Below are 141802 nucleotides of genomic sequence, written 5' to 3' on the forward strand. Positions count from 1 at the left end.
CTCGGACTTCTCCACTTCACCAGGAGTGCTGGGAAAGGATGGAGAGCAGCCTGGCAAGCTCTTTCTGCAGCTCCCTGTTTACCCTCGGGGAGGGAGAACATTCCACAGGAAAGCAACTGGTGCCACAAGGAGCGGGTGGCCTCAGGCACCTTTGGGGATGGAACAAGGCCTTGGTTTGACATAAGTAAGCACAAGCAATTCACATGAGTAAACAAGTAATTAGCACAGACATACCTAAGTACTTAGCACCAGTTAGCATAACAAAAACCTGGTGGCCTAACTTGACATGAGAGTGACCTGACAAAAAGCTTTAGACACAGTCTACCAGAAGAACTAAGGGCAAGTGTGGAATCAGCCCTGTGCAGGGAAGCCCTGAGGAAGACTTTGTGCTGCTTTGGGGCATCGAGACCGCTCCTGGCCAGGGCCTGGACATCAGCTTCAAGTATGGGAATCTGACACAATGTATTTCCAACCGCCTGCCTATGGAATCTCCTCAGCAGTGTAAAGATGGATGGTGATTTTGATACAACTCCCACATCAACCCACTGAAATTTATATGTGGCAGAGGAACACTTTAGTGGGGTGCAAACCCCTGCCCTCCTGCCAGGTCAATAAAAGGGCTTTTAGCTGACAATGCATTTGTCTGCTGATTTCTTTGAATGAGGGAGACCCCTCAGGACTGCTGTATCCTGAGGGAACACCGTTGGCCTTGGCCTGTAGGCACCTGCACAAGCTTAAAATCAGCTGCCTCAGCTTCCAGGACCTCTCTTGGCCAGCATCCTGACGTGGATGGAGGACTGCTGTGAGGCACTGCTGGGACCCAGCGGGACAGGACCGGCTGTCTCGTGTCCACATAGCACCCCTCACACAGCCAGGGCCATCCCGAAACCAGACAAACACTCACGTGTCAGCACAGGGGAGCAAGGAGCACTGGGCTCCTCTCAAGTTATCTCAAAGTTCGAGAATCCACCACAGCACTGGTAAATTTTTGGGGAGACCAAGGACTTTGAGTATCAAAAGGGAAACTCCAATTTGTAGGGAGGGAAGTAAAATGCCTGGGACATGTGATTTGTCAAGGGAGCTGGCAGCTGAACCCTGAGAGAATTGCAGGGATAGCCTCACTCCCATGACCAAAAACTAAGAGAGAAGTCAGAAGGTTTTTAGGCCTGTTGGGATATTGGAGGATATGGATTGAAGGATACACGCAGGCTATCAGGTTCTTGTATGAAAAGTTAGTAGAAGAAGAGATTAGGTGGGAAGAAGACAACAAGCAAATTTTGAAGTTTTAAAGCAAAATTAGTCAGTGCAGCAGCACTGAGTCTTCCTGCCTTAGACAAACCCTTCTATCTGTTTGTGGATATAGAAAAAGGGGCAGCACATGGAGGGTTAGCCCAGGACCGGGGAGGATCCAGGAAACCAGTGGCCTGTTTATCAAAACCGCAAGACCCTGTCAGCTGGGGGTGGCCAACCTGCATTCAGGCAGTGGCAGCGAGCGCCCTACTCATAGAAGAAAGCAAAAAATTAACCTTTGGGGGAAAATTGAAAATATATACCCCACACTCAGTAAGGAGTATCCTCAGCTAAAAGGCTGAGAAATGGCTCACTGATTCCCAAGTACTAAAATATGAAGCCATCTTAATAGATAATGGTTTAGAGCTAGATGTGAGTAACCAACTCAACCCTGCCCAGTTTTAGATGGAAAACCAGGTGAGGAATTAATATGTAATTGCCTAGAAGTTATAAACTATCAAACTAAAGTAAGAGAGGACCTAATAGATCAACCACTCCAAGGTGGAAAACGATTGTACATCGATGGATTTTCACGGGTAATCCAGGGCACAGGGTATTGGGGTGAGCTATAGCAGATGAAGAGTTAGTGGCCCTAGAAAAAGGAAAGTTACCTTCCAACTGGTCAGCCCAAGCATGTGAGTTGTATGCCCTAAAGTGAGCTCTGGAAATATTCACACAGAAAAGAGAAACAATATATACAGACTCAAAATATGCTTTTGGAGTACTGCATACCTTTGGAAAAAATTGGGAAGAGAGTGGGCTATTAAATTCAAGGGGAGAGGAACTAAAAACTTATTCTAGAAATGTTAGAAACCTTACAATTACCAGAAGAAGTGGCAGCAGTATATGTTAAAGGACATAAAAAAGGAGTGACTCAAGAAGCACAAGGGAACCATTTAGCAGATTTAGATGCTAAGAATTCAGCCGAATCAGGGACAGAAAAACTAATGATAGCATTAACTCCCATGAGAGAAATGGAAGAAGTCCCCATATTCAGTGAGACAGAAGAGAAAGAATTCCTCAAAACAGGAGCCAAGAAAGATAACAAAGGGAAGTGGAGATTAGCAGGTGGGAGGCAAATGTTGAATAAACCCCTTGGCTGGAAAATGCTCGAAGGCATACATGGGACAACACACTGGGTTACACAAGCGCTAAGTGATCAATTTCTAAGGGACTGGGGCTGCATAGGAATTTTCGGGATAGCTAAACAGGTAATTGAAAGGTGTGTGATATGCCAACAAGTAAATGAGAAGGTCATGAGGAAAACACCCAGGGGAGGGAGAGAACTAGCCTTACAGCCCTTTCAAAACATCCAAGTAGACTTTACCGAGCTTCCCCAGGTAGAACGGTGGAAGTTTTTACTAGTGATAGTAGGTAACCTGACTCATTGAGTAGACGCAGTACCCACGGTTAAAGCCAATGCCAATGTTGTGAGTAAAACACTTCTAGAATCAATCATTCCCCGACGTGGGATGGTGAACAGGATTGATTCAGGCCAGGTGTAAGGCCATCTGAAGCCCCCACTTTTGCCTACCAATTGCCACGAGGAGAAACCCCTTCCCCCCTGCAGTACTGGCTTGGAGAGAGCAGCAGTGCAGGTGCAGTTGCTGCACCGTTACGTTACCTGTTCCAAACAAGGCCTGGCAAGAACTTGGCAAGGAATCAGCAAGGACTTGGCAAGGAATCGGCAAGGACCTGGCATGAACCCAGCAAGGAACGGCCTACTGCATATTTGCCCACTCTCCTTTTGAAGCTGAATGAACTTTTGGGGTGACCCTAGTGGTCCCTCACTGAAGACCTCTCATCTGCCCCATTACCACTGTGACAGACGGACAGAGATGGAAAACCCTCCTCCTAAGGTCTGAGACTGACACCCCTACCACAGGGTGTGGGAAAACCACTAATGACACGACCTGTTCTTCTTCAGTAATTTCAGTGGACTTATTCTTCATTGTGTTTGTCCTGCTTCGGTGGTTTCAGTGGACTCACTTGTTCCCCTGCAGCAATTGCAACAGACTTTCATTGTCCTGCATGTTCCCCCCTTTTTTCCTCCGTGGAGTATAACTGGACCCCTGAGTTGACCAGAACTTCGAAGACTTCCCCGACACGACAAGATGGATCCCCATCGTCCGGACCACTGAGGATCTCGCCTGTGTTGGTAGCTATTCCCATCCCCCTCTTTTCTCTCTCTCTCTCTATCCTTTTATCTCCTTTGTGATCCCCACTATCGCATTTACTGCTTTGGCCCCTAATAAAGGTGCATTTGTTGTGATTAACTGATAGTCCCTTGTTGTTTGCCTTTTTGCACGTTTGGGATCAGTGAAAAGAACCATTACGACACCCCGCACAAGCGGATCGTGACACCAAGGAGCTCATTTCACCTCTAAAATACTGCAAAAAGTTGTTCAAACCCTGGGAGTAAATGGGAATTACACACTCCATGGCATCCACAGAGTTCTGGTCACACTGAGAGGATGAATCAAACTCTAAAAAGAGCTCTAGATAAGCTAATGATTGAAACCCAAATGTCATGGATGAAATGTCTCCCTTTGTCCTTATTAAGACTTAGAACTCAACCCCAGTCAGATCTGGGGGTGTCACCCTATGAAATGACGTTTGGGTTACCCTTTTTGACCTCACCCCAGAGGGTTGCCACCTATGAGGAAGGGGAAGCCAATGCCAAGAAATATGTTATGTCTATAGCAGAAACCTTAGAAGGGCTAAGACATAAAGGGGCAATTCCTCAAACAGCCACCCTGGATTTCAGACTCAATAACATTAATTCTGAGGATTTGATCAAGTAATGATCAAGTCATGGAGAGATCAGCATTTAACTCCTCAGTGGGAAGGTCCCGTTCAGGTACTGCTCCCCACCGAATCGGCCGTGTGAACTACAGAGTGGGGATGGACTCATGCCAACAGATGGACTCATGCCAACAGAGTTAAAGGCCCAGCAGGAAAAACACAAAGAATCGACTACATATAACATCCAGACCAGGTGAAATGAGATTGGATCTCAAGCAGAGACTGAAAGACAACCAGAAAAACACCAAGACGCCCAAAGTCAAGCTTCCACCAACCAGTTTGAGAACTGTCTTCCTGTTTTAATGGGTGAGAATTACCAGCACCTGTTAAGGAGAAGTACACAAGGGACTGTAAGAGGTAATGGGACAGCTTCTTTAAGAAAATAAGACAAAGGAAGGAGGGCAAGACCCCTTTGTTTGCTACCAAGAAGATGGCATAGCCCTGCTGTGGGTAGCAACCCTGTAGGCATGGTAATGTAGGGACAAAAGGCCATATCGGACCACTGTCATTCCCCAGCTGTCTTTGAATACAACAGGGACTGGAGGGCGAGACCGAGCTGGCCTCTGGACCCCTAAGATACACTGACTATGGGTAGCAACCACATAGGCATGATAGATGGGAGTCAAAGCCATCCTGGACCTCTGTTAGGCCCTTTTGTCCATTCCAAATAAGTGTGTCTAAGGAAAACCTGAGATTTTTCTCCTGTTCCCGCTGTCCTTGCCCACATCAACAGATACTAGTATGACTCTTTCAAGAGAGAGAGAAATTATTTTACTTAATTGTTCAAGCATAATGATTTATAGAAAAAGAAAAGGGGGGTTTGTTATAGATGAGTAATCCTATGGTTGACTCTCACAATTAAGGGGTGAATATTAAGTAGATGTTAAGAGAAGTTGTGTAGGTGGATAGTTATCTTTCCCTTCCCCCTTGCATTGTTATCATGGGATGCCCTCAGTAATCAGGGCATTTGGAAGGGTCGGCTTGTTGCTATGGCAGCGCCTGAGCTCCAATCAAGCTGTAAGAAAGTGATCTCCACCACTGGACAGCGAAGGAGGAGTGGATTGACAAGATTTTGGGAGGGGCTGGAGGTATTAAAGACAGAACATCCATTTTGTAGATGAGCACATGGTGACTGAATCCTTTGCTCCTGGTGCTGTATTCTTTATTCACTCTTCTGTTGTATTTTGACAAGGTCTTAATAAAACCATATACATTTTTGAAAGTGAAAATTTTTTCTCACATGGGGTTGGGGATTATGGGGCAAGGTTGTCCACACTGGGTCAGACCTCAAGGTAAAACTTCTCTGACCTGGCCAGACCTCCTTAGGAGCGGCCCTACATCAATATCAATCACAGAATGCTGCAATCAGCTCTTCTCAAAAGAGAACAGTAATAAAGACACTCTTTAAAATAGGAATATATATTTCTTAGAAGCTCTTTGAAATGTTTCTCCATAACTATAAAAGGAAAACTTCTTAATTAACTACATAAGAGCAGAGGGAAATGAAGGCAGAGCCATGGCTTCTCAGGACTTGCTTGATCCTAATGAGCCACGTGGAGCATTTGGAGCTGAGCCCTGGAACCTCAGGGCCTGAGAGGAGATTGCACAAACCTGTCCAGGAGTCAAAGTCAGAGGAAAAACCCAAAGTTTCTCAAGCCATTAGTGAGTGCCAGTGTGGTCCATCCCCAACACAGGCTCCTCATGGACTCCTTAGAGGAGAGAAATGGAGGCCAGGATGGCACAAAAACTTCTCAGAGACTCAGAGTGAAAAGGACAACCCAAAGTACCTTAAACTCCTTGAGTATCTCAAAGCATCAATGAGCCCCCCTGAGTGTCAGTACAAAGCTCTCAAGGGACTCATTAAAGCTGATAATTGGGGCCATGATTGCACAAACCTCTCACAGAGTCTGGATCAAAAGGGAAACACCAAGTACCTTAAAAGAACTGAAGTACCTTGAAGCATTCATGAGCCCCACTGAGTCTTGTTCCTGACAAAGCCTCTCCAGGGACTAAGTACAGCAGATAATTGGAGGCTATGACTGCACAAAGCTCTCAGAGACTCCGAGGCAAAAGCCAAAGCCAAAGTGCTTTGAAAAACCTGCAGTCCCTGGGAGCATGAAGGAGCCCCCAGGGCCATTCCTGAGCAAGGCTCCCCAGGGACTCCTTCCAGCAGATCCTTGAGGCCACTGGGATGTGGACTAGGGGGGGATGCTGAGGGCAGGACAAGGGGCTGACAGTGCCCAGCCTGGCTGGGGCTGTGCCAGGAGGCCCCAGTGCCTCAGGACAAGGTGTCTCCTGACAGCCCTTGGTGGCACAGACCCTGCTGGGCCCCAGGGCACCAAGACTTGGCTTCTCTTTGTCCCCACCTGTCATCAGTGCCTCCAGTTCTCTGCTCTGCCTGGGGCCTGGGGACACTTTCTCAGTCGTGTCCCTCAGTGGGACCCATTAAAAGTCAAAGAAACTTTGGAGTTGGATTCTGACTTGGAGCTCTGGAGAGGTTTCTGCAGCTCCCTCTCAGGGCCTGATGTTCAGGGCCTGAGCACAAAGCCCCAGAGGGTCATTAAAGTCCTTGTGCTGTGTCTGTGCTGCTGAGCTGGGCCGGGCTCCTGGCACAGAGGGTGATCCTGGTAACCAAGGAGAGCTTCAAAAGCACATTTCTCTGGATGAGCAGCTCTTCTCCCAGCCCAGCAGGGCTGGGGCACTGCCTGCAGCCAGCCCGGGCACAGCACAGAGGCACAGAGAGCTTCCATCAGTCAGGGCTGGGAAGGTGCTGAGAAGTGCCTGGGGCAGAATCACTGGCAGCCCTTGGCACAGGAACCTCTGGCTGCAGGACAATGCAGCTGCAGCTCCTGGAGTGATCTCCTACAGCTGGAACATCCCAATGCCCACAGACCCTGTGAGTACAACTCTGAGTATTTCTGGTACAGGGGAGGTGAAATGCTCATGAAGCTCTGATATGCTGAGGGCTTCTGATCTGTCATAGAATGTTTCCAAAACAAGGATTTTAATAAAAATTAGGACATTTCCTAAGAATTTTTATTCAGTTTCCTACTGCTGGAGAATGGCACGGAGGGAGGAATAGATATTAATGGTTGATTATGAATTTTGACAAGTGCCTGAGACATCTGAATTGTTACTTTTAAGGATCAATAGGTTCACAGTAGATCCCTAATGTGCTTGCAGCCACTCTGCCCATGGACAGCACCAGCATCACCTCTGCTGGAGCCATCAGGCTCAGTCTGAGCTGTCCTTTCTCCAAGCTGCAAACAGAACCTGCCCCCAGCCAGTGCCCTGCAAACAGGCGGGGTTCTGTCAGGCCAAGGAGAGTGCACAGAGATTTGGGGTCTGTGAGTGCTGGCAGGGAGAGATCAGGCACAGGGAAACACCTGCAGGAGGAAAATATCCAGGAAGCAGAGAGAAGATCAGGGAAGGAGTGAAGACAAAACCCAGAAATGCTGTGGCAGGGAGAGTTTAGAGATGTCCAGAGGATCCCCTCCAGTGCAGCCCTTCCCTCTGAACAAGTCCCCTCCCTCCTGTCCCCCCAGCCAAGCCTCTGCCCTCAGGGCCGGGGCTCCAAGGCATGCAGCCCCTCCTGTGCAGGCAGAGCTGCAGCAGAGCCGTGGGGCAGCTCTGCAGCCCCGGGCCCAGTTCCCTCTGCAGAGCACAGGGCTGGGAGCAGCTGCCCGGCACTGGGGGCTCTGGGAGGGGACACAGCTGGCTCAGGGTGACACAGCTGTCCCCAGTGCCCGGCTCTGGGCAATGCTGTCAGTGCAGCCAGGGAAGGAGCTGCATCTCCCTTCATCCAGTGCCATCAGAAGGACAGTTGGAATTCTCCCTGAGATTTTAGTCCAAGCTGGGAGCTTCAATCCAGGGTGCAAACCTGTCCTAGAGTATCTCTGAGTTATAAGATTGATGGGGAAAGGCAGAGGCGTTCTGACACTGAAATGCTGTTCACTTGGTGAAATGAGCAACGTGAGTCCTTGGCTACAAATGTGGAGCTGGGCTGTGGTGGATCCATCTGCTCTCAGCAGTACCTAGTGACATTTTAGTACAAGGGTGGGAAGGTGATCACCCTCTACCTGACAAAAGTTAAATCCCAGAGAAACTCTGAAGAGGTCAGAATTGCAGACCATCTCCCCTCACTCTACACTCATCACTTTGCCTCACAGAACTTCCTCTGTTCTCCCTGAGTGCAGCGGAAATGCTGAGGGTTTCTCATATCTAATAATACCAGGAGAGACATGGGGGAAGCATATGAAGAAAACCCCAGAACTCTTGAACACAAAAGGCTGTCTATGTGTGTTCCAGGGAAATGAGTATGGGAAATGGCTTTGATTTTGGTTACAGGTATCTCCTCTAACTCTTCACTGTCCTTTCTCCATGAACAGGTCCCCATGTGCAGCCACAGCCAATGTCCAATAGCAGCTCCATCAGCCACTTCCTCCTGCTGGCACTGGCAGACACGCGGCAGCTGCAGCTCCTGCACTTCTGCCTCTTCCTGGGCATCTCCCTGGCTGCCCTCCTGGGCAATGGCCTCATCATCAGCGCCGTAGCCTGCGGCCACCACCTGCACATGCCCATGTTCTTCTTCCTGCTCAACCTGGCCCTCAGCGACCTGGGCTCCATCTGCACCACTGTCCCCAAAGCCATGCACAATTCCCTCTGGGGCACCAGCACCATCTCCTACTCAGGATGTGCTGCTCAGCTCTTTTTCTTTCTGTTCTTCATCTCAGCAGAGCTTTCCCTCCTGACCATCATGTGCTACGACCGCTACGTGTCCATCTGCAAACCCCTGCACTACGGGACCCTCCTGGGCAGCAGAGCTTGTGTCCACATGGCAGCAGCTGCCTGGGCCAGTGCCTTTCTTAATGTTCTGCTGCACATGGCCAATACATTTTCCCTGCCCCTGTGCCATGGCAATGCCCTGGGCCAGTTCATCTGTGAGGTGCCCCAGATCCTCAAACTCTCCTGCTCCAAATCCCACCTCAGGGAACTTGGGCTTATTACAGTTAGTGCCTGTTTTGCATTTGGCTGTTTTTTGTTCATGGTTTTCTCCTATGTGCAGATCTTCAGGGTCGTGCTGAGGATCCCCTCTGAGCAGGGACGGCACAAAGCCTTTTCCACCTGCCTCCCTCACCTGGCCGTGGTCTCCCTGTTTGTCAGCACTGCAGTGTTTGCTCACCTGAAGCCCTCTTCCCTCTCCTCCCCATCCCTGGATCTGTCAGTGTCACTTCTGTACTCAGTGGTGCCTCCAGCCCTGAACCCCCTCATCTACAGCCTGAGGAACCAGGAGCTCAAGGCTGCAGTGTGGACACTGATGACTGGATGCTTTCAGGGACATTAAACTCCTGGCCAATTTCTGCAAATCACTTGTAATAAAAGTCATCTTTGATACTTCCTGTTGTTTTCATTTTGGAGGTTCATTTTCTTTGTTTTGTTTTTTAAATGTTGTCCACAAGGAAATACCATTGTTTGTGCCATTTCTTACTTTGTTTTTCTCCACCTTCCCTGTGGCTACAGACTGTGTCAATGAGGGGCTGCACTCTTGGTGGCCTTAAAGGAACTAAAGGATGTCCCAGCAAAGTTTTCTGCAGAGATGCCCTTTTGTTGCCTTCTCTGGAGCTGCAGCAGCAATGTCTGTGTGCAGAGCTGGGGGCAGATCAGGGCTGGCACAGCAGCTCTGGTCCTGCTGGCCACACCGTTCTCTGCAGGTCCCTTTCTGCCTGGCTGCTCTCCCCAGCCTGTAGTGCTGCAGGGGTTGTTGTGGCCAAAGTGCAGGACCCGGCACTGGGACTTACTAAACCTCACCTTGTTGGATCTGGCCCCTGGATCCAGCCTTCCAGATCCCTCTGCCGAGCCCTCCTACCCTCCAGCAGATCAACACTCACATCCAGCTTGGAGTCATCTGCAAAGATGTCCTTGGTTCCAAGGGGCCCCTCAGTGTCACAATGTCCCTTTGGTTACACCAGGCCCTGCACTGTCACACTGGTCTCCTTGGTTCCATGGGGTCCCAAAATGTGACAATGGACTCCTTGGTTCCATGGGGCTTCACAGTGTCACAATGTTCTCGTTGGTGCCGCAGTTTCACAGTGACCCCTTGGTTCCATGGGGCCCCAGGGTGTCACAGTGGCCCCATGGTTACATGAGGTCCCACACTGTCACAATGCTCTCTGTGGTTCCACAAGTCCCCTCAGTGTCACAATGGACTCCTTGTTTCCACGAGGCCACACAGTGTCACAACAGCCTTCCAGATTCCTTGAGGCCCCAGAGTGTCACAGTGGCCCCTTGGTTCCACAAGGTCCTGCAGTGTCACAATGTCCCCTTGGTTCCATGAGGCCCCGCAGTGTCAGAACGGCCCCTTGGTTTCACTGGGCCCTGGACTCTCCCAATGCTCTCCTTGGTTTCGCAATGTCAAAATGGTGAAACCCCTCGGTTCCAGGAGGCCCCGCAGTGTCACAATGGCCTCTGTGGTTCCACGAGGACCCAGTGTCATGGGGCACTCCCTGGTTGTGTGGCCCCAGAGTGTCCCAATCATCACAGAATGACAGAATCAAATAGGTTGGAAAAGACCTTTGGGATAATCAAGTCCAACCAATGCCCTAATACCACCTTGTCACCCAGACCATGCCACTAAGTGCCACTGGAGAGGGACAGTGACTGTGCCACCTCCCCCCTGGCCTGCCCATTCCAATGCCCACTCACCCTTTCTGTGAAGAACTTCCTCCTGTTGTCCAGCCTAAACCTCCCCTGGTGCAGCTCAAGGCTGTGTCTTCTTGTCCTGCCCTCCAGCAGATCCACACTCACCCCCAGCTTGGTGTCATCTGCAAATTTGGTGATGGTGGGCTCGATCCCCTCACCCAGATCATCAGTCAAGGTGTTAAACAGGACTGGGCCCAACACAGATCCCTGGGGGACAGCACCAGGGACTGGACACCAGCTGGATGCAGCACCATCCCCACCGCTCTCTGGGCCCAGCCTCCAGCCAGCTCTTCAATCTCCCAGTGAGGAGGAACCTGCCCAAGCCGTGGGTGCAGCTTTTCCAGGAAATGCTGTCAGAGACAGTGTCAAAGGCTTTGCTGAAGTCCAGATGGACACATCCACAGCCTTTCCCACATCCATAGCTGGGTCACCTGGTTATAAAAGGAGATCAGGCTGCTCAGGCGGGACATGCCCCTCTTAAATCCACACTGGCTGGCTCTGATCCCTTGGTCATCCTGTGTGTGCCCTGTGATGGCACTCAGGGTGATCTGTTCCATAACCTTGCCGGGCACCGAGGTCAGGCTGACAGGCCTGGAGTTCCCCAGATCCTCCTTCCAGCCCTTCTTGGGGATGGGCTCACACTGGCACCTCCAGTGCTCTGGGACCTCCCTGGTGAGCCAGGACTGATGGTAAATGATGGAGAGCAGCTTGGGGAGCTCATCCACCAGCTCCCTCATGCCCCTAGGATGGATCCCATCTGATCCCATACACCTGTGAGCATCTGAGTGACCCAGCAGGTCCCCAGCTGCTCCCTCCTGGATTACAGGGGGCTGTTCTGCTCCCTGTGCCCATCTACCAGCTCAGGAGAACTCCTGTCCTGAGGACAACCTGTCCTAAGACTGAAAATTGAGACAAACAAGATGTTAAGTTGCTCGGCCTTTTCCTTATCTTTAGTTACTATATTCTCCACTGCATCCAATAAAGAGTAGAGGTTCTCCTTCCCCTCCCTTTTGTTATAATTTTTTTTTAATAAATACAATTTTATTCTTTTTACAGAAGCTGCCAGGTTAAGTTCTAATTGAGTTTCACCTCTCAGCTTCTCATTCTGCATGGCCTAACAACATCCTCAAACACTTACTAAGTTGCCTGACCTTCTGTCCAAAGTTAATACACCCTCTTTTTTCCCTTAAGTTCCCACAACAGCTCCACGGGCAGCCAGCATAGTCATTTTCCTCACCAGCTCATCTTTGGCCACACTGGGACAGGCTGCTCCTTCCCCCTTTAAGATTACTTTCTTGAAATGTGTCCATCCTCCCAGGACCCCTTTGTTTTTAAGGGCTGTTTCCCATTAAAAAATCAGTTCCATGATTTGATACTCCCCAAGTCTCCGTCCTAAACAGGCCAAAGTCTGCCCTTCCTAATTCCAGTGTGGAAGTTTTGTTGCTGCCCCTCCTTCTTTCGCAGATCATTGAAAACTTGATTATTTCATGGTCACTGTGCCCCAGGCAGCCAACGACCCCCACATCTGCCACCAGCCCTTCTCTGTGTGTGAGCAGCAGGAGACAGAGCTTTCCTTGGCAGTGGAGTGTTACCAAAAATTCGGTAAAACAGAAAACTCCTTCACACCAATGCAGCATTAAGAAGCAACATTCTTTATTCAGCCGGGTGCACGGGGGATAGCTCCTCCCAAAGCCGAGCATGCTGAGTGCAGGAAAGTTTCTGTTCAAATTCTGTATTTTGCACACATATTCACTGATTGTCCTGGACTGGACACACATCTGATAATCATTTCCCCAGAATCATTAACATATTTCCCCTCCCCTTTACCCATGCTCTCTTCTGTCCTGGGGGTCTCTCTGGTGGTCCCTGGTGGTTGTGGACCCCAATGTTCCAGTGGGCCTGGTTGAGCTGGCAGGACACTGAGGCTGGTGAACTTCCAGTTCCCATTCTGACACAATGGGCATTGTGTGGTTTCCATAGGGCTGAGGTTTTGGAGAACAAGCTGCAGGTGTCAGCTCACCTGGTGGAGACAATTTATCATCTGGTAATATGAGGTCACAGAGTGGGCTATGACATCACAGAGGGGGTTATGTGAGGTCATTGAGAAGCTACAGCATCATAGATTGCCTCTGTGACATCACAGAGCCTGCGGTGACATCATGGGACAGAGGTCTGAAATCACAGAACAGGTTATGACATCACTGACTTGGCTGTGACATCAGAGACCAGCTGTGTGACATTAGAGAATGGGCTGTGACATCCCAGAGCAGTCTGTGGCATCACAGAGGGGCTGTGTGAGGTCACTGGGTTGGTCACTCTGCCCCAGCTCCCCCTCACAGTTTCTCCCAACAAGTCCAATGCTGTTCATGCCCAGCGGGGTCTCTGTCCCCCGGTATCCCCCCGGTCCACATGGAGGCACAGCCTCCACCAAAGCATGTTCCACAGGATCCACCCCAGAGCCTGACATGGGGAAAAGGGGCCAGGGCTGTGTGACCAGGACATCAAGGACGTGGATTATCCAGGTCCCTGTGGCCTGGGTTGGGTTCCCCGGGGCAGGAAAGAAGTTGTGCAGCTGGAGCAGGGTTAGGGAAGGGCCTCCAAGGTGGGGCTGGAGCCCTTGGGCTGTGAGCAGAGGCTGAGGGAGCTGGGCTTGTCCAGCCCAGAGCAGGGAAGGCTGAGGGGCTCCTCATCCCAGCCTGGCAATGCCAGCGAGGAGGGGATGGAGAACACAGAGCCAGGCTCTTCACCAGGGGGCCTGGTGGGAGACAAAAGGCAATGGGTGGAAGAGGAAAGAGGGGAGATCAGCCAGGCCAGGAGGAGATGAAATGAGTCAGGCTGGTTTCAGCATTTCCTCAACACCAAAAGCAGCCTGACCTCCCTTCTCCATCCACCACTGACACCTTTGCAAATCAGGAATTGGTCTGAGCTTTTTTGCCCCCACTACAGGACGAGCATTCTGATACAAGATCTTAATTGTGTTTATTATTTATCACAGAACCACAGTTGTCTAAAATTAATTTTAATATGGAAATCACTCGTGGATGGTGGACTCATCAGACACTGCTGGGACGTTGCACATTGCTCAGGGAAGAGTGTGATTGTTATTAAATTGTGTCCTGTTCAACCATGGTCTTTTGGCCATGAAGAGAAACTTTCTGTGCCTCTGAGTCTCACCAGTTCCTGACCCCCAAAGGACACAAACCTGATGAGTTGTGGTTCCCACTCCAGTGGTGGCGCTTGGACCTCCCTCCATCCCCAGAGCAGAGCTCCCTTGTCCCAGAAAGTCCCTGGCAATGCAGGGATGAAGGAAACAGAACAGGCTGTGGGGATCAGGGGCAGGGCACAGCAAGGGATTTGGGGTGGTTGTGAGCCCAGGGCAGGACCCGGCCCTTGGCCTTGGTGAACCTCATCCAATTGTCCTGGGCCCATGGCTCCAGCCTGTCCAGATCCCTCTGCAGAGCTTCTGCCCTCCAGCACAGCCACACTCCCACTCAGCTTGGGCTCACCTGGGAACTGACTGAGGGTGCCCTCGATGGCCTCATCCAGATCAGCAATCAAGAGATTTCACTGACCTGGCCCCAGTCCTGAGCCCTGGGGACATCCCTGGGTGTGACTCCATTCCTCAGCTGCTCTGAGTGCCAGGGGTGGGATGAGGTAAATGATGGGGAGGGGTTGGGGACAAAGTGTTATTGATTGTCAGCCATGAAGGGTCTTCATTTTCTCATCTATTCAGACTGCATTAGGAGGTGCTGGGGGTCAATATCAATTGGACATTACTGATACCAAACTACAAACAGGAAAAAAAATTCTCTCAGCACTGTTTCCAATATAGCATATTCGCTTTGCATACACTACTGAAATCTGTCTAATTAACCAGAGAAGAATTGAGGACTTGAATTATTACCAAGGGCTTTTCTTGTCTTGGGTGTTTTGAACAAAATCTCATTTTTTGAAAATCTCATGTTTATGAGATTTTCTCATGGAATTCCTGAACGGAAGAGCTCAAGAAAGAAGAGGCCTCTGGAGTAGTAAAATTCATCAGCAACCTGGATGTGGCTGAGGATCCATCCCCATCAGAGCAGCAATGACCAGCAATGGGCACAGCTTTGTGGCTGCCCCAGCTTTGGGATGGGCCCTGGGCCTGGAGCAGGAGCAGCTCTGGAGGGCCCCATGGCCGTGGCTCTTAGGCTGGCCTGGGCAGATGGGATGGCAGCAGGGGCTGCAGAGCTCTCAGCACCGCAGCCCGAGGGGAGCAGACCCAGACAGCCTGTGACTCCTGTGTGCAAAGAGCAAATCTGGGCAGAATCAGGGCAGGGAGGGGTTGGGGGGACCTTGGGATCTGTGCTGGGCACAGAAGGTGTTTTCCATTGCTCTGAGACTGTCTGCTGTGCAAAGTGGATTTAATATCCAGCAGAGGAATGACTTTTGCATTTGATGGAGCTGTGCCTTCCTTTGGCTTTGCTGGCTGACAAGAAATGAACATCCCTCTGTGTCTCGGGCAGCTCTTCTTCCAAGGAAAGCAGTGGGGAGTTTGAGCCAAGGAGCTGAAACCTGCAGGTGCAGCCTGGGCTGGAGGGAGCTCAGATTTGCACAAGGCTGCTCTGAGTGCCAGGGCTTGGATGGGGGAGATGGTGGGGTGGGGGTAGGGACAGAGTCTGATTGATTGTCAGCCATGAAGGGTCTTGATTTTCATATCTGTTCCAACTGCATGAGGAGGTACTTGGATTCTGTGTCAATTGGAGAGTGCACATATCAATGTATTAACAGGGAAAAAAAAACTAAACAGGACCAAAAAAATATTTTCTCACTGTCTTTTAAAATGCAGTGTATTCCCTTTGAAGAGGCTTCTGTAATTGGGCTAATTAACCACAAATTATTTGAACACTTACCTTATTCCCAGAGGTTTGGCTTGTTAATCTGTTCTGAATGTTAATGAGCTCAGGGACACTGAATTCCTGAACTGAAGAGCTGAAGGCTGAAGAAGCCTCTGGAGCAGTAAAATTCAGCAGCAGCCTCCAAGGTGCTGAGGATGTCAGCAGCCCCCACTGAGGCCATCCCTGCCCAGAGACCGTGGGGGAATGGGCAGACAAGGAGAGCGTCCCTGGGGCTGGGGCAGCAGAACTCAGAGGCACCAGCGGCTCCAGCTGGGAAATGGAGTGTGGAATGTGGCTGTGAAAGCCCTGCCTGGGCTGTGCCAAGCAGCACACACAAGCCCTGACTCCCATCCCCCAAACAACTCTCTCAAGGAAACATTTAAGAGGAATTACAATTGTTTGTGTCCTCTGAGTTGGATGCACTGGAGAAATACCAACAAGAGATTCTCAGGAGCTCAAAAGAACAAAACAGCCTATATTTGGAACTTTAGAAAATCAGAAAAAAATTGGCAAAAGGTCTTATACAACATTTAATCAACAAAAACACTTCTCAAAGCATTAACTTGGCCCATTCAACATCACAAACTCTAAACCTGTTCAATTTTAAGTTAATCAAAATTCACAAGAAGACACAGAAACAGAGAAAAATAAGATTTAGAGAAGCACACACAGAGATACCAACTCCTAGATTCCAGTGATTCCCAAAAAAATAGAAATTCCAAGAGGAGGTAGAGTCAAGATGTGTGCCTGCCTGGTGCTCAGCCATAAATACCCCTTGGTGTTCCTGGGCCCTTCCCCCAGGTGGGACTTGGGGTCATTTGGTCACTCAGGAGCTGGGCTGGGGGCTCCAGAGGTGGCTGTGGAGCATTGCCTGTGCTGTGCCAGGGACTGGCAGACACTGCTGGGCTGGGATAGAGGCTCTGGAGGGATTGGAGTTCCAGGGCAGGGCAGGGCTGGGGTTCCAGGGCAGGGCAAGGCTGGACCTGCCCCTTCCTCCCCACACATGAAATGTTTCCAGCCAACAATCTCCTCCAGTCTGTCACAACAGGCAGTGTTTGAGGTGAAATCCCAGTTGTGGCCATTGGCACCTGGACGAGAAGGACAGTTCTTTTCCATAGGAATGAAAGCCCCAGGTCTTGGCTCATTTCTGGTTTGATTGCCTGGATTTTGTTTGGTTTTGTTGTTGCTTTGTTTCCTTTTCCGTGCCTGAAGTGTCCAGTCAGGAGCAGAGTGACTCTTGCCAAGGAACTTTGTGGTGCTGTCGCTTAATATTAAATCTGGTTTTTGCTGATCCCTTGCTGGGGATTTTTTCAGCGTTCTCAAGCCCTTGTTGGTAACAGGGTGAAGGAGCCCTGGCCCAGGCTCTGGCCCTGGGGGACACAGGGACGCTGCCGGAGGGTCCCTGTCCCCCTGTCCCACCCCCCACAGCCCCAGCCCCCGTCCCCGTGTCAGGCTCTGGGGTCGATCTCGTGGAACATCCTCTGGGGGAGGCTGCGGTGCCGGGGGCGGGGGGACCCGGGGGGACAGGGGACCCCGCAGTGCACGAGCAGCGTTGGACTTCTCTGGGGGAACTGGGAGGGGGGGCTGGGGTGGAGTGACCTCCCCAGTGACCTCACACAGCCCTTGTGCTGTCACACAGCCCCTGTGATTTCACAGAGCCAACTCTGAGATGTCACCCTGTGATGTCATACACCTGCTCTGTGATGTCACAGAAGACTGTGAGATGTCACAGAAGACTGTGAGATGTCACAATGTCACCCTATAATATCACTATTTGTTCTTTGGTGTCACAGCCTGCTCTATGACATTACACAGCTGCCCGGTGATGTCACAACCCACTCTCTGTTGTCACAGAGCCACCCTCTATGATGGCAGGAACTGCTCTGTTGCCTTATACCCTTCTCTATGATGTCACAGCCTGCCCTGTGATGTCACAACCCCCTCAGTGATGCCACAAAACCCTCCCTGTGATGTCATACTGCCACTCTGTAATGTCACAGCACACACTTTGACCTCACTGCCTGCTCTATGATGTCATACAGCCATGCCATGATGTCACAGCCTGCTCTGTGATGTCACACAGTCCCCTCTATCATGCCATAGCTGCTTGATGGCCTCACACAACAAACTCTGTGATGTCATAGCCCAATCTGTGACCTCACACAACCCACGCTGTGCAGTCACACAGCCCCTCTCTGACATCACAGCTGCTCTGTGCCTCCGTGACACAGCCACAGAGCTGCTGCTGTGACACAGCCCCCTCTGGGACACCCCCACAGCCCCTGCCAGTGCTGAGCCCCTGTGAGCTCTGTCTGTGCCCTGCTCATGTCCCTGGGATGCCCTGGCAGTGCCCCAGCCCTGCTGGGCTGTGCACAGGAGCTGCTCCTGGCCAGAGCTGTCTCTCTGCAGCGCTGCCCTTGCCAGGAGCTGCCTCTGGGCCAGGAGCCCGGCCCAGCTCAGCAGCACAGACACAGCACCAGGACTTTAATGACCTCTGGGGCCGTGGTGCTGTTTGCATCAGACCCAGTCCCTCAGAGTGTGCTCAAAGAGCTTCTCAAGAACTCAAAAAGTCAGATTCAAATTCCAAATTTCTTTAACTGTAAATGGGTTCCACTCAAGGACACAATTCATATCAAAGTGTCCCCAGGCCCCAGGCAGAGCAGAGAACTGGAGGCACTGATGACAGGTGGGGACAAACAAGGCAAAGGTGTCTCTGGTGCTGAGCAAACCTGGATGTGTCTCAGGAATGCAAAGGGCCAAGGCTGAGCCCCAGCCCCTGACAAGGAGATCCTGTCCCTCCCTCCTTGCTCAGGGCTCTTCCCGGGATGGGCACTGCCATGTGGGGATGTGCCATGCCAAGGGCAGGACCATGGGGCGGCCCCTGCCAGGCTGCTGAGCAGGGACAAGGAGGCAATGAGGCCCCAGGGCTGCAAGGGTCACTTGTCCCCTCGTGGCCTCAGGCCCAGGGCCAGCAGCCATGGCCAAAGGGCTGCACAGGTTGGCTCTGTCAGGGCCTTGCAGCTGCTGCACATCCCTGTGCCCTCTGCAGCCCAGGCTGTCCTGCGGTGTCCCTGCCCTGGCCTCTGTCCCTGCAGGCTGTCGTCATCCCCCGGCTGCCCCACCTCGCTGGCCCCTTCCTTTGCTGACAGCTCTGCCTCCTGCCTGCCCCTGCCTGGCCACACAAAGCCTTGGCCTTGAGACCCAAAGGGTTCATTCCATTTTTACCGTGCCTGTGAACTTCCAGCACAGGAACAAGGCATGCAGCGGCTGCTTTCCCAGCAAGGATGGCTGGAAGACAAGAAGAAGACATCTGGCTCAAGGGTGCAGTGATAGAGAAAACAAAGACTGAATCTGGGAACTCGGGGTGGGATTTATGGAAATGGGTAAATTGTGATTGGCATTTAGCGACTGTATATGAGCAACACACTGGTAGAATTACATGTCCACGTCAGGTTAGGAGTTATCCCATGTTAGACCTCAGGCCTGAATAAACGATACCCTCTGAAATAGCAAATGAATGTTAAGGGGCCTCATTCTGATATTTCAGAGATTTGGTGGCAGCGGGGCCTCACAGAACCAAGGAGTCAGCTGTGACACTGAGCAAATTCATGGAACAAAGGGTCCATGGTGACACAGCAGAACCCCATGGAACCAAAATCCATTTTGGCACGTTGGGGCCACACTGAACCAATGGTCCATTGTGATACCGCGGATCCAAGGAGACCATTGTGACACTGAGAAACCTCTTGGAACCAAGGGGCCATTCTGACACAGCAAGGCCTCATGGAGCCATGGGTCCATGGTGACACTGTGAATCCAAGGAGACCATTGTGACTGAGGAACCTCATGGAACCAAGAGTCCATTGTTCCACTGTGGATCCTGTGGAACCAAGGGGAGCACAGTGACATTGCGGGGCCTCATGGAACAATGGAGACTCTTCTGACACTTTGGACCCACTGGAACCAAGGGACCATTAGAGCATGGCAGGGCCTTGTGGAATGAAGGGCACTACAGTGAACACTGTGGGTGTCCATGGGATGAAGGGGCCATTCTGACACCGTGGAACCAAGGATGCCATTGTGACACTATGGGGCATCATGGAACCACAGGTCCATTGTGACACAGCAGGGCCTCATGGAACCTCGGAGGCCATTTTGACACTTGGAGGCCTTGTGACACCAAAGAGTCATTGTGGCACTCCAGAGCCCTGTGCAGCCAAGGGGACCATAGTGACTCGGTGGGGCTCAGTGAAACCAATGGTCTGTTGTGACACTGCAAGGCCTTATGGCATCATGGAGACCATTGTGACACCACAGGCCCCATGGATCCAAGGAGCCATTGTGACACTACAGGCCCCATGGATCCAAGGAGCCATTGTGACACTACAGGCCCCATGGATCCAAGGAGCCATTGTGACACTACAGGCCCCATGGATCCAAGGGGCCATTGTGACACTACAGGCCCCATGGATCCAAGGAGCCATTGTGACACTACAGGCCCCATGGATCCATGGGGCCATTGTGACACTACAGGCCCCATGGATCCAAGGGGCCATTGTGACACTACAGGCCCCATGGATCCAAGGAGCCATTGTGACACTACAGGCCCCATGGATCCATGGGGCCATTGTGACACTACAGGCCCCATGGATCCAAGGGGCCATTGTGACACTACAGGCCCCATGGATCCATGGGGCCATTGTGACACTATGGAGTCTTGTCAGGCCAAGGGGCACTTGTCACACTGTGTGGCACCATGGAACCAAGGGGTCCATTGTGACACTTCAGGGCCCCATGGAACTAAGGATCCATGGAACAGTGCAGGACTCCATGGAACCAAAGGTCCACTGTGACATTGCGGGGCCTCATGGAACCCTGGAGGCCATTGTAACACTTTGAGGCCTCGTTGAATCAAGGGGCTCTGCAGGGCCTCATGGAACCAAGAGACCCTTCTGACACTGGGAGTCCCCATGGAACCAAGGGTCCATTGTGATACTGCGGCACCAAGGAGACCCCTGTGATACTGCAAGGCCTCATGGAAGCAAGGGCTTGGCCTCCCATGGGCTACCTGACAGGTCCAGCTGATCTTGGAATGTTGAGAGCTGCCTCTCATCAGTCCCTGGAGAACTGGAGCTCTGTGCTTTCCTTCCTATGGAAAAGAACCATCCGTCTTTCCAGGTGCCCACACCCAAAACTGATACTCCTCCTGAAAAATTCCCTATATGCAAGGGTTCTCCCAGACAAAAGCTGGCAGGACAGACACCTCTGGTTGGCCTGGTCCTCTGGTGGTCACCTCTCATCTCAAGGAAATCCAGAGGAAAGTATTTGAGCAGGTTTGACTGCTGGAACATCAATGAGTCTCTCATCCTCTAAAAAACTCAGATGCTCTTCTGATCATATGTGTCTTTTCTTTCTCATTGTGTCTTATGCATGAAATACTATTTTCAGCTAAGAAATATTGTTCTTCTCACTCTACCAGGGTTTGCTGACACAAAACAGCTCGTCTACATATGGATCCAAGTCACGTGTATAAGCAAACACAATAAAGAATCCAGCAGGAATGATTTGTCTCTGCTCCCATCTGTCACGTCTCCTCTGGAGCTGGAGGTGCAGCCCCAGCACTCGGGAGGGCTCAGGGGCTCACCAGCTCAGCTCCCACACAGAGAACTTGCAGACCCGGGGCTGTTCTCCTTGGCCCCTGCACGCTCAGCCAGGCTGAGATGGACACTGATGGTTTCTGTGCCAGGCTCTCTGAGCCCAGCCCAGCTCCCTGCAAGCTCTGCCAGCTGCCCTGAGCTCTGTGCAGCACCAAGGGCCTCTCCCCAGCACAGCCCAGCCGGCTCTGGCCCCACAGCTCTGCTCAGCCCAGGCTGCTCTGGCCACTGGCCCCACGGCCTCAGCCCCTGGCCAGGGCACAGCAGCAGCTGCAGCTCAGCCAGGACTCAACCCCAGCCATGGGGGAAGGGGCTTGGCCAAGGCCAAAGGAGGCTCCCTGGGTGCCCTGCTCCCCTGGGGCTGAGGTGCTGAGAGCTCTGCAGCCCCTGCTGCCATCCCATCTGCCCAGGCCAGCACAAGAGCCCAGCCTTGGGGCCCTCCAGAGCTGCTCCTGCTCCAGGCCCAGGGCCCATCCCAGAGCTGGGGCAGCCACAAAGCTGTGCCCATTGCTGGTCATTGCTGCTCTGATGGGGATGGAGCCTCAGCACCTTGGAGATTGGTGATGAATTTTACTTCTCCAGAGGCCTCTTCTTTCTTGAGCTCTTCAGTTCAGGAATTCAGTGATCTGTTTAAAACTCCCAAACAAAAAATGCCGCTGGGAATTATGGAAGCTTTCAATTGTTCTGTGGCTAATTATACTGATTTCAGAAGTGTATTCAAAGTGAATAGACTATATTGAAATAGTTTGCCCTGATTTCTTTTCCTGTTTATAGATTGATATCAGCAATGTCCAACTGATATTGACCCCCAGCACCTCTTAATGCAGTCTGAATAGATGTGAAAATCAAGACCCTTCATGGCTGACAATCAATAACACTTTGTCCCCAACCCCTCCCCACCATTTCCCTCATCCAACCCCTGGCACTCAGAGCAGCTGAGGAATGGAGTCACACCCAGGGGTGTCCCCAGGGCTCAGGACTGGGGCCAGGTCAGTGAAATCTCTTTATTGCTGATCTGGACGAGGCCATCGAGGGCACCCTCAGTCAGTTCCCAGGTGAGCCCAAACTGGGTGGGAGTGTGGCTGTGCTGGAGGGCAGGAAGCCCTGCAGAGGGATCTGGACAGGCTGGAGCCATGGGCCCAGGACAATTGGATGAGGTTCACCAAGGCCAAGGGCCCAGTCCTGCCCTGGGGTCACAACCACCCCAAATCCCTGGCTGTGCCCTGCCCCTGATCCCCACAGCCTGTCCTGTTTCCTTCATCCCTGCATTGCCAGGGACTTTCTGGGACAAGGGAGCTCTGCTCTGGGGATGGAGGGAGGTCCAAGCGCCACCGCTGGAGTGGGAACCACAACTCATCAGGTTTGTGTCCTTTGGGGATCAGGACCTGGTGAGAGTCAGAGGCACAGAAAGTTTCTCTTCATGGCCAACAGACCATGGTTGAACAGGACACAATTTAATAACAATCACACTCTTCCCTGAGCAATGTGCAACGTGCCAGCAGTGTCTGATGAGTCCAGCATCCACAAGTGATTTCCATACTAATATTGATTTTAGACAAACGTGGTTCTGTGATAGATATAAACACAATTAAGTTCTTGTATCAGGATGCTCGTCCTGGAGTGGAGGCAAAACAGCTCAAACAATTCCTGATTTGCAAAGATGTCAGTGGTGGATGGAGAAGGGAGGTCAGGCTGCTTTTGGTGTTGAGGAAATGCTGAAACCAGCCTGACTCATTTCATCTCCTCCTGGCCTGGCTGATCTCCCCTCTTGCCCCTTCCACCCATTGGCTTCTGTCTCCCACCAGGCCCCCGGTGAAGAGCCTGGCTCTGTGTTCTCCATCCCCTCCTCGCTGGCACTGCCAGGCTGGGATGAGGAGCCCCTCAGCCTTCCCTGCTCTGGGCTGGACAAGCCCAGCTCCCTCAGCCTCTGCTCACAGCCCAAGGGCTCCAGCCCCACCTTGGAGGCCCTTCCTTAACCCTGCTCCAGCTGCCAGACATCTCTCCTGCCCTGGGGAACCCAACCCAGGCCACAGGGACCTGGATAATCCACGTCCTTGATGTCCTGGTCACACAGCCCTGGCCCCTTTTCCCCATGTCAGGCTCTGGGGTGGATCCTGTGGAACATCCTTTGGTGGAGGCTGTGGCTCCAGGTGGACCGGGGGGATACCGGGGGACAGGGACCCCGCTGGGCATGAACAGCATTGGACTTGTTGGGAGAACCTGTGAGGGGGAGCTGGGGCGGAGTGACCAACCCAGTGACCTCACACAGCCCTCCTGGGATGTCACACAGCCCCACTGTGAACGTCACAGCCTGCTCTGTGATGTCATAATCTGCTCTGTGATGTCAGACATCTGTCCTGTGATGCTGAAGCCTGCTCTGTGATGTCACAGAGATGACCTATGATGTCATAGCTTCTTGATGACCTCACATAAACCACTCTATGATGTCATGGACCATTCTGTCATAGATCACTCATGTGATGTCATAGCCCACTCTGTGACCTCATGTTACCAGATGATAAATTGTCTCCACCAGGTGAGCTGACTCTTGGAGCTTGTTCTCCAAAACCCCAGGCCTATGGAAACCACACAATTCCCATTGTGTCAGAAGGGGAACTGGAAGTTCACCAGCCTCAGTGTCCTGCCAGCTCAGCCAGGCCCATGGGAACATTGGGGTCCACAACCACCAGGGACCACCAGAGAGACCCCCAGGACAGAAGAGAGCATGGGTAAAGGGGAGGGGAAATATGTTAATAATTCTGGGGAAATGATTATCAGATGTGCGTTTAGTCCAGGACAATCAATGAATATGTGTGCAAAATACAGAATATGAACAGAAACTTTCCTGCACTCAGCATGCTCGGCTTTGGGGGGAGCTATCCCCCGTACACCCAGCTGAATAAAGAATGCTGCTTCTTAGTGCTGCATTGGTGTGAAGGAGTTTTCTGTTTTGTCGAATTTTTGGTAACACTCCACTCCCAAGGAAAGCTCTGTCTCCTGCTGCTCACAAACAGAGAAGGGCTGGTGGCAGATGTGGGGGTTGGAGGCTGCCTGGGGCACAGTGACCATGAAATAATCACGTTTTCAATGTTCTGTGAAAGAAGGAGGGGCAGCAACAGAACTTCCACACTGGAATTAGGAAGGGCAGACTTTGGCCTATTTAGGATGCTGATTTGGGAAGTACTGAATCAGGTACTGATTTTTTAATGGGAAACAGCCCTTAAAAACAAAGGGGTCGAGGAAGGAGGGACACATTTCCAGAAAGTAATCTTAAGGGGGAAGGAGCAGCCTGTCCCAGTGTGGCCAAAGATGAGCTGGTGAGTAAAATAACTGCCCTGACTGCCCGTGGAGCTTTTGTGGGAACTTAAGGGAAAAAAGAGGGTGTATTAACTTTGGACAGAAGGTCAGGCAACTTAGCAAGTGTTTAAGGATGTTGTTAGGCCATGCAGAAAGAAAAGCTGAGAGGTGAAATCTCAATTAGAGCTTAACCTGGCCACTTCTGTGAAAAAAAGTTAGAAAATGTTTCTATAAATAAATTAATAGCAAAAGGTGAGATAAGGAGAACCCAAATTCTTTACTGGATGCCGTGGACAATATAGTAACTTAAGATAGGGAAAAGTCTAAGCTATTTAACACCTTGTCCCAATTGTCTCAATTTTAATATATGGACAGGTTGTCCTCAGGACAAGTGTTCTCCTGAGCTGTTAGATGGGCACAGGGATCCATCCTAGGGGCAAGAGGGAGCTGGTGGATGAGCTCCCCAAGCTGTTCTCCATCATTTACCATCAATCTTGGCTCACCAGGGAGGTCCCAGAGCACTGGAGGTGCCAGTGGGAGCCAATCCCCAAGAAGGGCTGGAAGGAGGATCTGGGGAACTCCAGGCCTGTAAGCCTGACCTCGGTGCCCAGCAAGGTTCTGGAACAGATCACCCTGAGTGCCATCACAGGGCACCCACAGGATGGCCGAGGGGTCAGAGCCAGCCAGCGTGGATTTCAATGTCTGCATTGATGGTCTGGATGAGGGGTCTGAGTCCAGCATCAGCAAATTTGCAGATGACACCAAGTTGTCTGGGGGTGTGGATCTGCTGGAAGGCAGGAGGGGTCTGCACAGGGCCCTGGACAGGCTGGATCCAGGGCCCAGATCCAACAAGGTGAGGTTTAACAAGTCCAGGTGCCAGGTCCTGCACTCTGGCCACAACAACCCCTGCAGCGCTACAGGCTGGGGACAGAGTGGCTGGACAGCAGCCAGGCAGAAAGGGACCTGCAGGGACTGATGGACAGCAGGCTGGACATGAGCCAGCAGTGTGCCCAGGTGGCCAAGAAGGCCAATGGCTCCTGGCCTGGATCAGGAATGGTGTGGCCAGCAGGAGCAGGGCAGTGATTCTTCCCCTGTGCTCAGCAGTGGTTGAGCAGCACCTCGAGTGCTGTGTCCAGTTCTGGGCCCCCCAGTTTAGGAAGGACATGGAGGGGCTGGAGTGTGTCCGGAGAAGGGCAACAAGGCTGGTGAGGGGTCTGGAGCACAAGTCTTGTGAGGAGCAGCGGAGGGAGCTGGGGTTGTTTATCCTGGAGAAGAGGAGGCTCAGGGGACACAAGGCGGTGTCAGGGCACAGGTTGGACTTGATGATCTCCAAGGTCTTTTCCAGCCTTGCTGATTCTGGGATTCTCTGAAACCACCCTGGGAGCAGTTGCAGGAGGAGCCCTGGGCCTCTTCTCCAGCAGCTCCAGCAGCCCAGGTCCCTCAGCTTCTCCTCACAGCCCCAAAGCCCATCCTGTCAGTCCTGCAGAGCCTCTGCAGCCCCTCCTCACTGCCCAGAACAGGCAGCCCCACAGCCAGACACAGCAGCCCAGATGTGCCCCCCTGGCCTGGGCTGCCTCTGGCAAGGGAGCAGCACCAGGCACTGCAGGAGCCTGCAGACAATTCCTGCAGCACTTGTGGGATGATCCTGCTCCCCAAGGGCCGTTCCCATGGTGCCAGGTCAGGAACTGGAATGGGGAGTGGGGCCAGAGAGGAAAGGGCAAACAGGGATGGGCTGTGTGCAGGGGAGGGAACAGGGGTGGGCAATGGGAAGAAATATGTACAAGGGAAGGAAAAAGAAAGCAAAGGTGAAGCCAAGGAAATACTCAGGGCAGTTTGGGGGTGGCTGCCAGGCAGCCCTGGCTCTGAGCAACAGCATCTGAAGTGGGACAGGAAACTCCCAGCTGATGGGAACAAACTTTCTGGCTGGCTGCAGAGGCCAGGACAAAGCTGATTGGTTTCCCTGGCTTTCCCCAGCCCTTCCTGGCCCCCGGGGCTGATGGCATTTGTGCTCCCTCAGGTTCATGTCCCCACAGCAGCAGCATGGGGGTGCTCCCGCCTGCTGTGTGCAATGCAAACAGGGGCTCCTGAGCCAGCGCTGCCGTGGCTGTGCCTGCAAGGATGCGGCACCTGTGTGAGCTGGGGGAGAGGCCAGGGCTGCAGAGGGGGGATGTTGTTGGCAGCTCCATCAGGATGCTCTGGGACGCTGCCCTGGGCTGTCCAGCGCACTGGGGATGGATCAGCCCCTGCTCTGCTGCTCCTTCCCGTCTCCCCCAGGGCCCTTGCAGAGCACCAGCCATGCTGTCTGCCCCCAGCCTGCCCACGGCCAGCCTGGGGCTGCTCACGGGGGTTTTCTGTGCTGAGCATTGGCCTGGCCGTGTTCTTGAGAGAGCCTGGGCAAGGAGCCTGGAGCCCCCAGGCCCTGGCCTGAGGCGTCAGCGCTGCCCCAGCAGTGCCCATGGGCTGTCCCTGCTGCAGCCCCGGCACTGCCACCCCCAGGACTGTGCCCGGCCCCGAGAGCACTCAGGCCCTGCAGCAACACCAGGGCCACCAGGGCAGCGGGGCAGGGCCACGGGAGCAGCACTGGCAACACCAAGTGCTGCTGCTGCTGGGCACAGCTGATGTGCCAGCACTGATCTGCCCCAGCTCTGCACACAGACATTGCTGCTGCAGCTCCAGAGAAGGCAACAAAAGGGCATCTCTGCAGAAAACTTTGCTGGGATATTCTTGAATTCCTTTAAAGCCACCATGAGCACAACCCCTCATTGGCACAGTCTGTGGACACGGGGTGGTGTAAAGAAACAAAAGGAGAAATGGCAAAATCAATGGCATTTCCTTGTGGTCAATATTAAAAAATAAGGCAAAGTAAAAAAACACACCCACTACCAAGCCAACAAGAAGTATCAAAAATTACTTTTATTACAAGTGATTTGCAGAAATTGGCCAGCAGTTTAATGTCCCTGAAAGCATCCAGTCATCAGTGTCCACACTGCAGCCTTGAGCTCCTGGTTCCTCAGGCTGTAGATGAGGGGGTTCAGGGCTGGAGGCACCACCGAGTACAGAACGGACAAGGCCAGATCCAGGGATGGGGAGGACATGGAGGGAGGCTTCAGGTAGGCAAACACTGCAGTGCTGAGGAACAGAGAGACCACGGCCAGGTGAGGGAGGCAGGTGGAAAAGGCTTTGTGCCGTCCCTGCTCAGAGGGGATCCTCAGCACAGCCCTGAAGATCTGCACATAGGAGAAAACAATGAACACAAAACAGCCAAATGCTGCACACACACTAACAGCAATGAGCCCAAGTTCCCTAAGATTGGATTTGGAGCAGGAGAGCTTGAGGATGTGTGGGATTTCACAGAAGAACTGGCCCAGGACATTGCCATGGCACAGGGGCAGGGAAAATGTATTGGCCGTGTGCAGCAGTGAATAGAGAAAGGCACTGGCCCAGGCAGCTGCTGCCATGTGGGCACAAGCTCTGCTGCCCAGGAGGGTCCCGTAGTGCAGGGGTTTGCAGATGGACACGTAGCGGTCGTAGCACATGATGGTCAGGAGGGAAAGCTCTGTTGAGATGAAGAAGGCAAAAAAAAAGAGCTGAGCAACACATCCTGAGTAGGAGATGGTGGTGGTGTCCCAGAGGGAATTGTGCATGGCTTTGGGGACAGTGGTGCAGATGGAGCCCAGGTCGCTGAGGGCCAGGTTGAGCAGGAAGAAGAACATGGGCGTGTGCAGGTGGTGGCCGCAGGCTACGGTGCTGATGATGAGACCGTTGCCCAGGAGGGCAGCCAGGGAGATGCCCAGGAAGAGGCAGAAGTGCAGGAGCTGCAGCTGCCGCGTGTCTGCCAGTGCCAGCAGGAGGAAGTGGCTGATGGAGCTGCTGTTGGACATTGGCTGTGGCCACACATGGGGATCTGTAAGGAAAGTAATCATGGAATAGTTGGGTTTGGAAAGGAATTTAAGTATCCCAGCACAGCTTGGGGACACTTTCCCCACCCCTGCCTGCCCAGGGCTCTGCTGCCTGGAGCTGTCCCTGCCAGCAGCTGCTTCCCTGTGCCCAGGGCTGGGCCCTGCCAGTGCTGCCAGAGCCCAGCCCAGCCCTGGGGGCTCCGCTCTGCCCTGCAGAGCCTTCCCAGCTCAGGCACTGCCCAGGGGCAGCTTTAGCTCTGCAGGCTCTGATGGCAACGTCAGAGCAACCCTGAGGAGGCTGGAAAAGCAGCACTGATGCTGCCTGTGAGGGGCCCTGTGCTGATTTCTGTCACTGCCTGGTTTATTGACTCCTGAGAGAAAACTTGTTTATGTTTCTCAGCCTGAACTGAGTGATGAATATCTATGTGCAATTTCCCATCCAATCCACACAGATCAGTAGATTTAAAAAGCAGGATTTCCCCTTTTATGCAGCCCCTGCCTTGCTGAGCTCCCATATAATATACTTGGAAATGTTCTGCAGTTAAATGCCATGCTGGGAGCAGTCCTGCACAATGCAGCATCCTCACCACACATGAAGAACACTTCCAAGCCCTACCAGCTGTCTCCTTCCACCCCCATCTTGTCCCCCAGTGCTGGGAGCAGCTCCCCGGGCCGGCTGAGAGCTGTCCCTGGCAGGCAGCAGAGTCCCTGGCCCAGCACAGCGCCCTGGGCTGCAGGACCCTGCTCTGCAGGACAGCCCTGGGTACCCCTGGCTGCTCTGCACAAGAGATGATCAGAGAATGTACTCACAGGGTCTGTGGGCATTGGGATGTTCCAGCTGTAGGAGATCACTCCCGGAGCTGCAGCTGCATTGTCCTGCAGCCAGAGGTTCCTGTGCCAAGGGCTGCCAGTGATTCTGCCCCAGGCACTTCTCAGCACCTTCCCAGCCCTGACTGATGGAAGCTCTCTGTGCCTCTGTGCTGTGCCCGGGCTGGCTGTAGGCAGTGCCCCAGTCCTGCTGGGCTGGGAGAAGAGCTGCTCATCCAGAGAAATGTGCTTTTGAAGCTCTCCTTGGTTACCAGCATCACCCTCTGTGCCAGGAGCCCGGCCCAGCTCAGCAGCACAGACACAGTGCAAGGACTTTAATGACCCTCTGGGGCTTTGTGCTCAGGCCCTGAACATCAGGCCCTGAGAGGGAGCTGCAGAAACCTCTCCAGAGCTCCAAGTCAGAATCCAACTCCAAAGTGTCTTTTACTTTTAATGGGTCCCACTGAGGTACACGACTGAGAAAGTGTCCCCAGGCCCCAGGCAGAGCAGAGAACTGGAGGCACTGATGACAGGTGGGGACAAAGAGAAGCCAAGTCTTGGTGCCCTGGGGCACAGCAGGGTCTGTGCCACCAAGGGCTGTCAGGAGACACCTTGTCCTGAGGCACTGGGGCCTCCTGGCACAGCCCCAGCCAGGCTGGGCACTGTCACCCCCTTGTCCTGCCCTCTGCATCCCCCCCTAGCCCACATCCCAGTGGCCTCAAGGATCTGCTGGAAGGAGTCCCTGGGGAGCCTTGCTCAGGAATGGCCCTGGGGGCTCCTTCATGCTCCTAGGGACTACAGTTTTTTCAAAGCACTTTGGCTTTTGCTTTTGCCTTGGAGTCTCTGAGAGGTTTGTGCAGTCATGGCCTCCAATTATCTGCTGTAATTAGTCCCTGGAGAGGCATTGTCAGGAACAACACTCAGTGGGGCTCATTAATGCTTCAAGGCACTTCAGTTCTTTTAAGGTACTTTCTGTTTCCCTTTTGATACAGATTCTGTGAGAAAGATTGTGCAGTCACAGCCTGAAATTATCTGTTTTAATTAGTCCCTTGAGAGCTTTGTACTGACACTCTGTGGGGGTCACTGATGCTTTGAGATACTCAAGGAATTTAAGGTACTTTGGATTGTCCTTTTCACTCTGAGTCTCTGAGAGGTTTTTGTGAAATCCTGTCCTCCAATTCTCTCCTCCAAGGAGTCCATGAGGAGCCTGCATTGGAGATGGACCTCAGTGGCGCCCATTAATGGCTCAAGAAACTTTAGGGTTTTTTTCTGACTTTGACTCCTGGAAAGGTTTGTGCTATCTCCTCTCAGGGCCTGAGGTTCCAGGGCTCAGCTCCAAACGCACCACAGGGCTCATTAGGATCAAACCAGTCCTCACAAAACCATGGTTGTGGGTCGATTTCCCTTTGCTCTAATGCAGTTCATTAAGAAGGTTTCCTTTCACAGTTATGGAGAAGTATTTTAACGAGCTGCTAAAAATATGTATTCCTATTTAAAGAGTGTCTTTATTACTGCTCTCTTTAGAGAAGAGCTGATTGCAGCATTCTGTGATTGATATTGATGTAGGGCCTCTCCTAAGGAGGTGTGCCCAGGTCAGAGAAGTTTTACCTTGAGGTCTGAGCCAGTGTGGACAACCTTGCCCCACATTCCCCAACCCCATGTGAGAAACAATTTTCACTTTCAATAATTTAAATGGTTTCATTAAGACCTTATCGAAATACAACAGACAAGTGAATAAAGTAAAGAATACAGCACCAGGAGCAAAGGATTCAGTCATCATGTGCTCATCTACAAAATGGATGTTCTGTCTTTTATACCTCCAGCCCCTCCCAAAGTCTTGTCAATCCACTCCTCCTTCGCTGTCCAGTGGTGGAGATCACTTTCTTACAGCTTGATTGGAGCTCAGGCGCTGCCATAGCAACAAGCCGACCCTCCCAAATGCCCTGACTACTGAGGGCATCCCATGATAACAATGCAAGGGGGAAGGGAAAGATAACTATCCACCTACACAACTTCTCTTAACATCTACTTAATATTCACCCCTTAATTGTGAGAGTCAACCATAGGATTACTCATCTATAACAAATTCCCCGTTTTCTGTTTTTACAAGTCATTTTGCTGGAACTATTAAGTAAAAAAAATTCTCTCTCTCTTGAAAGAGTCATACTAGCATCTGTTGATGTGGGCAAGGACAGTGGGAACAGGAGAAAAATCTCAGGTTTTCCTTAGACACACTTATTTGGAATGGACAAAAGGGCCTAACAGAGGTCCAGGATGGCTTTGACTCCCATCTATCATGCCTATGTGGTTGCTACCCATAGTCAGTGTATCTTAGGGGTCCAGAGGCCAGCTCGGTCTCGCCCTCCAGTCCCTGTTGTATTCAAAGACAGTTGGGGAATGACAGTGGTCCGATATGGCCTTTTGTCCCTACCTTACAATTCCTACGAGGTTGCTACCCACAGCAGGGCTATGGAGTCTTCTTGGTAGCAAACAAAGGGGTCAACCCGGTCTTGCCCTCTATTCCTTGTCTTACTTCTTAAGGATGCTGCCCCATTACCTCTTATGGTCCCTTGTGTACTTCCCCTCAACAGGTGCTGGTAATTCTCACCCATTAAAACAGGAAGACAATTCTCAAACTGGTTGGTGGAAGCTTGACTCTACTTTTTGGGTTTGATGTCTTTCTGGTTGCCTCTCGGTCTCTAATTGAGTCAATCTCATTTCCCCTGGCCTGGATGTTACAGTCCACTCATTGGTTTTTTCCTACAGGGCCTGTAACTCTGTGGGCATGAGTCCATCTGTTGGCATGAGTCCATCCCCACTCTGCAGTTCACACGGCCGATTTGGTGGTGAGCAGTACCTGAAAGGGACCTTCCCACTGAGGAGTTAAATGCTGATCTCTCCATGACTTGATCATTACTTGATCCAATTCCTAGAATTAATATTATGGATTCTGAAATCCAGGGTGGCTGCTTGAGGAATTGCCCCTTTATGTCTTAGCCCTTCTAAGGTTTCTGCTATAGACATAACATATTTCTTGGCATTGGCTTCCCCTTCCTCATAGATGGCAACCCTCTGGGGTGAGGTCAAAAAGGGTAACCCAAACGTCATTTCATAGGGTGAGCCCCCCAGATCTGACTGGGGTTGGGTTCTAAATCTTGACAAGGCTAAAGGGAGACATTTTATCTATGACATCTGGGTTTCCGTCATCAGCTTAACTAGAGCTCTTTTAAGAGTTTGATTCATCCTCTCAGTGTGACCAGAACTCTGTGGATGCCATGGAGTGTGTAAGCCCCATTTACTCCCAGGGTTTGAACAACTTTTTGCAATATTATAGAGGCGAAATGAGTTCCCTGGTCTGAATCAATCTTGTTCACCATCCCATATTGGGGAATGATTGATTCTAGAAGTGTTTTACTCACAACGTTGGCATTGGCTTTAACCGTGGGTACCGCCTCTACCCAATGAGTCAGGTCACCTACTATCACTAGTAGAAACTTCCACCGTTGTACCTGGGGAAGCTTGGTAAAGTCTACTTGGATGTTTTGAAAGGGCTGTAAGGCTAGTTCTTGCCCTCCTCTGGGTGTTTTCCTCATGACCTTCTCATTTACTTGTTGGCATATCACACACCTTTCAATTACCTGCTTAGCTATCCCAAAAATTCCTATGCAGCCCCAGTCCCTTAGAAATTGATCACTTAGCACTTGTGTACCGCAGTGTGTTGTCCCATGTTTGCCTTCTAGCATTTTCCTGGCAAGGGGTTTATTCAACATTTGCCTCCCATCTGCTGATCTCCACTTCCCTTTGTTATCTTTCTTGGCTCCTGTTTTGAGGAATTCTTTCTCTTCTGTCTCACTGAATACAGGGACTTCTTCCATTTCTCTCATAGGGGTTAATGCTATCATTAGTTTTCCTGCCCCTGATTTGGCTGAATTCTTAGCATCTAAATCTGCTAAATGGTTCCCTCGTGCTTCTTGAGTCACCCCTTTTTTATGTCCTTTAACATATACTGCTGCCACTTCTTCTGGCAATTGTAAGGTTTCTAACACTTCTAAAAGAAGTTTTTAGTGAATCAGTTCCTTTCCCCTTGAATTTAATAGCCCACTCTCTTCCCAATTTTTTCCAAAGGTATGCAGTACTCCAAAAGCATATTTTGAGTCTGTATATATTGTTTCTCTTTTCTGTGTTCATATTTCCAGAGCTCACTTTAGGGCATACAACTCACATGCTTGGGCTGACCAGTTGGAAGGTGACTTTCCTTTTTCTGGGGCCACTAACTCCTCATCTGATATAGCCTACCCCAATACCCTGTGCCCTGGATTACCCGTGAAAATCCATCGATGTACAATTGTTTCCCACCGTGGAGTGGTTGATCCGTTAGGTTCTCTCTTACTTTAGTTTGATAGTTTATAACCTCTAGGCAATTATGTATAAATTCCTCACCTGGTTTTCCATCTAAAACTGGGCAGGGTTGAGTTGGTTACTCACGACTAGCTCTAAACCATTATCTATTAAGATGGCTTCATATTTTAGTACTTGGGGATCAGTGAGCCATTTCTCAGCCTTTTAGCCGAGGATACTCCTTACTGAGTGTGGGATATATATTTTCAATTTTCCTCCAAAGGTTAATTTTTTGCTTTCTTCTATGAGTGGGGCGCTCGCCGCCACCACCTGAATGCAGGTTGGCCACCCCCAGCTGACAGGGTCTTGCAGTTTTGATAAACAGGCCACTGGTTTCCTGGATCCTCCCCGGTCCTGGGCTAACCCTCCATGTGCTGCCCCTTTTTCTATATCCACAAACAGATAGAAGGGTTTGTCTAAGGCAGGAAGACTCAGCGCTGCTGCACTGACTAATTTTTACTTTAAAGCTTCAAAATTTGCTTGTTGTCTTCTTCCCACCTAATCTCTTCTTCTACTAACTTTTCAAACAAGAACCTGATGGCCTGCGTGTATCCTTCAATCCATAACCTAAGATATCCCAACAGGCCTAAAAACCTTCTGACTTCTCTCTCTTAGTTTTTGGTCATGGGAGTGAGGCTATCCCTGCAATTCTCTCAGGGTTCAGCCGCCAGCTCCCTTGACAAATCACATGTCCCAGGCATTTTACTTCCCTCCCTACAATTTGGAGTTTCCCTTTTGATACTCAAAGTCCTTGGTCCCCCCAAAAATTTACCAGTGCTGTGGTGGATTCTCGAACTTTGAGATACCCTGAGAGGAGCCCAGTGCTCCTTGCTCCCCTGTGCTGACACGTGAGTGTTTGTCTGGTTTCGGGATGGCCCTGGCTGTGTGAGGGGTGCTACATGGACACGAGACAGCCGGTCCTGTCCCGCTGGGTCCCAGCAGTGCCTCACAGCTGTCCTGCATCCACGTCAGGATGCCGGCCAAGAGAGGTCCTGGAAGCTGAGGCAGCTGATTTTAAGCTTGTGCAGGTGCCTACAGGCCAAGGCCAACGGTGTTCCCTCAGGATACAGCAGTCCTGAGGGGTCTCCCTCATTCAAAGAAATCGGCAGACAAATGCATTGTCAGCCAAAAGCCCTTTTATTGACCTGGCAGGAGGTCAAGGGTCTGCACCCACTAAAATGTTTCTCCACCATGTATAAATTTCAGTGGGTTGACGTAGGAGCTGTATCAAAATCACCATCCATCTTTACACTGCTGAGGTGATTCCATAGGCAGGCGGTTGGAAATGCATTCTGTCAGATTCCCATACTTGAAGCTGATGTCCAGGCCCTGGCCAGGAGCGGTCTCGATGCCCCAAAGCAGCACAAAGTCTTCCTCAGGGCTTCCCTGCACAGGGCTGATTCCACACTTGCCCTTAGTTCTTCTGGTAGACTGTGTCTAAAGCTTTTTGTCAGGTCACTCTCATGTCAAGTTAGGCCTGCCAGGTTTTTGTTATGCTAACCGGTGCTAAGTACTTAAGTATGTCTGTGCTAATTAACTCGTTTACTCATGTGAATTGCTTGTGCTTACTCATGTCAAACCAAGGCCTTGTTCCATCCCCAAAGGTGCCTGAGGCCACCCGCTCCTTGTGGCACCAGTTGCTTTCCTGTGGAATGTTCTACCTCCCCGAGGGTAAAGAGGGAGCTGCAGAAAGAGCTTGCCAGGCTGCTCTCCATCCTTTCCCAGCACTCCTGGTGAAGTGGAGAAGTCCGAGCTGAGGGCAAAGGTGCAAATGGAGCAGCCGTGCACAGGAAGGCTCGGTGGGAAGGATGATCCAGGATCCATAGGCTTGGCAGCCTGAGCGTGCTCCAGGGGAAGGCCTTGGAGCAGATCCTCCTGAGTGCTATCCCACGGCACCTGCAGGGAACCAGGGCGTCTGCTGGAGGGTGGGAAAGCTCTGCGGAGGGACGGGGACAGCTGGGGCTCCTGGCGGGGTGTTGAGGGCTTCTGTGCAGGAGTTTGGGGGACTTGGTGCTGGTGGGGTGTTGGAGAAGGAGTTGTCTGGAAGGTGAGAGGTCTAGGCTGGAATTTGAGTCAGTTTGAAGGCAGCATCTGTGCTTTGGCACAGCTTTGGTTATGGAGGCCAGAAGGAATATCTGTGACTTTTCCTCTTCATGGTCCTGATTGTCCTGCAGGGAACAAGAGGGGAGAGCTGTACTTTACTGGCCACTCAGATCTCTGTACCCGGGGGAGGATTAGCCCTTTTCCCATCTACTCAATTCTGTGAGCTACTTTTCTACCACTGAGTGGACTTTGATTTCTTGAGAGCTTTTATTTCTTTAGAGAATTAGGATATTATCATCCGTTCATAGAAAACCAAAGAATGGCCCTTGTTTTTTCCCTTTTTTTGTGTAGTGTTATGTTCTGTAAAGTGGCCCTCAGTGGATGAGGTTAAGGCAAATGAGTTGCTGCTTTGAGATTGGAAGCAAAATTCCAACTCTTCACCTCCTCAGGCCATCCCAATTAATTTGGGAAGTTTGCAACTTTCTGGAACTACTTGAGTCGAGCAATGGGAAGTAAAGCTTTCCTGAATTGAGGATTCTTACTTGCCAGATTCTTCTGTGCCTTGGCCGCTAAGGTGTTTTTGTGCTGAAGGCAGAAACTTCAATGAGAAAATAATTTCAGCATGGAGTAAGAGCTTCTGACAGAGAACAAGTGTTGCCAGCAGTTGCTCCAGGTGCTCCTGCCAACAGCCCCTGCAGGCAGGAGCGCAGCCCCCAATGCACGTGGGCTTTGGCTCCCTCTGGCACAGAAGCCCCCCACGGGCACAGGTCTCTGGGGCAGGAGACGGGCACCGGTGCTGCCAGGGCTCGGGGGGTGGCAGGTCTGCTTGGGCAGGGACTGTGCCACACCTGCTGATGTCAGCGCTCCCCGGGCCCCAGGGGTCAGAGCAGCATTCCTGCCCTGGCCCACACGTTCCTTGTCTGTGTCACACCCACGGGTTTAGGATGGCCACCAGCCGGGATGTGTCCCAAGGAGGCCGTGCCAGCTTCTGTGAAGGCCCCATGCCCTTCCCAGCGCGGCTGCGTCGGCAGCCCTGGGGGCTCCTTCTGCTGCCCTGAGCCCGCAGAGCAGGGCAGCGTTTGCTGATGGTTTCAGCCATTCCTAAAGATCCTGTTGGGCTGTCTTAGACACTTGGGGTGAGGGATTCCTTCCAACCTGAGCCACTTTGGGTGGGCTGGGGGCAGCCCCAGGGCAGGGGGCAGTGTGTGCAGGGGCCCTTTGTGACACGGTGCAGCACGGTCACCGTGGCATGGAACGGGACAGCGTGTCCAAGGGCCCTTTGTGACACAGGGTAACATAGGAGCTGACGGTGACAAGACCACGCCACAGTGCTCGGAGCACGCGACGGGACAGGACGGGACAGAGTGGTGCCGTGAGGAGCCCCCGCACAGCGCACTCGTTCGTGTCTGACGCGGAGCTTTTCTGAGGTGTTATTCCTGTGGCTGACCTCGAGGCCAGACCACAGGACTTGGTGACCCATGGCCTTTCCGAGGCTTCTCTCCTGCAGGTGTCCTTGAGGGCAGACCTTGGGACTTGGTGCCCTGGAGGCATCTCCCATCCCTGCCACCGGTGCCCTCAAGGCCAGACCACAATCCTTGACAGGAGTCTCCTGTCCTTGTGGCAGGAGCCCTCGAGACCAGAGTGCAGGACTTGCTGTCCTGTAGCCTTCCTGAGGCTTCTCTCTTGAAGGTGCCTTCCAGGCACGACTTCAGGCCTTGCTGACTCGGAGCTTTTCCGAGGCATCTCTCCTGCAAGTAGCCACAAATTCAGTCACTGACATGGAGCAGAGACCCACGAGAGTGCCCCAGCTGTCCTGGGTAGAGGAAAAGGAAGAAGGCCCTGGAGCTGGCCCAGCACAGGAGACCTGTGCTGCCCTGCTGGATATGCTCGTAGAGGAGGGGTTTTGCAATCCAAAGCAAGTAAGCAGCCTGTGGCTAGGATTTCATCCTCCCAGGAATTGCTTGGCCTCCCAAGCCATGCTTGCTGGTCACTGGAAGCCTTTGAGGCCATGGCAGTGTGGTGGCAAGGGAAGCACTTCTCTGGGGAAGCTGGGGACATTCCTCCCTCTGGCAGCTTTCCAAGTCTCCCCTGCCTTCTCCAGGTGCCTGCCCTGTTGAGGCACATCCACCAGTGGCTCATGGCCAGTCAGTTTGCTGAGGACAGGCTGAACAGGGCCCTGCTGGATCTCACCAATGAACAGCCCGCTGATGTAGTAATGTGTCCTGGTTTTGGGCAAATTTGGGAGAAAACCTCCAGAAGGAGCCCCCAGAAAGCAAACCCCCACAGCCCCTTGCTCACCTGGCTCGGGAAGAATTTCCTCAGAGAGTAGTGGAAACAACCTGTTTATTGAGCAGGCAAAGCACTCCCCAGCAAAAAAAAATGAACAACACCAGATGACAAAAAGTCTTTCTACGGTCTAAAGAGGTGACAAATTCAGAAAGTCTCTCCTGGGAGTGGTTGCCCTGTTATTGGTCTCCGGTGCTGGGGATGGCTGCTGCAGGTCACAAAATGCTGGCTCTCAGTGTGTCTTGGTGTTTCCCAGGTCCCAATCCTGAGCAGGTTCAAATGGTATTCAGGAAAGGGAAAGAAAAAAAAACAGTCCAGGGAAAAAACTGGATTGCCTAGCTAAACTAACTAATAAGCAAAAGCAAGGGCAAAAGCAAAAAGCAGGAGCAAGAGCAAAGTGAAAGCAAGCAAGCCAGCAAGCAAGCAAGAAAGCCAGCAAGCCCTAGCCTCTCCTAGACACAGACTTTGGGGGGAGGTGAGCTGGCTGATAACAAGACAAAACAAACCTTCACTTTTCGGAGCCAGTCCCGAAGGCACAGAACATAACATCAAGCATAAACAGAACACACGATTGGGGATGCAAGCACCCTAACGTCACCCGAGGACATTCCACTCCTTATCTTCGAATCGTCAACATATTACCAAACGTCATGTAAAAACTTCATCAGGTAAAAACTTCCATCTTTCACTTACTCAGACACATTTCCTTCCATCTCACTTGCTCAAACCTTTGACACACATTTCCTGCTGTATCACTTGCTCAAACCTTCGACACTTACACATTTCCTTCTGTCTCATGTCTGTGTGGTTTAATGTAAAGACAGTGGCAGTAACATCCAACAAACAGTGATATTTGCATATGAGGCTCACCCCACAATCAGATCTCCCTGAGGTACACATTGTGTTCTTCCATATTTCTGCATTATTCACCATGTACAACCTGGTCCCTGAGCAAAGACAATCCCACAAATGGGTTTGTCTGTACTCGAGGCAGAATTGATCCACACTGTCTTCCCTAACAAACCTCTGATATGTGCCACTGGGATTTTATCTACCTGGATCGGAACAGCATATAAAAAGGAGCAGTTCCAAACATATGGCACATGATGCCAATCAGCCTTCTGATGAGCCTGTGACATTTCTTACTCAACAGTGACACCGCAGTGCTGGCCACCAGGCCAGGTTGCCAAGGGAGGCTTCTGGCCATGCCCTGCAAGCAGCTGCTGCTGCCAAGGCACCTTTGGTGCCTCAGGCTCTCCCTGGCACAGCTCCCAGCACGGCACTCTGCCCTTGTGCCCGAGGCCTTCCCTGTGCTGGGGCTGGCCTGGGGCTTTTCCTGCAGCGGGACCTGCCCTGCTCCTGGCACAGGAAAGGCAGTTCCTGCTGGAGCAGGAGGCTTTGCCTGCAGTGGGCTCAAACCACTCCCGCAAGGCCCTGGTGACATCAAAATTGCTTCCTAGAGCAGAATAGTCTATAATTGTTATAGCTTCTCTATTGAGGAGTAAATAACTATATTTTAAATTTTATTCTGTGTTGTAAATAGACCGTTTTATCTAATAATGATCAGAATCAATCATAGCTGTATTTATACAGATTTATCTGGTATTACATCATTAATCTTTTGGGACAAATTGCATTAAGGTTCAATTCCACCTGTCCAATCTGCAGGGTCGGGATGGGATCCAGCTGCTGCCAGTCTCTTCTATTAGAAGGAATTCTAGAAGTCTAGGGGTCCTGCAGGGGTTTGAGGATCTGTGTTGGCTGTTGGGGGACATTTCTCCACCTCATGACTCAGCAGGAGTTTCTCCAGTAAGGAAATAAAGCTTTTGCCTGAAGCTCCCACTCTGCCCATGACAGGAACCCCTGTGAGTGCCCGTGACATCCTGGCTCTTTGGCAGCCTGGGGATACCTGGGATGTCACCGTGGAGCCCCCATGAGTGCCTGTGACAGATCGGTGCCTTTGCAGCCAAAGGACCCCTGGGATGTCACCATGGGATGGCTGTGACTGCCTCTGACCACACGGCTCTTTCCCATCCCCAGAAACCCCTGGGAGGTCTCCATGGAGCCCCTGTCTCTGCCTGTGACATTCCAGCTCTTGAGGATCCTGGAGACTCTTGGAAAGTCCCCATGGAACCCCTCTGAGTGCCTGTGACAAATCTGATCCTTAGCAGACAACCATCACCAGGAACCTCTGTTGCTATGGTCAGTTTCCATGGCAACCATCACCAGCCCCTGTTGCTATGGTCAGTTTCCATGGCAACCATCACTGGTTGCTGTGGTCAGTTTCCATGGCAACCATCAAGAGCCCCCTGTTGCTGTGGTCAGTTTCCATGGCAACCATCACCATCCCCTGTAGCTATACTCTGTTTCCATGGCAACCATCACCAGCCCCCATTGCTATGGTCAGTTTCCATGGCAACCATCACCAGGAACCCCTGTTGCTGTGGTCAGTTTCCATGGCAACCATCACCAGCCCCCATTGCTATGGTCAGTTTCCATGGCAACCATCACCAGGAACCCCTGTTGCTGTGGTCAGTTTCCATGGCAACCATCACCAGCCCCCATTGCTATGGTCAGTTTCCATGGCAACCATCACCAGCCCCTGTTGCTATGGTCAGTCCCTGGGCAGCTCCATGGAGACCCCATGCCAGGGGTGGTTGTCATGGACACCAGCTCAGGCCTGGAGCCAGAGCCCGTTGCCATGGCAACCATTGGCAGTCCCATCCCCAGGGCCATGGGATCCCAGAACCACAGAACTGGCTGAGCTGGGAGGGACCCATCAGGATCCTCGAGTCCAACTGCTGGCCCTGCACAGGACACCCCAACAATGCCAGCCTGGGCCTGGCAGCAGTGTCCAAACGCTGCTGGAGCTCAGAGAGCCCTGGAGCTCTGACCCTTCCCTGGGGAGCCTGGGCAGTGCTCCAGCAGGCTCTGGGCAAAAACCTTTTCCTGAGATCCAACCTCAGCCTGCCCCGTCTCAGCTGCAGCTGCTCCCTCCAGTCCTGTCCCTGGGCACCGGAGTGAAGAGGTTCCCACAGCCCCAGCCAGGGATCCGCTCCCAAGGCTGTTGCCATGGCCACCAGGGCTGGGACCAGCTTGGGTGCTCGGTTTCCAAGGGCCGGGGTTCAGGAATGGGATTCCCCAGTTTCCTGCTCCCGCTAAAAATCGTGCTGCCGCTCGCTGCCCTCCCGCCTCCCATGGAAAGCACAAAAGGCAAAGATCCCAGGCTGGGAGGAGAACAATTTACTGGGAACAGCAACGAGACAAAGAACAAACAGGAACAGAAAAAATATTGATAACAGAAGGGATAAGAAAAACTATTTACAGGAAAAACTACATCACAACTGACTGGCTCTTCCTGGCCATGTATTTCCGCCTCCCTGGAAAGGACACCCTTCTCCTCGGGGACAGAGAGAGAGAGAGAGAGAGTCCCTTTCCTGCCCCTGGCAATGACCTGAGGTGGGAGTGAATGTAATGACAGGGCCATGGCCAGACCCTCATGTTCTTTGATCCCACATCATGTCATTGGCAGGGGCAGGAAAAGGGACATATGTCTTTCCAGCATGGATCACAGGGAACGTGGATCACCAGGGCTCTTCCCAACATGGGTTCTCCCATGGGGGATGAAGCTGAAGCAGTGCACAAAGCTCTTCCTGCAGCTAGGGCACTCGCAGGGCTTTCCTTACTGGTGCCTCCGTTGGTGTCTGGCCAAGTGAGAGCTGCTGGAGAAGCTCTTCCCACACTGGGGACACTTGTAGGGACTCTCCCCGGTGTGGATGCGCCAGTGGGTGACAAGGTGGGAGTTTTGCTTGAAGCCCTTCCTGCAGTGGGAGCAGCGGAAGGGCCTCTCCCCGGTGTGAATCCGCTGTTGATTGAGAAGAATGGATCTGGTCTGAAAGCTCTTCTGACAGTTGGGACATTTGTAGGGCCTCTCCTCAGTGTGGATCATTTGGTGGATGATCAGTTGGGACCACTGGCTGAAGCCCTTCCCACATTCCCCACACTTGTATGGCCTTTCTCCAGTGTGGATCCTCTGGTGGCTGATCAAGTGGGACTTCTGGCGGAAGCTCTTCCCACATTCCTCACACTCATAGGGCCATTCCCTGGTGTGGATCCTCTGGTGGCTGATCAAGTGGGACCTTCGGCTAAAGCTCTTCCCACATTCCCCACACTCATAGGGCCTCTCCCCGGTGTGGATCCGCTGGTGACGGAGGAGACTGGAGCTGGTCTGAAAACTCTTCTGACACTCGGGACACTCGTAGGGCCTCTCCCACATGTGGATGCGTTGGTGGATGACAAGGGCAGAGCTGCAGCTGAAGCCCTTCCCACACTCCCCACACTCGTAGGGCTATGCCTCGGTGTGGATCATCTGGTGGCAGATCAGGTTGAAACTCCTCCTGAAGCTCTTCCCACACTCCAAGCACTTGTAGGACTTCTCCCCATCATGAACCTGCTCATGCACCACCAGCTCTGAGCTCTGGCTGAAGCTCTGTCCACCTTCCTGGCACAGGGAGGTCTCTTCTCCTCAGAGCACCCTCGGCTGGGTTTGCAGCCCCTCCTCCTGCAGGATCTCCGGGGCTTTTCCTCCCTGTTGGATTTCTGCGCCATGGAGTTGCTCAAAATGGCCTCTTCCATGAGGTTCTGCCGCGGGGATTTGTCTTTCCTGGTCTCCATCCTCAGTTCCTTCCCTGGGGGAGGAAGGACAAGGAGAGGATGGGATTTGCCTCCATGCCAGAGGGAAGGGGAAGAGAATCCCCCCAGTGCGTCCCTGGCAGGACGGCGTCGACAGCAGGGTTGTCCTGCAGCCGGGAGCCACGCTGTGCTGGGAGATGGAGCAGGAGAGAGGGGGAAAGGGGCACTGACTTCCTCCTCAGCTGCCCGGGGGTGCCAGGCCTCCTTTTTCTTCCTCACAGCTACCTCCTCCATCTGGTGAAGTGTTGGAGATAGGAAATTCTGTTTTGGGAGAAAAACAAGGGATGAGCACATTGAGTTTTGTACTGGTTTGAAGGCAAACCAGGGGGAGAGTCTAAGCCAGAATTACAATTTAGTAAGAATATTAAGATCAAGGCAATGAAACAGAAACACTGTCTTAATCTGACAGAGTCAGGATATAACCTGACACCCCGTTGGTAAGGGTGGTGGTAGCCATCGGATGAAATGGTGGCTGCAGACCTGTTGGAGTGATGAACGTGATTCTGTCAAAGCGGTGATCATGTGGAAGGGTCTGGTCTTCCTCTGAAGGTCCAGTGGTGGTTATGGAGCTCTTGTCCTCTGGGAATCCAGTAGGCAAGGTGGTCCTGGTGTTGGAAGGATGAGATTATATCCAGGTAGGAATGCTTGGTTCCTCCCCCTGGGCGGAGCATCCCACAATGGGATGATGTAATTTTATCAGTCCTGCAGTGGCACTCAATGGCCCATTAACAGAAGATAGCCCCTGGAGGGCGTTATCAGGGCTGAGTCATGGAAGAGATAAAGAACACTGCCCCACCTGTTTATCACAGTTTATGAAGATGGTGACTGAAAACATACTTTGGGTTACATCTTACACTGCACCCTGAAACAGTGAGGCAATCCCTGCTCAGGGTAGGGGCTGAACACCACCCCCCTTTCCAAACTGGCTCAGGTGTAAAACCCCCACCCTGGGAAGGCCACACACACAGGGGACAATGTCACACTTGCCCCACCTCAGGGGAGGTCTCTGTCCCTGTCACTCCCTTGCTCTCCCCCCTTTTCTCTTTCTTCCATCTTTCTCTCTACCTCACATTTACTGTTCAATGAAATCCACTTTGGATTTGGTCTTGTTAGCACCTTAATTGGGGCAGAGGCATCTCTCTAACAATTTTATTAACCAGACTGAGACATTATTTTGGCGCAGTGAGTTCAGGGCATTGTTGTCTGACCCCAAGTGCCTTTGACAACAGCATGGCTCCCTCCTCTCAGGAGGTTCTGGCTCTTTCTGGAGGAACTCTTGGAAATTTGGATGCAGCTTCCTCTTAGCGACTTTTGGGAGAATTTATGAGGAAAATGGCTGTTATGGGTGGCCAGTGTAAAGAAAATATTTTGTTGTCCTTCCTAGAAAAGTTTGTTAAAATCACTGGAGGAAAGGGACCAAATGATACCAGCAAGACTGACAAGGATCATTCACCACAGGGTGAAGAACACAAGGCTGTTAAAGTCCTACCAGAAGCCCAGCTCAAGTGTCTAAATTCCCAAATAACTCCTGAATTCACAGGCTTGGAGGCTTTGCCAAATGTGAGAATCATTATTTTCTTCGTCCATGTCTCCTTTGTGACAGCTACACATAGCTTTGCCTTCCTTTGAAAAATCTGTATTGGGACAAATTTTCACTTTTCTTTTATCAGAACCTGCCAGTAGCTGAGCGGGAGCTGTGCAGGAACCGATGAAACTTGGAATTGCCACAGAATTGCTTCTATTGTCAGTTTATTAATGTTTGGGATTTGTTTGCGTTTCCATCACAAGTGACTTGTGGGAAAATCAAATATCCGTCAAGTATTTTATGCAGAGTTAAGTCTGATTTCTTATATCTGTTTAAAAACTCAAAAAACTCAAGTTTTTTTTGTCCGGTCCCCAGGGCATGCTCGAGGAGTCTCTGTGCCTCTCGCCCTGGGTGCTGTTTGGGAGGGGCTTGGGGGGGTTGTCCCTGTCCCTGTCACCCCAGGCCATTCCCCAGGGGGTGTCCCTGTCCCTGTCACCCCAGGCCATTCTCCAGGGGTCTCCATTGTTCTCACCCCAGGGAATGCCTGTGGGGTCTCCCTCCCTCTCACCCTGTGCCAGGGGGTGCTCGGGGCAATCTCTGCCCCTCTCAGCCCAGGGGATGCTCGGGGTCTCTGTCCCTTCACCCTGGGGGATGCTCGGGGGGTCTCCATCCCTCTGGTCTCAGGGAATGCTTGTGCAGAGCTGGGGACCAGGGGCTCTGTGTCCCTCTCAGCGCTGAGGGTGCTCGGGGCTGGGCGGTCTCCGACCTTCTCATATCTGATATCCCTCCTCTGCCTGCCGGTACCGGGTGATCGCCACGTGGCACCCCCCAAGGTCCCTGCAGGGGCATTTCCGGCTCAGCTTTGGGGTCCTGCAAGACCCAAACATCCCCTGCCCTGCCAAACAACCCTGCCGGAGACCCCGCGATGGATTTGGGGCGAGCTCCCCCTCCCCGCTCCCCTGCGGTTCTGGGGGGGCGATGCCGGCGGAGCCGCAGGAGCCGCGGCCCGAGCGGGGGAACCGCGTGGGGTTGGGGCTGGGGCTGCTCCTCCTCCCGCTCCTCCGCTGTCCCTCCTCCCGCTCCTCTTCCTCCTGGTCCTTCTTTTCCTCCCGCTCCTCTTTTCCCCTTTCCTTTTCCTCCTTTTCTCTCCCTCTTCTCCCTCCCGCTCCTCCTCCGCTCCCAGCCCGGCTCGGGCGGTGCCGACACCCAAAAGCAGCCGCGCTCTGCCCTGGGGGGGTTCCAAAGCGGCCCCGCCCCGCCCGGCACTGGGAGCGCTACTGGGAGCACTGGGAACGATGGTGAGAGCACCGGGAAGGAGCTGGGAGCGCTCTCCCTCCCAGTACCGCCTTACTGGGAGCACTGGGAGGGAACTGGGAGCAAACAGCGCCCGGACGCGGCTGCAGCCGGCGGGGGCGGGGCCAGGCCAAGGGGCGGGGCTATGCAAATACGGCGGGAGCAGCGCGGGGTTTGCTCGGTCACGTGAGGGCCGGGGGGGCTGGAGCGATGGCGGCGGCGTCGGTGAGAGGGGACAGGGACCGGGAATGGGGACAGGGAATGGGAATGGGGACAGGGACCGGGAATGGGGACAGGGAATGGGAATGGGGACAGGGAATGGGAATGGGGACAGGGAATGGGAATGGGGACAGGGACCGGGAATGGGGACAGGGAATGGGAATGGGGACAGGGACCGGGAATGGGGACAGGGAATGGGAATGGGGACAGGGAACCGAGAATGGGGACAGGGAATGGGAATGGGGACAGGGACCGGGAATGGGGACAGGGAATGGGAATGGGGACAGGGACCGGGAATGGGGACAGGGACCCAGAATGGGGACAGGGAATGGGAATAGGGACCGGGAATGGGAATGGGGACAGGGACCGGGAATGGGGACAGGGAATGGGGACAGAGGCTGGGAATGGGGACAGGGAATGGGAATGGGGACAGGGACCGGAAATGGGGACAGGGAATGGGAATGGGGACAGGGAATGGGAATGGGGACAGGGACCGGGAATGGGGACAGGGAATGGGAATGGGGACAGGGACCGGGAATGGGGACAGGGAATGGGAATGGGGACCGGGAATGGGAATGGGGACAGGGACCGGGAATGGGGACAGGGAATGGGGACAGAGGCTGGGAATGGGGACAGGGAATGGGAATGGGGACAGGGACCGGGAATGGGGACAGGAAATGAGAATGGGGACAGGGACCAGGACTGGGGACAGGGACTGGGAATGGGACCAGGAATGGGGACAGAGACCAGGAACGGGGACAGAGACCAGGAATAGGAGTGGGAATGGGAGCAGGGAATGGGAGCAGGGACAGGGAATGGGGACAGGGACTGGGAATGGGGACAGGGAATGGGAATGAGCAAAGGGAATGGGGACAGGGACTGGGAATGGGGACACAAAGTGGGGACAGGGACTGGGAATCAGACCGGGAATGGGGACAGGGACTGGGAATGGGACAGGGAATGGGGAGAGGGACTGGGAATGGGACTGGGAATGGGGACAGGAACCAGGACTGGGGACAGGGACTGGGAATGGGACCGGGAATGGGGGCAGAGACCAGGAATAGGACTGGGAATGGGACCAGGAATGGGGACAGGACAGGGGATCCTTGACCAGCTTCCCCAGAACCTCCACCAGGGTCTCCCAGTGCAACCGGAGCCGCTCAGCCTGGTGTCCCCAAAGCCCTGAGCAACCCCCAGGGCCCTCCCAGGAACCCTCCGGTCCCTCAAACCCAGCATCCCCCACATTCCCTGCAAGACCCCCATGTCCCCATCCTTGTCTTAGCTCAACGTCTTTATTTTTACCTGCTTTTGAGGGTTTTGAAAGGGCAAAGAGAAATGAAAAAAAAAATCCAGGCCAAGGGGAGCCAGGAGGATGTGGAGCCCCCAGCCAGGTGTCTTCCCAACACGGATCAGTGGCACCACGGATCACCGGGGCTCTGCCCACCGGGGCTCACTGGGGATCATCCAGCACGGATCCTCCCGTGGGAGATGGAGCTGGAGCAGCGCACGGAGCTCTTCCCACACTGGGGGCACTCGCAGGGCTGCCCTTGGTGGTGCCTCTGTTGGTGTTGGGTCAAGGCTGGGCTGTGTGAGGAGCTCTTCCCACACCTGGGACACTCGTAGGGCCTGGGACATGACAAGGAGCGAGGCTGGGATGTGCTCTGGTGCCTGGGACATCACCAGGAGCGGGGCTGGGATGTGCTCTGGTGCCTGGGACACCACCAGGAGCAGGGCTGGGATGTGCTCTGGTGCCTGGGACATCACCAGGAGCAGGGCTGGGATGTGCTCTGGTGCCTGGGACATCGCCAGGAGCGGGGCTGGGATGTGCTCTGGTGCCTGGGACATCACCAGGAGCGGGGCTGGGATGTGCTCTGGTGCCTGGGACACCACCAGGAGCGGGGCTGGCTGTGATGCTCTCCGGTGCCTGGGACATGACAAGGGGCGGTGCTGGCTGGGGTCTGTTTGGTGCCTGTGAAGTGCCAAGGGCAGTGTCCCAGCGGGGCAGCTCTCAGTGTCCCCAGCAGGTCACAGTGTCCAGTGCAGCCCGTGCCAGCGGTCACTGCGCACACGGGGCAGGCTGGGCTGGACGGGGGTCGGGGCAGAAACGCCGCCCCCGGGACTGGGCTCTCCCCCTGCCTCAGGGGCCCAGCCCCTGCTGGGAGCGCCTTGGGCAGGGCACGGGGCTGCTGCTGGGCCAGGGGGACAGGCCTTGCCCCCTGCCAGCTGCCCGGGCCCCTCTGATGCCTGTCCCACGTCCCTGTGGCTCCTGTCCCCACCACTCCCCACCACCTTCACTCCCTCCATCAAAGCCCCACTCAACCTCTGCACGGTGACCTCAGGAAAGAAAGAAAGAATGAAGGAAAGGAAGTGTTGTCTCTTCACCTTGGCTGGATGCCAGGCACCCACCAAAGCTGCTCTCTCACTCCCCTCCAGAGATGGCCAGGAGAGAGAAAACAGAAGGAAGGCTTCATGGGTTGAGTTAAGGACTGGGGCAGATCACTCAGCAAATGCCATCAGGGGCAAAATATTTTCGAAATTAGACATATTAGTGGAATTTATTGCTATCCAGACTAGAGCAGGATAGTGAGAAGTACAATAAAGCTTTAAAAACCCCTTCTGCCCATCCCTCCCTCCTTCCCAGCTCTACCTCCTCCCCCAGTGGGTGCAGGGAGACAGGGAATGGGGGTTCTGGTCAGGTCATCACTTCTAGTTTCTCCTGCTGCTCGGGGAGAGGAGTCGTTCCTCTGCTGTGCTGGGGTCCCTCCCTGAGACACTTCTCCATGAACTTCTCCAAGGTGAGTTCATCTCAGGGACAGCAGTTCTTCACAAACTGCTGCAGCGTGGCTCGCTCTTCCATGGGCTCACAGGTCCTAGCAGGACCCTGCTCCAGCGTGGGCTCCTCTCTCCAGGGGTTTGCAGGTCCCTGCCAGGTCCCTGCTCCAGCACAGGTTTCTCGTGGGGTCACAGCTCCGCTCAGGCATCCCCCTGCTCTGGCACGGGCTCCTCCAGGTGCTGCAGGTGCATCTCTGCTCTCCGTGCCCTCCGTGGGCTGCAGGGGCCCAGCTGCCTCACCAGGGACTGCACCAGGGAATCTCAGGGCAATCAGCTCCAGCACCTGGAGCAGCTCCTGCCCCTCCTCCTGCCCTGCCCTGGGGTGTGCAGAGCTGTTCCTCTCTGTTATAAACACCAATCACTTGTTTCAAAAATTTAGAAAAGTTTAATAAAAATAAAATATTTATAAAAATAATACGAGTGTAGTAATGAAGGTTACACAATTAGAGTTAGGACAATTAATGAGACAATAACAGCAAAGAGTTACAGCCCGGGCTGGGTACCCCTTTCTGGACAAAAGTGAGCCAGGAAAAGGGGACCCCTTTAAAAGAAAATTTACTCCGTAAGAAGGGTAATCTGTTGCATATACAAAACACTTTATGAATATGCATATATTTAATTTAAAACAAGAAATCCATCTGGTACGTGTCAAAAATTTTCTATAATCCCCAGGCGCCTTCCAGTCTAAGTCCAGCTTGAAAAAGTTCGTTTCTGTTGATAAGGAAAACCATAAACTCCTCTCCTCTGGGAAATTTATGGGTTTCTGTAATTGTTATCTCTGTGCAAAGAAATATTTTTTATTATTATCTTCTCCTTTTCTTGAGCTAATTAAAAGAATACACACATAATTTATATTTTAACTACTAAAGCTTACAAAACTACATTTACTATATTATTAAAATGTTAATACAACATAACTTTCCAACCTAGCATAATACATATAGTAAATATCTGCGTAGAGCCATATAATATGCATTTTTCACACTCTCACATGTTCTCACCCTGCTCTTCCCTGCTCACAGTTACAATAAAACGATCAATCATTTTCTTTTTCTTAAATCTCTTATCCCAAAGGCGTTACCACCATTTCTAACTGGCCCAGCCTTGGCTGGTGGCCGGTCCATCCTGGAGTGGGCTGGAATTGACTCTGTGGGACATGGAGGAGCAGCTGCTCTCACAGAAGGTGCTCCTAGAGCCCCTCCCTTACCAAAACCTGGCCATGCAAACCTCGTATAAGTATGGTAGGGGTTTTATTGCCATTATTATTTCAATGATCTCTATTTTTGCTATTAATGGTACAGTTGTTATTACTAGTCTTTTTAGTCTTTTTGACTCTATATTAATAGTGGCTAGAGTAGAAACAGGTTCTTCATTGCAAGTAGAAGTTAGAATTTTGTCAGCCTCTTGCCCTGCCCTGTTCTGTGTCATTGCTGCGTGTGAAGCCGCTGCTGCCAGGGCTCCCCATTTCCCTGGTTTGGGAAATTCCATGGCGTTGCTCACATGTCAGAAAGAGAGGGCTCATTCCATTCAAATGGATTGCCTGAGCTCTTCTAGTCCCAGTGTTGGAAGCTTGTTTTCTAACATTGTTGACTTTCTCAGCTTCTGTTAACATTTGTGATTTTATAACAAAATGTTCTCGGATGTGATTTTCCAAGATTCTCTAATCAGCTTTCAGTTTGCTCTTGGATTTCTTAATGGTGTGTCCGAACCGAAGGCAGCATTTTGGGTGGGAAGGCTTCAGTCGGAGCTGGGATTGCCTCAGCAGCAGCTGGTTTTGCACATGTCGGCAGAGCTAACAGAGATTCCGTGAGCTGAATATTCTGCCTCGTTCGGAAGCCGCAGTGCCCGGCTCGGGGGAGCTGCGCTGGGAGCTGCAGGTTGTGCCGGGGCCGGGCAATGGCCGGAGCCCCCGGCAAGGGCCGGCGATGGACACCGACCCTTTGCTGGGCAGGGGCTCGGGGCCCTGCGGCGCCGGGCGGTCGGTGCCCGGTCACGGCGGGACTGCGGGAGCCGGGAGCAGCGAGAGAGCCCGGGCGGAACATCAGCACCGGGGCGGGCACGGCCTGGGAGGGGGCACAGCCCGGGGGTCCCGCGGAGCCTCCCTGCTCCAGAGCCGCAGCTGCGACAGCGGGGCCGCTGCCGGGATCTTTGGGGCAGGGAGAGCCGCAGGCGGGCGTTCCAAGTGCCTCCTTCGGGGCAGGATTTTGTCCCGGTGCGGGGGAATTCCCGCGGGCTGGGGCCGCTGCCGAGCGCCGCCGCCTTTCCCGGGAGCCCCCGGGCAGAGCTCTCTGCTCGGGCTGTGAAAAACACGCTCACTCTCCTGTGAAAATTAAAACATTTTAATACAGGACGATAGGAGACAAGGACCATAGAGCAAAGGTTGTTACGGCCGGGTGCATCTTGGCACTGAACCAGGAGCACACTTATCTCCGGAGATTCCCATTAAATACCTTTTCCATTCCATCAGCCTGTTGCATATTCATAGACCCTTATGCATAGTAAACTTTTTTCCCAAACTAGTTTACATATTCCAAGAACTGTTTAGAGTGGCTCCCCCTCCTCGGTTCCACCCTTTTAGAGCATGCGTATTCCTTGGTTGTGGTTTTAGTCCTTTTTTTTCATCATCTTCAGTTTTGGCCCCGGCCCTCACTGCCTTCAGACGGTGAGTGCTGATCGTTGGCAGATCTGTACAGGTGTCCTCATCCTGTGTTCATTGCCATCCAAGCAGGCACTTTAACACAAGCATACTTGCTAGAAACATTCCCGGTACGAAAAGTGATTTCACCATTTAATGTAATAAAAAAAGAAAGGCCTAAAGCATGGAGGCCCGCGGGCTGAGCAGGAGCGCTCCCCTCAAGGATGCTGCAGCGCCGGCGCTGGGTCTTCTGAGCAGCGACGTCCCCGACGTTCCAGGTGGAGCAGCACAGGTTCCGTGGGTCAGAAGCCCCCTTTGTATCCAGTTTTTTGTCCCTTTGGATCGGTTTCTTTTTGGATCCCTCATTTGCATGAAGGTTTAAGGCGCTCGATTGGCCCGCGGCAGTTCAGTCCAGGCTGGCTCCTTTCCCTTGGGGGGTGGCTGCACTTTACTTAGGTGTAATACGGTACGTGGAGTACCGTATTTCTTCTAACTACCCTTCAAACCCCTTTTACCATAACCAAACCAACAGTACACGCTCAACAGCGATCAACTATTTTACAATAGTTTCTAACCTAGTTTAACAATTCCCCCTCTAACGATTTGATCAGTCTTCTAGCCTGCATCAACCTTTTAAAGTCCAATTTCTAATTTTCTCAGTTTCTCATATTGTTCAAGTGTATCTCTGGCATTCTGATCACTCTGTTCTTTTATTAGCATTACTTTTTTGCCATTTTTCCCTTCTACGTTACCTTGCAGCATGATGCTGCCTTGGCCAATGCTGGGTACTATCAGGACTAGACATGGAATTGCACATGGTAGAAATATTACACTTACTAGTGCACACACTACAAAGAAGACCAATTTCTTCCACCATTTACCGTTCCAGGTGAACAAGTTGTCCCACCAGTCGGGGTCTCCAAAAAGGGGGTCCATTTTTGCGTTCCAGCATAGGTTAGTTTCCTAATATTTTGAGTAATGTTTTTAATTACATGACTGTGGTCATCGATCTCTAGGCAGCATTCTGAAATGTTAAATTTCCCACAGATCACTCCTTCCTCTGCGAGGAGGTAGTCCACTGCCAATCGAATTTGGTAAATTACTGATCATGTTTGTGGTTGCTGCTGGCTCAAGAGAGCAATGGTCAGAGTTGTTTGATTGGACATTATTTCAAGTACTGCTTGTAAACGGATTATTCGATTGAGCATGTATACTGGGCTTCTGTACCCCCAGGATCCACCTTGGGCCCAGGTAGCCGGCCCATAAGTATCGATAATCTTTTGTGGGGTCCAGATTTCATTGTTCCAATTTTGGGTTCTGCCAAGTAAAGTCCTTTTCTTTCTGGCCAGATCATCATATACTGGGACTCCCAAGTGTGATTTCACATCCTTAAGCAGTAAGAAAAAGGATGGTTTTACTGCTCCAATTGTGCAACTCCCGGTCCACCCTCCCGGTAACTTCACATATGCCGTGTTACCACAGATCCAAAAAAAACTTTTAGGTGCATCCCAGAAATTAGAATATTGATTTGTTGTATGTTTCCAATATTTGGATAGGGTTTCTATTGCCCAGAATGGGTTAATATAATCTCCTAAGCATTCAAACAGTTTTTCACTATATACACATCTACTTTCAGTTTTTTCTATTGACCAATATGAATGGGGGGTTTCTGGGATCCACCTGGTGTGTGTGTGTCATTTGCTGCTAGATATCTTTCACATGGTGCTTCTCCTGCTTCTATAGTATGCATTTTCCCTTTCCTTGATAAACACTCTTCCCCTATTATTGCGGATTTGAGCTTCCACTCTCCTTCCCTTCTTTTGGGTACTACCATACTTTTTTTCATGTAATCCATTTTAAAATGTCTAGGGGACCCAAACTGATACCATCCTATGGACAAATTTTAAGTGTGTCCCCTTGCACACCCAACAATCAGTCAAATTAAATTCTTTTGTAATCTTTTCCACCATATCGATAAAAAGATTCTTACCATTTATTTGTCCCTCCCTGTCCCTTTGTCCTTTCAATTGCACTTCTTTCTCCTTGAATGTATCCTCTAAGTTGGTTTTACTTTCTTGTTCAAAACATACCCATCTTTCTTTCATGGGGCACTCTCCTGAGATCCTCTGACTTGGGTTTGCAATAGTTTTAGCCAGCCAATATATTTCATTATCCTCTTTACAGGTTGTTAACTGGGAGTGGTCGATACATTTGGGATTCATGTTGGTGTGCACTCTGATGAATGCACTTACTGTATCTCCTCTACACAAGGGATAGTAACACTTCTCACAAGTGTTTCCTCCACTTCCTCCGAAGTGGATGAGTAGCAGCATTGCTACCAGTGGGAGTCTGGTACGGGCTGGCCTCCTCACCTCTCGATCCACAGGGCTTTTCTCAGTGCCCTGAGAGTCTTTCCCAGAGGTAGTTCCTGATCCAGTCTTGCCTCCCACTTCTGGTTTTCCCTCCTTCTGGAGACATTCTGCCATGACCCTTATCTTACCAACTCCCTTCCCTCAATTTGGTCCCAATGAGGGTTGCAAGGGGAGTGCTCTATAGAGCAGTACTGGAAACTGAGATGTTATTCTGTTTGTCAATTCTTAGCTAAACAAAACTTAAATTTATCCTATAGCTATAACAAACATTAGCGAACTTTAAGGATATACAGATAACAATGTAGAGGTTTCCTGTGGGGGGGTTGTGTTCAGGGTTGCACTTCTTTTGGTGCTTTCCTCAGGACCAGTTTCAAGTCTTTATCGTCTCTGCTGGCTATAGTCCATTCGCTTGCCTCAGCTGGGGGTTGTACTGGACCCTTCACTCGACTTGCATGAGTCCAGCCCCACTCCTTTGTTCTCACTGTGGTGTTTGCTGCAAGCAGTGCCTGGAAGGGGCCTTCAAAGCGAGCAGTTAGTGGAGGGTTTTTCCATGATTTAATCAACACCCAGTCTCCTGGGTTAGTACCATGTATTTTACAGTCCAGTGGGGAAGTTTGGGGAAGGTAGCCCTTTTTCCTTAGTTCTTCTAGGGTTGTTGTTACTGTTTCTATATATTTTTGCATGGTCATCCCCCCCTCTTGATGTTCCCCAGTACTGTATGGGGTAAGCAAGAAAGGCAGCCCAAACAACATTTCACAAGGAGAGACCCCTAGATCTGTTCTGGGTCTCGTTCTTATTTGTCATAGGGCTAGTGGTAAACATTTGACCCAATTCCATTGGGTTTCTAAGACCAATTTTGTTAAAATATTCTTTAAGGTTTGATTTACCCTCTCGATCCTCCCAGAACTCTGAGGGTGCCAAGGGGTGTGTAACTCCCACTTCATTCCCAGGGCCCCGAGGACTTGTTGCAGAACACTGGATGTAGAGTGGGGGCCACGGTCTGAATCAATAAAATTTACTAGCCCGTATCTCGGAATAATTTCTTCTAAGAGAACTTTTGTCACAGTTTGGGCTGTCTCCCTTCTCGTGGGGAATGCCTCAAACCAGTGGGTTAGATGGTGAATCTCCTCTGGGGAGAAGAGGATGTTCCTAATAGGATGCAGCTCTTCCCAGGTGTGTATATTGGGACCCAGGAACTGATCTGTTTGCTGTGCGGTGCCAGTTGGATCTTCTATTAAACCAACTAGCTCTTTCTTATATATTCTTGCTTCAGAAGCGGTCAGGGGTACATTTATAACACCTATTCCTCCTACCCCACACCTAGTGGAACTTCCCTCAGGGGAAGCAGCCTGTCAGGATTTACCTCTGGCCTTACACCACTTTTTGATCTGGTATTACAGTAAGGGGCAGCATCTGAAGGCTTATTTGACTGGCTCACTAATTCTTTGTTATCACGTTGGGAGGGCTCAGTTGTTAGGTTGGAGGATATATCCAGAGGTTTTTTCTCAGGGAAAGGTGTTGTATTCTGACTTACAGGTGAAGCAAGTTGTATGTTAGTGGGGGTAGGAGGCAACGGGGACAAAGCACCAAGGGGTGGATATATATGGGGGAGTGGGGTTGTTGGAGGGGGTAAAAATGGCATGGAGATTCCCTGAGGAGATAGAGAAGGGGCAGGGATCATTGGAGGGGGTAAAGGTAGGTTTTGAGAAGCAGGAGGCTGGGTGTTAAGTGGGGGGGTGGCTTGATAGTGTGAAAAAAGCCAATCCCTTGGGGTTTTTTTAGTTTTAAAAGTTTATTAGTAATAAAATTGTTATAAAAATAGCAATAAAATTAGAGTAATAAAAATTTGGACAGTGAGGATTAGGACAATTACAAGACAATAAAAAGTAAAGAATTATGGATGTCCGGATGTTTTTGGGCACTAAGCTGCCAAAAACATGCCTTGTGAACAAAGGAATAACCCTTAAAAGCAACAGCCTGTTGCATATTCATATATCTCATACATGATGCATAAATTCCTTGCAAATTAAGAATTTTTCTGGTTGTTGTCAACTTCTTCCCCTTAATCCTAGTGGTTCCATAAAGATGGAGAGAAGGTGGAAGAATGTTTGTCTTTTCCGATAAGGAGGCAGTAACTCTTTATGTGTCTTGTCACTGTTATTTCTGTGCAAAGAGTTTCTTGATTATCTTATCCCTTTTCTTGAGCTAGTAAAAATATCTGACATTGCAGAGTTTCTATTTTAACATTGTGTTATAACCTAGAACTATATTTAACACACTACTTACGAGAATTAATACAGCATAACTTTCTATCATTGCACATATAATATTTGTTTTAATATTTGTGAAAAAAGCCAATAATAAAATATGCATTTTTCACACCTTGCCCTCACTGTCCTTTTGTCACACACACACACACACACACACAGGGAGAGTTCTCAGTTCATTTCTGGTTTGATTTCCTGGATTCTGTTTGGTTTTGTTGTTGCTTTCTTTCCTTGGTGTGCCTGAAGTGTCCAGTCAGGAGCAGAGTGACTCTTGCCAAGGAACTTTGCCATACTGTCGCTTAATATTAAATCTGGTTTTTGCTGATCCCTTGCTGGGGATTTTTTCAGCGCTCTCAAGCCCTCGTTGGTAACAGGGTGAAGGAGCACTGGCCCAGGCTCTGGCCCTGGGGGACACGGGGACGCTGCCGGGGGGTCCCTGTCCCCCTGTCCCACCCCCCAGAGCCCCAGCCCCCGTCCCCGTGTCAGGCTCTGGGGTCGATCTCGTGGAACATCCTCTGGGGGAGGCTGCGGCGCCGGGGGCGGGGGGACCCGGGGGGACAGGGGACCCCTCTGTGCACGAGCAGCGTTGGACTTCTCTGGGGGAACTGTGAGGGGGGGCTGGGGTGGAGTGACCTCCCCAGTGACCTCACACACCCCTGTGATGTCACACAGCCCCTGTGATGTCACACAGCTGCACTGTGATGTCACAGCCTGCTCTTTGAGGTCCCAGTCTGCTCTGTGATGTCACAAAATCTGCCCTGTGATGTCACAGACACCCTGTGATGTCACAACCAGCTCTATGATGTCACAGCTACCTTTGTGATCTTATGCAGCCTCGCTGTGATGTCGCAGCCTGCTCTGTGATTTCACAGTCATCTCTGTGATGTCACAACCCACTCTGTATTGTCTCAGCCTTCTCTGTGCCATCACACAGCTGCTCTGTGATGTCACAGAGCCCTTTTCTATGAAGGCAGAGTCTTCTCTGCGGCCTCACAGCCCATTCTGTGATGTCACACAGCCAGCCTGTAATGTCACAGCCGAATTTGTGACATCACAACCTCCTCTGTGATGTCACAGCCTGCTCTGTGATGTCACAGCCTGCTCTGTGATGGCAGAACTCACTTAACATGTCACACAGCACCTCTGTGGCTCACAGACCCACCCTGTGATGTCACAACACCTTCAGTGATGGAACACAGCCACCCTATAATGTCACAGCACACTCTTTGACCTCACAGCTTGCTCTGCTCTGTGATGTCATACAGGCATCCTGTGATGTCACAGCATGCTCTGTGTTGTCACATAATAAACCAGGGATGTCACAGCCAACTATATGATGTCACATCCTGGTCTGTGATGTCACACAATCACAGAATTGCTGGGTTGGAAGAGACCTTTAAGGTCATCAAGTCCAACCCATGCCCTAACACCACCTCAGCTAAACCATTGCACTGAGTACCACATCCAGTCTTTTTTTAAACACATCCCATGGTGGTGACTCCACCACCTCCCTGGACAGACAGTTCCAGTACTTTATCACCCTTTCCATAAAATACTTTTTTCCTAATATCCAACCTAAATTTCCCTTGGTACAGCTTAAGACACTGTCCTCTGGTCCTGTCAGTTGTTGTGAGGAGAAAGAGACCGACCCCCACCTGACTGCAACCACCTTTCAGGGAGTGTGGAGAGTGATAAGGTCACCTCTGAGTCTTCTCCTTCTTGGCCACCTGGGCACACGGCTGGGTCATGTCCAGCCTGCTGTCGACCAGTGTCCCCAGCTCCCTTTCTGCCTGGGCACTGTCCAGCCACACCGTCCCCAGCCCATAGCATTGCAGGGGGTTATTGTGTCCAAAATGCAGGACTGGGCACCTGGAGTGGTTAAACTTCATCTTACTGGAAACCAGTCCAGGCCTCCCTGCAGAGCCCTCCTACCTTCCAACAGATGGACACACGCTCCCTGCTCAGTTATCTGCAGATTTACTAATGAAAGCCTCAATCCCCTCATTCATGTAGTCAATAAAAATATTGAACAGAGCTGGCCCAGCACAGAGCCCTGAGGGACAGCACTGGTGACTGTCCCCAGCTGGATGCAGCACTGCTCACCACCACTCTCTGGGCCGGCCATCCAGCCAGTTCTGAACCCAGCACAGAGTGCTCCTGTCCCAGCCATGGGCTGCAGCTTTTCCAGGAGTGTGCTGTGGGAGACAGTGCCAAAGGCCTGGATGGAGTCCAAATGGACAACATCCACAGCCTTTCCTGCATCCACCAGGAGGGTCACCTGGTCATAGAAGGAGACCAGGTTGGTCAAACACGACCTGCCCCTGCTAAACCCCTGCTGGCTGGGTCTGACACCCTGGCCATCTGTCACGATCCGCTTGTGCGGGGTGTTGCGATGGTTCTTTTTGCCAATCCCGAAAGTGCAAAAAGGCAAACAACAAGGGACTATCAGTTAATCACAACAAATGTACCTTTATTAAGGGCCAAAACAGTAAATGCGATAGTGGGGATCAGAAAGGAGATAAAAGGATAGAGAGAGAGAGAGAAAAGAGGGGGATGGGAATAGCTACCAACACAGGCGAGATCCTCACAGTTATAGTCCACAGAGGAAAGAGGGGGGAACATGCAGGACAATGAGAGTCTATTGTAATTGCTGTGGGGGAACAGGTGAGTCCACTGAAACCACCAAGGCAGGACGAACACAATGAAGAATAAGTGCATTGGAATTACTGAAGAAGAACAAGTCATGTCATTAGTGGTTTCCCCACTCCCTGTGGTAGGGGTCTCAGTCTCAGTCCTTGGGAGGAGGGTTTTCCATCTCTGTCCGTCTGTCACAGTGGTAACGGGGCAGATGAGAGGTCTTCAGTGAGAGACCACTAGGGTCACCCCAAAAGTTCATTCGGCTTCAGAAGGAGAGTGGGCAAATATGCAGTAGGCCATTCCTTGCTGGGTTCATGCCAGGTCCTTGCCAATTCCTTGCCGAGTCCTTGCCAGGCCTTGTTTGGAACAGCTAACGTAACGGTGCAGCAGCTGCACCTGCACTGCTGCTCTCTCCAAGCCGGAACTGCTGTGGGGGAAGGGGTTTCTCCTCATGGCAATTGGTAGGCAAATGTAGGGGCTTCAGACGGCCTCTTACACCTTCCCCGAGCTGTCTGCAAAGGAATCCACATCGGCCCAGGCCAGGCTGGTCAGTGGCCTGTCAGTTCCATTGGCTGGACGTGGCTCTGGACGCTTCCCTTGGAGCCTCTTCAGGGAGGGAACGCTGGGGCTTTCACGGCTGGGGTGTCACAGACAGGGGAACCCTGGGGCTGTCAGTGTTGGGGTGTCACAGACAGGGGAACGCTGGGGCTGTCAGTGTTGGGGTGTCACAGACAGGGGAACACTGGGGCTGTCAGTGCTGGGGTGTCACAGACAGGGGAACGCTGGGGCTGTCACTTTGGGATGTCACAGACAGGGGAACACTGGAGCTGTCAGTGTTGGGGTGTCACAGACAGGGGAACGCTGGGGCTGTCAGTGTTGGGGTGTCACAGACAGGGGAACACTGGGGCTGTCAGTGCTGGGGTGTCACAGACAGGGGAACGCTGGGGCTGTCACTTTGGGATGTCACAGACAGGGGAACACTGGAGCTGTCAGTGTTGGGGTGTCACAGACAGGGGAACGCTGGGGCTGTCACCCCTGGGGTGTCACAGACAGGGGAACGCTGGGGCTGTCACTGCTGGGGTGTCACAGACAGGGGAACGCTGGGGCTGTCAGTGCTGGGGTGTCACAGACAGGGGAATGCTGGGGCTCTCACTCTGGGGTGTCACAGACAGGGGAACGCTGGGGCTGTCACTCTGGGATGTCACAGACAGGGGAACGCTGGGGCTGTCACCGCTGGGGTGTCACAGACAGGGGAACGCTGGGGCTGTCAGTGTTGGGGTGTCACAGACAGGGGAACGCTGGGGCTGTCAGTGTTGGGGTGTCACAGACAGGGGAACGCTGGGGCTGTCAGTGTTGGGGTGTCACAGACAGGGGAACGCTGGGGCTGTCACTCTGGGGTGTCACAGACAGGGGAACGCTGGGGCTGCACCACTCCTGCCCTGTCCCCAGCAGCTCTGCCAGCACCTCGAAGGGACACAAAGGCTGATCCAACGGGTGAGAATTGCAGAAGGGGCTGAGCTGGGAGGGACCCATTGGGATCATCAAGTCCAGCCCCCAGCCCTGCACAGACCCCCCAACAATCGCAGCCCATGCAGCCCTGGGAGCGGGGTCCAAAGGCTCCTGGAGCTCCGGCAGCCTCCGGGCTGTGCCCATTCCCTGGGGAGCCTGGGCAGTGCCTGAGCCCCCTCTGGGGGAAGAAGCTTTTGCTGATCTCCAGCCCAGCCCTGCCCTGGCCCAGCTCCAGCCATTCCCTTGGGTCCTGTCCCTGCTCACCTGGGCAGAGATCAGAGCTTGCCCAGAGAAGCTGTGGCTGCCCCTGGATCCCTGGCAGTGTCCAAGGCCAGGTTGGACAGGGCTTGGAGCAGCCTGGGATAGTGGAAGGGGGCATGGAACGAGATGAACTTGAAGGTCTCTTCCAAGCCAAGCCCTTCTGTGATTCTGTGATTTTGGGGGAGATGCTGAAACTCTGTCTCGGCTTTATCTCACCCAGTGTCTGGACCCAGCAGCAGCCATGGGTGGGATCATCTCCTCCTCCCTCTCCCTGTGGCTGGAACTCACCCAACAGCAACAACTGAATAATGTCCCTCATGGGGCAGTGAGTGCCAGAAAGGAGCGTTGCTCCCTGGGGAAACACAATGTCCTTGGACTTCAGCAGAGCATTGAAATGGGCCCCCTCGAGCACCTCAGCCCCACTGAAATCTCCTCTTACTGGACTGAGCCCCAGAGATCTCCCAGAGCAGCTGCAGAGGAGTCGCTGTCAGGAGGAGGGACGTGTATCAAAGGCTGATGTAGATCAAAACAAGCTCTGGCACCATTCCACATTTTTGTTTGTCACTGGGAAATAAATACAGATGTCCCCATGCCACAATCTCAGTCCCCCCAGGGTTCCTGTGTTTGGTTTTATCCCCTGGTATGGAGACACGGGAGCTCTCCCAGCTGAACAGGGTGTCAGGAATCCCTTCCTGAGCTTGACACCCTTGGAGAGGGTGAACAAGGAGGTTCCTTGCTGCAGGAGACTGTGTGGGTTTTGGAAACAGGCCAGACCTGGAGAAGGCTCCTCCTACAGTCCCTCAGCTCCCAGCAATCCCACGTCTATATTTGTGTGACTCTTGTCAGGGCAGGGAGAGGGGAGAGAGGAGCCTCCCTGGGGCAGGGAGAGGAGGCAGAGACACCAAAAGCAGGAGTCCCAAAGGGATCTGGGCAGGCCTGGATCCAATGGCTGCAGTAGGTGTGCCGTTCCTAAATCCAGTCTGGGAGAGTCACGGCCGTGTTGCTGTGTAAGCTCTGAGGTATCTGCTGGTGGGAGATGCTCATCCTGTTTGCATCCCCAGTTCCTGCAGAGCCGGTGTTAAACAGCGCCAGGGGATGCTCCTGGCACTGACCCTGGCATGGCTCAGGGTTCAGGTTTCCTCCATCAATCCCACTTCAGAGCTTCACTCTGGTGGGAAGGTTTTAGTGGGTCAGGTACAGCACAGTCCAGAGAATTGGAGGATGGTTTTATGTTGGTAATTCTGGGAATGGGTTCCTCTGGCAGGATGCTGGACACCAGGGATTTCTGCCCTCCTTTCTCAGAAGAGTTTGGGTTTCTCGTGTTAGTGCTGTTCCACAGCTTCCACCATCCCTACTCCTTTCATTGACACTTCCCCAGCTTCCCAGTGTCCTTTCTGAGGGGCAAGAAAGGAACGTTGATGGTGGCACCACTTTGCTGCCTCGGACTCCAACTGCTCCCGGAGTTCCAGCATGTCCGGCACAGCCGCTCTCCGTGGGGCTGGGACTTGGTTCAGGCCCCCACAGGCCCTGCCAGTGGCCACTCCCCACTGGGCTCACGCTCTGGCCACATTGGGCTGCTGAAGGGTCAGCGGGTCTGGCTGAGCACTCCCAGCTCTGCAGTTCCTGACTCACCCCAGGGATGGGGTCCCGCAGCCCCGGTCGGTGCCGTGCTGCCAACGGGGCCCTGTTTTGGGGTGGCCATTGGTCCCTGCTGTTCCTCCACCCTCAGCAGCCCCACAGCAGAAGGGTCCTCTGCGAGCCCCGACAAGGGATTCAGCTGTGGAATTCCCTCTGTCTCCACAGCAGCTCTCCCAAAAGTCCTTTGGGCTCCCTGGAATACTGTCTCCTGAGGTGATCCATGCCAGGGAGTCCCGGGGCCTCTGGGCCAGCCCCAGTGGGGTGTTTTTGCCATTCCCAGTCATGGTCACTTCAGCTTCTGATGTGCCTAGGCCTGAGTGGCAGACCTCAGCCAGAGCTGGCTTACAGGATGAGCCCTGTGTGACTAACACCATCAGTTTTAGTTAGCTAAAAATAGATGATGTCCTAGGGTGATGTTATGGTGCTTGTATCCCCAGTCGTGTGTTCTGTTTATGCCTGATATTATGTTCTGTGCCTTCAGGACTGACTCTGAAAATTAAGGATTATTTTGTCTTTTTATCAGCCGGCTCACCTCCCCCCATGGTCTGTGTCTAGGAGAGGCTTGGCTTGCTTGCTTGCTTCCTTGTTTCCTTTTCGCTTTGTGCTTTTTTTTTTTTTTTTGCTTATTAGTTAGTTCAGCTAGGCAGTCCAATTTTTTCCCTGGACTGTTTTTTTTCCTCCTTCCCTTTCCCTTTCCTGAATATCATCTGAACCTGCTCCAGACCGGGACCTGGGAAACACCAAGAAACAGCGAGAGCCAGCATTTTGTGACCTGCAGCAGCCATCCCCAGCACCGGAGACCGAGAACTGGGTGACCACCCCCAGGAGAGACTTTCCGAATTTGTCATCTCTTCAGAACGGTGAAAGAGTTTTGTCATCTGGTGTTGTTTTTTGTATTGGGGAGTGTTTTGCTTGTTAAATAAATGTTGGGTTTTTTTTCCAGTTCTCTCCGAGGGAGTTCTTCCCGAACAAAGTGGGGGAGGGGCCGTAGGAGGTTTGCTTTCTGAGGGCTCCTTCCAGAGGTCTTCTCCCAAATTTGCCCTAAACTAGGATAAATATTTTGGCACCCAACTTGTGGCTTGAGAGAGTGGAAAAAACCCTGTTCTAATCATATTTTGGTTGCAATTACTCTGGGCTGGTATAGAGCGGTTACTGGCTTTGTTGTTTCAAATCATAATGTCACTTGGGGTGCAGGCCTGCATGTGTTTCTGGTCCCTAGGGTTTTTTGAGGTCTTAATACCTCTATGGTCCTTAGGTTTATTTTCTTATCCCGAAATAGCTCCAGTATTGTCCCTAATATGTATTTTTTGCAGTAGAGGGGCACTGACCAGGATATCCATTGGGCAGGGCTTGGTTGTAATGGCTTGCAGGAGGTTTATATAGGTGCTGGAGTCTGTTCCAGGAATGTATGGTTCATGGTTATGGTTGTGCACCCAGTTTGTTAGAGGAGAAGCAGGAGATGAGGCTTTTCAGCCTTTGCTTTCCTTCTTCTCCTCTGAATCTGTTACATCCCTGTTGGAGAACGTTCAGTTTCCCCTGAATGTTAAAGAGACCATCTTTCTGGTATTTAATTTGGTAAGCTTTCTCTATACAGTCTGCAGCTTCTCTAGAATGAGGGCTGAGATTTCTAGAAGGGCTGATGAGACCCCTGACCCAGGAGTAGACCCAGGTGTGAGAAATCCTGAGTGGTGTAGGAAATGGACCAAATCTTAAAGGAGTTTTCTGACCCTATAGTCTGGGACTTTCCATGTGAACTAATTCAGAACCCAGCTGAGGTTTCAGGCAAAGTACCTGAAAGAGAAGTGCCATGATACCCCTAAGGAGAAAAAGATCATTGCAGTGAGCTGGGCCCTGGCATATGCTTATCGCACCCTGCTAGATCCTGTAGGGCAGCAGACAGAGGAAGGGGGGCAGGGAGATAAATCAGCAGCGATCCCAGTCACTCAGGCTGCAGCCAACAGCCCAGGCTCGAGGCCAGCAGCTAAACCAGAGTGTAAGCCTCAATCAGTGGCTGTTGCTACCAGCACGAGAAATGGAAAGTGCATAGACAAGACCGATCGACCAGTGGATGACGATGATGATTATGATGCAGGAGAAGGACCCTCAACGCATCCTGACATAAAATCAGGAGTCAAAGAAACTGGTACAAGATCAGAAGCCAATACTGAGTCCTTTTCCCTAAAGGACCTCCGTGGCCTAAGAAAGGATTACATTTGATGACCTGATGAGTCTATAATTAGTTGGTTGGTCCATCTTTGGGATGCTGCAGGTGAAGTTACAATTCTGGACGGCACTGAAGCGAGGCATTTGGGATCCCTGTCACATGATCCTGTCATCGACCAAGGAATGATGAAGGGGGGCTAAACCTCACAGCCTCTGGGCACGGCTCCTGGAAAGTGTAGCACAAAGATACCTGTGTGCAGATCATCTTCATATGCAGCAGACCCAGTGGAAGACTATAGAACAAGGGATCCAACGCCTGAGAGAAATGGCAGTAGCAGAGATTATCTTCTCAGATGACACAACGACTAGGAATCCAGACACGGTACCATGTACATCTGTGATGTGGTGAAAACTTGTACGGCTGGGGCCACATGAATGCGCTTCTGCTTTAGCAATAATGAAGTGGGATGAGAAGGATGAGACCGTGCTCAATATGGCGAAGAAGCTCCGGGCATATGCAGATGCTGTGCATGGCCCAACAGACACCAGAATCGCAGCGGTGGAAACACATCTGCAGAAATTAGAAGACAAGATAGAGGAGAATCACAAGAAACTCAGGGAGGAGATTAAAGAGGACCTTCTCCAAATGTCGGCAGTACAAATTAGAGGCCCTGGTATCCAACGCAGATACTCCCCAGATGGGGAGAGAAGGTACACCCCACGAGCTGAGCTGTGGTTCTTCCTGAGTGATTGCAGAGAAAACATGAGGAGGTGGGACGGAAAATCTACTGCTGCTCTGGCACTATGGGTGCGTGAATTGAAGGAAGGCAAGACTCGACTCAGAGAGGAAGTTCCACCAAAAGGAAAGCAGCTCCAGTTGCCCATAGCCAAGCTGTCAGGTATGATGTGAATGATGATGATGATGACATGTCTGATCTCCTTGAAGGAAGCTCTAAGACATATGCCCAGGGAAAGAAGGATAACCAAGCTTAGAGGGGCCCTGCCTCTAGCCAGGTAGAGGCGAGGGAAAACCGTGTTTTCTGAACTGTGTGGATTCGTTGGCCTGGCACATCAGAACCACAAAAATAGAAGGCTTTGGTCGATACTGGTGCGCAATGCACATTAGTCCCATCGAGACATGTGGGGGCAGAACCTGTCTCCATCGCTGGCGTGACAGGGGGATCACAAGACTTTACCTTGGTGGAAGCTGAGGTGAGCCTGACTGGAAATGAGTGGAAAAAACACCCTATTGTGACTGGCCCAGAGGCCCCATGCATTTTGGGCATAGATTACCTCCAAAGGGGGTATTTTAAAGACCCAAAAGGACTCAGGTGGGCATTTGGGATAACAGCTGCAGTGACAGAGGGCATCCAGCAATTGAACACCTTGCCTGGACTGTCCAAGAATCCAACTGCAGTAGGACTTCTGAAGGGAGAAGAGCAAAGGTACCAATTGCCACTTCAACAGTGCATCGCCGACAGTACAGAACAACTCGAGATGCTGTGGTTCCCATCCATAAGATGATTCGAGAGCTGGAAAGCCAAGGGGTGGTCAGCAAAACCCACTCACCTTTCAACAGCCCCATTTGGCCTGTATGCACGTCTGAAGGAGAATGGAGATTGACAGTGGACTACTGTGCATTGAATGAAGTGACTCCACCACTGAGCGCTGCTGTGCCAGACATGCTGGAACTCCAGTACGGGCTGGAGTCCAAGGCAGCAAAGTGGTACGCCACTGTTGACATTGCTAACACGTTTTTCTCCATTCCTCTAGCAGCAGAATGCAGGCCTCAGTTTGCCTTTATGTGGAGGGGAGTGCAGTACACCTGGAACCGACTGCCCCAGGGGTGGAAGCACAGCCCCACCATCTGCCATGGACTGATCCAGACTGCACTAGAAAAGGGTGAGGCTCCAGAACACCTGCAGTACATCAATGACATCACTGTGTGGGGGAACACAGCAGCAGAAGTGTTTGAGAAAGGGGAGAAAATCATCCGAATCCTCCTGGAAGCTGGTTTCACCATCAAGAAGAGTAAAGTTAAGGGACCTGCTTGAGAGATCCAGTTCTTGGGAGTGAAGTGGCAAGATGGACAGTGTCAGATTCCTACGGATGTCATCAACAAGATCACAGCTATGTCCCCACCAACCAATAAGAAGGAAACACAAGTTTTCTTAGGCACCATAGGCTTTTGGAGAATGCACATTCCTGAGTACAGTCAGATCGTGAGCCCTCTTTACATGGTCACCCACAAGAAGAACGAGCTCCATTGGGGCCCTGAGCAGCAACAAGCTTTCACCCAGATTAAGCAGAAAATTGCTCATGCAGTAGCCCTTGGACCAGATGTGAAGAACGTGCTCTACTCTGCAGCCAGGAACCATGGTCTGTCCTGGAGTCTTTGGCAGAAGGTGCCTGATGAGACTCGAGGTCGACCATTGGGATTCTGGAGTCAAAGTTACAGAGGGTCTGAAGCCAACTACACCCCAACAGAGAATGAAATCTTGGCTGCCTATGAAGGACTCCAAGCCACCTCAGAGGTGATTGGTAAGGAAGCACAACTCCTCCTGGCACTCCGACTACTGGTGCTGGGGTGGATGTTCAGAGGAAAGGTTCCCTCCACCCACCATGCCACCAGTGCTACATGGAGCAAGTGGATTGCTCTCATCACGCAGCACGCCCATATTGGTAAACTGAATCACCCGGGGATTTTGGAAGCAATTACAAATTGGCCCCAAGGTGAAAGTTTTGGTGTCTCAGATGAAGAACAAGAACCAGTGACACAGGCTGAAGAAGCTCCACCATGCAACCAACTGCCAGCAGACGGTTTCACTGACGGTTCCTGTCACATTGTAGGGATGAATTGGAAGTGGAAAGCAGCTCTATGGAGCCCCACACGATGGGTCACAGAGGCCACTGAAGGAGAGGGTGGATCAAGTCAACTTGCTGAACTCAAAGCCATTCAACTGGCCCTAGACATTGCAGAAAGGGAGAAGTGGCCAAAGCTCTACCTCTACACTGATTCATGGATGGTAGCCAATGCTCTGTGGGGATGGCTAGAGAGATGGAAAGAGGCTAACTGGCAGCGTAGAGGAAAACCAATTTGGGCTGCTGATGAGTGGAAAGACATTGCTACCTGGGTAGAGAAACTACCTGTGAAGGTTCGCCACAGAGATGCCCTCGTCCCTAAGAGTAGAGCAAATGAAGCGCAGCAAAACAATCAGCAGGTAGATCAGGCTGCAAAGATAGAGGTGTCAAAGATAGACTTGGATTGGCAACACAAGGGAGAGTTGCTCCTAGCACAATGGGCCCATGATGCTTCAGGCCATCAGGGTAGAGATGCCACCTACAAGTGGACACGAGACCAAGGGGTGGCTCTAACCATGGACAGTATTTCTCAGGTTATCCATGACTGTGAGACGTGTGCTGAGATCAAGCAGGCCAAGTGAATGAAGCCCCTATGGTATGGTGGGCAGTGGTCCAAGTACAGGTATGGGGGGGCCTGGCAGATTGACTACATCACACTGCCCCAGACACTCCAAGGCGAGCGCTACGTGCTCACAATGCTAGAAGCCACCACGGGATGATTGGAGACCTGCCCTGTGTCTCGTGCTACGGCCCGTAACACCATCCTGGGACTTGAAAAGCAGGTCCTTTGGAGGCATGGCCCCCCTGAGAGGATTGGGTCTGACAACGGGACTCATTTCAAGAGCAGCCTTATCAACACCTGGGCTAGGGAACATGGCATTGAGTGGGTACACCATATCCCCTACCATGCACCAGCTGCAGGCAAAGTGGAGAGGTACAATGGACTGTTAAAAACCTCCCTGAAAGCATTGGGTGGGGGATCTTTCAAAAACTGGGAGCAGCATTTAGCAAAGGCCACCTGGTTAGTTACCACCCGAGGTTCCACCAGTGGAGCAGGTCCTGCCCAGTCTGAGTCCCTGAATATAGTAGACGGAGATAAATTCCCAGTGGCACATATCAGAGGTTTTTTAGGGAAGACAGTGTGGATCAACTCTGCCTCGAGTACAGACAAACCCATTGGTGGGATTGTCTTTGCTCAGGGACCACGTTGTACATGGTGAATAATGCAGAAATATGGAAGAACACAATGTGTGCCTCAGGGAGATCTGATTGTGGGGTGAGCCTCATATGCAAATATCACTGTTTGTTGGATGTTATTGCCACTGTCTTTACATTAAACCACACCGACATGAGACAGAAGGAAATGTGTAAGTGTCGAAGGTCTGTGCGAGTGATATAGAGGGAAATGTATGTCAAAAGTTTGAGCAAGAGAGATGGAAGGAAATGTGTCTGAGTAAGTGAAAGATGGAAGTTTTAACTTGATGAAGTTTTTACATGACGTTTAGTAGTTAAGTTGACGATATGGAGATAAGGGGTGGAATGTCCTAGGGTGACGTTAGGGTGCTTGCATCCCTAATTGTGTGTTCTGTTTAGGCTTGATGTTATGTTCTGTGCCTTCAGGACTGGCTCAGAAAAGTGAAGGTTTGTTTTGTCTTGTTATGAGCCGGCTCACCTCCCCTCACAGTGTGTGTCTAGGAGAGGCTAGGGTTTGCTGGCTTGCTTGCTTTCACTTTGCTCTTGCTCCTGCTTTTTGCTTTTGCCCTTGCTTTTGCTTATTAGTTAGTTTAGCTAGGCAATCCAATTTTTTCCCTGGACTGTTTTTTTTCTTTCCCTTTCCTGAATACCATTTGAACTTGCTCAGGACTGGGACCTGGGAAACACCAAGAAACACCGAAAGCCAGCATTTTGTGACCTGCAGCAGCCACCCCCAGTGCCGGAGACCAATAACTGGGCAACCACTCCCAGGAGAGACTTTCTGAATTTGTCACCTCTTCAGAGCGTAGAAAGATTTTGTCATCTGGTGTTGTTCATTTTTTTGTGCTGGGGAGTGCTTTGCCTGCTCAATAAAAAGGTTGTTTCCACTACTCTCTGAGGAAATTCTTCCTGAACCAGGTGGGGGAGGGGCGGTGGGGGGTTTGCTCTCTGGGGGCTCCTTCTGAAGGTTTTCTCCCAAATTTGCCCAAAACCAGGACACATTACTACATCAGCAGGCTGTTCTTTGGTGAGATCCAGCAGGGCCCTGTTCAGCCTGTCCTCAGCAAACTGACTGGCCATGAGCCACTGGTGGATGTACCTCACCACGGCGGGCACCTGGAGAAGGCACGGGGAGACTTGGAAAGCTGCCAGAAGGAGGAATGTCCCCAGCTTCCCCAGAGAAGTGCTTTCCTTGCCACCACATTGCCATGGCCTCAAAGGCTTCCAGTGACCAGCAGGCGTGGCTTAGGAGGCCAGGCAATTCCTGGGAGGATCAAACCCTGGCCACAGGCTGCTTACTTGCTTTGGATTGCAAAACCCCTCTTCTACGAGCATATCCAGCAGGGCAGCACAGGTCTCCTGTGCAGGGCCAGTTCCAGGGCCTTCTTCCTCTTCCTCCACCCAGGCCAGCTTGGGCACTCTCAGGGGTCTCTGCTCCATGTCAGTGACTGGATTTGTGATGATTTGCAGGAGAGATGCCTCGGAAAAGCTCCGAGTCAGCAAGGCCTGCAGTCGTGCCTGGAAGGCACCTTCAAGAGAGAAGCCTCAGGAAGGCTACCGGACAGCAAGTCCTGCACTCTGGTCTCGAGGGCTCCTGCCACAAGGACAGGAGACTCCTGTCAAGGATTGTGGTCTGGCCTCGAGGGCATCGGTGGCAGGGATGGGAGATGCCTCTGGGGCACCAAGTCCCACAGTCTGCCCTCGAGGACACCTGCAGGAGAGAAGCCTCTGGAAGGCCACGGGTCACCACGTCCTGTGTTCTGGCCTTGAGGTCAGCTGCAGGAATAACGCCTCAGAAAAGCTCCGGGTCAGACACGAACGAGTGCGCTGTGCAGGGGCTCCTCACGGCACCGCTCTGTCCCGTCCTGTCCCGTCGCGTGCTCCGAGCACTGTGGCGTGGTCTTGTCACCGCCAGCTCCTATGTCACCCCGTGTCACAAAGGGCCCTTGGACACGCTGTCCCGTTCCATGCCACGGTGACCGTGCTGCACCGTGTCACAAAGGGCCCCTGCACACACTGCCCCCTGCCCTGGGGCCGCCCCCAGCCCACCCAAAGTGGATCAGATTGGAAGGAATCCCTCACTCCAAGTGTCTAAGACAGACCGACAGGATCTTTAGGAACGGCTCAAACCATCACCAAACGCTGCCCTGCTCTGCAGGCTCAGGGCAGCAGAAGGAGACCCCAGGGCTGCCGACGCAGCCGTGCTGGGAAGGGCACGGGGCCTTCACAGAAGCTGGCACGGCCTCCTCGGGACATGTCCCGGCTGGTGGCCATCCTAAACCCGCGGGTGTGACACAGACAAGGAACGTGTGGGCCAGGGCAGGAATGCTGCTCTGACCCCTGGGGCCCGGGGAGCGCTGACATCAGCAGGTGTGGCAGGGTCCCTGCCCAAGCAGACCTGCCACCCCCCGAGCCCTGGCAGCACCGGTGCCCGTCTCCTGCCCCAGAGACCTGTGCCCGTGGGGGGCTCCTGTGCCAGAGGGAGCCAAAGCCCACGTGCACTGGGGGCTGCGCTCCTGCCTGCAGGGGCTGTTGGCAGGAGCACCTGGAGCAACGCTGGCAACACTTGGTCTCTGTCAGAAGCTCTTACTCTGTGCTGAAATTATTTTCTCATTGCAGTTATTGCCTTCAGCACAAAACCACCTTAGTGGTGAAGGCACAGAAGAGTCTCCCAAGTAAGAATCCTCACTTCAGGAAAGCTTTACTTCCCATTGCTCAGCTCAAGTAATTCCAAAAAGTTGCCAACTTCCCAAATGAATTGGGATGGCCTGAGGAGGTGAAGAGTTGGAATTTTGCTTCCCATCTCAAAGCAGCAACTCATTTGCCTTAATCTCATCCACTGAGAGTCACTTTACAGAACATAACACTACACAAAAAAAGGGCAAAACTAAGGGCCATTTCTTGGTTTTCTCTGTAGGGATGATAATATCCTAATTCTCTTAAGAAATAAAAGCTCTCAAGAAATCAAAGTCCACTCAGTGTTAGAAAAGTAGCTCAAAGAATTGAGTAGATGGCAAAAGGGCTAATCCTGCCCCAGGTATAGATATCTGAGTGGCCAGTAAAGCACAGCTCTCCCCTCTTGTTCCCTGCAGGAGAATCAGGACCATGAAGAGGAAAAGTCACAGTTATTCTTTCTGCCCTCCCTAACCAAAGCTGTGCCAAAGCACAGATGCTGCCTTCAAACTGAGTCAAATTCCAGCCTAGACCTCTCACCTTCCAGACAACTCCTTCTCCAACACCCCACCAGCACCAAGCCCTCCAAACTCCCACACAGAAGCCCTCAACACCCCGCCAGGAGACCCAGCTGTCCCCGTCCCTCCGCAGAGCTTTCCCACCCTCCAGCAGACGCCCTGGTTCCCTGCAGGTGCCGTGGGATGGCACTCAGGAGGATCTGCTCCAAGGCCTTCCCCTGGAGCACGCTCAGGCTGCCAGGCCTATGGATCCTGGATCATCCTTCCCACCGAGCCTTCCTGTGCACGGCTGCTCCATTTGCACCTTTGCGCTCAGCTCGGACTTCTCCACTTCACCAGGAGTCCTGGGAAAGGATGGAGAGCAGCCTGGCAAGCTCTTTCTGCAGCTCCCTCTTTACCCTGGGGAGGGAGAACATTCCACAGGAAAGCAACTGGTGCCACAAGGAGCGGGTGGCCTCAGGCACCTTTGGGGATGGAACAAGGCCTTGGTTTGACATGAGTAAGCACAAGCAATTCACATGAGTAAACAAGTAATTAGCACAGACATACCTAAGTACTTAGCACCAGTTAGCATAACAAAAACCTGGCAGGCCTAACTTGACATGAGAGTGACCTGACAAAAAGCTTTAGACACAGTCTACCAGAAGAACTAAGGGCAAGTGTGGAATCAGCCCTGTGCAGGGAAGCCCTGAGGAAGACTTTGTGCTGCTTTGGGGCATCGAGACCACTCCTGGCCAGGGCCTGGAAATCAGCTTCAAGTATGGGAATCTGACAGAATGTATTTCTAACCCCCTGCCTATGGAATTACCTCAGCAGTGTAAAGATGGATGGTGATTTTGATACAACTCCTACATCAACCCACTGAAATTTATATGTGGCAGAGAAACACTTTAGTGGGGTGCAGACCCCTGCCCTCTTGCCAGGTCAATAAAAGGGCTTTTGGCTGAAAATGCATTTGTCAGCTGATTTCTTTGAATGAGGGAGACCCCTCAGGACTGCTGTATCCTGAGGGAACACCGTTGGCCTTGGCCTGTAGGCACCTGCACAAGCTTAAAATCAGCTGCCTCAGCTTCCAGGACCTCTCTTGGCCAGCATCCTGACGTGGATTCAGGACTGCTGTGAGGCACTGCTGGGACCCAGCGGGACAGGACCGGCTGTCTCGTGTCCACGTAGCACCCCTCACACAGCCAGGGCCATCCCAAAACCAGACAAACACTCACATGTCAGCACAGGGGAGCAAGGAGCACTGGGCTCCTCTCAAGGTATCTCAAAGTTCGAGAATCCACCACAGCACTGGTAAATTTTTGGGGAGACCAAGGACTTTGAGTATCAAAAGGGAAACTCCAATTTGTAGGGAGGGAAGTAAAATGCCTAGGACATGGGATTTGTCAAGGGAGCCAGCGGCTGAACCCTGAGAGAATTGCAGGGATAGCCTCACTCCCATGACCAAAAACTAAGAGAGAAGTCAGAAGGTTTTTAGGCCTGTTGGGATATTGGAGGCTATGGATTGAAGGATACACGCAGGCCATCAGGTTCTTGTATGAAAAGTCAGTAGAAGAGATTAGATGGGAAGAAGACAACAAGCAAATTTTGAAGCTTTAAAGCCAAAATTAGTCAGTGCAGCAGCACTGAGTCTTCCTGCCTTAGACAAACCCTTCTATCTGTTTGTGGATATAGAAAAAGGGGCAGCACATGGAGGGTTAGCCCAGGACCGGGGAGGATCCAGGAAACCAGTGGCCTGTTTATCAAAACTGCAAGACCCTGTCAGCTGGGGTGGCCAACCTGCATTCAGGCGGTGGCAGCGAGCGCCCCACTCGTAGAAGAAAGCAAAAAATTAACCTTTGGGGCAAAATTGAAAATATATACCACTCACTCAGTAAGGAGTATCCTCAGCTAAAAGGCTGAGAAATGGTTCACTGATTCCCGAGTGCTGAAGTATGAAGCCATCTTAATAGATAATGGTTTAGAGCTAGTCGTGAGTAACCAACTCAGCCCTGCCCAGTTTTCAGATGGAAAACCAGGTGAGGAATTAATATATAATTGCCTAGAAGTTATAAACTATCAAACTAAAGTAAGAGAGGACCTAACAGATCAACCACTCCAAGGTGGAAAACGATTGTACATCGATGGATTTTCACGGATAATCCAGGGCACAGGGTATTGGGGTAGGCTATAGCAGATGAAGAGTTAGTGGCCCTAGAAAAAGGAAAATGTCAGAACACAGCTCTGGAAATATTCACACAGAAAAGAGAAGCAATATATACAGACTCAAAATATGCTTTTGGAATAGTGCACTCCTTTGGAAAAATTTGGGAAAAGAGTGAGCTATTAAATTCAAGGGGAAAGGAACTAAAAACTTCTTTTAGAAGTGTTAGAAACCTTACAAATACCAGAAGAAGTGGCAGTAGTATATGTTAAAAGACATAAAAAAGGGGTGACTCAAGAAGCACAGGGGAACTATTTAGCAGATTTAGATGCTAAGAATGCAGTTGAATCAGGGACAGAAAAACTAACGATAGCATTAACCCCTATGAGAGAAATGGAAGAAGTCCCCGTATTCAGTGAGACAGAAGAGAAAGAATTCCTCAAAACAGGAGCCAAGAAAGATAACAAAGGGAAGTGGAGATTAGCAGATGGGAGGCAAATGTTGAATTACCCCTTGGCTGGAAAATGCTCGAAGGCATACATGGAACAACACACTGCGGTACACAAGCGCTAAGTGATCAATTTCTAAGGGACTGGGGCTGCATAGGAATTTTCGGGATAGCTAAGCAGGTATCTGAAAGGTGTGTGATATGCCAACAAGTAAATGAGAAGGTCATGAGGAAAACACCAGGGGAGGGCGAGAACTAGCCTTACAGCCCTTTCAAAACATCCAAGTAGACTTTACCAAGCTTCCCCAGGTACAACAGTGGAAGTTTTTACTAGTGATAGTAGGTGACCTGACTCATTGGGTAGAGGCGGTACCCACGGTTAAAGTCAATGCCAACGTTGTGAGTAAAACACTTCTAGAATCAATCATTCCCCGATACGGGATGGTGAACAGGATTGATTCAGACCAAGGAACTCATTTCGCCTCTATAATATTGCAAAAAGTTGTTCAAACCCTGGGAGTAAATGGGAATTACACACTCCATGGCATCCACAGAGTTCTGGTCACATTGAGAGGATGAATCAAACTCTTAAAAGAGCTCTAGTTAAGCTGATGACTGAAACCCAGATGTCATAGATAAAATGTCTCCCTTTAGCCTTGTCAAGATTTAGAAGCCAACCCCAGTCAGATCTGGGGGTCTCACCCTATGAAATGATATTTGGGTTACCCTTTTTGACCTCACCCCAGAGCATTGCCATCTATGAGGAAGGGGAAGCCAATGCCAAGAAATATGTTATGTCTATAGCAGAAACCTTAGAAGGGCTAAGACATAAAGGGGCTATTCCTCAAACAGCCACCCTGGATTTCAGAATCCATAACATTAATTCTTGGGATTGGGTCAAGTAATGATCAAGTCATGGAGGAATCACCCTTTAACTCCTCAGTGGGAAGGTCCCTTTCAGGTACTGCTCACCACCAAATCGGCCGTGTGAACTGCAGAGTGGGGATGGACTCATGCCAACAGATGGACTCATGCCCACAGAGTTACAGGCCCTGTGGGAAAAACACAATGAGTGGACTGTAACATCCAGGACAGGGGAAATGAGGTTGACTCAAGCAGAGACCGAGAGGTAACCAGAAAGACAACAAACCCAAAAAGTAGAGTCAAGCTTCCACCAGCCAGCTCAACAACTGTCTTCCTGTTTTAATGAACGGGAATTACCAGCACCTGTTGAGAGGAAGTACACAAGGGACCGTAAAAGGTAATGGGGCAGCATCCTTAAGAAGTAAGACAAGGAATAGAGGGCAAGACCAGGTTGGCCCCTTTGTCCACTACCAAGAAGATGGCATAGCCCTGCTGTGGGTAGCAACCCTGTAGGCATGGTAAGGTAGGGACAAAAGGCCATATTGGACCACTGTCATTCCCCAACTGTCTTTGAATACAACAGGGACTGGAGGGCGAGACCGAGCTGGCCTCTGGACCCCTAAGGTACACTGACTATGGGTAGCAACCACATAGCTATGATAGATGGCAGTCAAAGCCATCCTGGACCTCTGTTAGGCCCTTTTGTCCATTCCAAATAAGTGTGTCTAAGGAAAACCTGAGATTTTTCTCCTGTTCCCACTGTCCTTGCCCACATCAACAGATGCTAGTATGACTCATTCAAGAGAGAGAAAAATTATTTTACTTAATTGTTCAAGCATAATGACTTATAGAAAAATAACATGGGGGTTTGTTTAAGATGAGTAATCCTATGGTTGACTCTCACAGTTAAGGGGTGAATATTAAGTAGATGTTAAGAGAAGTTGTGTAGGTGGATAGTTCTCTTTCCCTTCCCCCTTGTATTGTTATCATGGGATGTCCTCAGTAGTCAGGGCATTTGGGAGGGTTGGCTTGTTGCTATGGCAGTGCCTGAGCTCCAATCAAGCTGTAAGAAAGTGATCTCCACCACTGGACAGCGAAGGAGGAGTGGATTGACAAGATTTTGGGAGGGGCTGGAGGTATTAAAGACAGAACATCCATTTTGTAGATGAGCACATGGTGACTGAATCCTTTGCTCCTGGTGCTGTATTCTTTACTTTATTCACTCTTCTGTTGTATTTTGATAAGGTCTTAATAAAACCATATACATTTTTGAAAGTGAAAATTGTTTCTCACATGGGCTTGGGGATTGTGGGGCAAGGTTGTCCACACTGGGTCAGACCTCAAGGTAAAACTTCTCTGACCTGGCCAGACCTCCTTAGGAGCGGCCCTACATCAATATCAATCACAGAATGCTGCAATCAGCTCTTCTCTAAAGAGAACAGTAATAAAGACACTCTTTAAAATAGGAATATATATTTCTTAGAAGCTCATTGAAATGTTTCTCCATAACTATAAAAGGAAAACTTCTTAATTAACTACATAAGAGCAGAGGGAAATGAAGGCAGAGCCATGGCTTCTCAGGACTTGCTTGATCCTAATGAGCCCCGTGGAGCATTTGGAGCGGAGCCCTGGAACCTCAGGGCCTGAGAGGAGATTGCACAAACCTGTCCAGGAGTCAAAGTCAGAGAAAAAACCCAAAGTTTCTCAAGCCATTAGTGAGTGCCAGTGTGGTCCATCCCCAACGCAGGCTCCTCATGGACTCCTTAGAGGAGAGAAATGGAGGCCAGGATGGCACAAAAACTTCTCAGAGACTCAGAGTGAAAAGGACAATCCAAATTACCTTAAAATCCTTGAGTATCTCAAAGCATCAATGAGCCCCACTGAGTGTCAGCACAAAGCTCTCAAGGGACTCCTTAAAGCAGATAATTGGGGCCATGATTGCACAAACCTCTCACAGAGTCTGGATCAGAAGGGAAACACCAAGTACCTTAAAAGAACTGAAGCACCTTGAAGCATTAATGAGCCCCACTGAGTGTTGTTCCTGACAAAGCCTCTCCAGGGACTAATTACAGCAGATAATTGGAGGCCATGATTGCACAAAGCTCTCAGAGACTCCAAGGCAAAAGCCAAAGCCAAAGTGCTTTGAAAAACCTGCAGTCCCTGGGAGCATGAAGGAGCCCCCAGGGCCATTCCTGAGCAAGGCTCCCCAGGGACTCCTTCCAGCAGATCCTTGAGGCCACTGGGATGTGGGCTAGGGGGGATGCTGAGGGCAGGACAAGGGGCTGACAGTGCCCAGCCTGGCTGGGGCTGTGCCAGGAGGCCCCAGTGCCTCAGGACAAGGTGTCTCCTGACAGTCCTTGGTGGCACAGACCCTGCTGTGCCCGAGGCACCAAGACTTGGCTTCTCTTTGTCCCCACCTGTCATCAGTGCCTCCAGTTCTCTGCTCTGCCTGGGGCCTGGGGACACTTTCTCAGTCGTGTCCCTCAGTGGGACCCATTAAAAGTCAAAGAAACTTTGGAGTTGGATTCTGACTTGGAGCTCTGGAGAGGTTTCTGCAGCTCCCTCTCAGGGCCTGATGTTCAGGGCCTGAGCACAAAGCCCCAGAGGGTCATTAAAGTCCTTGTGCTGTGTCTGTGCTGCTGAGCTGGGCCGGGCTCCTGGCCCAGAGGGTGATCCTGGTAACCAAGGAGAGCTTCAAAAGCACATTTCTCTGGATGAGCAGCTCTTCTCCCAGCCCAGCAGGGCTGGGGCACTGCCTGCAGCCAGCCCGGGCACAGCACAGAGGCACAGAGAGCTTCCATCAGTCAGGGCTGGGAAGGTGCTGAGAAGTGCCTGGGGCAGAATCACTGGCAGCCCTTGGCACAGGAACCTCTGGCTGCAGGACAATGCAGCTGCAGCTCCTGGAGTGATCTCCTCCTACAGCTGGAACATCCCAGTGCCCACAGACCCTGTGAGTACAACTCTGAGTATTTCTGGTGCAGGGCAGGTGAAATGCTCATGAATCTCTGACATGCTGAGGGGTTCTGATCAATCATAGAATTTTCCAAAAAAAGGTTTTTGATAAAAATGAGGAAATCTCCAAAGACTTTGTATCCAGTTTCCTACTACTGGAGAATGGCAGGGATGGAAAGATAAATAATAAAGGATTATTATGAATTATTGATTATGAATTTTGACAAGTGCCTGAGACATCTGAACTGTTACTTTTAGGGATCAATAGCTTCACAGGAGATGTCTAATATGCTTGCAGCCACTCTGCCCATGAACAGCACCAGCATCACCTCTGCTGGGGCCATCAGGCTCAGTCTGAGCTGTCCTTTCTCCAAGCTGCAAACAGAACCTGCTCCCAGCCAGTGCCCTGCAAACAGGCAGGGTTCTGTCAGACCAAGGAGAGTGCACAGAGATTTGGGGTCTGTGAGTGCTGGCAGGGAGAGTTCAGGCACAGGGAAACACCTGCAGGAAGAAAATCCCCAGGAAGCAGAGAGAAGATCAGGGAAGGAGAGAAAACAAAACTCAGAAATGCTGTGGCAGGGAGAGTTTAGAGATGTCCAGAGGATCCCCTCCAGTGCAGCCCCTCCCTCTGAACAAGCCCCCTCCCTCCTGTCCCCCCAGCCAAGCCTCTGCCCTCAGGGCCGGGGCTTCAAGGCGTGCAGCCCCTCCTGTGCAGGCAGAGCTGCAGCAGAGCCATGGGGCAGCTCTGCAGCCCCGGGCCCAGTTCCCTCTGCAGAGCACAGGGCTGGGAGCAGCTGCCCGGCACTGGGGGCTCTGGGAGGGGGCACAGCTGGCTCAGGGTGACACAGCTGTCCCCAGTGCCCAGCTCTTGGCAATGCTGTCAGTGCAGCCAGGGAAGGAGCTGCATCTCCCTTCATCCAGTGCCATCAGAAGGACACTTGGAAGTCTCCGTGGGATTTCAGTCCAAGCTGGGAGCTTCAATCCAGGGTGCAAACCTGTCCTAGAGCATCTCTGGGTTATAAGATTGATGGGGAAAGGCAGAGGTGTTGTGACACTGAAAATGCTGTTTGCTTGGTGAAATGAGCAAAGTGAGTCCTTGTCTAAAAAAGTGGAGCTGGGCTGTGGTGGATCCATCTGCTCTTAGCAGTACCTCAGGACGGTTCAGGGGAAGCGTGGGAACCTGATCACCCTCCACCTGAGAAAGGTTAAAGCCCAGAGAAACTCTGGCCAGAATGACAGACCATCTCCCCTCACTCTCCTCTCATCAATTTGCCTCACAGAACTTGTTCTGTCCTCCCTGGAGGCAGCAGAAATGCTGAGAGCTTCTGATATACAAGAATACCAGGAGAGACATGGGGGTTCTTAAAAAGAAAACCTCGTAACTCTTAAACACAGATGCGTGTCTCTGTGTGTTTCAGGGGAGGGTGTATGGGAAATGGCTTTGGTTTTGGTTACAGGTATCTCCTCTAATTCTTCTATGTCCTTTCTCCATGAACAGGTCCCCATGTGCAGCCACAGCCAATGTCCAACAGCAGCTCCATCAGCCACTTCCTCCTGCTGGCACTGGCAGACACGCGGCAGCTGCAGCTCCTGCACTTCTGCCTCTTCCTGGGCATCTCCCTGGCTGCCCTCCTGGGCAACGGCCTCATCATCAGCGCCGTAGCCTGCGGCCACCACCTGCACACGCCCATGTTCTTCTTCCTGCTCAACCTGGCCCTCAGCGACCTGGGCTCCATCTGCACCACTGTCCCCAAAGCCATGCACAATTCCCTCTGGGACACCAGCACCATCTCCTACACAGGATGTGCTGCACAGGTCTTTTTTTTTTGCCTTCTTCATCTCAGCAGAGCTTTCCCTCCTGACCATCATGTGCTACGACCGCTACGTGTCCATCTGCAATCCCCTGCACTATGGGACCCTCCTGGGCAGCAGAGCTTGTGCCCTCATGGCAGCAGCTGCCTGGGCCAGTGCCTTCTCACTGCTCTGCTGCACACGGCCAATACATTTTCCCTGCCCATGTGCCATGGCAATGCCCTGGGCCAGTTCTTCTGTGAAATCCCACAGATCCTCAAACTATCCTGCTCCAAATCCCACCTCAGGGAACTGGGGCTTCTTGTGTTTTCCATTTGTTTAGGACTTGGATGTGTTGTGTTCATTGTTTTCTCCTATGTGCAGATCTTCAGGGCCATGCTGAGGATCCCCTCTGAGCAGGGACAGTACAAAGCCTTTTCCACCTGCCTCCCTCACCTGGCCTTGGTCTCTCTGTTTGTCAGCACTGCAGTGTTTGCCTACCTGAAGCCCCCCTCCATCTCCTCCCCATCCCTGGATCTGGCCCTGTCAGTTCTGTACTGAGTGGTGCCTCCAGCCCTGAACCCCCTCATCTACAGCCTGAGGAACCAGGAGCTCAAGGCTGCAGTGTGGAGACTGATGACTGGATGCTTTCAGGGACATTAAACTGCTGGCCAATTTCTGCAAATCACTTTTAATGAAAGTCATCTGTGTTACCTCTTGTTGGTTTCATTTTGGAGGTTCATGTTTTACTTTTTTCATATTGTCAACAAATAAAAAATACACTCTTTGACATTTCTCCTTTTGTTTCTCTCCACCTTCCCTGTGGCTACAGACTGTGTCAATGAGGGGCTGTGCCCTTGGTGGCTATAAAAAAACTCCAGGATCTCCCAGCAAAGTTTTCTGCAGAGATGCCCTTCTGTTGCCTTCTCTGGAGCTGCAGCAGCAATGTCTGTGTGCAGAACTGGGGGCAGATCAGTGCTGGCACAGCAGCTGTGCCCAGCAGCAGCAGCACTTGGTGTTGCCAGTGCTGCTCCCGTGGCCCTGCCCCGCTGCCCTGGTGGCCCTGGTGTTGCTGCAGGGCCTGAGTGCTCTCGGGGCCGGGCACAGTCCTGGGGGTGGCAGTGCCGGGGCTGCAGCAGGGACAGCCCATGGGCACTGCTGGGGCAGCGCTGACGCCTCAGGCCAGGGCCTGGGGGCTCCAGGCTCCTTGCCCAGGCTCTCTCAAGAACACGGCCAGGCCAATGCTCAGCACAGAAAACCCCCGTGAGCAGCCCCAGGCTGGCCGTGGGCAGGCTGGGGGCAAACAGCATGGCTGGTGCTCTGCAAGGGCCCTGGGGGAGACGGGAAGGAGCAGCAGAGCAGGGGCTGATCCATCCCCAGTGCGCTGGACAGCCCAGGGCAGCGTCCCAGAGCGTCCTCATGGAGCTGCCAACAACATCCCCCCTCTGCAGCCCTGGCCTCTCCCCCAGCTCACACAGGTGCCGCATCCTTGCAGGCACAACCACGGCAGCACTGGCACAGGAGCCCCTGTTTGCATTGCACACAGCAGGCAGGAGCACCCCCATGCTGCTGCTGTGGGGACATGAACCTGAGGGAGCACAAATGCCAGCAGCCCCTGGGACCAGGAAGGGCTGGGGGACGCCAGGGAAACCACTCAGCTTTGTCCTGGCCTCTGCAGTCAGCCACAAAGTTTGTTCCCATCAGCTGGCAGTTTCCTGTCCCACTGCAGACGCTGTTGCTCAGAGCCAGGGCTGCCTGGCAGCCACCCCCAGACTGCCCTGAGTATTTCCTTGGCTTCACCTCTGCTTTCTTTCCTCTTTAATGATCCAGATTTCTCCCTATTGCCCTTTCCCCTGTTCCCTCCCTTGCACCCAGCCCATCCCTGTTTGTCCTTTCCTCTCTGGCCCCACTCCCCATTCCAGTTCCTGACTTGGCACCATGGGAACGGCCCTTGGGGAGCAGGATCATCCCACAAGTGCTGCAGGAATTGTCTGCAGGCTCCTGCAGTGCCTCGTGCTGCTCCCTTGCCAGAGGCAGCCCAGGCCAGGGGGGCACATCTGGGCTGCTGTGTCTGGCTGTGGGGCTGCCTGTTCTGGGCAGTGAGGAGGGGCTGCAGAGGCTCTGCAGGACTGACAGGATGGGCTTTGAGGCTGTGAGGAGAAGCTGAGGGACCTGGGCCGCTGGAGCTTCTGAAGAGGAGGCCCAGGGCTTCTCCTGCAACTGCTCCAAGGGTGGTTTCACAGAATCCCAGAATCAGCAAGGCTGGAAAAGACCTTGGAGATCATCAAGTCCAACCTGTGCCCTGACACCGCCTTGTCTCCCCTGAGCCTCCTCTTCTCCAGGATAAACAACCCCAGCTCCCTCAGCCGCTCCTCACAGGACTTGTGCTCCAGACCCCTCACCAGCCTTGTTGTCCTTCTCTGGACACGCTCCAGCCCCTCCATGTCCCTCCTAAATTGGGGGGCCCAGAACTGGACACAGCACTCGAGGTGCTGCCCAACCAGTGCTGAGCACAGGGGAAGAATCACTGCCCTGCTCCTGCTGGCCACTCCATTCCTGATCCAGGCCACGAGCCATTGGCCTTCTTGGCCACCTGGGCACACTGCTGGCTCATGTCCAGCCTGCTGTCCATCAGTCCCTGCAGGTCCCTTTCTGCCTGGCTGCTGTCCAGCCACTCCTTCCCCAGCCTGTAGCGCTGCAGGGGTTGTTGTGGCCAGAGTGCAGGACCCGGAACTTGGACTTGTTAAACCTCACCTTGTTGGATTTGGGCCCTGGATCCAGCCTGTCCAGGTCCCTGTGCAGAGCCCTCCTGCCTTCCAGCAGATCAACACCCCCAGACAACTTGGTGTCACCATGGTTCCATGAGGCCCCAGAGTGTCCCAATGGTGTCCATGATTCTGTGAGGCCTCCCAGTGTCACAATGTCCCTCTGGTGTCACAAAGTCCCTTGGATCCTTGGGCCCTGCAGTGTCACAATGGCACCATGGTGCCCCAGGGCCCTGCAGTGTCACAATGGATCCTTGGTTCCATGAGGTCTGGCAGTGCAGCAATGCTCTCCTTGGTTCCCGCTGTCTCCCACACCTCCCACTGTCAGGCTATAGAAGGACACCTGGCTGATGAAGGGGAGTGGGAGTGGGTACCTACTCGAGGAGGTAATAATAAAAATCCCTCCCAACCCCCTCTCCCAAGCCAGGTGCCACTTCAGATTCAGTATGATCCCCTGGATCTGGAGAGTCAGCCAGATGGTTTAGAAGAAAATTATCTGCCCAGTGAGCCTCCCAGTTATGATTCATCTGTGAGACAGATCAGCACCTCTAACATCAAAAAGGAAAGAAGGGTAATCGTGGTGGGTGACTCCCTCCTGAGGGGAACAGAGGGCCCCATATGTCAACCAGACCCACCCCACAGAGAGGTCTGCTGCCTCGCTGGGGCCCGGGTACGGGATATCACTGACACATTGCCTGAGCTGATTCAGCCCTCTGATTATTGCCCACTGCTGATACCCCAGGCTGGCAGCGATGAGATTGAAAAGAGGAGTGTCAGGGCAATGAAAAGGGACTTTAGGGCATTGGGTCAGGTGGTTAATAGGACAGGGGCACAGACAGTCTTTTCCTCAGTCCCTTTGGAGTCTGAGAAAAATGGTGAAAGCAATAGGAGAGCTCACATTATCAACGAGTGGCTCAAGGGTTGGTGTCATTGTCAAAATTTGGAATTCTTTAATCATGGGGCAACTTTTACAGAAGGGAAGGGGATGCAGCTGGGTTGTCTGGAAGCAGGCTCGTGGGTGGTAAGCCTGAGTTAGGGGTGAAATCAGCAGCCCAGCTGAGGTGCATGTACACCAATGCACACAGCATGGGTAACAAACAAGAAGAGCTGGAGGCCATGGTGCAGCAGCAGAGCTATGATGTAATTGCCATCACAGAAACAGGGTGGGACGACTCACATGGCTGGAGCGCTGCACTGGATGGCTGCAAGCTCTTCAGGAGAGACAGGAAAGGGAGAAGAGGTGGACGGGTGGCCCTTTACATTGGGGAAGGGTTTTGATGCTGTGGGTGTTGAAACTAATGATGACGGAGTTGAATGTCTATGGGTGAGAATTACGGGGAAGGCTCACAAGGCTGACATCCTACTGGGAGTCTGTTATCATCCACCCAGCCAGGAAGAAGAGGTGGACAACTCATTCTATAAGCAGCTAGAGAATGTTTCTGGATCATCAGCCCTTGTTGTTGCAGGTGACTTCAATCTGCTGGACATCTGCTGGGAACTCAATACAGCTGAAAAGAGGAAGTCCAGGAAATTTTTAGGGTTTGTGGAGGACAATTTCTTGTCGTAGCTGGTGAGTGAGCCCACCAGGTGAGGGACTATATTGGATCTGGTTTTTGTAAATAGAGATGGGCTGGTGGGAGATGTGGTGGTTGGAGGTCACTTGGGGCACAGTGATCATGAAATTACAGAATTCTCAATATTTGATGAAATCAGGAGGAACACTAATAAGACTTTTACATTGGACTTTGGAGGGCAGACTTTGGCCTATTTAGGAGACTTATTCAGAGAGTTACTTGGGAAGCAGCCCTTGAAAACAAAAGAGTTCAGGAAAAGTGGACATGCTTCAAAACAGAGATCTCGAGGGCACAGGAACAGACTGTCCCTGTGTGCCAAAAGACGAGTCGACAAGGCAAACATCTAGCCTGGATGGGCAAGGAGGTTTTGAAGGAACTTAGGAATAAAAAGAGGATGTATCATCTTTGGAAGGAGGGTCAGGTCTCTCAGGAAGTATTTAAGGGGCTTGCTAGGGCATGTAGGAAAGAAATTAGGGAAGCCAAAGATCAGTTGGAACTTCAAATGGCAGCTTTTGTAAAGGATAATAAAAATGTTTTTACAAATATATCAATGGTAAAAGGAAGGGTAAGACCAACCTCTGTTCTTTATTAGACGTGGAGAGGAATTTAATAACTGCAGATGAGGAGAAGGCAGAGGTGCTTAACGCCATTTTTTGCCTCAGGTTTTAGTGAGAAGACGATTTGCCTTCAGGACAACTGTCCTCCTGGGCTGGCAGATGGTGTCAGGGAGCAGAGTGGACCACTGTTATCCAAGAGGAGGCAGTCAGAGGACTGCTGAGCTGCTTGGATGTTCATAAATCCATGGGACCAGATGGGATCCACCCAGGGTGATGAGGGAGCTTGCAGATGAGCTTGCCAAGCTGCTCTCCATCATTTACCAGCAGCCCTGGCTCACTGGTGAGGTCCCAGATGACTGGAAGCTGCCCAATGTGACACCCATTCACAGCAAGGGTGGGAAGGAGGATCCTGGTAATTCCAGGCCAGTCAGCCTGACCTCAGTACCCGGTAAGGTCATGGAACAGTTCACACTGAGTGCCATCACACAGCACTTCCAGGATGGCCAGGGTGTCAGACCCAGCCAGCAGGGGTTTAGGAGGGCTAGGTCGTGTTTGACCAAGCTGGTCTCCTTTCATGACCAGGTGACCCTCCTGGTGGATGCAGGAAAGGCTGTGGATGTGTCTATTTGGACTCCAGCAAGGCCTTTGGCACTGTCTCCCACAGCACACTCCTGGAAAAGCTGCAGCCCATGGCTGGGACAGGAGCACTCTGTGCTGGGTTCAGAACTGGCTGGATGGCCGGCCCAGAGAGTGGTGGTGAGCGGTGCTGCATCCAGCTGGGGACAGTCACCAGTGCTGTCCCTCAAGGCTCTGTGCTGGGCCAGCTCTGTTCAATATTTTTATTGACCACATGGATGAGAGAGAATTGAGTCCTTCATTAGTAAATCTGCAGATGGCACTAAGCTGGGAGCGTGTGTCCATCTGTTGGAAGGTAGGAGGGCTCTGCAGGAACACCTGGAACAGTTGGAGGGATGGGCAGAGTCCAATAAGATGAAGTTTAACAAGCCCAAATGCCCAGTCCTGCATTTTGGCCACAATAACCCTCTGCACTGCTCTAGGCTGGGGACGGTGTGGCTGGACAGTGCCCAGGCAGAAAGGGACCTGAGGACACTGGTCGACAGCAGGCTGGACATGAGCCAGCAGTGTGCCCAGGTGGCCAAGAAGGCCAATGGCTCCTGGGCTGGATGAGGAATGGTGTGGCCACCAGGAGCAGGGAGGTCAGTCTTCCCCTGTACTGGCACCGTTCCTCGAGTGCTTTGTCCAGTTCTGGGCCCCCCAATTTAGGACAGACACAGAGGCCCTGGAGTATGTCCAGAGGAGGGCAACAAGGTGGGTGAGGGGTCTGGAACACAAGTCCTGTGAGGAACGACTGAGGGAGCTGGGGTTGTTCAGCTAGGAGAAGAGTCCGAGGTGACCTTATCACTCTCTACACTCCCTGAAAGGTGGTTGCAGTCAGGTGGGGGTCGGTCTCTCTCCTCACAGCAACTGACAGGACCAGAGGACAGTGTTTTAAGCTGCACCAAGGGAAATTTAGGTTTTATATTAGGAAAAATTTTTTTTATGGAAAGGGTGATAAATTACTGGAACTGTCTGTCCAGGGAGGTGGTGGAGTCACCATCATGGGATGTGTTTAAAAAAAGACTGGATGTGGCACTCAGTGCCATGGTTTAGCTGAGGTGGTGTTAGGGCATGGGCTGGACTTGATGATCTTTAAGGTCTCTTCCAACCCAGCAATTCTGTGATTGTGTGACATCACAGACCAGGTTGTGACATCACAGACCAGGTTGTGACATCATATAGTTGGCTGTGACATCCCTGGTTTATTATGTGACATCACAGAGCAGGCTGTGACATCACAGCATGCCTGTATGACATCACAGAGCAGAGCAAGCTGTGAGGTCAAAGAGTGTGCTGTGACATTATAGGGTGGTTGTGTTCCATCACTGAGGGTGTTGTGACATCACAGGGTGGGTCTGTGAGCCCACAGATGTGCTGTGTGACATTATAAGTGAGTTCTGCCATCACAGAGCAGGCTGTGACATCACAGAGGAGGTTGTGATGTCACAAAGTCGGCTGTGACATTACAGGCTGGCTGTGTGACATCACAGAACGGGCTGTGAGGCCACCGAGAAGACTCTGCCATCATAGAAAAGGGCTCTGTGACATCTCTTCGCCATCCACCACTGACAGCTTTGCAAATCAGGAATTGTCTGAGCTGTTTTGCCCCCACTGCAGGACAATAATCCTGATACAATAACTTAATTGTGTTTATTTCTATCACAGAACCATGTTTGTCTAAAATCAGTTCTAGTATGGAAATCACTTGTGGATGCTGGACTCATCAGACGCTGCTGGGACGTTGCACATTGCTCAGGGAAGAGTGTGATTGTTATTAAATTGTGTCCTGTGCAACCATGGTCTGTTGGCCATGAAGAGAAACTTTCTGTGCCTCTTGAGTCTCACAAGTTCCTGACCCCCAAAGGACACAAACCTGATGAGTTGTGTTTCCCACTCCAGTGGTGGCACTTGGACCTGCCTCCATCCCCAGAGCAGAGCTCCCTTGTCCCAGAAAGTCCCTGGCAATGCAGGGATGAAGGAAACAGGACAGGCTGTGGGGATCAGGGGCAGGGCACGGCCAGGGATTTGGGGTGGTTGTGAGCCCAGGTCAGGACCTGGCCCTTGGCTTTGGTGAACCTCATCCAATTGTCCTGGGCCCATGGCTCCAGCCTGTCCAGATCCCTCTGCAGAACTTCCTGCCCTCCTGCACAGCCACACTCCCACCCAGCTTGGGCTCACCTGGGAACTGACTGAGGGTGCCCTCGATGGCCTCGTCCAGATCAGCAATCAAGAGATTTCACTGACCTGGCCCCAGTCCTGAGCCCTGGGGACATCCCTGGGTGTGACTCCATTCCTCAGCTGCTCTGAGTGCCAGGGGTTGGATGAGGGAAATGGTGGGGAGGGGGTAGGGACAAAGTGTGATTGATTGTCAGCCATGAAGGGTCTTGATTTTCTCATCTATTCAGACTGCATTAGGAGGTGCTGGGGGTCAATATCAATTGGACATTGCTGATATCAAACTACAAACAGGAAAAACATGACAAAACAGTTCTCTCTGCATAGTTTTCAAAACAGTATATTCACTTTAAATACACTTCTGGAATCTGTCTAATTAACCTCAGAAGGATTGAAAACTTCAATTATTCCCAGCAGCATTTCTTGTTTGGGAGTTTTAAATAAATAGTTATGAGCCTTTTTCACTGAGTTCCTGAACTGAAGAGCTCAAGAAAGAAGAGGCCTCTGGAGTAGTAAAATTCATCAGCATCCTCCAAGTGGCTGAGGATCCATCCCCATCAGAGCAGCAATGACCAGCAATGGGCACAGCTTTGTGGCTGCCCCAGCTCTGGGATGGGCCCTGGGCCTGGAGCAGGAGCAGCTCTGGAGGGCCCCAAGGCCGGGCTCTTGTGCTGGCCTGGGCAGATGGGATGGCAGCAGGGGCTGCAGAGCTCTCAGCACCTCAGCCCGAGGGGAGCAGGGCAGCCAGGGAGCCTCCTTTGGCCTTGGCCAAGCCCCTTCCCCCATGGCTGGGGCTGAGTCCTGGCTGAGCTGCAGCTGCTGCTGTGCCCTGGCCAGGGGCTGAGGCCGTGGGGCCAGTGGCCAGAGCAGCCTGGGCTGGGCAGAGCTGTGGGGCCAGAGCCGGCTGGGCTGTGCTGGGGAGAGGCCCTGGGTGCTGCACAGAGCTCAGGGCAGCTGGCAGAGCTTGCAGGGAGCTGGGCTGGGCTCAGAGAGCCTGGCACAGAAACCATCAGTGTCCATCCCAGCCTGGCTGAGCGTGCAGGGCAGGACTCAGCCCAGGCCTTGTGGGGCAGGGCCAGCGCCTGTGCAAGGCATGGAAAACAGGCAAGTGCCCGAGAGAGGAGGCTGCTCTGTGCCCTTGGGGGCATGGACACAGCAGGAACACTCAGGAGCCCAAAGAGCCTCCATGGCTGTGCTGGAGACCAAGGCTGGAGCAGGGAAATGCAGGGCTGCTGCGCCATGGGGAGGGCATTGAATTCCAGCACACACCTCAGCTCTCTGATGGTCCCGGCACCATGCCGGGCCCTGTTTCAGGATGGAGCAGAGCAGATGTTGATGGCACAGGAGCCCTGCGGGGCTGGCAGGGACCTGCAGCTTGCAAGGTGCTCTGCTCCCCCTCAGCTCCTCTCTGAGAGATCCAATCCCAGCTCGGCACCTCAGGGCACAAGTGGCACTGCCTGGTCATGGGCACACAGCTGATGTCTGCCTGGAAACGGGGCAAAAGTTTTAATATTTTTTATTTTATTAATATAATGGCACATTTTTATTATCTAGGTCACTTGAGTATTTTTAAGAAATAGCAAAGTTTTCCCTCCAGGAACAGGAATTTCCTGGAAGTGTACTAATGGGAGAAGGAGAAGAAATACTGATCTTCCTGTCTCCTTGAGTCACCAATATTATCTTTATTATATCATCTCCCTCTTCCTTCAGGTGTTTCCCACTCTCCTGTTTAAATGGCCTTGTTTAAGGAAATCTCTTCACTCGACCAGCTGGATCTATGTACTTCCTATTGCTCCAAGTGTTTCTCCTCCAGATGCTTTCTGGTCATTCAAGTGCCTCTCACCTGACTGATTTTGTGCTTTGAGCTTTAGGGAGTGGTCCAATCTTTCTGAAGTTCAAAAAAAAACCATATTAGTCAACATCCTTATTGGTGTTCATATCTATCACAGAACTACCTTTTCTTTTGTCTTTGTCTAAAACTGTTCCTGTACAGAAATCCCTCGGGGATGGGGGACATGTCAGATGCTGCTGGGACATCACAGAGAGCTGAGGGAAGAGCTGCGATGGTTATTAAACTGTTCAAATGTTCAACTTCTGTTTGTTGGCAAGAAACCTTTCTGTGCCTCTGAGTGTCACCATCCCTGAGCCCAAAGGACACAAACCTGATGAGTTGTGGTTGCCACTGCAGAGGCACTTGGACCTTGGCTCTGCACAGGAGAGCTCTTCATCCACTTTCCCTCTTTCCCTCCCTCTGGGCATGGAGGGAGCTCCTGACTTCAGCCTGTGACTCGTGTGTGCCAAGAGCAAATCTGGGCAGAATCGGGACAGGGAGGGGTTGGGGGGCCTTGGGATCTGTGCTGGGCACAGAAGGTGTTTTCCATTGCTCTGGGACTGTCTGCTGTGCACAGTGGAGTTAATATCCAGCAGAGGAATGACTTTTGCATTTGGTGGAGCTGTGCCTTCCCTTGGCTTTGTTGGCTGACAATAAATGAACATCCCTCTGTGTCTCGGGCAGTTCCTTCTCCAAGGAAAGCAGGGGGGAGTTGGAGCCAAGGAGCTGAAACCTGCAGGTGCAGCCTGGGCTGGAGGGAGCTCAGATTTGCACAAGGCTGCTCTGAGTGCCAGGGCTTGGATGGGGGAAATGGTGGGGTGGGGGTAGGGACAGAGTCTGACTGATTGTCAGCCATGAAGGGTCTTGATTTTCATATCTATTCCAACTGCATGAGGAGGTACTTGGATTCAGTGTCAATTAGAGAGTGCACATATCAATGTATTAACAGAAAAAAAAACTAAACAGGACCAAAAAAATCTTTTCTCACTGTCTTTTTAAATCTAGTGTATTCACTTTGAAGAGGTTTTTATAATTGGGCTAATTAACCACAAATGATTTGAACACTTACCTTATTCCCAGAGGTTTGGCTTGTTAAGGTGTTTGGAATGTTAATGAGCTCTGGGACACTGAATTGCTGAACTGAAGAGCTGAAGGCTGAAGAAGCCTCTGGAGCAGTAAAATTCAGCAGCAGCCTCCAAGTTGCTGAGGATGTCAGCAGCCCCCACTGAGGCCATCCCTGCCCAGAGACCGTGGGGGAATGGGCAGACAAGGAGAGCGTCCCTGGGGCTGGGGCAGCAGAACTCAGAGGCACCAGCAGCTCCAGCTGGGAAATGGAGTGTGGAATGGGGCTGTGAAAGCCCTGCCTGGGCTGTGCCAAGCAGGACACACAAGCCCTGACTCCCATCCCCCAAACAACTCTCTCAAGGAGACATTTAAGAGGAATTACAATTGTTTGTGTCCTCTGAGTTGGGTGCACTGGAGAAATACCAACAAGAGATTCTCCGGAGCTCCAAACAACAAAACAGCCTTTACTGGCAACTTTAGAAAATCAGGGAAACTTTGGCGGAAGTTTAATATTACATTCAATTCACACAAAACACTTCTCAAAGCATTACCTTGGCCCATTCAAATTCACAAACTCTAAGCCTGTTCTATTTGAAGTTAATCAAAATTTGTGAGGGGACATATTTAGAAGAAGAAGACACAGAAAGAGAAAGACAAAAAAGATACACAGGAGCACACACACAGCTACCAACTCCTGGATTCCAGCTGGGTTCAGAGAGAAATTCCAAGAGGACGCAGGGTCAAGATGTGTGCTTGCCTTGTGCTCAGCCTCAAATACCATTTGGTGTTCCTGGGCCCTTCCCCAGGTGGGACTTGGGGTCATTTGGTCACTCAGGAGCTGGGCTGGGGGCTCCAGAGGTGGCTGTGGAGCATTGCCTGTGCTGTGCCAGGGACTGGCAGACACGGCTGGGCTGGGATAGAGGCTCTGGGGGGATTGGGGTTCCAGGGCAGGGCAGGGCTGGGGTTCCAGGGCAGGGCTAGGCTGGACCTGCCCCTTCCTCCCCACACATGAAATGTTTCCAGCCAACAATCTCCTCCAGTCTGTCACAACAGGCAGTGTTGGAGGTGAAATCCCAGTTCTGGCCATGGGCACCTGGACAAGAAGGACAGTTCTTTTCTATAGCAATGAAAGCCCCAGTTCTCAGTTTATTTCTGATTTCAGTGCCTGGATTTTTTTTTTGGTTTTGTTGTTGCTTTGTTTCCTTTTCTGTACCTGAAGTGTCCAGTCAGGAGCAGAGTGACTCTTGCCAAGGAACTTTGTGGTGCTGTCACTGAATATTAAATCTGGTTTTTGCTGATCCCTTACTGGGGATTTTTTCAGCACTCTCAAGACCTCGTTGGTAACAGGGTGAAGGAGCCCTGGCCCAGGCTCTGGCCCTGGGGGACAGAGGGACGCTGCCGGAGGGTCCCTGTCCCCCTGTCCCACCCCAGCTGTCCACAGCCCCCGTCCCCGTGTCAGGCTCTGGGGTCGATCTCGTGGAACATCCTCTGGGGGAGGCTGCGGCGCCGGGGGCGGGGGGACCCGGGGGGACCCGGGGGGACAGGGGACCCCGCAGTGCACGAGCAGCGTTGGACTTCTCTGGGGGAACTGTGAGGGGGGGCTGGGGCAGAGTTACCTCCCCAGTGACCTCACACAGCCCCTGTGATGTCACACAGCCCACTCTGAGATGTAACAGGTCACCTGTGATTTCATACAGGTGCCCTGTGATGTCACACCCTGCTCTTTGAGGTCCCAGTCTGCTCTGTGATATCACAAAATCTGCCCTGTGATGTCACAGCCCAGCCTGTGATGTCACAGCCCAGCCTGTGATGTCACAGCCAGCTCTATGATGTCACAGCCACCTTTGTGGTGCTAAACCCAGCAGGGGTTTAGCAGGGGCAGGTCGTGTTTGACCAACCGGGTCTCCTTTCATGACCAGGTGACCCTCCTGGTGGATGCAGGAAAGGCTGTGGATGTGTCTGTTTGGACTCCAGCAAGGCCTTTGACACTGTCTCCCACAGCACACTCCTGGAAAAGCTGCAGCCCACAGCTGGGCCAGGAGCACTCTGTGCTGGGTTCAGAACTGGCTGGATGGCCGGCCCAGAGAGTGGTGGTGAGCGGTGCTGCATCCAGCTGGGGACAGTCACCAGTGCTGTCCCTCAGGGCTCTGTGCTGGGCCAGCTCTGTTCAATATTTTTATTGACCACATGGCTGAGGGGATTGAGGCTTTCATTAGTAAATCTACAGATGACACTAAACTGGGAGTGTGTGTCCATCTGTTGGAAGGTAGGAGGGCTCTGCAGGGACACCTGGAATGGTTTCCAGTAAGATGAAGTTTAACCACTCCAAGTGCCCAGTCCTGCATTTTGGCCACAATAACCCCCTGCAATGCTCTAGGCTGGGGACAGTGTGGCTGGACAGTGCCCAGGCAGAAAGGGACCTGGGGGCACTGGTCGACAGCAGGCTGGACATGAGCCAGCAGTGTGCCCAGGTGGCCAAGAAGGCCAATGGCTCCTGGGCTGGACCAGGAATGGTGTGGCCAGCAGGAGCAGGGAGGTCATTCTTCCTCTGTACTTGGCACTGGTGTGTTTGGCATTCTTCCCCTGTACTGGCACCTTTCCTTGAGTGCTGTGTCCAGTTCTGGGCTCCCCAATTTGGGAAGGACATGGACAGGCTGGAGCGTGTCCAGAGAAGGACAACAAGGCTGGTGAGGGGCCTGGAACACAAGTCCTGTGAGAAATGACTGAGGGAGCTGGAGTTGTTTATCCTGGAGAAGACTCAGAGGTGACCTTATAACTCTCTACACTCCCTGAATGGTGGTTGCAGTCAGGTGGGGGTCGGTCTCTCTCCTCACAGCAACTGACAGGACCAGAGGACAGTGTTTTAAGCTGCACCAAGGGAAATTTAGGTTGGATATTAGGAACAAAGTTTTTGATGGAAAGGGTGATAAATTCCTGGAATTGTCTGTCCAGGGATGTGGTGAAGTCACCTTCTGGGATGTGTTTAAAAAAAAGACTGGATGTGGCACTCAGTGCCATGGTTTAGCTGAGGTGGTGTTAGGGCATGGGCTGGACTTGATGATCTTGAAGGTCTCTTCCAACCCAGCAATTCTGTGATTGTGTGACATCACAGACCAGGTTGTGACATCATATAGTAGGCAGTGACATCCCTGGTTTATTAAGTGACATCACAGAGCAGGCTGTGACATCAGAGCATGCCTGTATGACATCACAGAGCAGAGCAAGCTGTGAGGTCAAAGAGTGTGCTGTGACATTATAGGGTGGCTGTGTTCCATCACTGAAGGTGTTGTGACATCACAGGGTGGGTCTGTGTGACCACAGAGGTGCTGTGTGACATGATAAGTGAGTTCTGCCATCACACAGCAGGCTGTGACATCACAGAGCAGGCTGTGACATCATAGAGGAGGTTGTGATGTCACAAAGTCGGCTGTGACATTACAGGCTGGCTGTGTGACATCACAGAACAGGCTGTGAGGCCACAGAGAAGACTCTGCCATCATAGAAAAGGGCTCTGTGACATCTCTTCGCCATCCACCACTGACAGCTTTGCAAATCAGGAATTGTTTGAGCTGTTTTGCCCCCACTGCAGGACAATCATCCTGATACAAGAACTTAATTGTGTTTATTTCTATCACGGAACCACGGTTGTCTAAAATCAGTTCTAGTATGGGAATCACTTATGGATGCTGGACTCATCAGACACTGCTGGGACGTTGCACACTGCTCAGGGAAGAGTGTGATTGTTATTAAATTGTGTCCTGTTCAACCATGGTCTGTTGGCCATGAAGAGAAACTTTCTGTGCCTCTGAGTCTCACCAGGTCCTGACCCCCAAAGGACACAAACCTGATGAGTTGTGGTTCCCACTCCAGTGGTGGCACTTGGACCTCCCTCCATCCCCAGAGCAGAGCTCCCTTGTCCCAGAAAGTCCCTGTAATATTGTAAATTGATACAAACAAGGTGTTAAGTAATATTGTAAATTGATACAAACAAGGTGTTAAGTAGCTTGCCCTTTTCCTTATCTTTAGTTCCTGTATGCTCCACTGCATCCAAAGAGTAGAGGTTCTCCTTCCCACTCCATTTGCTATAAATTTTTTTTATAAAAACATGTTTTATTCTTTTTACAGAAGCTGCCAGGTTGAGTTCTAATTGAGCTTTCACCTCTCAGCTTCTCTTTCTGAATGACCTAAGAACATCTTTAAACACTTTCTGAGTTGCCACTTCTTTTTTCCCCTGAGTTCCCACAAAAGCTCCATGGGCAGCCAGGCCAGTCATTTTCCTCACCAGCGCATCTTTGGCCACACTGGCACAGGCTGCTTCTTCCCCCTTAAGATTACTTTCTTGAAATGTGTCCATCCTCCCTGGGCCCCTTTGTTTTTAATGTTTTCCATTAAAAATCAGTACCTGATTCGGTACTCCCCAAATCTGCATCCTAAATAGGCCAAAGTCTGCCCTTCCTAATTCCAGTGTGGCAGTTTTGTTGCTGCCCCTCCTTCTTTCGCAGATCATTGAAAACTTGATTATTTCATGGTCACTGTGCCCCAGGCAGCCTCCGACCCCCACATCTGCCACCAGCCCTTCTCTGTTTGAGAGCAGCAGGAGACAGAGCTTTCCTTGGGAGTGGAGTGTTGCCAAAAATTCGGTAAAACAGAAAACTCCTTCACACCAATGCAGCATTAAGAAGCAGCATTCTTTATTCAGCCGGGTGCACGGGGGATAGCTCCTCCCAAAGCCGAGCATGCTGAGTACAGGAAAGTTTCTGTTCATATTCTGTATTTTGCACACATATTCATTGATTGTCCTGGACTAAACACACATCTGATAATCATTTCCCCAGAATCATTAACATATTTCCCCTCCCCTTTTCCCATGTGTTCTTCTGTCCTGGGGGTCTCTCTGGTGGTCCCTGGTGGTCGTGGACCCCAATGTTCCAGTGGGCCTGGCTGAGCTGGCAGGACACTGAAGCTGGTGAACTTCCAGTTCCCCTTCTGACACAATGGGCATTGTGTGGTTTCCATAGGCCTGGGGTTTTGGAGAACAAGCTCCAGGTGTCAGCTCACCTGGTGGAGACAATTTATCATCTGGTAACATGAGGTCACAGAGTGAACTATGACATCACAGAGTGGGTTATGTGAGGTCATCAAGCAGCTACAGCATCATAGATTGCCTCTGTGACATCACAGAGCCAGCTGTGACATCACAGGACAGAGGTCTGAAATCACTGAGCAGATTATGACATCACAGAGTTGGCTGTGACATCAGAGACCAGCTGTGTGACATTAGAGAATGGGCTGTGACATCTCAGAGCAGTCTGTGGCATCACAGAGGGGCTGTGTGACATCCCAGGAGGGCTGTGTGAGGCCACTGGGTTGGTCACTCTGCCCCAGCTCCCCCTCACAGTTTCTCCCAACAAGTCCAATGCTGTTCATGCCCAGCGGGCTCCCTGTCCCCTGGTATCCTCCCGGTCCACCTGGAGCCACAGCCTCCACCAAAGGATGTTCCACAGGATCCACCCCAGAGCCTGACATGGGGAAAAGGGGCCAGGGCTGTGTGACCAGGACATCAAGGACGTGGATTATCCAGGTCCCCTGTGGCCTGGGTTGGGTTCCCCAGGGCAGGGAAGATGTCTGGAAGCTGGAGCAGGGTTAGGGAAGGGCCTCCAAGGTGGGGCTGGAGCCCTTGGGCTGTGAGCAGAGGCTGAGGGAGCTGGGCTTGTCCAGCCCGGAGCAGGGAAGGCTGAGGGGCTCCTCATCCCAGCCTGGCAGTGCCAGCGAGAAGGGGATGGAGAACACAGAGCCAGGCTCTTCACCGGGGGCCTGGTGGGAGACAGAAGCCAATGGGTGGAAGGGGAAAGAGGGGAGATCAGCCAGGCCAGGAGGAGATGAAATGAGTCAGGCTGGTTTCAGCATTACCTCAACACCAAAAGCAGCCTGACCTCCCTTGTCCATCCACCACTGACAGCTTTGCAAATCAGGAATTGTATGAGCTGTTTTGCCCCCACTCCAGGACAAGCATTCTGATACAAGATCTTAATTGTGTTTATTATTTATCACAGAACTACATTTGTCTAAAATTAATTTTAATATGGAAATCACTTGTGGATGCTGGACTCATCAGACACTGATGGGACGTTGCACACTGCTCAGGGAAGAGCGTGATTGTTATTAAATTGTGTCCTGTTCATCCATGGTCTGTTGGCCATGAAGAGAAACTTTCTGTGCCTCTGAGTCTCACCAGTTTCCGACCCCCAAAGGACACAAACCTGATGAGTTGTGGTTCCCACTCCAGTGGTGGCGCTTGGACCTCCCTCCATCCCCAGAGCAGAGCTCCCTTGTCCCAGAAAGTCCCTGGCAATGCAGGCATGAAGGAAACAGGACAGGCTGTGGGGATCAGGGGCAGGGCACAGCCAGGGATTTGGGGTGGTTGTGAGCCCAGGACAGGACCTGGCCCTTGGCCTTGGTGAACCTCATCCAATTGTCCTGGGCCCATGGCTCCAGCCTGTCCAGATCCCTCTGCAGAGCTTCCTGCCCTCCAGCACAGCCACACTCCCACCCAGCTTGGGCTCACCTGGGAACTGAGGGTGCCCTCGATGGCCTCATCCAGATCAGCAATCAAGAGATTTCACTGACCTGGCCCCCATCCTGAGCCCTGGGGACATCCCTGGGTGTGACTCCATTCCTCAGCTGCTCTGAGTGCCAGGGGTTGGATGAGGGAAATGGTGGGGAGGGGTTGGGGACAAAGTGTTATTGATTGTCAGCCATGAAGGGTCTTGATTTTCACATTAATTCAGACTGCATTAGGAGGTGCTGGGGGTCAATATCAACTGGACATTGGTGATATCCATCTCTAAACAGGAAAAACTGGAAAAGAAAACAGGACAAAACAGTTCTCTCTGCATAGTTTCCAAAACAGTATATTCACTTTAAATACACTACTGAAACCTGTCTAATTCATCACAGAAGAATTGAAAACTTCAATTATTCCCATGGGCTTTTCTTGTTTGGAAGTTTTAAACAAATCTTTATGAGCCTTTCTCACTGAATTCCTGAACTGAAGAGCTCAAGAAAGAAGAGCCCTGTGGAGTAGTAAAATTCATCAGCAGCCTCCAAGTGGCTGAGGCTCCATCCCCATCAGAGAAGCAATGAACAGAAATGGGCACAGATTAGATTGTCCTAGATTAGGGCAAATTTGGGAGAAGACCTCCGGAAGAAGCCCCCAGAAAGCAAACCTTCACGGCCCCTTCCCCACCTGGTTCGGGAAGAACTCCCTGGGAGATTAGTGGAAAAAAACCCGTTTATTTAACAAGCAAAACACTCCCCAGTACAAAAACAACACCAGATGACAAAACTCTTTCACCGTTCTGAAGAGATGACAAATTCAGAAAGTCTCTCTGGGAGTGGTCGCCCAGTTCTCGGACTCTGGCGCAGGGGATGGCTGCTGCAGGTCACAAAGTGCAGGCTCTCGGTGTCTCTTGGTGTTTCCCAGGTCCCGGTCCGGAGCAGGTTCAGATGATATTCAGAATGGGGAAAGGGAAGGAGGAAAAAAAACAGTCCAGGGTAAAAATTGGACTGCCTAGCCTAGCTAAACTAACTAATAAGCAAAAGCAAAAGAAAAGCGAAAAGCAAGCAAGCAAGCAAGCCAAACCTCTCCTAGACACAGACCATGGCAGGAGGTGAGCCAGCTGATAAAAAGACAAAAAAATCCTTCATTTTCAGAGTCAGTGCTAATGGCGCAGAACATAATATCAGGCATAAACAGAACACATGACTGGGGATACAAGCACCATAACATCACCCTAAGACAGCTTTGTGGCTGCCCCAGCTCTGGGATGGGCCCTGGGCCTGGAGCAGGAGCAGCTCTGGAGGGCCCCAAGGCCGGGCTCTTGTGCTGGCCTGGGCAGATGGGATGGCAGCAGGGGCTGCAGAGCTCTCAGCACCTCAGCCCGAGGGGAGCAGGGCACCCAGGGAGCCTCCTTTGGCCTTGGCCAAGCCCCTTCCCCCATGGCTGGGGCTGAGTCCTGGCTGAGCTGCAGCTGCTGCTGTGCCCTGGCCAGGGGCTGAGGCCGTGGGGCCAGTGGCCAGAGCAGCCTGGGCTGGGCAGAGCTGTGGGGCCAGAGCCGGCTGGGCTGTGCTGGGGAGAGGCCCTGGGTGCTGCACAGAGCTCAGGGCAGCTGGCAGAGCTTGCAGGGAGCTGGGCTGGGCTCAGAGAGCCTGGCACAGAAACCATCAGTGTCCATCCCTGTGGCAAGCACATTTCTCTCTCTCTCAGGATTTTTATAAAGGTGCACAGAGAGAAGTGAAAGAGAAAACAGTTTCTATTTCTGCTCCTTGTTTTTCTCTTGTGGAATGTGTTTGGAGATTGTTTACCTAGAGGGAATGCCTGGTTGGATCACAGTGGATTGTTTGGGCCTGATGGCCAATCGCATCCACCTGTGTCTGGACTCTGGAGAACAGGGTCACGAGTTGTGGGGAGAGTGAGATATGATAGTTAGAGAGAGTAGCATGTAGTTTTTAGTATCCTCTTTTATATAGTATATTAATATATCATAGCATAATTATAATAAAGAAATCATTCAGCCTTCTGAACTAAGTCAGACATCATAATTCTTCCCATTGGGTTCGCCGACATCTACAACAAGTGGTGACCCCGAACGTTGAATGAAGAACCAGGACCTGGATCGGTCCACAACCGTGATTTTACACGGAAAAGGAAGTGAACCCTCTTGAAAAGGCATGTCCGACGTCCCTGCGAGGGATAGGGGAAGTAAGACGCCGTGGGAACCCTCTCTATAGGACCAGGTGCAGCCCCGAGCAGTTGCCGTAACCGGACGCCTCTGCCTGCCTTTGAAAAGGTACTGATTTTTGATTACAGTACTGCCCTGACCTGGGGTGGACTTTAACTTTGGGAAGAAATGTCTGAAGATATAGACACTGGTCTGTATTGTGTACATGGCCGTATATTTGCCGTCTGGAGAGATTTGGCTAAGGTCTATGGAATTCATATCCCTGAGGATGATTTATTGGAGTTTCTTGAATATGCAGACACTCGTGTTTTTTTCGGGGATCTGGGTTTTTCCCTGAATCCAGAAGCTTGGAGATCCCTGTATTTCCTCATGAGGCAAAGCGTCATGCGAGATCTCCGAGCGTTTCGATACATGAGAGTTTATTTCGAGCTTCTTCAGACAGTCCAGAAATGGACCCCTTTTTCGATAGTCCAGTCTTTGCGGCAGGTGCCCCCCCGCGAAAGGAGAGGGGCAGAGCCTTTTTCCGTGGCTCAGAAGTTTTCTTCTGCTTCTGCTCAGAGGGAGGTTTTGTCACTGCCTCCTCCACCTCCTGTTCCTGCAGCGTGTGAGCCCCCCCTCCTCCCCTCGGAGGGGGCGGGCCCGCTCCCGACCCCGGCGGACGCGGAGACACCGCCTCCCTCGCCGCTCCGCCCGCCCGCAGCCGTGCCTCCTCCTCCTCCTGCCCATTCGGAGCTGGGAGACACACCCGCCGCTGAGAGCCCGCCTGAAGCCACTTCGGCAGGGGCGGAGACACCGCCCGCGCCGGCTCCCCCGCCGGCTCCCCCGCCGGCCCCGCTCGCCGCGCCCGCCCCTGCCTCGGAGTCGGCGGCCGCGCCTCCGGCACCGCCCGTCATCGCTCCCGCGGCGGCGGCCGCGCTCCCCGCACCGGCAGCCGGTCCTCCCGCGCTGGAAGCCAGCCCCCCGGCGCCGCAGCCGGCGATTGAGCCATCGGCAGCCGAGGCCGAGGACCTCCCCGCGTCAGCTCCGCCGCCCACATCAGCTCTGACGCCCGCGCCGGCCCCGCCGGTCCCGGCTGCCCCGCCGCCTCCCGCGGCTTTCGCCGGGTCCCCAGGCGCTGCCCCCAGCAGCAGCAGCGAGCAGCAGCAGCCTGGGGCCGCGCTGGAGCGGACCCCGCCGCCTCCAATCAGCCCGGGGTCCCCTCCCGGCCTGTTCCCTGGTGCTGGCGCTCCTCGGCAGCTCCTTGCAGCTGCCGCGAAAGTGGAGGTTATGAAGTTTAGTGCCTTTCTGGGGAACAGAGTTTTTCTTGGTCCAATTCTTGCTTGGGTGGGGGATTCCCGCGGGAGCTCGAGGCCCCTCGTCCCTCCCGCTCCCGTTTGGGGGGCGGGGGGGATGAGTTCTGGGAATGCTGCCGCTGGTCTTGTGTCCGGAGAGCGTGGGGGTGCTGCTGCCAGGGGTCAGGGAGCTGCGTGCCGGCCCAGCCGTGCCGCAAGTCCTGAGAATCAACATTTCTCTGGGGAAAGCACCTTCTCTGCTGAGTCCTGGGGCAGTTCTTGTGTCCTGCTCTCGTTTGAGGTGCGGGATGAACAAAATGCTGGAGGAGTTGCCGTGATGCTGGCCGCGTGGTGGGGGCGGGCTGTGAAGATGAAGACCCCGCCTCGCCGGCCGGGCTGGGGCCGATTGGTCCAGCCCCCCGGCCGGAGGGCCCCGCGCCCCCCACGGCCGGGTTTGGGATCTTGGCTCCGCCCGCATGGACCGGGGCCGCCACCTGCGCAGGGTCTTAAAGCCTGTTACTTGCTGGGCATTCTTCTGATCCCAAGAGTTCGGGGAAAAAAAAAAAAAAAAAAAAAAAAAAAAAAAAAAAAAAAAAACCAACAAAAAACAGTATCATTGAAGTTAGATTTAAGATTAATTAAATAGAGGTGGTTGACAAGAGAACAAGGAAAAAGTGGTCGATTTAAGAGTTTTGGCCATGACATTTCAGAGATTTTTCAGGTTTTTTTCTTTTTTATTTGGTGATGGGTTTTTGCACAAGAAAGGTATGTTTGCATGGTTGATCATCAGCCCAGAGTTGGTTTTATCTGTTGTTGAAGTCTCTGGGATGACATTCAGTGTTTTGGTGTTTGATAATTATATGATGTTGCATTTGGTTTTTCTTTATGGGTTTTTTAATGGTTATTTGGACTTTCTTCAGTTGTTTTGTTTCAGGATTCAGCAGTTCTCTGTTTCACCAATGAGAAGGACTTTTGAGGATGTCAAGATAAATGTTTCCAGACAATGGACACCTTCTCCTGAGAATCAGCTGTTTGGACTTTGAACTTTGAGCATTCTTTTCCTTGTTGTTTGGGTTTTTGTATTGTAAGCTTTGTTTTAGAGATTTGATAGATGGATTGCAGGTAAAGGATCTCTGAACATTCCACATCAGTATGTGATTTGGCTTTTGATTGATAGCTAGCAAATTGATAAGGGGGCCTCTTGAGATGTGTTTGCTCTCTTTTGCAGGGTCCTGCAGAAGACTTGCAGATGCAGTTTTTTATTTTTAATTTTTTTTTAAATTTATACTAAAACGGTGATATGTGGCAAGCACACTTCTCTCTCTCTCAGGATTTTTATAAAGGTGCACAGAGAGAAGTGAAAGAGAAAACATTTTCTATTTCTGCTCCTTGTTTTTCTCTTGTGGAATGTGTTTGGAGATTGTTTACCTAGAGCGTATGCCTGGTTGGATCACAGTGGATTGTTTGGGCCTGATGGCCAATCGGATCCACCTGTGTCTGGACTCTGGAGAACAGGGTCACGAGTTGTGAGGGAGTGAGATATGATGGTTAGAGAGAGTAGCATGTAGTTTTTAGTATCCTCTTTTATATAGTATATTAATGTATCATAGCATAATTATAATAAAGAAATCATTCCGCCTTCTGAAATAAGTCATACATCATCATTCTTCCCATTGGGTTCGCCGACAATTGTGGACATGTGCCCTGCCTTTGATAGCTTCAGAACACCCAAATCTTCCCAAATATTCTATTGAACCAACCCCAAATTCACCCCCAAATCCTGGTAAATGGTGCAGCTTTAGATCTCTTTGCCTAATTTCTTTATTTTCACCCCAGTTTTGGTTGTTTAGACATGGTGAAGAAAGAAATTATTTAAATTGAAAAGACCTAGAAGATCATGCAGTGCTGCTTGATGCCACCAGAGTAAATAACTGAACAGAGTGGGTGAGACTTTTTGGGGTGTAAAGTCAAGAAATCACTTTCTCCCAATGAATTTCCAGTTTAGATCAGAGTCCTGGTGGATGTTCCTGCCTCTGTGTTCATCCAGGTGCCTATGGGGATCCAGGAGGACATGGAGACCACCAGCCAGGTGTCTTCTCAGCAGGGATCACAGGGAATGTGGGTCACCAGGGCTCTGAGCAAAGTGAGTCCTCCCATGGGGGATGGAGTTGGAGCAGGGCACGAAGCTCTTCCTGCAGTCCGGGCACTCACAGAGCTTCCCTTACTGGTGCCTCCGTTGGTGTTGGGTCAAGTGAGAGCTCTGAGTGAAGCTCTTCCCACACTGGGGACACTTGTAGGGCCTCTCCCCGGTGTGGATGCGCCGGTGGGTGACAAGGGTGGAGTTTTGCTTGAAGCCCTTCCCACAGTCAGGGCAGCGGAAGGGCCTCTCCTCTGTGTGAATCCGCTGGTGCAGGAGGAGATTGGAGCTGGTCTGAAATCTCTTCTGACACTGGGGACACTCCTAGGACCTCTCCCCCGTGTGGATGCGTTGGTGGATGACGAGGGCAGAGCTGCAGCTGAAGCCCTTCCCACACTCCCCACACTCGTAGGCCCATTCCCCGGTGTGGATCATCTGGTGGCGGATCAGGTCAGAGCTCTGCCTGAAGCTCTTCCCACACTCCAAGCACTTGTAGGGCTTCTCCCCATGGTGAACCTGCTCATGGACCACCAGCTCCGAGCTCTGGCTGAACCTCTGTCCACCCTCCTGGCACAGGGTGGGTCTTTCCTCCTCAGAGCACCCTGGGCTGGGTTTGCAGCTCCTCCTCCTGTGGGTTCTCCAGGGCTTTTCCTCCTTGTTGGATTCCAATGCTGTGGAGCTGCTCAAAATGGCCTTTTCAGGGAGGTTCTGCCGCAGGGATTTGTCCTTCCTGGTCTCCATCCTCAGCTCCTTGTCTGAGGGAGGAAGGACAAGGAGACTATGAGATTTGCCCCTGTGCCAGTGGGAAGGGGAAGGAGATCCTTCCAGTGCATCCCCAGCAGGACGGGGTCGGCAGTGGGGCTGTCCTGCAGCCGGGGGCCGTGCTGGGCTGGGAGGTGGAGAAGGAGAGAGGGGGAAAGGGGCAGTGACTTCCTCCTCACCTGCCTGGGTGTCCCAGGGCATCTTCCTCTTCCTCACAGCCTTCACCTCCATTTCACGAACGTCTGCGGATGGGAAATTCTGTTTTGGGAGGAAAACAAGGTATGAGCACACTGAGTTTTGTACTGGTTTGAAGGCAATCCAGGGGGACAGTCTAAGCCAGAATGACAATTGAATAAGAAAATTGAGCTCAAGGCAATGATACAGAAACACTGGCTTAATCTGACAGAGTCAGGATATAACCTGACACCCCGTTGGTCAGGGTGGTGGTAGCCGTCTGATGAAATGGCGGCTCCAGCCCTGTTGGAGTGATGGTTGTGATTCTGTCAAAGCAGTGATCCTGTAGAAGGGTCTGGTCTTCCTCTGAAGGTCCAGTGGTGGTTATGGAGCTCTTGTCCTCCGGGAATCCAGTAGGCAAGGTGGTCCTGGTGTTGCAAGGCTGAGATTATATCCAGGTAGGAATGCTTGGTTCCTCCCCTTGGGCGGAGCATCCCACAATGGGATGATGTAATTTTATCAGTCCTGCAGTGGCACTCAATGGCCCATTAACAGAAGATAGCCCCTGGAGGGCGTTATCAGGGCTGAGCCATGGAAGAGATAAAGAACACTGCCCCACCTGTTTATCACAGTTTATGAAGATGGTGACTGAAAACATACTTTGGGTTACATCTTACATTGCACCCTGAAACAGTGAGGCAATCCCTTTTCGGGGTGGGGGGTGAACACCACCCCCCTTTCCCAAACTGGCTCAGGTGTAAAACCCCCACCCTGGGAAGGCCACGCACACAGGGGACAATGTCACACTTGCCCCACCTCAGGGGAGGTCTCTGTCCCTGTCACTCCCTTGCTCTCCCCCTCTTTTCTCTTTCTTCCATCTCTCTCTCTACCTCACATTTACTGTTCAATAAAATCCACTTTGGATTCTGTCTTGTTAGCACCTTAATTGGGGCAGAGGCATCTCTCTAACAATTTTATTAACCAGATTGAGACATTATTTTGGTGCAGTGAGTTCAGGGCATTGTTGTCTGACCCCAAGTGCCTTTGACAACAGCATGGTTCCCTCCTCTCAGGATGTTCAGGCTCTTTCTGGAGGAACTCTTGGAAACTTGGATGCAGCTTCCTCTGAGCGACTTTTGGGAGAACTTATGAGGAAAATGGCTGTTATGGGTGGCCAGTGTAAAGAAAATATTTTGTTGTCCTTCCTAGAAAAATTTGTTAAAATGACTGGAGGAAAGGGACCAAATGATACCAGCAAGACTGACAAGGATCATTCACCACAAGGTGAGGAACACAAGGCTATTAAAGTCCTACCAAAAGCCCAGCTCAAGTGTCTAAATTCCTGAATAACTCCCGAATTCACAGGCTTGGAGGCTTTGCCAAATGTGAGAATCATTATTTTCTTCGTCCATGTCTCCTTTGTGACAGCTACACATAGCTATGCCTTCCTTTGAAAAATCTGTATTGGGCCAACTTTTCACTTTTCTTTTATCAGAACCTGCCAGCAGCTGAGCTGGAGCTGTGCAGGAACCGATGAAACTTGGAATTGCCACAGAATTGCTTCTATTGTCAGTTTATTCATGTTTGGGACTTGTTTGCATTTCCATCACAAGTGACTTGTGGGAAAATCAAATATCCGTCAAGTATTTTATGCAGAGTTAAGTTTGATTTCTTATCTCTGTTTAAAAACTCAAAAAACTCAAGTTTTATTTTGTCCGGTCTGAGGGGATGCTCGAGGGATCTCTGTGCCTCTTGCCCTGGGTGATGCTTGGGAGGGGCTTGGGGGGGTTGTCCCTGTCACCCCAGGCCATTCTCCTGGGGGTCTCCATTGTTCTTATCCCAGGGAATGCCTGGGGGGTCTCCCTCCCTCTCACCCTGTGCCAGGGGGTGCTCGGGGCAGTCTCTGCCCCTCTCAGCCCAGGGGATGCTCGGGGTCTCTGTCCCTTCACCCTGGGGGATGCTCGGGGGGTCTCCATCCCTCTGGCCTCAGGGAATGCTTGTGCAGGGCTGGGGACCAGGGGCTCTGTGTCCCTCTCAGCGCTGAGGGTGCTCGGGGCTGGGCGGTCTCCGACCTTCTCATATCTGATATCCCTCCTCTGCCTTCCGGTACCGGGTGATCGCCACGTGGCACCCCCCAAGGTCCCTGCGGGGGCATTTCCGGCTCAGCTTTGGGGTCCTGCAAGACCCAAACAACCCTGCCGGAGACCCCGCGATGGATTTGGGGCGAGCTCCCCCTCCCCGCTCCCCTGCGGTTCTGGGGGGGCGATGCCGGCGGAGCCGCAGGAGCCGCGGCCCGAGCGGGGGAACCGCGTGGGGTTGGGGCTGGGGCTGCTCCTCCTCCCGCTCCTCCGCTGTCCCTCCTCCCGCTCCTCTTCCTCCTGGTCCTTCTTTTCCTCCCGCTCCTCTTTTCCCCTTTCCTTTTCCTCCTCCTCTCTCCCTCTTCTCCCTCCCGCTCCTCCTCCGCTCCCAGCCCGGCCCGGGCGGTGCCGACACCCAAAAGCAGCCGCGCTCTGCCCTGGGGGGGTTCCAAAGCGGCCCCGCCCCGCCCGGCACTGGGAGCGCTACTGGGAGCACTGGGAACGATGGTGAGAGCACCGGGAAGGAGCTGGGAGCGCTCTCCCTCCCAGTACCGCCTTACTGGGAGCACTGGGAACGGTGGTGAGAGCACCGGGAAGGAGCTGGGAGCGCTCTCCCTCCCAGTACCGCCTTACTGGGAGCACTGGGAACGGTGGTGAGAGCACCGGGAAGGAGCTGGGAGCGCTCTCCCTCCCAGTACCGCCTTACTGGGAGCACTGGGAACGGTGGTGAGAGCACCGGGAAGGAGCTGGGAGCGCTCTCCCTCCCAGTACCGCCTTACTGGGAGCACTGGGAACGGTGGTGAGAGCACCGGGAAGGAGCTGGGAGCGCTCTCCCTCCCAGTACCGCCTTACTGGGAGCACTGGGAACGGTGGTGAGAGCACCGGGAAGGAGCTGGGAGCGCTCTCCCTCCCAGTACCGCCTTACTGGGAGCACTGGGAACGATGGTGAGAGCACCGGGAAGGAGCTGGGGGCGCTCTCCCTCCCAGTACCGCCTTACTGGGAGCACTGGAAACGATGATGAGAGCACCGGGAAGGAGCTGGGAGCGCTCTCCCTCCCAGTACCGCCTCACTGGGAGCACTGGGAACGATGGTGAGAGCACCGGGAAGGAGCTGGGAGCGCTCTCCCTCCCAGTACCGCCTCACTGGGAGCACTGGGAGGGAACTGGGAGCAAACAGCGCCCGGACGCGGCTGCAGCCGGCGGGGGCGGGGCCAGGCCCAGGGGCGGGGCTATGCAAATAAGGCGGGAGCAGCGCGGGGTTTGCTCGGTCACGTGAGGGCCGGGGGGGCTGGAGCGATGGCGGCGGCGTCGGTGAGAGGGGACAGGGACCGGGAATGGGGACAGGGAATGGGAATGGGGACAGGGACCGGGAATGGGGACAGGGACTGGGAATGGGGACCGGGAATGGGGACAGGGAATGGGAATGGGGACAGGGACCGGGAATGGGGACAGGGAATGGGAATGGGGACAGGGACCGGGAATGGGGACAGGGACCCAGAATGGGGACAGGGAATGGGAATGGGGACCGGGAATGGGAATGGGGACAGGGAATGGGAATGGGGACCGGGAATGGGAATGGGGACAGGGAATGGGAATGGGGACAGGGACCGGGAATGGGGACAGGAATGGGAATGGGGACAGGGAATGGGAATGGGGACAGGGACGGGGAATGGGGACAGGGACCGGGAATGGGGACAGGGACCGGGAATGGGGACCGGGAATGGGAATGGGGACAGGGAATGGGAATGGGGACAGGGACCGGGAATGGGGACAGGAATGGGAATGGGGACAGGGAATGGGAATGGGGACAGGGACCGGGAATGGGGACAGGGACTGGGAATGGGACAGGGAATGGGGAGAGGGACTGGGAATGGGATTGAGAATGGGGACAGAAACCAGGACTGGGGACAGGGACTGGGAATGGGACCGGGAATGGGGGCAGAGGCCAGGAATAGGACTGGGAATGGGACCAGGAATGGGGACAGGACAGGGGGTCCTTGACCAGCTTCCCCAGAACCTCCACCAGGGTCTCCCAGTGCAACCGGAGCCGCTCAGCCTGGTGTCCCCAAAGCCCTGAGCAACCCCCAGGGCCCTCCCAGGAACCCTCCGGTCCCTCAAACCCAGCATCCCCCACATTCCCTGCAAGACCCCCATGTCCCCATCCTTGTCTTAGCTCAACATCTTTATTTTTACCTGCTTTTGAGGGTTTTGAAAGGGCAAAGAGAAATGAAAAAAAAAATCCAGGCCAAGGGGAGCCAGGAGGATGTGGAGCCCCCAGCCAGGTGTCTTCCCAACACAGATCAGCGGCACCACGGATCACCGGGGTTCTGCCCACCGGGGCTCACTGGGGATCATCCAGCACAGATCTTCCCATGGGGGATGGAGCTGGAGCAGCGCACGGAGCTCTTCCCACACTGGGGGCACTCGCAGGGCTGCCCTTGGTGGTGCCTCTGTTGGTGTTGGGTCAAGGCTGGGCTGTGTGAGGAGCTCTTTCCACACCTGGAACACTCGTAGGGCCTGGGACATCACCAGGAGTGGGGCTGGGATGTGCTCTGGTGCCTGGGACATCACCAGGAGCGGGGCTGGGATGTGCTCTGGTGCCTGGGACACCACCAGGAGTGGGGCTGGGATGTGCTCTGGTGCCTGGGACATCACCAGGAGCGGGGCTGGGATGTGCTCTGGTGCCTGGGACATCCCCAGGAGCGGGGCTGGCTGTGATGCTCTCTGGTGCCTGGGACATGACAAGGGGCGGTGCTGGCTGGGGTCTGTTGGTGCCTGTGAAGTGCCAAGGGCAGTGTCCCAGCGGGGCAGCTCTCAGTGTCCCCAGCAGGTCACAGTGTCCAGTGCAGCCCGTGCCAGCGGTCACTGCGCACACGGGGCAGGCTGGGCTGGACGGGGGTCGGGGCAGAAACGCCGCCCCCGGGACTGGGCTCTCCCCCTGCCTCTGGGGCCCAGCCCCTGCTGGGAGCGCCTTGGGCAGGGCACGGGGCTGCTGCTGGGCCAGGGGGACAGGCCTTGCCCCCTGCCAGCTGCCCGGGCCCCTCTGATGCCTGTCCCACGTCCCTGTGGCTCCTGTCCCCACCACTCCCCACCACCTTCACTCCCTCCATCAAAGCCCCACTCAACCTCTGCACCGTGACCTCTGGAAAGAAAGAAAGAATGAAGGAAAGGAAGTGTTGTCTCTTCACCCTGGCTGGATGCCAGGCACCCACCAAAGCTGCTCTCTCACTCCCCTCCAGAGATGGCCAGGAGAGAGAAAACAGAAGGAAGGCTTCAGGGGTTGAGTTAAGGACTGGGGCAGATCACTCAGCAAATGCCATCAGGGGCAAAACATTTTCGAAATCAGAGATATTAGTGGAACTTATTGCTATCCAGACCAGAGCAGGATAGTGAGAAGTACAATAAAGCTTTAAAAACCCCTTCTGCCCATCCCTCCCTCCTTCCCAGCTCTACCTCCTCCCCCAGTGGGTGCAGGGAGACAGGGAATGGGGGTTCTGGTCAGGTCATCACCTCTTGTTTCTCCTGCTGCTCGGGGAGAGGAGTCGTTCCCCTGCTGTGCTGGGGTCCCTCCCTGAGACACTTCTCCATGAACACTTCTGCAAGGTGAGTTCATCTCAGGGACAGCAGTTCTTCACAAACTGCTGCAGTGTGGCTCGCTCCTCCATGGGCTCACAGGTCCTAGCAGGACCCTGCTCCAGCGTGGGCTCCTCTCTCCAGGGGTTTGCAGGTCCCTGCCAGGTCCCTGCTCCAGCACAGGTTTCTCGTGGGGTCACAGCTCCGCTCAGGCATCCCCCTGCTCCGGCACGGGCTCCTCCAGGCGCTGCAGGTGCATCTCTGCTCTCCGTGCCCTCCATGGGCTGCAGGGGCCCAGCTGCCTCACCAGGGACTGCACCAGGGAATCTCAGGGCAATCAGCTCCAGCACCTGGAGCAGCTCCTGCCCCTTCTGCCCTGCCCTGGGGTGTGCAGAGCTGTTCCTCTCACATGTTCTCACCCTGCTCTTCCCTGCTCACAGTTACATCTACACGATGACCCATGTTCTTTTTCTTAAATCTCTTATCCCAAAGGCGTTACCGCCATTTCTAACTGGCCCAGCCTTGGCTGGGGGCCGGTCCGTCCTGGAGCCGGCTGGAATTGACTCTGTGGGACATGGAGGAGCAGCTGCTCTCACAGAAGGTGCTCCTAGAGCCCCTCCCTTACCAAAACCTGGCCATGCAAACCTCGTATAAGTATGGTTGGGTTTTTATTACCATTATGATTTCAATTATCTCTATTTTTGCTATTAATGGTACAGTTGTTATTACTAGTACTTTTAGTCTTTTTGACTCTATATTAATAGTGGCTAGAGTAGAAACAAGTTCTTCATTGCAAGTAGAAGTTATAGTTTTGTCAGCCTCTTGCCCTGCCCTGTTCTGTGTCATTGCTGCGTGTGAAGCCGCTGCTGCCAGGGCTCCCCATTTCCCTGGTTTGGGAAATTCCATGGCATTGCTCCCATGTCAGAAAGAGAGGGCTCATTCCATTCAAATGGATTGCCTGAGCTCTTCTAGTCCCAGTGTTGGAAGCTTGTTTTCTAACATTGTTGACTTTCTCAGCTTCTGTTAACATTTGTGATTTTATCACAAAATGTTCTCGGATGTGATTTTCCAAGATTCTCTAATCAGCTTTCAGTTTGCTCTTGGATTTCTTAATGGTGTGTCCGAACCGAAGGCAGCATTTTGGGTGGGAAGGCTTCAGTCGGAGCTGGGATTGCCTCAGCAGCAGCTGGTTTTGCACATGTCGGCAGAGCTCACAGAGATTCCGGGAGCTGAATATTCTGCCTCGTTCGGAAGCCGCAGTGCCCGGCTCGGGGGAGCTGCGCTGGGAGCTGCAGGTTGTGCCGGGGCCGGGCAATGGCCGGAGCCCCCGGCAAGGGCCGGCGATGGACACCGACCCTTTGCTGGGCAGGGGCTCGGGGCCCTGCGGCGCCGGGCGGTCGGTGCCCGGTCACGGCGGGACTGCGGGAGCCGGGAGCAGCGAGAGAGCCCGGGCGGAACATCAGCACCGGGGCGGGCACGGCCTGGGAGGGGGCACAGCCCGGGGGTCCCGCGGAGCCTCCCTGCTCCAGAGCCGCAGCTGCGACAGCGGGGCCGCTGCCGGGATCTTTGGGGCAGGGAGAGCCGCAGGCGGGCGTTCCAAGTGCCTCCTTCGGGGCAGGATTTTGTCCCGGTGCGGGGGAATTCCCGCGGGCTGGGGCCGCTGCCGAGCGCCGCCGCCTTTCCCGGGAGCCCCCGGGCAGAGCTCTCTGCTCGGGCTGTGAAAAACACGCTCACTCTCCTGTGAAAATTTAAACATTTTAATACAGGACGATAGGAGACAAGGACCATAGAGCAAAGGTTGTTACGGCCGGGTGCATCTTGGCACTGAACCAGGAGCACACTTATCTCCGGAGATGCCCATTAAATACCTTTTCCCTCCCATCAGCCTGTTGCATATTCATAGACCCTTATGCATAGTAAACTTTTTTCCCAAACTAGTTTACATATTCCAAGAACTGTTTAGAGTGGCTCCCCCTCCTCGGTTCCACCCTTTTAGAGCATGTGTATTCCTTGGTTGTGGTTTTAGTCCTTTTTTATCATTATCTTCAGTTTTGGCCCCGGCCCTCACTGCCTTCAGACGGTGAGTGCTGATCGTGGGCAGATCTGTACAGGTGTCCTCATCCTGTGTTCATTGCCATCCAAGCAGGCACTTTAACACAAGCATACTTGTTAGAAACATTCCCGGTACGAAAAGTGATTTCAGCATTTAATGTAATAAAAAAAGAAAGGCCTAAAGCATGGAGGCCCGCGGGCTGAGCAGGAGCGCTCCCCTCAAGGATGCTGCAGCGCCGGCGCTGGGTCTTCTGAGCAGCGACGTCCCCGACGTTCCAGGTGGAGCAGCACAGGTTCCGTGGGTCAGAAGCCCCCTTTTTATCCTGATTTTTGTCCCTTTGGATCGGTTTCTTTTTGGATCCCTCATTTGCATGAGGGTTTAAGGCGCTCGATTGGCCCGCGGCAGTTCAGTCCAGGCTGGCTCCTTTCCCTTGGGGGGGGGCTGCACTTTACTTAGGTGTAATACGGTACATGGAGTACCGTATTTCTTCTAACTACCCTTCAAACCCCTTTTACCATAACCAAACCAACAGTACACGCTCAACAGCGATCAACTATTTTACAATAGTTTCTGACCTAGTTTAACAATTCCCCCTCTAACTATTTGATCGGTCTTCTAGCCTGCATCAACCTTTTAAAGTCCAATTTCTAATTTTCTCAGTTTCTCATACTGTTCAAGCATATCTCTGGCATTCTGATCACTCTGTTCTTTTATTAGCATTACTTTTTTGTCATTTTCCCTTCTACGTTACCTTGCAGCATGATGCTGCCTTGGCCAATGCTGGGTACTATCAGGACTAGACATGGAATTGCACATGGTAGAAATATTACACTTACTAGTGCACACACTACAAAGAAGACCAATTTCTTCCACCATTTACCGTTCCAGGTGAACAAGTTGTCCCACCAGTCGGGGTCTCCAAAAAGGGGGTCCATTTTTGCGTTCCAGCATAGGTTAGTTTCCTAATATTTTGAGTAATGTTTTTAATTACATGACTGTGGTCATTGATCTCTAGGCAGCATTCTGAAATGTTAAATTTCCCACATATCCCTCCTTCCTCTGCGAGGAGGTAGTCCACTGTCAATCGAATTTGGTAAATTACTGATTATGTTTGTGGTTGCTGCTGGCTCAAGAGATCAGAGTTACCACAGATCCAAAAAGAACTTTTAGGTGCATCCCAGAAATTAGAATCTTGATTTGTTGTATGTTTCCAATATTTGGATAGGGTTTCTATTGCCCAGAATGGGTTAATATAATCGCCTAAGCATTCAAACAGTTTTTCTCTGTATACACATCTACTTTCAGTTTTTTCTATTGACCAATATGAATGGGGGGTTTCTGGGATCCACCTGGTGTGTGTGTATCATTTGCTGCTAGATATCTTTCACATGGTGTTTCTCCTGCTTCTATAGTATACATTTTCCCTTTTCTTGATAAACACTCTTCCCCTATTATTGTGGATTTGAGCTTCCACTCTCCTTCCCTTCTTTTGGGTACTACCATACTTTTTTTCATGTAATCCATTTTAAAATGTCTAGGGGACCCAAACTGATACCATCCTATGGACAAATTTTAAGTGTGTCCCCTTGCACACCCAACAATCAGTCAAATTAAATTCTTTTGTAATCTTTTCCACCATATCGATAAAAAGATTCTTACCATTTATTTGTCCCTCCCTATCCCTTTGTCCTTTCAATTGCACTTCTTTCTCCTTGAATGTATCCTCTAAGTTGGTTTTACTTTCTTGTTCAAAACATACCCATCTTTCTTTCATGCGGCACTCTCCTGAGATCCTCTGACTTGGGTTTGCAATAGTTTTAGCCAGCCAATATATTTCATTATCCTCTTTACAGGTTGTTAACTGGGAGTGGTCGATACATTTGGGATTCATGTTGGTGTGCACTCTGATGAATGCACTTACTGTATCTCCTCTACACAAGGGATAGTAACACTTCTCACAAGTGTTTCCTCCACTTCCTCCAAAGTGGATGAGTAGCAGCATTGCTACCAGTGGGAGTCTGGTACGGGCTGGCCTCCTCACCTCTCGATCCACAGGGCTTTTCTCGGTGCCCTGAGAGTCTTTCCCAGAGGTAGTTCCTGATCCAGTCTTGCCTCCCACTTCTGGTTTTCCCTCCTTCTGGAGACATTCTGCCATGACCCTTATCTTACCAACTCCCTTCCCTCAATTTGGTCCCAATGAGGGTTGCAAGGGGAGTGCTCTATGGAGCAGTACTGGAAACTGAGATGTTATTCTGATTGTCAATTCTTAGCTAAACAAAACTTAAATTTATCCTATAACTATAACAAACATTAGCAAACTTTAGGGATATAGGGATAACAATGTAGAGGTTTCCTGTGGGGGGGTTGTGTTCAGGGTTGCACTTCTTTTGGTGCTTTCCTCAGGACCAGTTTCAAGTCTTTATCGTCTCTGCTGGCTATAGTCCATTCGCTTGCCTCAGCTGGGGGTTGTACTGGACCCTTCACTCGACTTGCATGAGTCCAGCCCCGCTCCTTTGTTCTCACTGTGGTGTTTGCTGCAAGCAGTGCCTGGAAGGGGCCTTCAAAGCGAGCAGTTAGTGGAGGGTTTTTCCATGATTTCATCAACACCCAGTCTCCTGGGTTAGTACTATGTATTTTACAGTCCAGTGGGGAAGTTTGAGGAAGGTAGCCCTTTTTCCTTAGTTCTTCCAGGGTTGTTGTTAGTGTTTCTATATATTTTTGCATGGTCATCCCCCCCTCTTGATGTTCCCCAGTACTGTATGGGGTAAGCAAGAAAGGCAGCCCAAACAACATTTCACAAGGAGAGACCCCTAGATCTGTTCTGGGTCTCGTTCTTATTCGTCATAGGGCTAGTGGTAAACATTTGACCCAATTCCATTGGGTTTCTAAGACCAATTTTGTTAAAATATTCTTTAAGGTTTGATTTACCCTCTCGACCCTCCCAGAACTCTGAGGGTGCCAAGGGGTGTGTAACTCCCACTTCATTCCCAGGGCCCCGAGGACTTGTTGCAGAACACTGGATGTAGAGTGGGGGCCACAGTCTGAATCAATAAAATTTACTAGCCCGTATCTTGGAATAAGTTCTTCTAAGAGAACTTTTGTCACAGTTTGGGCTGTCTCCCTTCTCGTGGGGAATGCCTCAAACCAGTGGGTTAGATGGTGAATCTCCTGTGGGGAGAAGAGGATGTTCCTAATAGGATGCAGCTCTTCCCAGGTGTGTATATTGGGACCCAGGAACTGATCTGTTTGCTGTGCGGTGCCAGTTGGATCTTCTATTAAACCAACTAGCTCTTTCTTATATATTCTTGCTTCAGAAGCTGTCAGGGGTACATTTATAACACCTATTCCTCCTACCCCCACACCTAGTAGAACTTCCCTCAGGGGAAGCAGCCTGTCAGGATTTACCTCTGGCCTTACACCACTTTTTGATCTGGTATTACAGTAAGGGGCAGCATCTGAAGGCTTATTTGACTGGCTCACTAATTCTTTGTTATCACGTTGGGAGGGCTCAGTTGTTAGGTTGGAGGATATATCCAGAGGTTTTTTCTCAGGGAAAGGTGTTGTATTCTGACTTACAAGTGAAGCAAGTTGTATGTTAGTGGGGGTAGGAGGCAACGGGGAAAAAGCACCAAGGGGTGGATATATATGGGGGAGTGGGGTTGTTGGAGGGGGTAAAAATGGCATGGAGATTCCCTGAGGAGATAGAGAACGGGCAGGGATCATTGGAGGGGGTAAAGGTAGGTTTTGAGAAGCAGGAGGCTGGGTGTTAAGTGGGGGGGTGGCTTGATAGTGTGAAAAAAGCCAATCCCTTGGGGTTTTTTTAGTTTTAAAAGTATATTAGTAATAAAATAGTTATAAAAATAGCAATAAAATTAGAGTAATAAAAATTTGGACAATGAGGATTAGGACAATTACAAGACAATAAAAAGTAAAGAATTATGGATGTCCGGATGTTTTTGGGCACTAAGCTGCCAAAAACATGCCTTGTGAACAAAGGAATTACCCTTAACAGCAACAGCCTGTTGCATATTCATATATCTCATACATGATGCATAAATTCCTTGCAAATTAAGAATTTTTCTGGTTGTTGTCAACTTCTTCCCCTTAATCCTAGTGGTTCCATAAAGATGGAGAGAAGGTGGAAGAATGTTTGTCTTTTCTGATGAGGAGGCAGTAACTCTTTATGTGTCTTCTCGCTGTTATTTCTGTGTCAAGAGTTTCTTGATTATCTTATCCCTTTTCTTGAGCTAGTAAAAATATCTGACATTGCAGAGTTTCTATTTTAACATTGTGTTATAACCTAGAACTATATTTAACACACTACTTAAGAGAATTAATACAGCATAACTTTCTATCATTGCACATATAATATTTGTTTTAATATTTGTGAAAAAAGCCAATCATAAAATATGCATTTTTCACACCTTGCCCTCACTGTCCTTTTGTCACACACACACACACACACACACACACACGGACAGTTCTCAGCTCATTTCTGATTTGATTTCCTGGATTCTGTTTGGTTTTGTTGTTGCTTTGTTTCCTTGGTGTGCCTGCAGTGTCCAGTCAGGAGCAGAGTGACTCTTGCCAAGGAACTTTGCCGTGCTGTTGCTTAATATTAAATCTGGTTTTTGCTGATCCCTTGCTGGGGATTTTTTCAGCGCTCTCAAGCCCTCATTGGTAACAGGGTGAAGGAGCCCTGGCCCAGGCTCTGGCCCTGGGGGACACAGAGACGCTGCTGGGGGGTCCCTGTCCCCCTGTCCCACCCGCCATGGCCCCAGCCCCCATCCCCGTGTCAGGCTCTGGGGTCGATCTCGTGGAACATCCTCTGGGGGAGGCTGCAGCGCTGGGGGCGGGGGGACCCGGGGGGACAGGGGACCCCGCAGTGCACGAGCAGCGTTGGACTTCTCTGGGGGAACTGGGAGGGGGGGCTGGGGCAGAGTGACCTCCCCAGTGACCTCACACAGCCCCTGTGATGTCACACAGCCCCTGTGATGTCACACAGCTGCCCTGTAATGTCACACAGCTGCCCTGTGATGTCACACAGCTGCCTGTAATGTCACACACCCCTGTGATGTCACACAGCCCACTCTGAGATGTAACAGGCCACCTGTGATTTCATACAGGTGCCCTGTGATGTCACAGCCTGCTCTTTGAGGTCCCAGTGTGCTCTGTGATGTCACAAAATCTGCCCTGTGATGTTACAGAAACCCTGTGATGTCACAGCCAGCTCTATGGTGTCACAGCTCTACCTTTGTGATGTTATGCAGCCTCGCTGTGATGTCATAGCCTGCTCTGTGATTTCTCAGTCAGCTCTGTGATGTCACAACCCACTCTGTATTGTCTCAGCCTTCTCTGTGACATCACACAGCTGCTCTGTGATGTCACAGAGCCCTTTTCTATGATGGCAGAGTCTTCTCTGTGGCCTCACAGCCCATTCTGTGATGTCACACTGCCAGCCTGTAATGTCACAGCCGACTTTGTGACATCACAACCTCCTCTGTGATGTCACAGCCTGCTCTGTGATGTCACAGCCTGCTCTGTGATGGCAGAACTCACTTAGCATGTCACACAGCACCTCTGTGGGCTCACAGACCCACCCTGTGATGTCACAACACCTTCAGTGATGGAACACAGCCACCCTATAATGTCACGGCACACTCTTTGACCTCACAGCTTGCTCTGCTCTGTGATGTCATACAGGCATGCTCTGATGTCACAGCATGCTCTGTGATGTCACATAATAAACCTGGGATGTCACAGCCAACTATATCATGTCACAACCTGGTCTGTGATGTCACAGAATCACAGAATTGCTGGGTTGGAAGAGACCTTTTAGGTCATCAAGTCCAACCCATGCCCTAACACCACCTCAGCTAAACCATGGCACTGAGTGCCACATCCAGTCTTTTTTTAAACACATCCCATGGTGGTGACTCCACCACATCCCTGGACAGACAATTCCAGTACTTTATTACCCTTTCCATAAAAAATTTTTTTCCTAATATAAAACCTAAATTTCCCTTGGTGCAGCTCAAGACACTGTCCTCTGGTCCTGTCAGTTGCTGTGAGGAGAGAGACCGACCCCCACCTGACTGCAACCACCTTTCAGGGAGTGTAGAGAGTGATAAGGTCACCTCTGAGTCTTCTCCAGGATAAACAACTCCAGCTCCCTCAGTCGTTCCTCACAGGACTTGTGTTCCAGAACCCTTGTAACAGATAAGAGAAGTCTCTTTGTTCATCATTAAACAGGAACTCAGGCAAAGGAAGAGGTTTTCTGTGAATAACAGGAAACCCGAGGATATGCTGACTCCTTAAGTTGATTGTACAGCTAGGGTTGGGAGGTGTGTAACCATCTATGGAAAGATTGTTACAGGGTCATAAACCCCCAGCGAGGAAGAGGAGGAGAGCCTTCATCCAGACGACCACCAGAGAGCAGACGGCGACCCCCTAGCAACTGGAAGCGCATGCGCAGAGTACTCCCGGAAAAGCCACAAACGCGGAAGAAGGGGGAGAATAAAGGACCGTGGGAAAAGGGAAGCGGTGTGAGCCTTGGCGGAGCACTGACTCCCTGGCTGCACCCAGCGCTGTTTGCTGGTCATTGCTTGCTGTAATCAATAAAAATCCTTTTATCAATCCCTAAAGGATCAGACAAATTATTTACTTTAACTTATAAAACCCGTTCCCTGCTCTTGCTGCTGCCCCATCTTCAAAGCCTCTCCCTCGGGCTCTTCCTCCCGTGCAGAGCAGCTCTCCTGGACAGGGACGGCAGATGGCACAGCTGGGAAGCAAAGGGAGCACTGAGTCAGTATGGGGACGTTTTCCTTGGCAGCAGTGGCACTTCCATCAGGGAAGGGAAGATCTCAGAGCCTCCCCAGGAGGGTTAGAAAGAAAAAGCAGCCGAGCGGGCCAGGCTGTGGTGAGCGCAGCCGCGGCGGGACTGTCCCGCAGCCCCGGCAGCCCGGCACAGCCGGCACAGCTCCCGGGCCCTGCTGGCACAGCTGCCTTGCCCAAGGACAGCCCCTGTGCCGGCCGGGGCAGCTGCGCTGAGCAGCCCCAGCACGGGCAGGGCCGGCTGCTGCCCCGCCGGGCAGTGCCCACGGCCACAGCCCACGCCACCCTCAGCCCCACCCTGCCTCCCCGGCCCTGGGGCCTCACCCGGGCTCTCTCCAGCGTGGCAGCAGCAGGTCCCCGTTCCCTGCTCTTGCTGCTGGCCTTCAGCTTCTCCCTGCTGGCTCCCGTCAGTCTCCAGCTGTCCTCGAGGTCTCCACTGCAGCTGTGGCAAAAGCGGAGGCTCTGCAACTGGTTCCAAGGCCTGGCAGAGCTGCAGTCCCGGAGCCCTCTGTGCTCCCTGCCGGCCCCCTCCATCCCCTCAGCCCCGCCATGCTCTCGGCAAACCCCCAGCCCCCTTCAGTTTCTTCAGCCCCTCACAGTCCTCTCAGCCCCTCAGTCCCTTCTGACCCATCCCGTCCCCCTAGACCCGCCACCCCTCGGCCTGTGCCACTTCCCTGTCACCTCAGTGCCACCATCGCCCTCGGCTGCCCCACAGCCCTCAGCCCCAGCAGCACCTCAGGGTCACCGTCCCTTCAGCGTCACCGCCCCCTCAGTCTCACCGTCCTTCAGCAGCTCCTCAGGGGAAGGCGCCTGGGGCCACCGGCAGCTCCCACCGCTCCAGGGACACCCGGGGCTGGAACTGCTGCTCCGCCCGGCCCGGCCGCCAGCTCGGACCCAGCACAGGGAGAGGGGACACAGGGGGCACGGGGGAAAAGCAAGAGGTGAGGGAGGAAGCAGAGCAGGGGAAGAGGTTAAAAAGAGGCCTATACCTATACAGATATCAATCTATGTAACTAAACCCCCATATATCAATATAAATATGCCTATCTACAAATAAAACTATATATATGTAAATGTAAATATACGCATGTATAAAGGCAACTATGGACATCTACAACTATAACTGCACATCTAAAAATATAAATATATACACCTAAAACTAAAAATAAATTAACTAGACAAATCTCTGTCTATGTAGATAGATAAATATAACTACATAAACCTACAAATACAACTACATATATCAATAAATATAACTATACACATCTATAAATATAACTAGAGACAGAGGAATTCTACCTGCCCAATGGTCACAGGCTCTCCCTCTGTCTCTTCCTGGCACACAGGGCAGCCCTCCTGGACAAGTTGATCACATGGGATCTGGGAAGCAAAGGGAACACTGAGACAATCCTGGCCCTTGTGCAAGTGTCCCTTGAGCACCAATTGTCCTTCTATCAGGGACATTAAAAGATGGCCTGAAAGGCAGACTCTCACTTGGCAATTCCAAGCCTGCTCTATAAAGAACAGGGATCCTTCCAATTTGTCAAGACGGAACTGTGTAAAGTATTTAAGTATTCTAATAAAGTCTCAGCACCCACAGTGCAAATGGCACCCACGAGAGCTTGAAACACAGACAGTCCCAGGGACAGAGAGACCACAGTCCTCACTGAAATGGCTGAAGGCTGCTGGGGGCTGAGGTATGAACCAGACTGGGACACCCAGCTTGGTGGCACAACTCCCACAAGGTCAGGTTTATTCCCTGCTCTCTTGCCACAGCAGAGGACTCAGTGCCCAAGCCTCTGGCGAAGCGTGGAGGGCAGGGCTCGGGCAGGTTGTGCATGTGCCTTGGAACTAAAGGCACCAGGAAGCACCAACCCTGCAGACAAGAGCTCAACTCTTCTCGTCTCCCTTCCTGCCAGAGGCAGGCTCAGAGCAGCTGTCTCACACCTCTCTAAACCAACGGGGGCTCTGTCCTTACCAGGCTCCTCGGGCTCTGGGGAACTGTTCTCGCAGCTCTCGGTGCCAGATGAAGTTTCCTCTGCTGCAGCCCCGTTCACAGGCTCCCCTCCTGAAGACTCAGGGGCAACATTCATATTGCCCTTGAAAGAACAAGAGAAAAAAAAGAAAACTAAAGATCATTCAGTATTTTGCTGGAATCGCATCAAGGATACGGTTACTCTCCTTCTCCATGTAACAGCGTTCAAAAGCTTTCAGCCCAGCCTCTTCCATTCCCCTCCAATGGGTTACCTGAGCAGAGGGAGACCTTTCAGGCAGGGATCTCCTGATCTCCCGGATCATTTGCTCGACGGCCAAGCCAAGATCCACTGGTGGCAATTGCTCTTCGCCAGGTGCATTCCAGGCTGAGCCGGAGGCCGTCGATGCTGCACAACCTGCACTGCCAGGTGGAGCGCTGGGGGCTGAAGTGCCCGAGGTGGCTGCAAGAATCCAAAGACATTGGTCACACTCCACAACGTGGCTCTGGGACACAGATCTCTGTTGCTGCCTTGGATCAACCATCACAGGAAGCAGGCAGGAAAACCAGGCAGAGAATCTTTTGCCTTTCTAGGTGCCCCTTCTAAATAAGCTTGAGAATTTTGGGCCGAGAAGGACAGAGCCTTGTGGAAAAATACTTCAAACAGTCACTTTTCATGACCTTTTGGGGAAAAGCAAGGCTACAACTCTTTTCCTACCTCGCGGGTCGTAGGCTGGGGGCTGCTGCTCCCTGTGGAGCTGCTGGAAGCTGCAGGGCTGGATCCTGAGCACCTCCCGGTCGATCGGAGGCAGCTGCCCCCCGTAGAGCTGCTGGAAGCGGCTGCGAGGCCCCTCCCGCCCGAGCGGCAGCAGCGGCTCCCCGTAGAAACCGAAGAAGCCGCAGGGCGGGATCCGTAGCAGCTCTCGCTCGGCGGGCGGCGGCCGCTCCCCATAGAGCTCCTGGAAGCGGCTCGGCCCCTCCCGCCGGGCCGGCACCGGCCGGTCCCTGTGCAGCAGGTGGAAGCCGCAGGGCGGGCGCCGGGCGAGCAGCGGCCGCTGCCCAGGGGGCGGCTGGAAGCGGCCAGGCCGGGGGCTGCGCAGCTCCCGCCCGTCCGGCAGCGTCCGCTCCCTGTGCAGCAGCAGGAAGCCGCTGGGCGGGCGCCCGGGCGGCAGCGGCGGCCGCTCCCTGGAGAGCGGCTGGAAGCGACTGCGCCCGTCCCGCCCGTGCGGCAGCGGCCGCGCCCCGGGGAGCTGCTGGGAGCCGCGGGGCGGGCGCCTGCGGCCCTCCCGCCCCGCCGCCGGCCGCTGCCTGTTGGCCGCGCTCCGGCGCCTGATGCGGAGCAGGAGGTCGGGGCGGTCGCGGCGAAAGCAGGGGTTGCCGTAGTGGAGCCAAGCCCCGGCATCGCCCGGCGCAGCTGAGCCAACCCGGCCCGGCACCCTGCGGAAGCCGTAGCGGTAGAGCTGGCGCACGAAGCTGCGGAACTGCGTGGCCCTGAAGGTGTGCGGGGCCGGGCCCCGGGCGTCGCCCGGGCTGAGCAGCTCCCGCTCGAAGAGGGAGCGGTGGATGAGCAGCCCCCGGGCCCGGCTGTCCCAGCGCACGGAGCGGACGCGGGGGCTGTTCGCCAGGCGCCACAGCTTGGCGGGGAAGGCGCTGGCTCTGAGCCCGGCGGGCAGCGGCAGCTCCGCCATGGCGCCGCTCGCCGGCTGTCGCCACAACGGCCCCGGCGCAACGGCCGCGGCTGCGCCGGCGGCGCGCGGCCTGAGGGGGGCGCTGCGCTCGGGCCCGCGCGCGCCCAGCCGCACTGGGCGGGGCCGTTCCTGGGCTGTTCTTGTCAGGTGCAGTTCAAAGGCTGCAGGCGCATTGAGGAAGACATTCTACCTATTTGCATCTCCAACCTTTGAAAAGCCCTTGTGTATGAAAAGCTCTGCATCAGCACCAAAAGCTGATCGCAGTGAGACCCAGACGAATTAGCCTCAAGAGCTGCTCTTTGTTCCCTGCTCAGGGCTTGTTCTCTGATTTTGTGTGTCTGCTCCTTCCAGTGCAGGAACACGGGGAAGAGAAATTAGGATGTAAAACAAAGAAGTGGGATCCACAGGCCTGCACCTTGGTAGGTATAATAGATCTGGGATGGCCCCACATTCCTGACAAACTTGATGGGCAAGGCACTGAGGTCACTTTCGTTGCCTTCCCTTCCCCTGCCTCCCCCCTTCAGATGATCAGTTTTCTAGAAAGAGCTTTTTCTTTGTGTAGCATCTGGTACCTCACAACCTCCAACGTGAGTTGTTTAGAACACGTGAATATTGCTCCTATCATCAAAACACTAGGAAAGAAGTATTTCAGGCCAATTTTGTAAGTATTTTTATCAAGGCTTTTATGTCCTTATCTCTACACACGAGCCCAGAAACATATTATAAAAAAAAATGTAAAATGTTAGTCATGTCTTAAGCAAAAATGTTTTGCTTCAAAGCTCCAAACACCAAATCCTTCAACAAATCAGACTTCATCTAAAAGCAAAAATATAAATGGAAAACTGTCAACCACCTAATAACTACTATTAAGCAAGTATTATTTCTGGTGGCTGTCTGAGGAGTTTCTCCCATGTCAAATGCAAAATACAGATTGCTCTGAATTAGTGCATCACCAACTGTGCCTTTTCCCAAAAGACTCAACTTACTGCTGCCCAACAAAGACATGCTATTTTCTCCTTCAGCCACTGCTCCAGCCTGATCCCCTGGGGACAAGAGATTGCTGTGGGTTTCTGTGGGAAGGGGAGTGGCACAGGCACATCAGTGCCTGCAGACTGTGGCAGAGGGGAGGATCTGCTGTGACAGCAGGTGCACGGGAGACTGGAGAAGAGGTTTTTTCTTTCTTGTCTAAGACACTGAATTTAGAGAATGTTTTCATAAAGAATACTGTCACCGCTTTACTCTTTTTACCCCAATACTTACTAGTCCTGATAAATGTTAATTATTTCCATACATTCTGTTTCTCGGTGGTTTAATTAAAAGCACAGAGAAACTCAGTTCTTTCAGAAATGAGCTTGAAATAAGCTGTTACTTTAGAACAAACCCAACATTTTCATTGTTTCTAAGTGTTAAAATTATGTCCACCGAGAGAAACTCAGTCACTTCCAAAGTGAGCTTGAAATAAGCTTTTGTTTTAAAACAAAACCAAGACTTTTTTCTTGCTAAGGGAGAACAGGAGTTTCCCAAACTCCTCCGTGGAACTAATACAAATTGTTTGAAGTATCCATTTCCTGCCAGGAGCAGAGGGATGCCAACCTGGGCAGAGTTCACACAAAGCTCATTTCAGTAGAAAGGTGATACAAGAGCGACTGGGGACGGACAGAGGGGCTTTGCAGCTCTGCTGGGGCTGCAAAGTTCAGGCTGCTGTTCACAGCTGTAAAAGGAACTCCTGCTGCTCTAGCCAAGGTGTTTGAAGATGCAGACAGTTGTCAGGGTCTGTCTGAAAATCCCTCATGTTTTCCTTTACGACTGTCTCCAAGGACTGAGACCCCAGACCCTGAAAGTAGCTCTAGCCTGGCTGAGGTGGAAAGTCTGCCAAGCCTTAAGGACTGGTATGCAATGCCATGGGAACTCAGTGCGAGAACAATGGACTGGTCATGGTGGACTGAGCCCTAATCAGTTCGTCCTGTACCTTTGGTCCTGTACCCTTGGTCCTGCACCGATGCGACGGTTACAACTGGTTCCCAAAACAACGAGTCCACACCCACCGTGTAGCCAGGAGAGCTGCTGCTTTGGCCAGATGCCACCCGCTTTGAGGAACCCTATAAAAGACTGAAGGAGTTTTGAGGACTTTGTCCGGACCCCACCTGGAGAAGACAGCCTATGAGCATCTCGTCAAGCTCCGAGGGCCTCGTCTCTTCAGACTGGTAGCTATAATCCCCTTCCCCTCTTTCTCTATCTTTCACTCTATCTCTTTATTTCCTCTCCCACTATCGCAGTTGTTGGCACTAAATAAAAGTGCATTTTTGTTTAAGCAAAGTGTTGTGTCCCCTGCTGTGTCTTTTGTGCTTTGAGATCTCCAAAAAGAACCTATCAGGGACCCTGCGTGCACTTGCGGACCCTGACAGTATGGAATAACATGGACATAGAAAGTGTCAGTCCTGTTGCTTGCACGCACACCCCCATGTACAGATACATTAAAACGTCAGGGAGGGACAGAGATTTCCCCCAGAGCTCTAACTTGGGCATAACTCACCTTGTAATCTGGCAGCCAGGGGATTTTTTTTCCCAGCTCTGTGTGAGAAGGTGTCCAGGAGTTGAAGGAGCAGCATTTAGAAGCAGTTTCAGGATTTCTAGGCAGGAAGTGGAGCTAAGAACCATCCACGTAACTCGCCGTATTCATCAGGATGTGCTGCTGGTTCTTTGGGAATATGGCCCAATGGAGACAAGAGCCTTGGAAAAATCCCAGCTCTCTGTGGGTTTGTGCAAAGGGGGAGCAGCAGAAACACTTTGTGTCTGCTCTGGGGACACAAGGCCCAAGGAGCTGCGGTGGCAGAGGGTGACCTGGGCTGGTGGCAGGCGAAGTCCTGGTTCATGACATCCCAGAGTGGCACAGGACAAAGCTCCAAGCACTCCCAACCCCACTGATGAAGTCTTTGTGATGCTGCACATCCTATAGGAAAAGCTGCTGTCACACAATGCACTGGGATTGGTAAGTTTCATTTTCAATACTTTAGGTCCAAGTTTCAAACTGCAATATTTTTGCACTCAAGACACAGTCGTGCACAATCCATCTCTCATCCTCCTATTGCTTCAATTCCAATTAAAAAAAAATCTTAATATAGGGAACAAAACCCAAAGTCTTTAAAAATGATGCTGATGTCAGTCCGTAAGATGGATCCAGGCCATCAGAACATGCACAAAGTAAATGAGTTCTCCTTTTAAAAAGATCAGTTACCTCTTAATCCAAAGTTACAGAATATTTTCACTACATATTTGTTTCTTGTTTTTCATATTTTTCTCATTTTTCTTTTCCTTTCTTTTTTTAAGAAGACAACACATCCTGAAAAAGAAATGTTCAGCAAAATGAGATACATTTCTGATAAACAATGAAAATATTTACTCCTCTGTTTATTTTTCTCTGGATAACCTGAGGTAAAAAATCTAGCAGATATGAGAAGAGGTGTCAAGTGTTTGCTTTGGACTAAGCTGGAGTTCAGCACTGCTGACATCCTGCTCCAGCCCAGAGTTGCAGAATTCTTTTGCACATCTCGAGCCATGTGTTTGCAGGCACAGCACCTGCAGTGCTGACACACCAGTGCACGTGAATAACTCTGTTACTCCCTCACAGAATTTTGGCTCTGCCCCAGAACGAGGTGCTCCAGCCCTTGGCTCCTGGTTCCCGTGGGGAGCAGCTCCCTTCCCTCTGGCTGAGCTGCTCAGGCAGAGCCCGGCAGCTCCTGGCCCTGCAGGGCTGAGGCTTTTCCCCATGGCTGGGCACAGACTGATGGAGCAGCACTGCTGGACACGGGCACACAGAGGGACCAGCAGCAGCTGCCTTTGGCCACCTGAGGCTCCAAGGCCCAAACTCAGAGCAGACAGGGCTGGAAGAGACTCGCAGGCTCCCTGCTGGCTCTGCTGCCCCACTTGTGCTCACCTGGGAGCCCCCAGGGCCAGCAGGGACTTGAGATGGCAGCCCTGGGCTCCTGGAGCTTGTGCAAGGAACGGAACTGGGGACTCCCTGTCCATGGGGAGCTTCCAGATGGAAAAGGCTGCTGTGCCCAGGCAGCTCCAAGGGCAGAGAAAGGAGGGTCTCGACCCCTGGATCTGTGCCAGTCCCACAGTCCTGGGCAGCAGCCACCGAGCCCTGGGGGAGCAGAGGGCACAGCAAGAGGGACAAAAGCAGGCAAGGTCAGAGACTGGAGAGAGCCAGACCCGGCAGCAGGAACAGCTGCTCCACTGCACTCTTGGAGAAAGCTCTTGGCTGGTTCAAAGCGCTGAAAGGCATGCAGGGCAGAGAGGAGGCCACCCCAAACACTGCTCCTGTTTCCACAGCCTCCCCTCTCCGTGTCCCAGAAGGAATTGGATGGACTGTGTTCTTCTCCCCGAGTCGTCCGGTTCAGCACGAGCAGCTGAGCACCAGGAGCTGAAGGAGCTGAAGCCTCAGGCCACAAGAGCTGGGCCTGAGGAGACTTTGTGAGCAAATGAATGCTGCAAACATGGACCTGGCTGAATGCAGCAGATGGAATCATGGAATCACAGAATCCTTTCTGTTGGAAAAGACCTCTGAGCACATCCAGTCCAGCTGGTCACCCAGCAGTGTCGCGCCTAGCACTAAACCACGTCCCTGAAGTGCCAAGGCCTGGACAACAGCCCTGAGTGAGGCCCTGAGCCAAAGGTGGCCTCTGGATGAACCTTCCAACCAAAGGTTATCTTTGTATCTGCTCACTAATGAAATGTGCATGGTCATTAGCACTGTGATAGATGTATCCACTCATTAGTGAAACATGGATTGACCTTTCTGTGTTTAGAAGCCAGACAAGGCCATGAAATCTGACATCTGGCCTTGTCTGGGGCTGAATGGGCAAAGTCACCTCCCTTGGTTCCTCTTGGGCCCTGGCCAGGCTTTGGGAGGAACCCAGGAGGAGGATGAAACCAGATGTTCCCGCACCAGCAGCGCTGTCAGTTTGTTCATTCAGCACTGTGAATCCCCTGCTCCTTTTGTGATTCTTTGCTGCTTTGAGCTACAGTCAATGACACTGAGTCCTTCAGTTGGTGTCTGTGTCTTTGGTGCTGACCCTGCCCACTGGGGAAACAAAACTGGCACAGCCTGGCCAGATCACAACAAAATGTCACTTTTTAAATGTAAATGTGAGGAATCAGTCCCATCAGAAATTCCCAGATGGGAAGCCCTTCCCTGGAGTTCCCTGGCTCTGGAGTGGGCTGAGGTCAGAGCACTGGTGTCAGCAGTGGGGCACTCTGTTAAAAGAGGCTGAACCCCTGGTTGTCTTCAAATGCATCCAAAAATTGCATGTGGAAGAAGGAAAAGAATTGTGGGTTTGGGAATATGTGGGTGAAGTTTGTAAATGGCACATTGGAAACAGCACCAACAGAAGGAAGAATTGCTTTTGGAATGCTCCCACATGGAGGGACAGAGGAAGGTTAAAACTTGAGCTGAGGTTCATTTGTGCAAGTGAAATATAATACTATTATTATCATCATTAATAACAGTTATATAAAAATAGAACATGATTATACTTTTTTTTCAGATAGAATTAAAAATTGATAATGTGAAATAAGGCTGACAATGCTAATATGTCACCTTTGGCTGCTCACTGTGACACTGAATACCCTACAGAAAAGGACTGGCCAAGACCCAAATGTCACAATAGAACTTTGTGAATTGTGTATAATGAATAAAGGAGGAAGGGATGATGTAGAAACCCAGGACACCGGGAGGATTTCTCTGTCTGCTCTGGGGGGTCCTGACCCCCAGGGGAGCACTGACTTTGACCCTCATTCATGGAGAAAACTTCCAAAGCCTCAAGGTAAACTAGAAACCACAAAAGTGTGAAATAGATTGTAGAGATTGTAGAGAGGAGTTTAGTATGTCACATGGGTAAGAAATTTAAGCTTTAGGATTTTTAGTATGTTATAGATGGATTCAAGATTGTTATAAATGAATGCTCCAATTTATTAATTAAAGAAAATTTATTAAATTGTCCAAATATAAATTTAGAGAATAACAACGAAAAGCCACTATCAAAAAAAGGTCAGTGCCGAGCCCGGGATCGGCGCTGGGTGAGACACAGGTTTGACCACTACAGCATAGGGTCCCCTATGTTCACCCTGACTGTTCTGTCCAAGTGATTTATAGATGGTTTTTCTTGCCTGAGGCAAAGTCTCTTTCTTCTTTTCTGGGCTGCACCTATTCATGTGGAGTTCCTTCACTGTGGCAAGTTGAACAGAACCCGTCCGATCGATCGTGCTCCTGGAGTTCGGTATTCAGATGTATCTCCCTGATGGTTCTGGTTATCTCACTCTCAACTACTTATAGCGTGTTTCTCGTTGGGCGTTCCAAACATGTACATGTCACTTAGGGCGTGTAAGTGGTGCCATTGTGTTCAGCTGGATAAGATATACAGAAGTTTATTACATACAACAACTTGCAGAGTAAAATCTCGGACACTTTGGTATATATGGGATTTGACGCAGAAAAAGGGAATTAGAGAAAGAGAATTGGCTCATAAAATGAGAAAAAGACGAGAATGGAGATGCGTGAGGGAAAGAGAATGAAGAGAGAAACAAAAAGATTAGCATATAGAATAGCATGGTAGGTTAGTGAACAAATTTTGGAATAGCAACAGCAAACCGTTTTACCAGCTCAAATGTGCAGCTACCAATAAAACAAAAGCAACCAGCAAAGCAGTTCAGTAATGTTTTACTTTCTAAATGTCCAGAAGGATTCAGCAAATCAATACAAACATTCTGAAATACCTTGGCTGATGCTGGAGAATAGGAGGGGAACAGAAGCCCGGTGTTTTAAAAATTCTGCACTGGGACATTGAGCAGTCACTGTGGTGGTGAGATGGTTTCTCCTTGAAGCTGATGAGGGACAAAGCAAACCTCCAGCCAGCCACCCTGCTGAGAGCTTGGCAGTAAAGAGCCTGCAGCCAAGTAGGTGCTTTTCATCAGAAGAATTCAAAATAGTGTGCCAATATCCAAACCTGACCACTGATTGGTTTGACCCAACTTCCTGAAAAAGTTCATTTCCATGTCAAACCACGACAGATATGTAAAATGTAACATAAGATACTTGAAAAATGATGAATGCCAAAGGATCTGAGTATTAGATCTTTCCTCAAAGAGAATCCTTTTTGCTAACATCTACATGCCAGGAGCTGCAGTGTAGCACCAGGGAGAAAAAGGAACCCACCAGTGCTGAAAAGCACCCATCTCAGAGCCGGACACGTCCATTCGTTGGCAAATTAGGTCCTCTTCTCCCTGCTGCCAGCTGCGGGTTTGAAATACTGTGAAGCAACCTTCCCGTCCTTGGTGGGGTGCTTAAAAAAACTTACAGAATATTTCTTACCAATATAACATATTTCATACATCTATTTCTCACAAGCACGAATTATCTAAAATACACATAACAATTCCATGAGTCTATCTGCTGCATTCAGCCAGGTCCATGTTAGCAGCATTCATTTGCTCACAAAGTCTCCTCAGGCCCAGCTCTTGTGGCCTGAGGCTTCAGCTCCTTCAGCTCCTGGTGCTCAGCTGCTCGTGCTGAACCGGACGACTCGGGGAGAAGAACGCAGTCCATCCAATTCCTTCTGGGACACGGAGAGGGGAGGCTGTGGAAACAGGAGCAGTGTTTGGGGTGGCCTCCTCTCTGCCCTGCACGCCTTTCAGCGCTTTGAACCAGCCAGGAGCATTCTCCAAGAGTGCAATGGAGCAGCTGTTCCTGCTGCCGGGTCTGGCTCTCTCCAGTCTCTGACCTTGCCTGCTTTTGTCCCTCTTGCTGTGCCCTCTGCTCCCCCAGGGCTCGGTGGCTGCTGCCCAGGACTGTGGGACTGGCACAGATCCCGTGGTTGAGACCCTCCTTTCTCTGCCCTTGGAGCTGCCTGGGCACAGCAGCCTTTTCCATCTGGAAGCTCCCCATGGACAGGGAGTCCCCAGCTCCGTTCCTTGCACAACCTCCAGGAGCCCAGGGCTGCCATCTCAAGTCCCTGCTGGCCCTGGGGGCTCCCAGGTGAGCACAAGTGGGGCAGCAGAGCCAGCAGGGAGCCTGCGAGTCTCTTCCAGCCCTGTCTGCTCTGAGTTTGGGCCTTGGAGCCTCAGGTGGCCAAAGGCAGCTGCTGCTGGTCCCTGGGTGTGCCCGTGTCCAGCAGTGCTGCTCCATCCGTCTGTGCCCAGCCACGGGGAAAAGCCTCAGCCCTGCAGGGCCAGGAGCTGCCGGGCTCTGCCTGAGCAGCTCAGCCAGAGGGAAGGGAGCTGCTCCCCACGGGAACCAGGAGCCAAGGGCTGGAGCACCTCGTTCTGGGGCAGAGCCCAAATTCTGTGAGGGAGTAACAGAGTTATTCACGTGCACTGGTGTGTCAGCTCTGCAGGTGCTGTGCCTGCAAACACATGGCTCGAGATGTGCAAAAGAATTCTGCAACTCTTGGCTGGAGCAGGATGTCAGCAGTGCTGAACTCCAGCTTAGTCCAAAGCAAACACTTGACACCTCTTCTCATATCTGCTAGATTTTTTACATCAGGGTATCCAGAGAAAAGTAAACAGAGGAGTAAATATTTTCATGGTTTATCAGAAATGCATCTCATTTTGCTGAACATTTCCTTATTCAGAATGTGTTATCTTCTTAAAAAAGAAAAAGAAAAAAGAAAAAAAAAACCGAGAAAAATATTAAAGAGAAAAAAAAAGAAACAAATGTGGAGTGAAATCTTCTTGAACTTTGGATTAAGAGGTAACTGATCTTTTTAAAAGGAGAACTCATTTAATTTGTGCATCTTCTGATGCCTGGATCCATCTTACGGACTGACATCAGCATCCATTTTAAAGACTTTGGGTTTTGTTTCCAATATTAAGATTTTTTTTTTAATTGGAGTTGAAGCAATAGGAGGATGAGAGATGGATTGTGCACAACTGTTTCTTGAGGGCAAAAATATTGCAGTTTGAAACTTGGACCTAAAGTATTGAAAATGAAACTTACAAATCCCAGTGCATTGTGTGACAGCAGCTTTTCCTATAGGATGTGCAGCATCACAAAGACTTCATCAGTGGGGTTGGGAGGGCTTGGAGCTTTGTCCTGTGCCACTCTGGGATGTCATGAACCAGGACTTCACCTGCCACCAGCCCAGGTCACCCTCTGCCACCGCAGCTCCTTGGGCCTTGTGTCCCCAAAGCAGACACAAAGTGTTTCTGCTGCTCCCCCTTTGCACAAACCCACAGAGAGCTGGGATTTTTCCAAGGCTCGTGTCTCCATTGGGCCATATTCCCAAAGAACCAGCAGCACATCCTGATGAATACGGCGAGTTACGTGGATGGTTGTTAGCTCCACTTCCTGCCTAGAAATCCTGAAATTGCTTCTAAATGCTGCTCCTTCAGCTCCTGGACACCTTCTCACACAGAGCTGGGAAAAAAATCCCCTGGCCACCGGCTAAAAGGTGAGTTATGCCCAAGATAGAGCTCTGTGGGAAATCTCTGTCCCTCCCTGACGTTTTAATGTATCTGTACATGGGGGTGTGCATGGATGCGTCTTGTATACAAAGGAAGGAGCGTGCAAGCAACAGGACTGACACTTTCAGGGCCCATGCTATTCCATACCCATGGGTACAGAGACATTATGGAAAGCCCGGCACAGACAGGGCCTTCTGTCCATGGGTACAGAGACATCCAAGAGCCCCTGGCACACTCAGAGCCTTCTGTCCATGGATACAGAGACATCCAAGAGCCCCTGGCACACACAGAGCCTTCTGTCCATGGGTACAGAGACATCCAAGAGCCCCTGGCACACACAGAGCCTTCTGTCCATGGGTACAGAGACATCCAAGAGCCCCTGGCACACACAGGCCTGGCACACACAGGCCTGGCAGCACAGGTGGCTTTCCCCACAGGCTGCAGGAGATGAGAACACAACATTTGCCAACACTGACTGCAAGCCACAGCTCTGGGTGCTCCCCGTGAACTTCAGCTCTGGAACCACTGTCTGCCCCAAGCTTCAGGGGCTGCAGTTGGAGCCTGGCTGGGCTCTGCCCTGGGGCCATCCTGCAGGGACAGCTGCAAACAGCGAGCATTCCCTTGCCACAAACAGCCAAGCCAGGGCTGCAGGGCAGCTGCTCCAGCCCGGAGTGCACTGCTGAGTGCTGTGCTCTGGGGCTGGGGCTCCCCGCACAGGGGACTGGACTGGTGTGCCAGAGGAGACAGAGAAGCTGCAGCTTCAGCCTAACTGAGGTGGGTGCGTGGGCTGGGAAGAGTGGGGAGGCTCAAGGGGATTCACAGAGCTCATCCTGCTGCAAGGACGAGGAAAAGGGAGTGGGAACGCAGCAGTGAGGAGAGCTGAGGGCTGGAGAGCAGCTCTGAATGACACTAAAATCCCACTGGACCTCTGAGACATTGCTGCTCCTCAGCCCGTGACAGGATGAGTCCCTAAGCCTGGGGCTCAGCCTTCCTCGTGGTGAGGGGCATCAAGGAAGGCAACAGTGTGATGGAGACTGCCATGGGCTGGGAACTCACTGGGGGAAAAGAGGGAGCTGTTGGGAAGTAAAAGGCAGGTGGGGGAGAGAACAGTTCAAAGAAGGGCTGAGCTACACCTTGAGCAAGCTGCAAAATGTCATTTGGGGTCATCCCAGATTGATTTCATTTCAGAAGCTATTGAACAAGTTTATTTTGGGGTGGTGTCATGTTTTCCCTGGGAGGTGTACACTCTGCACACTTGAGCTGTGTTGCTGAAATGCTCCAGCAGGTCTGTGCTGCAGGTCACCCCATTTCTTCTTTGGCTGATTGCGGCCCGGTGCTGAGCTCCAGCAGAGCCCTGGCAGAGCCCAGAGCAGCCTCAGCACCCGCAGAGCCCGGCTGCAAGGAGAGAAACCAGAAAGCGCCCGTCAGCTGAAGGCTCCTGTCCCCTTGTCCCAGCCGCCCGCGGTGCCCAGGCCATGCTGGCCGTGCCCAGAGCTGTGCCCAGAGCTGCCCATCCCTGCTGCCTTTGGGAGCAGAGCAGGAGGGCAGGACATGTGCCCAGCCTGCAGCCGGCCACGGCACATCCAGCCCTCAGCAGCTGCCCAGAGCAGGATGCTCCTGTGCTCGCTGCCATCTCCCCAAAGCTCTGATCCCACCATGCCAAGCAGACGGGACCCACCTGACGCCATCCCCCGCTGGAAGAAAAGCTGGTCCCAAACGATGTCCTCAGCCTTCTCCAAGGGCACGGCCCATCCACACCACAGCTGCTCCCAAGCACTTCCCCATCCAGACTGGACCACATCTAGAACGCTTCCTCTAGAAAAACACACAACAAATTATTGAAAATAGATTACAGACAAAAAGGGGAACAAGAAAAAAGGTCAAAAATCATATTACTGTCAGGGACTTGAGGAAGGCCCAACCCCTGCATGCCAGGGAAAAACCCACCCACAGGTGAGGGAAGCCCAGGCTTTATCCCTTCCCCCCTGCACTGCCCCCCAAAATAACGGTGATCCCAAAGCAAACAGGGGCAGTGGAGCAGCCCAAGCCCTTCCTTGCCTGCAAAGCAAAGCAGCCCCTGCACAGGTTCTGGAGTCCCACCTCTGCTCCCACCATGGGGGTTTGTTTGTGTCGGGCTGGCTGCCCCAGCCCCAGCCCGGGGCACAGTGGGTGCTGGGGCTGTTGGCAGGGCCAGGAGCCCACTCCCATTTCATCACCACCCCAGCCCATCCCCCAGCCCTGCCAAAAGCAGCCTGGCAGCCGACTGAAGGATCAGCTGCATCTGCCCCAGCAAAGGGGGAACCTTTGGTTCCTGGCCAGGCTGTGCAATGCCCAAATCTGGGAGCATCCCCCTGCGTGTGGACTCACCTGCAAATTCCCTGTGGAGCCTGGCTTTGGAGAAGGTGCCAGAATCGAAGTCCATCATCCTCAGCTGCCGGTGACCAGGTGGAGGAAGAGGTTGTCATCCTTGATGTCGTCCTTGCTGTCCCCAGCAGCAGCAGCCCCACCTGGTACAGCTCCTCCAGGGGCTCCTTCTCCTTCCCTGGGGGTGAGCCCAGGCTGTCAGGGTTCTGCCCAGGGCCCAGAGCTGTCAGGGAACCAGGACAAGCAAAACCAGCTCAGATGGTGGCCACCACTGCTGGGCAGAGCAGCTCAGCTCCAGCACAAGGGCTGCGTGTCCCCATCTGATGACCCCTGGGCAGTGACACAGGCAGGACAAAATGTCTGGGTTCCTTTGCTTCTGATTGCCAAGGCATGTGTGGAGCTGCAACTTACCAGGGCCTTGCATCAAAGTGTGCCTGTGGCTCTCTCCCTTCTTCTAGGGCCTGGGATCAGGCAGAATCAATATTCTGCAGCCAGGGATCACAGAACAGCTCTTCTAACGAGGGCCTGTCCGAGTCCAGCATGGATAAACACCGCCTGATCACATCTTGGCACTCTGGGCAGAGAAACCAGAACCAGCCGGTCAGCTGGAGAAGGCTCCTGTTGGCTTTGCCCCACTATTCCCGTGCCCAGGCCATGCTGGATGTGCTCAGAGCTGGGCCTAAACTTCCCCATCAATTCCCTGTTTTGGAGGAGAGCAGGAGAGCAGGACATGTGCCACCTCCTCAGCAGCTGCCAGAGCGGGATGCTCACGAGCTGCTGCTGTCTCCCAGCACTGGCATTGCCCCCGTGGCCAGAGATGAGGATCCACCTTGAGAGAGCCGTTTTGGCAGCGAGAGCTGATGGTCCCAGCTGATGTTCTGGCACCTCCTGAAAGGGTGCTCCCCGCAGACCATCTGGTGCAGCAGGATGCCCAGGGACCAGATGGTAGCTGGCTTGCCGTAGTAAAATCCAAAGTGGATCCATTCCGGGGGGCTGTATGACGGTGTTCCTGTGGAATACAGATGGGGTTCATCAGGGGAATGCTGCTGCTCCCAGAGCCTGGCCCCAGCATCCCTGGGCGTGTGGGGGCTGCCCCAGTGGCACACGGGGTGACCGCCGCCCTCTCGCCAGCACCTGGGACTTGTGTACAGACTCGGGGTTGGAAAAGAAGCCACTGGGGTTGGAAGAGGGCAGCAGAAGTCCCGGCAAGGCCCGACCATAAGGAGGAAAAACCCACCCAGTTCTTGGGAAAACCATGCCTTCATCCTCCCTGCCTGCACTGCCCAAAAACATCATGAATCGAAAACAAACCAGGTGAGTGGAGCAGTCCAAGCCCTTTGTCACCTGCACACCAAACCGGCTGGGATACAGGTTACGGCCCCCCTCTCTGCTACCCCCACCCACGGGTGTTTTTGTTGGGCCCCAGCCCCAGCCCCAGACCCAGTCCTGGGCAGAGTGGTGGGCAAAGGCTGCCAGCAGGGCTGGAAGCTGGCTCCCCACCCAGCCCTGCTCAAATGCAACTCAGCTGAAATCTCAGTGCCATGAAGGGCAGCAAAAGGGAGAATCCCCGCCGCCACAGCCAGCTTGGGCTGTGAGATGTTGGGCCATGAGATGCCAGGCCCGAGAGCACACCCCTGCGTGGGCTCACCTGCAAAGCGAGTGTAGGCTGTGTCTTGCAGGTAGGTGCCACAGCCAAAGTCAATCAATTTGGCCTGCCCGGTGGCCAGGTCAACCAGGATGTTCTGTGGTTTGATGTCCCTGTGCAGGACCCCACAGCTGGTGCAGTGCTGCACGGCCTCCAGCACCTGGCGGAACAGATCCCGCGCCTCCTCCTCGGACAGGAACCCCCGTGCCCGAATGAAATGATGCAGGTCCTGAGACCGCTTCGGGCGTTCCAGCACCATCAAGATGTAGTTGGGGAGCTCAAGCCACTCCAGCAGCTGGATGACACCGGGGAAGCCAGTGGACACCTTCTCCAGCAGCACGATCTCCAGGGGTGCGCTGGTGCCGTTGGCCTGCGGGAGGAGCACGATGCTGTCAGTGGGGCTGATGCCGTGCCAGGGGTCAGGAACCCCTCACCCAGCACGGGATGCTCTGCGCCCTGCGCTGGCCCCACGCCCGCTCTCCCTCGAGGCGTCCTGGTGGCTCCCACCCTGCCGGGCCTCGGCTCATCCCCGCCCGGCACGGCCCGGCTTCTGCCGCTGGCCCCGCTCACTCACCAGCTCGCCCCAGTGCCGGACGCGGTTCCTTGGCACCCTTTTGATGGCCACCTGCAAGCCAAGAGCAGCAGCGGGCTGAGCTCGCCGCCCGCCATGCCCAGCCTCAGCCCCAGCCCCAGCTCCAGCCCCATCCTCCTCCTCCTCCTCCTCCTGCTCCTCCCCCCTCTCCCCCTCTCCCTTCTCCTCCTCCCCCTCCTCCTCCTCCTCCTCCTCCTCCTCCTCCGCCCGCCGCCGGCCCCGCCGCTCACCGGGGCGCCGTCCGAGAGCCGCGTGGCCGCGAAGACGCTGCCGAAGCCGCCGCTGCCCAGCAGCGAACCCAGCCGGTACCGCTCCTTCAGGCCCTGCTGCGCCTTCCCTGCGGGCGGGACGCGGCTGTCAGCGCTCGGCCCGGGGCCAGGAGCGGCCCCCGAGCGCTCCCCGACCGCCCCGGGCCGGCCCTCCCCAGGCGTTCGCTCCCGGCAACGGGACAGCGGCGGCTCGGGGGCGGCGGCCGCGCCGCCGAGCGGCGGAGCTCGGGCCGGGGAAGCCGCAGCGGAGGCGGCGGCAGCGGCCGCGCCGCGTGTGTCCTCCGCGGGGCCCGGGAGGAGCCGGGGCCGGGGCCAGGCTCGGGCCAGGCGGAGCCAGAGGGAGGCGATGCCGCCCCAGGCGCAGGCACCGATGCCCGCCCAGAAGCGCCACCGCCAGCACGGCCAGAGCCGGGCGGAGGCGAGACCCCGGCGGGACGGCCGGGGACGGGGACGGGGACGGGGACGGGGGCTGGGACGGGGGCGGGGCAGCCCCGCCCGGGGCCGGGGGCATGCCGGGGGCATGGCCCAGCCCGGCAGGGGAGAGGGAGACTGGAAGAGGAGGGGGCACAGGGAAAGAGAGGGCGGGAGAGGGTGTGGGACAGCGGGAGAGGGAGAGGAGAAGCAATAGAAAGTAAATAAAGTCGCTTCTTTCACTGCTGCTGCTGCCGCCGCTGCTGCCGCCGCTGCAACTGAAGCTCCGGGGCCGTTTGTCCCCGTGTCCGTTTGTCCGTTGCCCGCTCGCCCCTGCGCCCAGCCCCCCGCTCCCCGGGGGCAGCCCCTGAGCCTGTCCAAACACGGGAACTTTGCCGCGTTCAGCCCAGATCCAGAGTCTGGACTCCTGCACGAGGTCAGAAGTATCTCAGAGGTCCCCGCTGAGTATCAAACCCTATCGGGGCACATTCCCTGGCTGGAGGATTCCCTGGTCCTGGTCCTGCACTTATGGCTCCAGCGTTGCTTTCCAGCAAAAATTGGAAGGCAAACTGCGTGGCTCATGGTACTTTAGAGTGTCTAGAACTCGCTAAGTCACTGATCTTAGAGGTGAGACGCATTTGGAATTAATGGGATGGAGAAGTAGTGCAAGATGGAGAAAGGGAGCAGAGAAATAAATAGAGGAAAACATCTTGGACTGTTTCTTTCAATTTTCATTTCATTTCTGGAAAGCTGTTTCAGTTTTCCAGGAATCTTCTCCACAGTCCTGTTTGCTCTTCTCAAGAACCTTTCCTGGAGAACCAGGTTGAGCTCCTGTCACAAGATGTGCCACCACCTGCAGCTTCTCTTGGCTTTCCACAGTGGGTGTGCAGCAGGAGTCTTGCAGCAGAGCAGGACCAAGGTTTGGAGAGCTTGACAGCTTGTCCTTTCTCTTCCTGGTGAGCTGGGGAGCTGTGCCATTGGTGAGGTTTTCATTGTGACTGTTCCAGCCTTGGGAAACAGGAGGTGGAACCAGGACTTGTTAGGGAATACAAGCCTGACTGAATGCAGAGAAGGAATCTCCAGAGCCCGCAGCCAGAAATGGAGAGTTGTGTGATAATCATTCCCACATCTCCATGGACACCTGGAAAGTGATCTAGAACATGAAAATGGGACAGAGGGAGTTTGTTTCTGTGTTCAGTTTGGGTGATTCTACATCTCCTGTGCTGGTATAAATCAAGAGCACAGTCAGTTCATGATAAGCACCAGAACAGGCTGGACCTCTGAGAGTAGGTGACGGAAGGAATTTGAAAAGGAGAAATGCAGGGAATGACTTGGTGGACTGTGCCAGGAGCAGGGCAGGTCCCGCTGCAGGAAAAGCCCCAGGCCAGCCCCAGCACAGGGAAGGCCTCGGGCGCAAGGGCAGAGTGCCGTGCTGGGAGCTGTGCCAGGGAGAGCCTGAGGCACCAAAGGTGCCTTGGCAGCAGCAGCTGCTTGCAGGGCATGGCCAGAAGCCTCCCTTGGCAAGCCGGCCTGGTGGCCAGCACTGCAGAGCTGCTGCCTCAGGGCTCATTTCTGGCTGGGCTCTGCCCCAGCCCACAGAGTGTGACCTCAGCCCTGACTCTGCCACGGCCCTTGTGCCTGAGCCCTGCAAAGCCCAAAGGTCACCTGTGCCCCCCTGGCTGTGCCAGCCCCTGGGGCAGGGGGAGGAAAGGCAGAGAAGGGGCTGGGTTTGGCTGTGGGATGTGGGGTCCAGCAGAGACCATGAGGAGTCAAGGCAGTGGATGGAGTGCACTGAGCAGCCCCTTCTGCCCATGCAGTCCTGGAATGGTTTGGATGGGAAGAGCTCTGCAGTGCTCATCTCATCCAAACCCCGCCATGAGCAGGGACATCTTTCACCAGATCAGGTTGTTCAGAGCCCTGTCCCAGCTGGACTTGAATGTTTCCAGGGATGGGGCACTGACCACCTCCCTGGGAACCTGTCCTGGTGTATCACCACCCTCATCATCAAACATTTCCTCCTTATCTGTTCTTATCTGAACCTCCCTTCCTTTAGTTTAAAACCACCCCCCTTTGTCCCGTTGTGCCAGGCCCTACTAAAACCTTTGTCCACCCTTGTATTCCCAATGAGCCGGGTTTCCATGGCAACTGCCAGGACAGGTGACCCAGGTGTCACCCCCAGTGAGGGCTGCCATGGAAACAGTGCCCAGCACTGCCCCTTTCTGTCGGACTGACCTGGCCTTTGGCCCTGGCCCTGGCGTTTGCTGCTGGTTCCGCGGCGCCTGACCGGCCAGCGCGGCACAGGGCAGGTGGCCATGGCACAAGCCCCCAGCAAGGGATCCCCTCTGGCTCTGGGCAGTGACAGCAGCCCTGAGCAAGGGGCCAGGGCAGGTTTCCATGGCACCAACCATCACAACGGCTCCAGGAGCAGAGTGACTCTTGCCAAGGAACTTTGTGGTGCTGTCACTTAATATTAAATCTGGTTTTTGCTGATCCCTTGCTGGGGATTTTTTCAGCGCTCTCAAGCCCTCGTTGGTAACAGGGTGAAGAAGCCCTGGCCCAGGCTCTGGCCCTGGGGGACACGGGGACGCTGCCGGAGGGTCCCTGTCCCCCTGTCCCACCCCCCACAGCCCCAGCCCCTGTCCCCGTGTCAGGCTCTGGGGTCGATCTCGTGGAACATCCTCTGGGGGAGGCTGCGGTGCCGGGGGCGGGTGGACCCGGGGGGACAGGGGACCCCTCTGTGCACGAGCAGCGTTGGACTTCTCTGGGGGGAACTGGGAGGGGGGGCTGGGGTGGAATGACCTCCCCAGTGACCTCACACAGCCCCTGTGATGTCACACAGCCCCTGTGATGTCACACAGCCCAGTCTGAGATGTAACAGGCCACCTGTGATTTCATACAGGTGTCCTGTGATGTCACAGCCTGCTCTTTGAGGTCCCAGTCTGCTCTGTGATATCAGAAAATCTGCCCTGTGAGGTCACAGCCCAGCCTGTGATGTCATAGACACCCTGTGATGTCATAGCCAGCACTATGAGGTCACAGCCACCTTTGTGATGTTATGCAGTCTCGTTGTCATGTCACAGCCTGCTCTGTGATTTCACAGTCAGCTCTGTAATGTCACAACCCACTCTGTATTTTCTCAGCCTTCTCTGTGCCATCACACAGCTGCTCTGTGATGTCACAGAGCCCTTTTCTATGATGGCAGAGTCTTCTCTGTGGCCTCACAGCCCATTCTGTGATGTCACACAGCCAGCCTGTAATGTCACAGCCGACTTTGTGACATCACAACCTCCTCTGTGATGTCACATCCTGCTATGTCATGTCACATAATAAACCAGTGATGTCACAGCCAACTGTATGATGTCACAACCTGGTCTGTGATGTCACACAATCACAGAATCACAGAATTGCTGGGTTGGAAGAGACCTTTAAGGTCATCATGTCCAACCCATGCCCTAACACCACCTCAGCTAAACCATGGCACTGAGTGCCACATCCAGTCTTTTTTAAACACATCCCATGATGGTGACTCCACCACCTCCCTGGACAGACAATTCCAGTACTTTATCACCCTTTCCACAAAAAACTTTTTTCCTAATATCCAACCTAAATTTCCCTTGGTGCAGCTTAAGACACTGTCCTCTGGTCCTGTCAGTTGTTGTGAGGAGAAAGAGACCGACCCCCACCTGACTGCAACCACCTTTCAGGGAGCGTAGAGAGTGATAAGGTCACCTCTGAGTCTTCTCCAGGATAAACAACCCCATCTCCCTCAGTCATTCCTCACAGGACTTGTGTTCCAGACCCCTCACCAGCCTTGTTGTCCTTCTCTGGACATGCTCCTGCTCCTCCATGTCCTTCCTAAGTGGGAGGGCCCAGAACTGGACACAGCACTCGAGGAACGGTGCCAGTACAGGGAAAGAATGCCAAGCACACCAGTGCCAAGTACAGGGGAAGAATGACCTCCCTGCTCCTGCTGGCCACACCATTCCTGATCCAGGCCAGGAGCCATTGGCCTTCTTGGCCACCTGGGCACACTGCTGGCTCATGTCCAGCCTGCTGTCGACCAGTGCCCCCAGGTCCCTTTCTGCCTGGGCACTGTCCAGCCACACCGCCCCCAGCCTAGAGCTGTGCAGGGGGTTATTGTGGCCAAAATGCAGGACTTGGCACTAGGACTGATTAAACTTCATCTTATTGGACTCTTCCATCTATCCAGCTATTCCAGGTGTTCCTGCAGAGCCCTCCTACCTTCCAACAGATGGACACATGCTCCAAGTTTAGTGTCATCTGCAGATTTACTAATGAAAAGCTCAATCCCCTCATCCATGTGGTCAATAAAAATATTGAACAGAGCTGGCCCAGCACAGAGCCCTGAGGGACAGCACTGGTGACTGTCCCCAGCTGGATGCAGCACCGCTCACCACCACTCTCTGGGCCGGCCATCCAGCCAGTTCTGAACCCAGCACAGAGTGCTCCTGTCCCAGCCATGGGCTGCAGCTTTTCCAGGAGTGTGCTGTGGGAGACAGTGCCAAAGGCCTGGCTGGAGTCCAAATAGACACATCCACAGCCTTTCCTGCATCCACCAGGAGGGTCACCTGGTCATGAAAGGAGACCAGCTTGGTCAAACACGACCTAGCCCTCCTAAACCCCTGCTGGCTGGGTCTGACACCCTGGCCGTCCTGGAAGTGCTGTGTGATGGCACTCAGTGTGAACTGTTCCATGACCTTACCACGTACTGGGGTCAGGCTGACTGGGCTGGAATTACCAGGATCATCCTTCCCACCCTTGCTGTGAATGGGCATCACATTGGGCAGCTTCCAGTCATCTGGAACCTCACCAGTGAGCCAGGACTGCTGGTAAATGATGGAGAGTGGCTTGGCCAGCTCATCTGCCAGTTCCCTATCACCCTGGGGTGGATCCCATCTGGTCCCATGGATTTATGAACATCCAAGCAGCTCAGCAGTTCTCTGCCTGCCTCCTCTTGGATAACAGTGGTCCACTCTGCTCCCTGACACCATCAACCAGCCCAGGAGGACAGTTGTCCTGAAGGCAAATTATCTTCTCACTAAAAACTGAGGCAAAGAAGGCGTTAAGCACTTCTGCCTTCTCCTCATCTGCAGTTATTAAATTCCCTTCCACATCTAATAAAGAACAATGGTTGGTCTTACCCTTCCTTTTACTGCTAATATATTTGTAAAAGCATTTTTCATTATCCTTTACAAAAGCTGCCATTTTAAGTTCAAACTGAACTTTGGCTTCCCTAATTTCTTTCCTATATACCCTAGCAAGCCCCTTAAATACTTCCTGAGAGACCTGACCCTCCTTCCAAAGATGATACATCCTCTTTTTATTCCTATCTTCCTCCAAAACCTCCTTGCCCATCCAGGCTAGATGTTTGCCTTGTCGACTCTTCTTTTGGCACACAGGGACAGTCTGTTCCTGTGCCCTCGAGATCTCTGTTTTGAAGCTTCCCACCTTTCCTGAACTCCTTTGTTTTCAAGGGCTGCTTCCCAAGGAACTCTCTGAATAAGTTTCCTAAATAGGCCAAAGTCATCCCTCCGAAGTCCAATCTAAAAGTCCTATTAATGTTCCACCTGACTTCACCATGAGAATTCTATAATTTCATGATCACTGTGCCCCAAGTGACCCCCACCCAC

At 52.5% G+C, this 141802-nt stretch overlaps 2 protein-coding genes, 1 long non-coding RNA gene and 1 pseudogene across 3 annotated transcripts; 1 reads left to right on the top strand and 3 right to left on the bottom strand.

Annotated features, from left to right (window-relative positions):
- Nucleotides 1–8360: 8360 nt before the first annotated feature.
- Nucleotides 8361–10943, top strand: LOC137463913 (olfactory receptor 14J1-like). The gene is made up of 2 exons (XM_068175284.1): nucleotides 8361–9420; nucleotides 10669–10943. Exons 1-2 carry the CDS (start codon nucleotides 8507–8509, stop codon nucleotides 10727–10729), a joined length of 975 nt encoding a protein of 324 aa, XP_068031385.1. The 5' UTR covers nucleotides 8361–8506; the 3' UTR covers nucleotides 10730–10943.
- A 14349-nt stretch (nucleotides 10944–25292) lies between these two features.
- Nucleotides 25293–28500, bottom strand: LOC137463951 (olfactory receptor 14J1-like). The gene is made up of 2 exons (XM_068175296.1): nucleotides 27613–28500; nucleotides 25293–25406 (listed from the first exon to the last, which is right to left on the bottom strand). The coding sequence occupies exons 1-2, from the start codon at nucleotides 28498–28500 to the stop codon at nucleotides 25293–25295; spliced, it is 1002 nt and encodes a 333-aa protein (XP_068031397.1).
- Nucleotides 28501–41280: 12780 nt separating this feature from the next.
- LOC137463912 (zinc finger protein 345-like) lies at nucleotides 41281–103903 on the bottom strand (annotated as a pseudogene).
- A 14995-nt stretch (nucleotides 103904–118898) lies between these two features.
- On the bottom strand, nucleotides 118899–120174 carry LOC137463924 (uncharacterized). The gene is made up of 3 exons (XR_010994012.1): nucleotides 119999–120174; nucleotides 119730–119850; nucleotides 118899–119131 (listed from the first exon to the last, which is right to left on the bottom strand). It is a non-coding gene; the product is annotated as an uncharacterized lncRNA (long non-coding RNA).
- Between the last annotated feature and the right edge of the window lie 21628 nt (nucleotides 120175–141802).

Source organism: Anomalospiza imberbis, chromosome 32 (assembly GCF_031753505.1).
Source record: "Anomalospiza imberbis isolate Cuckoo-Finch-1a 21T00152 chromosome 32, ASM3175350v1, whole genome shotgun sequence".
Classification (NCBI taxonomy): Eukaryota; Metazoa; Chordata; class Aves; order Passeriformes; family Viduidae; genus Anomalospiza; species Anomalospiza imberbis.

Excerpts from the sequence above, each read along its gene's own strand:
- LOC137463951 (XM_068175296.1), bottom strand. The coding sequence starts at position 28,500 with ATGTCCAACAGCAGCTCCATCAGCCACTTCCTCCTGCTGGCACTGGCA. Across the intron at positions 25,407-27,612 it reads TGAGGAACCAGGAGCTCAAG|CAGATCCACACCCCCAGACA; the intron begins GCTGCAGTGTGG and ends CCTGCCTTCCAG.
- LOC137463913 (XM_068175284.1), top strand. The coding sequence starts at position 8,507 with ATGTCCAATAGCAGCTCCATCAGCCACTTCCTCCTGCTGGCACTGGCA. Across the intron at positions 9,421-10,668 it reads GTGTGGACACTGATGACTGG|TGGGATAATCAAGTCCAACC; the intron begins ATGCTTTCAGGG and ends GGAAAAGACCTT.